Source organism: Vombatus ursinus, unplaced genomic scaffold (assembly GCF_900497805.2).
Source record: "Vombatus ursinus unplaced genomic scaffold, bare-nosed wombat genome assembly UNPS02014794.1, whole genome shotgun sequence".
Lineage (NCBI taxonomy): Eukaryota > Metazoa > Chordata > Mammalia > Diprotodontia > Vombatidae > Vombatus > Vombatus ursinus.
This window is the reverse complement of record NW_020954572.1, coordinates 18,629,083-18,750,978: the sequence shown is the minus strand read 5'-3', so window position 1 is coordinate 18,750,978 and position 121,896 is coordinate 18,629,083. Positions and strand designations below refer to the sequence as shown.

The 121,896-nt window shown below is 39.2% G+C and overlaps 4 protein-coding genes across 10 annotated transcripts in view; 2 read left to right on the top strand and 2 right to left on the bottom strand.

The window, feature by feature from the left end:
* Positions 1–1,066: 1,066 nt before the first annotated feature.
* On the top strand, positions 1,067–50,796 carry TMEM62 (transmembrane protein 62). Of its 3 annotated transcripts, XM_027870171.1 has the most exons (14): positions 1,067–1,249; positions 1,415–1,526; positions 4,710–4,847; positions 7,154–7,199; positions 13,129–13,270; positions 14,221–14,345; positions 14,478–14,600; positions 17,448–17,603; positions 22,215–22,374; positions 33,445–33,558; positions 34,626–34,710; positions 42,809–42,913; positions 45,813–45,931; positions 49,982–50,796. In XM_027870171.1, exons 1-14 carry the CDS (start codon positions 1,067–1,069, stop codon positions 50,312–50,314), a joined length of 1,941 nt encoding a protein of 646 aa, XP_027725972.1. In that variant the 3' UTR covers positions 50,315–50,796. The 3 variants fall into 3 exon arrangements, with proteins under 3 accessions (XP_027725972.1, XP_027725973.1, XP_027725974.1); XM_027870172.1 differs by lacking the exon at positions 14,478–14,600; XM_027870173.1 differs by lacking the exons at positions 1,067–1,249; positions 1,415–1,526; positions 7,154–7,199 and having other exon boundaries at positions 4,760–4,847.
* Positions 50,797–50,984: 188 nt separating this feature from the next.
* CCNDBP1 (cyclin D1 binding protein 1) lies at positions 50,985–60,692 on the top strand. Its single transcript, XM_027870113.1, has 11 exons — positions 50,985–51,145; positions 51,240–51,299; positions 51,552–51,631; positions 52,942–53,023; positions 53,321–53,417; positions 53,584–53,657; positions 55,352–55,428; positions 56,066–56,319; positions 57,723–57,783; positions 58,661–58,707; positions 58,948–60,692. Exons 1-11 carry the CDS (start codon positions 51,049–51,051, stop codon positions 59,054–59,056), a joined length of 1,038 nt encoding a protein of 345 aa, XP_027725914.1. The 5' UTR covers positions 50,985–51,048; the 3' UTR covers positions 59,057–60,692.
* Positions 60,693–61,689: 997 nt separating this feature from the next.
* EPB42 (erythrocyte membrane protein band 4.2) lies at positions 61,690–96,668 on the bottom strand. Of its 4 annotated transcripts, none has more exons than XM_027870041.1 (13): positions 96,532–96,668; positions 89,111–89,296; positions 86,252–86,485; positions 79,440–79,558; positions 78,369–78,473; positions 77,127–77,304; positions 72,096–72,234; positions 71,115–71,224; positions 70,421–70,663; positions 67,803–68,099; positions 67,299–67,459; positions 66,121–66,254; positions 61,690–62,204 (listed from the first exon to the last, which is right to left on the bottom strand). In XM_027870041.1, the coding sequence occupies exons 1-13, from the start codon at positions 96,539–96,541 to the stop codon at positions 62,042–62,044; spliced, it is 2,079 nt and encodes a 692-aa protein (XP_027725842.1). In that variant the 5' UTR covers positions 96,542–96,668; the 3' UTR covers positions 61,690–62,041. The 4 variants fall into 4 exon arrangements, with proteins under 4 accessions (XP_027725842.1, XP_027725840.1, XP_027725841.1 ...); XM_027870039.1 differs by lacking the exon at positions 96,532–96,668 and adding an exon at positions 91,084–91,175; XM_027870040.1 differs by lacking the exon at positions 96,532–96,668 and adding an exon at positions 91,084–91,175 and having other exon boundaries at positions 66,130–66,254.
* Positions 96,669–114,787: 18,119 nt separating this feature from the next.
* Positions 114,788–121,896, bottom strand: part of TGM5 (transglutaminase 5) — a 53,487-nt gene continuing 46,378 nt past the window's right edge. For both annotated transcript variants that reach the window (XM_027870022.1, XM_027870023.1), the window contains exons 10-13: positions 119,513–119,866; positions 117,627–117,787; positions 115,855–115,988; positions 114,788–115,311 (exon numbers count right to left, since the gene is read on the bottom strand). In XM_027870022.1, coding sequence (XP_027725823.1) covers positions 115,158–115,311; positions 115,855–115,988; positions 117,627–117,787; positions 119,513–119,866 — 803 coding nt within the window. In that variant the 3' untranslated portion in view covers positions 114,788–115,157. The remainder of the gene's footprint in view (positions 115,312–115,854; positions 115,989–117,626; positions 117,788–119,512; positions 119,867–121,896) is intronic.

The following is a 121,896-nucleotide window of genomic DNA, read 5'->3' as shown; positions in this document are numbered from 1 at the left end:
AAACCCCCAAATGGGGTCAGGAAGAATCAGGACTGAAAAACAAAATATGAGGGGGTTGAACTAGATGACCTCTACGGGTCATTCCAGCTCTACATCTATTACTCTGACATTTATGCCACTTAGGGAAATTGTACTTGGAAAAATGAGTTTGGTGGGTTGTACTTATTTTTATTTGGGGGCAGGTGTCAGATCCAAAGTTGCAGGCTGCTGGAGCTTCACGAATGTTCAGCAGTCTTGGTTTAGGAGGGGAAAACTGGACAGTGATTTGCTCCACTGGGACCTACTGGAAAGGACTCCAGCTCTGAAGTCAGGGGACCCAGGTTCACGTCTCTATCTGTATGGTCTTGGGCAAATGGCTTAACCTCCCTATGCCAGTTTCTTCATTTCTAAAATGATGTTGAACTAGTTAGTTTTAGAGATCCCTTCTAGCTCTGAATCTACGATCCTATAATGCCCTGTTGCCTATGCCAGCTATCTGTGTGCCCTCAGGTAAGGCACCTTATTCCCCTCAATTTCGTTATCTGCCCAATGGGCTAGATGGTGGCCGAAGTTCTCTCCAGATCTTGGTCTAGGTTCTAGATCTGTGACCTGAAGAAGTTTTTCACTTCCCTCAGTTTCCTTATGTGAAAAATGGACTGTATTACCTCCGAGGTTCCTTCCTGCTCTAGATCTATGTTCCTGTCATTCCTGTTTCCTTTGCCAGTAAATAATATGACCTAGACAAGTCACTGCTTTGGGGTTCAATTTCCTTATTTGCAGATGTTCTAGATGGTCTTTGAGGTTCCCTCCAGCTCTAGATCTATGCTCCTGTCTGTGTGACCTGGACAAGTCACACCCCTGCCTCCTGATTCGTAAAAAGATCTAGACCGAGGTCTCGGAGGTTTCTTCTAAGAGCCCGACAAAGCGCCGGGGTCAGGGCGGGCCGGAGCGGTTGGCAGACGGGCGGGGCCGCAGGCTTCTGCAGGCTCCAGCCCCGGCGGATCATAGAGTCCCGGAAGTGCGCGGCAGAGCGGCTCGCGGGGACCGCGGGCTGTCTGTCAGCCGGGCCGAGCTCAGCGGAGGCTGGATGTCCATGGGCCTGGCGCTCAAGGTGGTGACTGGGCTGGCGGCCGCGGCCCTGGCGGCCGTGCTGCTCGAGCACTATGGCCTGGTGGGCATGTCCTCGCCGTGGCCCGTACGGCCCCAAGCCTCCCAGAGGCCCTTCCCGGCGCCCGGGGCCGAGGACACCAACATCTTCTGGGGCCTGCAGGTGAGGAGCGCGGGCAGCGGGAGTAGCCCCGGCCGCCCGGCCGGAGCCCCCGTGTGGGGACCGAGCCCGGGGGAGCCCTTGCAATGTCCCCTCACTCAGCCGCTCGGCCCGACGTGCTTCCCCTCCCCTACGGGCCCCTGTTTCATGTTCACCACTGCTTTGCAGATCTCGGACCTCCACATCAGCAAGTTCTATGATCCAGGCCGAGTCACGGACTTGGAGAAGTTCTGTTCGGAAACCGTCGATGTCATCCAGCCAGCTGTCGTCTTAGCCACGGGTAAGCGGTGGCTCCTTGCGGTCGGGCGAGGAATGCTGGGTCCTCCGGGGGCCGACCAGCCTGCCATAGATAAGCCCTATTAGGTTCTACTGAGATAAGTCGACATTGAACAAAGCTGGTGATGAAAAGCATGTTGTCCAAGGACAGGTGTTACCTGAGTTCGGATAGTTCTAGTAAGGTTAGTGGAGGGTGATAGATAATATCTGTCCATCATTATCCTCATCATCATCTTCCTCATCCTCATCCTAATCATTATCTTAGTTAAGACCATTCCTCTATTAAATTGTAGAGGGTGCTAATATGGAAATATGTTTTGCAGGACTTCACATGTATAATGCGTCTCATATTGCTTGCCTTCTCAATGGGTGGAGGAGGAAAAGAATTTGGAACTCAAAAAAAAGGAATGGTTTAAAAAATAAGTTGTAGAGGGGTTACCATCTAGGGTTACGATAAACACAAATAATGCATACTATCTGTTAGAGGGAACAGCCACACTAACAAAATTAAGCAACCTAAAGTATATTGTATTTACAGTGTTTCACTTGGGAAATTTTAAATCTCTGTATCATAATACACACACACATATATCATACCTTTATGATAAGAAAATATCCATATTATAACAAAGTTATAAGGGAGAAAGACAAAATGCAACTGACTTCCCCATGGTAAGCCTGTTATTTGCCTGGCCCTCTGGAATTTATTTTAAAATGAGGTGGGACTTATTTGTATACATACAGGTCACCTCACAGATGCTGTAACAAAGTAACAAACACAATAGACACATAGACACTTGAGTCTAGAGTGTACATTTCTGTTGTTTTTGGTTTCTGAATTTTTGTTTCTGAATCTAAGAAAAAGGAGGTGGAATTACCTTTATTTTAATAGGTACTATGCATTTTCTGTGTTTATGTCTTGTCTTACCCCATTACGTGGTAAACTCTGTGAGATAGGGATTATATCCTGCCCAAATTTTATATTTTCCTTAGTGTAGTTCTCTGCACATAGTAACTGTGACAAGTGTTAATAAATATTTGTTGAATAAATGAACTGAATATAGAGCAAGAGAGCTTTTTGTAGGGACTAAGTCTTTCTACTTGTCCACAGTCTTCTTTCTAAATTGTGAACTGTTGAAGGTTGAAATGTCTGATTCAAGACTTGTTGCCTGATCCCTTAGTTTCTGTGGCTCTGGCTCAATTACTTAATAGTTGATCTATTAGCACTATGCCTAGTATGTAGTAGGTGCTTAATAAATGCTGGTGGGGAAAAAAAATGCTGGTTGAGTGACTGACTCAAATAATATACTCTAAACTCTTTATTGGCATAGGCATTTGAAGGTGAATCTTTCCATCATCTGTCCCTGGTGCTGGCAGAATACCCTTAGGAAACCTGACTAATATCCCCTAAGGTGGAACCTTTGATGGGGATATCTGGTACTTGCCTAGACTGGTTTTATTATTTTTTAAGTTCAATTTTATTTTATTTTCAGTTCTGAATTCTTATCCTCCCACCTCCCACTCCCCCATTCATTGAAAAGGCAAGAGGGAAAAAAAGTACAAATAGGTGTCATCAAGTAAAACAAATTCTCAACTAGTTTTCTTAAAAAAATTTTTTTCTATTAGAACCTTGTAATGAAATTTGTACTGTGCTCTTTGAAGAGGTTATTTCACAACTCAGTAGCTGTTAGGTGGAATAGTGGATTGGAGTCAGGAAGACCTGAGTTCAGATCCTGTCTTACACATACTGTGGCCCTGGCAAGTCATTTAACATCTGTCTGCCTCAGTTTCTCTATCTATAAAATGGTAATAATAATGCCTACTTCCCATTAAATGAGGATTAAATGTTTTGCCAACTGTTGTATAAATGTTAGTTATCATTTTAATGATTTAAAAAGCTGCATTGTATTGTGTTGGCTATATAAATACAAAAGGAAAGATAGTCTCTACCCTTAAAGAGCTTACTTTCTAGTGGTAGAGATAGGGAGGAATAAACTACTGAGATCGTAGATAAAAAGGTTAGCACACCCCACTCAGGAACAGTAACATTTGATCATGGTTCTTGGCTCTGGAAGTGGAAAAGAGTGTAGTGGCAGTGGGGAAAGCAGGGATAGATGAAATAGAGGTACAGAGGTGGGGAACCTGCAGCCTCTAGGCCACATGTGGCCTCAAGGCTGAAAGTTCCCCACCCCTGTTAAACTAGAGGCAGTCATCAATCATGACAGTGGGGTTCCAGGATAGAAAATTCTCTATGATCTTCTTCAGCTGAGTGTGTGAACTTTTTCTTTAAAAATACTTTAATAATTGCATTTCAGTATAACTGGTTTCTTTTGTAATCCTATGTATTTTATGCATTCAAAAACATTAGTCTAAGAAGGGAGTCTCTAGGTTTCACCAGATTACTAAAGCAATTCATGACACAAAAAAGGTTATGAACCTCTGTTCTAGGTTATGGTCCCTGTAAGGTGGTTGGCAAGGTTGTGGAAGAGGATGGTTGGGGTTTTCCTGAACTAGAAGTTATGTAAGGTATCCACAGTGGATGCTGGATTGGGAGCCAGGAAGACCTTGGCTCAAGTCCTCCTCTGATACATACTGACCCTAGGCAAGTCATTTAATTTTTCAGAGCACCAGCCCTGCAGTCAGGAGGGCCTGAGTTCAAATCCAGCCTCAGATACTTACTAGCTGTGTGACCCTGGGCAAGTCACTTAACTCTGTTTGCTTCAATTTCCTTATCTGTAAAATGAGCTGGAAAAAGAAAAGGCAAACCACTCTAGTATCTTTGCCAAGAAAATTCCGGATGGGGTCATGGAGAGTCAGATACTTCTGAAACAACTCAATAACAACAAACGCCCTATGTAACTCCGTAAGACTAAATGTTGCAGATAAAGTGCCAGTCTACATTGGTAGAGGGAGTTTCCTCATTTAGGAGTTCCTTATACCACTGCAGTTGAAGGTCTAGTTATTATTTCTATTCCTATCTACCTAAGACAGATAATTTATGACTTTATAAATAAAACCTATGCTAAACATTTTTGCCTGTTTTTAGTATGTAGCTTTGAATGCAGGTGGTCTCCTAGTCAGGTACATGTTGGGTACCTCAACCCTGTTTATTATACAATGGACATTATTTGCCTGACCCTCTAGAATTTATTTTAGAATGATCGATGACTTTTTTGTATACTTACAGGTGACCTCACAGATAGCTTAAGAAGTGATCATTGGGGATCCAAGCAGTTTGAAGTGGAATGGCAAACTTATCAAAATGTCTTGAAGAGTACTAGGGTCACAGAAAAAACCAAGTGGCTAGATATCAGAGGAAATCATGGTAAGAGGGAGCCAACCCTTGGGTGTCATTGAAGCCAGCATTTCTCCCAGAGTTTGTGTTTTCCAGCTCTAATACAACTGAATTAAGTTACAAAATTGGTCATTCTTACACAGATTTGAATGCTGAAGTTCAATTCTAGTTGTGTGAAACACAACAGAATATGTAATAAAAAACCTTATGTGACATTGTTAGCCTCTAAGGGGCATGATAATCCTAATACCAAGTGAAAATGTAGTTGTTTTAAAACTATTATATGGGATGAAATTATTTTAGTGACTATTCTTATGCATGGCCATTTATGGCAAATTAAGATATTTGCATATAAACCTCCCTAAAAATACTTGTGCCCTTTTTAAAGATTATTTGTCTTAATTAGTCATTTGATGTATTTATTTTAGTCTAAATTATTATTCTATTCATTGTTAATGAGTGTATATCTATAAGAATTATCCTTTATATGAGAGAGGCATCCTAGCCTAGTGGTAAGTACCCTATACTTGGAATCAAAAGAATGAGGTAAAGTTCCAGCCCTTTCACTTAGTAGGTGTATGAATTTGGGAAAGACTAAGTATCAGGTTACTCATTATCTTCAAAATGAGGGGTTTGGACTGGTTGATTTCTGAGGGCCCTTGCACTTCTAATAGTTGCGGAAGTCAATGAGATTATTTTATTAGATGAAATGCATAACTATCTGTTTGATGATATAATAGTCTACATACAAATAATTCTTATAAAGAAGCTGTCAAAGTTTAGTTCAAATATACTTAAGCTGTAATTCTCTGAGGATAAAGTAAATTTCTGCCTTTTTCTGATTTTTATAGGGGGTATCCATCAGATTCTTTTGCAATAAATAATAAATCTATGTATCAAACATTTTAAGGCCAAAAACTGAGTCATTTACTGCAAATAATATTCAATAAAACAGATTCTAGTATAATTAAATAATATGAGTTGTCCCTTAGAATTACAATAGAATTTGACCTGTGTGTACACAAACATGGATATGAGCATATCTGTAATTAGGCTGAATTGTTGACCTCAATGGTCCTTTCCAGCTCTAAATCTATAATCCTGTATTCCTATGTATTCAATATATTTCCTCCTTAGATGGTAAACTTCTTGAGGGTTGGAATTATATCTCATCTATTCTCTTGTGTAACCCCTATAGTGAGTTTGTGACAAACAAAAAAAAAGGTCATTGCCCCTTTTCTCCTAGTTTACATGCTAACATGATAAAAATAAATATTATACTGTACCTTTTGTCTTCCCAGATTTATACATCTCCGAGGTGTTTTCAGATCCAAGGGCATTTCCCCTGGGAATGAATTTATGAAAATTTTGTGCTTCATCTCCTTTTTTTTTCAGATAGGAAATAACTTTTGAAAACTGTGAAAACAGTCAGTGCTAAAGAGTGTTTGCTAGAATAAAATTATGTAATTTCTTCTAGGTCTTATGAACCCTTCACACTAGTTAAGAGGGCTGAGTTTGTTTCTCTCAAGAGGTTTTGAAGACTGTTCCTTCATTTGGCAGGAGGGTTGTTAAAAGTGATCCTGAGACTTATTAGCTTAATTTTCATTGTTGGCCTCAATTGGATTTTCAGCCTGTTCTCAAGATTAATGAAGATTTAATAGATTCCCAGAGGAAAGTGAGCAATAGTTTTGGCAAGGAAACCAAGCATCTAGTTTCTTTGAAATCACAACATACCCAGATGAATTTACAAAGGTTCTATAATCTATTCTAACCCATTCTAACCCATCTAACTCCTAGAGTTTCTTTATGGGTCAAATAGGAAAGGATAGGTCTCTAATCCTCCATTGCCTAGTAGAGTGCTTTATACAAAGGAAGCATTTATTGTAGATATACATGATCTGCAGTTCAGAAAAACTGTATTTACCCTAAGTGTGTGATTGCTGAAATGTAGTAAATAAAACCCATTCCTTGTCACAAGTAAAAAAAAAAAACAAAACAAAACTGAATTGCCCTCCTCCGCTAAAAACAAACCCTAAACTTTTTTTTAGGTCCATATTAGCTTATTCAAAGTAATAATTATAAATATTCATTATTCCTCAGTCAATTATATGCCCTTTTGTTTTTTAATAAATTTTTCATATTACCTGTATTCAGTTCAGAGTTTTTCAAGTCTTTTGTTACCTGGTAACAAAGTAGCATCTTCATTAATTTCCTAGTTGAGTGACTGGCATTCTGTTGTATAAAGTGCTTATAGAGATATGATAATAATTTTTTATCTGATCATTAACCTTTGTGTGAGTTTTTTGTTTGTTTTGATTTTTTTTCCTCCCCTATAGATGCATTCAACATTCCAAGTCTGGAGAGTAGCCAGAATTATTACAGGTACTGAAATGAACTGGAGATAGACTTATCACTGTGTGTGGACAGTGATTTGGGAAGAGTAAAGTCAATTTGGAGAGAATATCAATCAATCACCAAACATTTATTGAGTGCCTGTTATGTTCTAGGTGTTGTGTCAGGCACTGGGGATACAAAGTGTGAAGGGGGAAGCACTGATTGGCAAATGTTCTTTTTATACCCAGATATAGAGGCTTTTGTATTATTAAAAGAAGAGAATTACCTCTTTTGTGACTGTAGGAAAAGCAGAGAACAGAGGGTTTCCATTTAATTGTGTGCATTTAAAAAAAATTCTCATAATCTTATGCTCACTGTTCCTGTTTACTGTAGTACACCTTAAAGTCTTTTTTCACCATTGCCTTTCAGTAACATTTCTTTAGCCAGCTATTTCTTTCTTTTCTTGGATTAGGGATTCATTTTTTAATACATTTCACATTGACAGTAGTATTACCCTGGACCTATTAACTAAAACAATAAGTATTTATTGAGTTTCACCTTTGTGCTCAACATTGGGGTGGTCCCTGTAAGGGATTCAAGAATAGTATAAGACATGATCTCTGTCCTCAAGGAGCTTATAGTCCAATTGAGGAAATAAAACATGCTTAAGAAAACATCAAAAAGCAACGTAAGAAAGAATATGATCTAGTACTAAATTACATCTTACAAGTTATAAATGCTTTAGGAAATGATAAAAGGGACCTTAAGGGATCAGTTTGGACATTAATGGGGAAACTTTTCAAGAAGTTTGATCTGGGCCTTGATGAATGGTTATGATTTGAAGAGGGTAGGGAAGGGCATTAGAGAAAGAGGGAAAACATGAATGAAGACCTAGAAGCACAGATGAGCATATGGAGAGTGATAAGGAGATTGTCTTTACTAAGACAAAAGCTTCCTGTATTCATTTTTTAAAAAGTTTTATTGTTACCTTTATTTTTATACTAGTCATATCCACTTAAACCTCTTTCCTTTCCATGAAATTCTTCCTTTTAACAAAAAACAAACAAAAAACCCCAAATCACGGGCCCTAGAGACCACATCTAGTATTATATACCATAATCCATAACCATAGTCCCCACCTCTCTATTGAGAGAAAGGTGAAATTCCTTATCAGTTTTCTAGGACCTAGGTTGTTCATTAAAATTCATTTGCAAGATTGCATTTTAGTGGTGTTAGTATTTATATAATTATCGTCATTGTGTTTATTGTTCTTTTGGTTGTTTTCTTCACCTTGCATCATTTCATACATCCTTGTTTCTCTGACTTCCTTATTAATTTTATTACTATTTAACATTTAATTATATTCATATGCCACAATTTGTTCAGCCATTATCCAGTTGATGCTAACCCATTTTATTTCCAGCTTTTTTACTACAACAAAAAGTACTGCTGTAAATATTTTGTTGCATATTTTGTTATATCTAAGACCTTTCTGCTATATATCCTTGGGTATGTGCTCAGTAGAAAGGTTGCTAGGTATGAAGGGTTAGTCACTTTTCTCACATAATTCTAGTTTGATTTCTAGAATAGTTGGACAATTTAGAGCTCTACCAACTGTGTATTAGTGTCCCTTTCTGATAATAAGAATAATTATATATTTATATGTATTTATATGTTCAAATATTCATATATTCAATATACATAGCGCCTGTTATGTGCCAGGCACAGCACTTTACAGGTTTTATATCATTTGATCCTCCCAACAGTGCTGTGAGATAGGTGCTATTATTGTCCTCATTTTACTGTTCAGGAAACTGAGGCAAATCTAGAAGGCTCCTGTTCAATAATAGGAAATAATATTAGAGTGGGGTCAGATTATGGATGATATTGAGTGACTCAGCAGAGGAGTTTGGCTTTAGTATCACAGGCAATAATAAACCTTGCAGGTTCTGACCAGGAGAATAGCTTAACAAAAATGGTGTTTTACAAAGATTTATCTGACAGCAATGTGCAGAAGAGAGATTGGAGGCAAAGAAGCTGGTTGAAGGTTACAGTGATAATTTAGGCATGGTTTGATGAGGACCTGAGTGAGGGTAATGGAAGCAGGAATGGAACAAAGAGACATTTTGAGTAGTATGATAGGACTAACTGGATATTGAGGTTAAAGGAAAATATAAAGACAAAGAAGGCTACCAGGATTTCTTGCCTTTATATTTTTTAAAATGGAGAATTTTATTTTCCATCCGCCAATGCATCAATGATTTATTTGCTGCATTAAATCAAAATATCTCTGTCTTTATGTTTATATATATAAATAGATAGGTAGATAGATAGAAACTCACATATATTCACACACAGAGAGATATTGTAAAGAATACATGCACTTCTGAAAGTTCTTACAAGTGCAGTTTTCTTATTCAGAGTACATGCTATGCTAATATCAATAATATTTATAGGCATAATAATGCTATATTTTAATCTCTGGTTTCAGATTCTATCTTAATGTATCTGAACATGTATAAGGACAGTAAATAAGAGATCATGAAATTCTCAGGAATAACAATGAAAATACAATAAATAGTAAAAATTTTAATGAAGACAGAAATGGAGAAAAAAATCCTAAAGGAGAGATCTAAAAAGTATTAGAGAGGAGAGGCAGTAGAATATGCTGCCTTTGTTTAAATTATATTTTACTTCAAAAATACACTAGTTTTCTAACATTACTGACAATTTCTGAAGTAAATATTTGCTTTGAGACATATTTCATAGGTCCTATGGCTTAAAGATAGCTGTGGGAAAGGATATTAATTTCAAGGTTTAGAAATTTCTTTGTCCTTTTTCTTATTTTTGTTAAGTAAAATATTTCCCAGAGTTTTTGAAGACCTGAGCAGGAATCCCATTTTTGCCACTTTCTAACTCTATGACTTCATGCAATTTACTTCATTTTTCTAAAACTCGGTCTCTTCATATATAAAATGACCATTTTAATACTTCAGCGACCTCTCATTGAGGTTGATGTGAGGAAAATGCTTTATAAACTGAAAATCACCACATAAATATGAGCAATTATTACCACCTTTTCATAGAACCTTTTTTAATGGAAGGTCTCTTGCTTGGAATTTCCATTTACAAAAGAAACAGGAATAATAATTTTTATTATTTGACAAACAAAAATAAGGTTTACTGAATAAAACACCATAGAGTAAGGATTCTTAATCTTTTTTGTGTTAGGGACCCCTTTGGAATTCTGGTGAAACCTGTGGACCCATTCTTGGAATAATGTTTTTAATGCATAAACATAGGAAGTACATAGGATTGCCAAGGAAACCCATAATGCTGAAATACAGATATCAAAAGATTTTTAAAAATCACCGACATCATAGATCCCAAGATGAAAACACCTATCTAAACTGAAGGAAGCAGTCAAAAATAAAATAAAAAATATACACAGAGACACACACAGAAACACCCCAAAACCTCTTACACATAGGAATCTTTATATGCAAACTGAAAACATGGAAATTAGTTATTGAAAGACATATACCATTTAATCTGTCTAATAACATGGAAGTTAACACATTTAATTTCATTTTAATTTTTAAAGGTGTTACACATGTTCTTTGTTTTTACATTAAAGTCATTCTTGATAATATTCCTACTTTACCCCACTCTACCCATCTTACCTTGAAACAAAGAAAAAAGATTAAGCAAAAATCAGAAGGCATAACAACTGTCTGGCACTATAAGCAATATTTTGTACTGAAAGCATCTCTTTGAGCCTTTGTCCCTCTCCCCATGTAAAGGAAGGAGGTGGATTCTCTTAGTTCTTCTCTGAGACCAAGACTGGTCATTCAAGTTACACAGAATTTGTCTTCAGCTTAGTATTCTCTTCTTTTGCGTTATTGAAATAATCATGTATATTCATTTAATCTTATGGTACAGTAACAATGCAGTGTATTCATACACCACAATTTGTTGAGCTATTTCCCAATTGATTACCTACCTTTCCAATTTTTTTTTTTTTGCTATCACAAAAAGCACCGCTAAAAATATTTTAGTATATATAGGACTTTTGTTTCTGTCTGACCTCGTTGGAAGATATACACAGCTATGGGATGAGTCACTGGGTCAAACGATATGAATGGTTTAATCACTTTTCTCACATTAATTCCAAATTGTTTTCTGACACTTGACTATTCAAATGTTAGGTATATCCAAGAGTAAGCTATGGCCTGTCAGTTTTATTTGCCCTCCTGAGGGTTATAATTATCTGTTCTGTGGCATTGAACCTTACTACCAGGACTCTTTCTCTGCTCTAATCAATGGAGAGACTTCTATCAGACATGGATCATGGGAACATGACTGGGTCATGTTGCTCCTCAATTCAAAAGACCTCAGTAACTGTCTGTTGTATGTCAAATTAAGTTCATATTTCTTTGCCTGGCATTCAAAGCCCTCTATAGTATAGTACCATCCTCCCTTTCCAGTCTCATCTCATACTACTTTCACCTCCATGTTCTGTGGTGCTGCAGCCAAATTGAACTTTGCCCCTTACACATCCTGCATTTTCCTGCCTTCCCTGCATGCTCTCTCTCCCCCCAACCCCCGCCCCTGCCCATTATTCTCTATGCTTAGGATATCTTCTCTTCCTCCAAAATGACCTTTTCCTCTGTAGCTCTCATATAATACTCATATTTTTGTCCCCCCCAATAGACTTATCATGTAGTATTTTGTATCATCATTATTTGTATCAAATCCCTCCCCTAGACTATTAGCTCTGTGAGGGCACAGATCACATCTAAACTTTCATTTCCCTACCACTTAGCACAGTGATATTCCTGCTTCTTCAGATATTTAAAGGATCTGTGATTTTGTCAGTGTGGATATTCTTTTCACCGTTACAGATTACCATTCCTTCTGTGCTTTAGAAAATGGTCTTCATGAGTTGTTGGGGATGAAAAAATATATCACCAAGTGGCCAACCCTCTTGAGTCATTTCAGACTTACCTAGAGTGGTCCTCTGATACTAGAAAGCTCATCTGTTGCCAGGCCTTTATTCAAAAGTTTGTAAAGTTTGCATTCCATTGGTATAGTCTTTGTGAACCCCGGGTTATCACTACACCACTTTGAGGGGTTAGTGTTGGACAGTAGAGGTTATGTACATAGTAGACACTTAAGGAATGTTAACCAAATTACTGAATTTGTTGCTGAAATTTTGACATTGAGCAAAGCATATTTACTACCTATATACTTTGTCTCTTTAGAATGATAGATTCTAGAGGGCAGGAATTGTATCAGAATCTATGATCAATAGGATGTTCAGTACATCATGGGTTGGGATGCTTTTTAAAGAAAAGTTCAATAGTAGTAAGAAAAAAATTAAAGCGAATGCATGCTGGAATAATCAATTGCATCTCTACCACATTGTGTTCTAATATGTATGAGAATTATACTGTAGATAAGACTTCCTCTGCACTGTGTACCAATGTGCCAGGCCTAGAGTCAAGAAGACTCCTCTTCATGAGTTCAAATCTGGCCTCAGACACTAATTGTGTAGCCTGGGCAAGTCACTTAACCCCATTTGCCTCAGTTTCCTCATCTGTAAAATGAACTAGAGAAGGAAATGGCAAACCACTCCAGTATTTCTGCCAAGAAAACTACAAATGGGGTCGTGAAAAATTGGACACAACTGAAAAATGACTGAACAACAACAACAAGCACTGTATACTTGTTAACCACAAGATGTGTGACGCATATCTCTTGTGGGCTTGGCATTTTACTTCAAAGGAATATTTATATAGAGAATGTGAAAAGTCACTCCAGACAATTTTTAGAATTCATTTTAGCTCCTTCTTGTCTGTTATATGCTAAATTATTCCTTTGATAAGAAAGTGAAATCTAGAGTGATCTAAGAGTGAAAATATAAATTCTATTCTTTTTGGATTGCACTGAAATCATCCCTATCTTATTTCTGTAGGAGATACTCTGCCTTACGTCGGCATGGCCCTATGCATTACATCCATAAGACCCCTTTTGGAAACTACTCTTTCATCTATGTGGATGCTACCCTCACCCCAGGGCCCAAGAAACCCTTTAATTTCTATGGAATACTAGATGAGGTATGGTAAACTTCTTCATTCTCTTTATAATCTACTCATTTTAACTGGTTTGGGTACATCAGACTTTGTTGAGCTGTACTAGGTAAATGAGACCTTATCTATGGGTTCTTAAATTTTCACTCTAGTTATAGCAGTTGCTGTTTATAATGCAGTGCCTGGTATATAGTGCCCTCTCATACTGTCTAACCCTCATCTATTGCCACTTTCTGCTTATGGACCATATTTTAAGCTAAGCAAATAGTTAAAGCTTTTTTTTTTTTTTTTGCAAAGTTAGCTATCAACTATTACTGCACTAAATTTGTGTAATGTTCACATTTGAGAATCACTGAAGTCAGATCTTGGCTATTAGTTATTAAATAGCTCTAGATAAAATTTTGCTGTAAAACCTATATATTAATAATTTCTTAGAGAAAATGGATGATTTGCTGTATAAAAAAGTATTTAGGTTTGAACCACACATATACCTTCTCTGGCACCTAAATGAGGGTTTTAGTTTTTAATGATTTTATAAGTAACAGGAGAATAGCAGAACTATTTATAGATTATTGCCCCCATATCTCAGTGTGGAGATAGTCTTATAAATACTAGTTATTTTATTTTAAATGGCTGGTTACATGTTTTCTTTTAGGAAACTTAGTGAAGTGGATTAAACAGGAGAACTAGATTCTTTTTTTCTGCAGGGTCACTAAGTTACTTTTTGACCTTAGACAAGTCACAATTTTATATTTCTATCTTTGTAAAATTTTTGTAATAACTCTGTGATTCACAGAATTGTAGTTAGGACTACATAAGAGATTATACAGGAAAACACTTAGAAAAATATAAATTTTATGTAAATTTGGCATATTGTCAACAATAATTATAATAATTCAAATAAAATTATATATTAGCTACGTCATATTTCAACTTGGGCACTAATGAAAAATCATGTGATTTCCATCCCATTTCAGAGACAAATGAGGGCACTCGATTTACTGGCTAAGCAGAGTACGCATAGCAACCATAGTATTTGGTTTGGACATTATCCAACATCTACTATCATCTCTCCAGCTCCAGGAATACGGTCAGTAATGAGGTAAGGCAGAACTTCTAGATCCAAAATTGATGGTTTAGGTTTGATACCTTTTTATTCCATTGTTCTGTGGGATCATCCCAAGATATGATATTTTACCTAGCCTATAAACATTGTTTGATTTTTATCATTTAGTTCTGCTGTAGCATATCTCTGTGGCCATCTCCATTTGCTTGGTGGACTGATGCCTGTTTTGCACACTCGACATCCAAAGGGCACTATGGAACTAGAGCTAGGAGATTGGAAGAAAAACAGGAGGTGAGAGAACCATAGAAACCAGCAAAAGGCTGCTATGTTCTTTCCTGAACTTGATGCCAGCCTTCTAATAGGCTGCCAGGTTGGGGTAGAACTTCGGAGTATGGAGCTTTATCACTCAGTTTACTTATCTTTAGATGTATATGATAAAATACCAGGATAAAGCTACTTTAATTGAAGATACAAATCTATAAAAATATGTTTATTGATGAATTGTTTTGATATGTTACACAAATAAACCAATGCATATTCCCCACTTGAATCCTCTTTAATTCCTAAAAACCATTAAATAAAATATAAAAATGGTAGTATTTGCAGTTTTACAATTTAGTGGTTTTCCATTTCCTAAAAGGTGGGGATTAATACCAATGTGATCTAATGGTTCTGATCTGAGAGTTGTTGCTATTTAAAGTTTCATTTGTTCACATAATTCAGCAATAGTGTATATTGATTTTCTTATGTTCACTTTGCATCAGTACATATCTACCAATATTTGAGTGAGTCTTCCCACATTTCATATTTGTCATTCCCTACTGTACAGTAATATATTACATTATATTCTTATACCATGATCTTTTAGCTATTTCCTAATTGTTGAGCATACAAGCTCTACTTTTTTGCTGTTATGGATCGTGCTACTATGAATATTTTTGTACAGATATCTTTTTTGTCATTAATTTCCTTGAGGTATAAAATTGTTAATAGGATCACTTGGTCAAAAAAATGAACAATTCTATAAGTTTTATTGCAAAATTCTAAATTTTGACTGGACTGATTGACAGTTCTGCCAGCAAAAAATTAATGTGCCTATTTGTCTCCATTTCTGCCAACATTAAAAAGGGCTCTATTAAAAACAATAAGTAACTGATCTCTATAAAGAGAAGTATTCTGTTGTACCAAACAAAGTTTTTATAAAGGGTATCTACTATACTGCCTCTCAACATCAGCAGCTGTTAGTAGTTGGTTTTGAAACTTCCTCTACTCTGCTATACAGGAAGAAAAACAGTGGATTGGGGGAAAATCTCTTTGAGAAAAATGGCAGATAGAATCCTGATGTTCATAACTTATCTGGAATCAATTCAACTTCAAAAGGGCAATACCTAGTTTTCAATGGATTAATGGTCAAGAGCTATGAATATACAGTAAACAAAAGAAACAAAATTTAAAGTCATTTGGAAAAAGTTATCCATTTTATTAGTGAATAACTCATTAATAAATGCAAATTAAGGAAGCTACCTTAAACTCATCAAATTGGCAAAAAGAAATAAAAATGTTAAAACTTAATGTAGGGCAAGTGGTACATTAATTTAGTACTGATAGCATTGTAAACTATTCCAATTTCAGCTCATTTTGGTAATGTACAATAAGAATTACAAAAGTGATCATACCCTGTGACTCAATAATCTCATTACTGGGAAATTTACACCAAGGATGTCATCAAAAAGATAACAAGAACTCTTTGATGATGTTTTTAGTGCGTTATTTGAAGTAATGAAAATGTGAAAAATGTGAAAATAACCTAGATGTCTTAATATTGTAAAATGTCTCAACAATTATGGTATTTAATTTAAAAGAATGTTACCATATTATTAAAATGATGTAAGAAATATGGGAAAACATAGGTAATAATGCATCCAAAAGAAAGCAGAATCAGGAGAAATCTACACATTAACTATGTATATGTTTTATTAAAATGGCTGAAGTATACAGAAAGGAAATGGACAAAGAACAAAAAGAGATAAAAGAAATAGTTGAAGAGTTAAGATTGAGAAAAAATTTAATTGTAAGTAGTTCTGAATATTTTGTATTTGTCAGTTTAAAATAAAAATATAAACTATTTTGCTTCTAATACAATTGGAAATTCAAATCAGATTAACAAGTTTTAGTGATTTATATGAAATTACAGAACTGAACAACTTAGAGCCAGAAGATACCTTAGAGATCATCAAGACTAGATCTCTAATTTTATAGATGAGGAAACCATGACTATGAAGGGTTAAGTGGCTTATTTAAGGTCACACATCAGAGCCAAGATTCAGGCCCGGTTCTAACTCCAAGCCCCACATTCTTTCCACTGAATTACTCTTTTAAAGTTTTAAGCTGAATTTAAATGTATGTGCATTGACTTTAAATCAGGCAAATGATTTTAAAATGTTTAATAGCATTAGTGAGACTATAAACTGTGTTAATAGACTTATAAAAGTTCAGACTTAGAAAGGATTTAGAGATCATTTAGTGGTAATCCCTTCATTTTACAGGAGAGAAAACTAGGTCAGGGAGTTTTACATGATTGACTCAAAGTCACATTGCTAATGGTGAAGCTGAGACTAATAAACTCTAGAGATATTAATTTAGTGTTGTTTCTACTACAGTAGATTCTGGGAAATTAAATATCATAGTAATAGTCTTTTACCTTCTGGTGATTTCATGTAGCTTTTTTTTTTTTTTTTTTGGTTAGGCGATGGGGTTAAGTGACTAGCCCAGGGTCACACAGCCAGTAAATGTTATGTGTCTGAGGCTGGATTTGAACTCAGGTCCTCCTGAATCCAAGGCCGGTGCTCTATCCACTGTGCCACCTAGCTGCCCCTGCTAGCTTTTAAAATAGCAGCTGGTTTATAGTAGCTTAAGAAATTCACAATCTCAGTCTAGACCAAATGAAGTATAGGTGACAAGGATGAGGATTTAGAGTTAGGTAAGAAGGAAAGGAAAAGGGAAAATGACTATCTTATTCATGCAAAATCATGATGTCAAGAATTGTTAGTTTTTTCTTTTTTAACCTTTGTTCATTATATAGATTCTCTATCATTGATCTCATGTAACTAAATTACCTTTTTAACTTTTGGCCTTCAGGTACCGGATCTTTGCTTTTGACCATGACCTCTTTAGCTTTGCAGATTTGGTTTTTGACAAGTGGCCAGCGGTGCTCATCACAAACCCCAAGTCATTTCTCTACAGCAGCTCTGTACATGAGCCACTGGAGAGACTCCTCTACTCCACACACATCAGGTATGGAAAAATCTTGAGTTTCTTTCAGATTAGTATTTAAAGGAGTAGGCCATTGGGAATGAACTTCCACATGAATACTTTATGTTTCCCAAGCTTAACTTCTTCTAGGATTTTCTTACTCTGTCTTTTCCATTAAGCTTTCAATTAGTATGTAAGAGTTAAATTTTGCATTGGTTATTAGTGGTCTTAGCTGGACAGCATTGGGAAGGGAGGTATAAATAATCAAATTTTCTTCCTGAATTTAATTTTTTTTCCTGAGCTTTCATACCTCTAATTGTTTTAATTGATTTTTCTATGGGACTTTTTTTTTTTTTTAGGTAGACATAGCTAGTCAATGGCTGAGGTCAGATTTGAACTTAGATCCTCTTGACTCCAGGGCCAATGCATCACCCACTTCACCCTCATTTTTCTTCTCCCAGCATAGTTTCCCCTCACATTGGAAAGCAGTTGTAAGTAACAGCTGTCTTCTAATCTGAAGATTTGGCAAAAGCATTGGCAAAATTACGTTTTAATAATTTACTATTAAAATAATAATTTAATAATTTAAATAAACTATGTTTAAATAAGCATATTTCAGCCACTCTTTTTAAAAATTTTATTGATGCCATTTTAAAACACTACAGTTATTTCCACATTTAACCACATTCTTCCCAGCCTTTCTTGGTAATAAAGAAAAACCTTTAAGCAAAACCTACCTCTGGTATATACAATATTTCTTTCTTGCCATTGGGAAGTTAGTTTCATCCTCGTTCTCTGGGTCTGAGATTGTTCATTGCATTTAATCTGAGTTCAAATATCTTTTTAGTGTTGTTTTCCTTTATATTATTGTGATTGTTATGTTTGTTATTCTCCTAGTTCTGCTTACTTCTCCCTGTATCAGTTCATACAAGTCTTATCTTTCCTTGTTTCTCTGAATTCCTTATATTTATCGTTTCTTACATTGCAACAGTATTCTACTAGTCATATATAGTCAGTTTCTTCAACCACTGTTTCGTGTTTTGGGGGGGGGGGGGTTTGGTGAGGTAATCTGGGTTAAGTGACTTGCCCAGGGTCACATCGCTACTAAATGTCAAGTGTCTGGTCTGAGGCTGGATTTGAACTCAGGTCCTTCTGACTGCAGTGCTAGTGCTCTATCCACTGTGCCACCTAGCTGCCCCTTTTCAACCACTCTTAACAAACCTTCAGGACATGCTGAGGGGGCGTATGCTGCTGCTAATAAATTAATACCCCAGAGAGATTTGCTGTCAGTTTATGGTTTTTTGAATTTAAATAAGCTCCTTGAGGGACAGTGCCTGTGTCTTCCTTTGTACTCCCTCACTGCACCTAGGAAAGTGCTTTGTAAAGGATAACTATGCAGTAATTGCTACTGGTTGATGGTACCCGAAGTGCAGAAAGGAGCAGGAGAAGGCACCAAGAGGGGAATCAGTTGTCTCTACCCAGTGCTAACGGGGATCATTGCAGTCAAGTAGGTCATTGATCTTTTAGCTAGTGAGGAACCTGGCAATGGTAAATTTTAAGGCTTACCCAAATCCAGTCAGTTTCTCTTTTCTTACATTTCATACATCTTACATTTCATACATTGAGTAACTTTCTTCTTTATTCAGAAAGTACAATACAGATTTTATTGTGATGAGATTGGACTCACTAGCAAAATATGATAATAAAAATGTTTGTTTTTTTAGACAAGTCAGTCTTTATTTTTTCTGATTGGTACATTTGATCCCAATAATAAACATTTTTTTGACAATTAAATATAAATTCCAACAAACGTTTATCTTTGTAGCAGTTTCCCAGAGGAGTTTCTCTGAATATTTTAAGGATAAAATATGTACTTTAAAATGTATTTTATTGATATTCTTTATATCATTGTCAATTCCCACTAACGCGCCTTTCTCCTGAGCCCTTCATTGTAACAGTTAATAAAAATTCATAGGATATCAGTAGGACATTGGTAATAATTCTCTTAGAGAGGTATTTAATCTTTTTAGTCTTGAGTACTATATTTATATAAGATTATATAGGGTAATTTTTTGATATGTTCAAAACCGAACCTAGTATGAAATTACTAGCTAAATAAAATATTTCTTAAGAGGACTTAACTGAAATCCTAGTGCTAGTTATAGAGCAGAGAGTATTATTTGTGACTTAAAATTTCAGCATTTCATATTTGTAAAGATCTTTACTTTCATATTTTTAGAAACCTCTTTTCTTTTTCATTTTTTTCATTTAGAAATAATTTTTTATTGATAACTTTTTTCCATAACTGTCATTTCTGTATAACTTTTATTTTTGCATAACTGTCATTTCTGGATATACCACTTCTCGTGACCCATAATTAGACTCCCATTGTAGCAAAGAAAAGACGTTTTGCAAAAACAGACAGTAGAGTAATTGAAACTTTGAACATACTTTTGCTCAAAGGACCTTAGGTATGTTTCATCATAGTAATCTGTTTTCTGTAAGGAACTCATAACCCACATTAAAAAAAAATTCAGGGGCCAACATTAAATTCTGTTGTAAGCAACAATGCAGTACAGTAGGTGCTCAATAAACATTTGTTCAGTGAAATAATGAAAATTTATTTTAGTTCTATATGAGGGTTAGTTGAAGGGAAGGAAAAGGAGTTAGGGAGGGGAAAGACAGTGAACTGTTATATAGAGACAGAAATTCAAACTTGAAAACCTTGTAAGGCAAAGACTTTTTAAAAAATAGTTCTCCTGATGCCTTTATTTTTTATGTTACAGTTGTTTCAATCTACCCTGCTCACGTCCGGATGAGCTCTTTCCCTTGCAATAGAGCAAAACCAAGTGACACACTGTAGTTCCCACTTCTGTACTAAGGGCAGAGAAGTACTTTCTCATCTCTTTCAGGGCCAGTTACTCAGTATTGAATGGATTTAGTGTTCTTTTCATTTACATTATTTTTAGTCATTGTGTATCTTGTTCTGGTTCTGCTCTCTTTGACTTTGCATTAGTTCATTCAAATTTTCTCGTGTAAGTCTCCTATTTTCCATTTTTTACAGTGAAATATTTCAGTTGTAGAACTAATTTTTCCGACTATTACCCAATCAATGGGCACCTACTTTGTTTCTAATTTTTTACTACAAGAAAAGGTGTTGCTATGCATATTTTGGCATACATGAGACCCTTCTGACCTACTTGGGGATACATGCTAAGTAGTGGTATCTCTGAATCAGAGTAGGAACAATTTTATAACTTCTTTCTCCCATGATTCCTAATTGTTTTCCAAATTGGATGGATCAATTCACAACTCCAACAAAAGTGTATCTGTATGTCTTTCTTCAGCCCCTCCAATATTGACTATTTCTCTCCTTTGCCATCTTGCCAGTATATGAGATGAAATTTCAGGGTTGTTGTAATTTGTATTTTTTATTAGTCATTTGGAGCAATGATTATTAACTAATACTATTATTTTGAAAAAAAATTACACCTCTTTTATTTAAGAAAAATAGGTAAACCTTGCCATAATTATTATAGTGTTTTAATCTCTAATGTTCGATGTACAAGAATTCTCAAAATTTTGTCTTTTCTTCATTTCTAAGCCTGCTCAGTCAGTAAGCATTTATTATTACTGCACATTAGGTGCTATATGCTTTGGAAATTAAGGAATGTCATCTCATAGAGAAAAGGCTATCTTCACAGAATAGCATCTATATCTTGGTCTTTTAGAATATCATAGCAAAAAGTTTTTAAAGTCATATTGCAGAATCACACCTTGGGCATAATTGAAATAAATTTCTTATTACTTGTGAGCTAAATAAGCTAAACGTAGCCAGTCGGCCCCAATGCTTCCCACACTTGGAAGAGTTACATGAAATGCAAAGATAAAATAGTCACAAGATTCACCTAGGTTACACTGAGGTCCCAGTTAGTTATAGTGTCTGAAATAACCTCTTCTGTAAGTCCATTCTTTTTCTTCTGGACCATAAACCCTCCAATGGCAAATCAATTTATAATATGTTATCAGAAGTGTGGAACCTTAGGCTGTGTATTAAAAGCTTCAGAAGCATGATTAATGTGAGAAGTACCAGCTCCTCTTTAGGTTAAAACTGATTGTCAAAATCATTCCTCTTTCACTTTGTTGTTGTTCCGTTGTTTCAGTCACATCCAACTCTTTGTAACCCCATTTTTGGTTTTCATGCCAAAGATACTGTAGTGGTTTGCCATTCTCTTCTACAGCTCAATTTACAGATGAGGACACTGAGCCAAACAGGATTAAGTGACTTGCCCAAGATCCCACAGCTAGTAAGTATCTGAGGCTGGATTTGAATTTAAATCTTGACTCCAGCTGCCCTATCTTGACTTACCCACCTTGTTTTAAATGCAACTCAAGATTTTAATCATAGGATCATAGATCCTGATCAGGAAGTTAGTTTTCATGTTCAAGGTGCTCAACAGTATTTGATGGAGCCTAATTAAATAATTCAGCTTTGTTCAAAGTAAACTATTTCTGTTTTTCCCAGAAAGCAGAAAAACAAAACCCATTTTCTCAACTGTGCCTTTTCAGTATACCCATATCAGAGTACATCCTTTCTAAGAAAAAGAGACCCAGATTCTTAACATCATACATGTATGCATATTCTCATTTTAGAATCTTGGCCTTCTCACCATCCTCCATTACCTCTGTCGCAGTTAAGATTAATGGTATTTATTTGGGGAATGCTGTTCATCTGTCTGGTCCTATTTTCGTACTGAAGTGGAATCCTATAAATTATAGTGAAGAGACCCATATGATAGAGGTAAATGTTCAGGTAAGGTCTTTGTTTTTCCCTAATTTGCACCATACACACATACTTAAGCTAGTAGTTTGGGTTGAATCTACTTTTAACTATGCTTTGGAAATTTTCTCATCAAATGGGGGGAAAAAATTTGATTTTATCATTAGTCTGTTTATACATCATGTTCATTTTGTATTGAAGAGAAACCATGAAAAATCATAGTTTCAGACTAGAGGTTCTTAACTCGGGGGTCCACAAACTTATGTTTTGTTTGTTTTATTTTATTTTATTTTATTTTATTTTATTTTGTCTTTTATTTATTTATTTTTTTGTTTTTATGAGGCAATTGGGGTTAAGTGACTTGCCTGGAGTCACACAGCTAGTAAGTGTTATGTGTCTGAGGCCGGATTTGAACTCAGGTCCTCCTGACTCTAGGGCCAGTGCTCTATCTACTGTGCCACCTAGCTGCCCCTCACTGCTCTGTTTTGTTTATTTTTAATATGTATTTTTACTTACCTTATTAAATATTTCCCAATTACATGTAAAAAAATTTTAACATTCATTTTTTTAAAAATTTTGAGTTCCAAATTCTCTCCCTCCTGTACCTCCCCCACACCTTGACAAAGCAAGCAGTATGATAATGATTGTATATGTATGAAGTCATGCAAAAGATATTTCCATATTAGTCATGTTACAAAAGAAATTACACAAAAAAATCCCAAGAAAAATAAAATAAAAGAATTATGCTTCAATCAGCACTCAGAATTCATTAGTTCTCTCTCTGGAGGTGGATAGCATTTTTTTATGAGTCCTTTGAATTTGTCTTGAGTCCTTGTCTAACTTGTTTTATTTTTTAATATTTTGATAACTATATTTCAGTGTAACAGGATTCCTTCATTACCCTATGCATTTTATTTTATGCATTTAAAAACATTATTCTAAGAAGAGGCTTCTATGACACAGAAAAACTTTAGACTGCTTTAAACTGAACACTGGGAGAAGGAAGGAGAAATCAGAGAAGCCACTAAACTATGGTCTTTTGATAGCAAGGGCTTTGCTTTGTGAGAATTTTTTGTAATCTAGAGATAGTGTTCTCATCTCTTTGCAACCTAAACTAGAAAGGAATAGACAGAGGGGATGGGAGAAGTGCTGGAAAAGGAGAAAATAGAAGAGATAGAAAAAAATGAAAAAAAAAAGTTTCTTGGAAAATCACTCTGGCGACAATTCCTTTTTCTCCTAGAAGTATTTTCCCAAATCGTGGTTATTACGTCACTGATAAACAGTCCTATTAACATTCTCTTCCTTTCTAACTTTTGAGTGACCAATAGTAATGATTTTGAAGTAGCAGACTCTAGAAGTTACTTAGCAAACATTTAAGAGATTCAATTACAGACAATTCCAAATTATGAATGAGTTCATAAAATTTATTTTTAAGTTGGCCATCTGGAACTCAGAACACATTTTCCCACAGAAACAGTTCTATAAATGATAGGTACCACACAAAAAAAAACCCTATTTAATCTATGGTATACCCAAAATATAATACAATAAATCTCAGTTATCTGGTATCATTAAAGAAGGACTCAGTTTGGATAAAAATTTCATAGATAAAAAAAGTCCCAGCACTTTAACCTTCAGCTATTTAAAACATTTTTTGATAGAAGTCTTTAAATATGTAGTATTTTTTTTTCTGCTTTCTCAGAATATACTGAGAATAAGAGCTTTGCCTCAGAGGAGTCATATTCAACATTATAAATATATATACATTTTTTATTTTACTGTGTGCTAATAGCTATAGCTGTAAATGGTGTGGGACATTGAGCTGAATTTGTATGGTATTCTCATACAAGATTGATTTCTTCAAGAACTCCTTGAAATAAACTTACTTTTTGACCATTGTCCTTTCATAAAAGTGAAGTGAAGGCTAAGCAACTATCTGAACTTTGGAGCAGTATAAAGGTAGGCACTTTAAATTTTGCCTTTGAATAAAATTAATTTGTAAATCAAAGATTGAAGTAGCTTTCTCCCAAGTAGTTCTCCTGACCATCTCGCAAAAATAATATTTTTATTTTTACTGTTGCTTTCAGTGTTTTATGACCTATCAGCAACATTCAAATTATCATTTGTTTTTTATGTCACTAATAAAATTAATTATAGGCAGCTCTTTGTCATCCTAAGCCTTGAGTTACCAGTGTCCCCTTTGGCAGGTAACCTAAATTCTAGGCTTTGATATCCTCATATGTAAAATGAGGGGTTTGGATTAGAAAGTCTCTACTGTCCATTTCAACATTAAATATATGATACTGTGATTTCTCATTTTTCACTCAGTGATCATAGAATGTAAAGGCAAAGTTTTTCCACACCATTTCAGGAACTTGTACTTACTTCAAGTAAGACTCTAAAGACTTTTTCTTCAATAGACAAAAAAAAAAGACTTATTTACAGACATAATTCCAGTCATAGTTTTTTAAAGCTCTCACTATTTGACTTTAGCTCTGCTCAGAATCTGAAAGATTCATAACATTTTTCTTTTGCCTTGCAATTTGTTTTTTTATTTTTCTGCAATTACATGTAAAAATAATTTTTAACATTCTTTTATTTTAAGTTCCAAATTCTTTCTCTCCTTCCTTCCCCTCCCCTCATTGAGAAGGCAAGTAATGTGATATAGGTTACATATGTAAAATGAAGGAGATGGAAATGGCAGACCACTCCAGTATCTTTGCAAAAAAAAAACAAAAACCCAAATGAAAACTGAACAACAATCACTTATGTAGAGTCGTGCAAAACATATTTCCATATTAGACATGCTGTGAAAGAAAACACAGATAAAAAATTACAAAAAAAATAAAGAAAGTAAAAAATAATATGTTTCAATCTGTATTCATACTCCATCCATTCTTTCTCTGGAGGTGGATAGCATTTTGCATCAGATTTGTCTTGGATCTTTGTATTGCTGAGAAGATGTAAGTCATTCACAGCTGATCATCATACAGTATTGATTGTACTGTGTACAATGTTCTCCTGGTTCTGCTCACTTCTCTTTGCATCGGTTCATGTAAGTCTTTCCAGGCTTTTCTGAAATAAATCAGCCTGCTCAAATGTTATAGCACAATAGTATTCTATCACAATCATATACCACAACTTATTCAGCTATTCCCCAATTGATGGTCATTCCCCATAATTTTCAATTCTTTGCCACCACAAAAAGAGCTGCTATAAATATTTCTGCACATAAAGGTCCTTTTTTTTTTTTAAATATCTTTGGGATATAGACCTAGTAGTGGTATTTCTGGGTCACAGGGTATGCGCAGTTTTATAGCCCTTTGGGTGTAGTTCCAAATTGCTCTCCAGAACCGTTTGGACCAGTTCAAAATTCTACCAACAGTGCATTAGTGTTCCAGTTTTTCCACATTCCTTCCAACATTAATCATTTTCCTTTTTGGTCACATTAGCCAATCTTATAGGTGTGAGGTGGTACCTCAGAGTTGTTTTAATTTGTATTCCTCTAATCGGTAGTAATTTAGAGTATTTTTTTATATGACTGTAGGTAGCTTTGATTTATTCAACTGAAAACTGCCTATTCATATCCTTTGACCATTTATCAAAAGGGGAATGACTTTTTTTTTTTATAAATTTGATTCAGTTCTTTATATATTTGAGAATAAGGCCTTTATGAGAGAAACTTGCTGTAAATTTTTTCCCCCAGTTTTCTGCTTTCCTTCTAATCTTGACTGCATTGGTTTTGTTTGTGCAAAACCTTTTTAATTTAATGTAACCAAAATTATCCATTTTACTTCTTGTAATGTATTTCTTTTTTGGTCATAAATTCTTCTCTTCACAGATCTGAAAGGTAAATTATTCTGTGCTCCCCTAATTTGCTTATGGTATCACCCTTTATGTCTAAATCATATACCCATTTTGACTTTATCTTGGTATATGATGTGAGATGTTGGTCTTTTCCTAGTTTCTGCCAAACTGCTTTTTAGTTTTCCCAGCAGTTTTTGTCAAATAGTGAGTTCTTGTCCTCAAAACTTGGATTTTCGAATTTATCAAACACTAGATTACTATGGTCATTACCTACTGTGTATTGTGCACCTAATCTATTCTACTGATTCACCACTCTGTTTCTTAGCCAGTACCAGATTGTTTTGATGATTACCACTTTGTTATATGGTTTGTTGAGATCTAGTATGGCTAGGCTACCATCCTTCACATTTTTTCCCATTAATTCCCTTGATATACTTGACCTTTTTTTCTTCCAGATGAGTTTTGTTATTTTTTTCTAGCTCTATAAGTTTATTTTTGGTACTTTGATTAGTGTGGCACTAAATAAGTAAATTAATTTAGGTAGAATTGTCATTTTTATTATATTGGCTTGACCTACTCATGAGCAATTAATATTTTTTCCAATTCAGATCTGACTTTATTTGTGTGAAAAGTGTTTTGTAATTGTGTTCATATCGTTCCTGGGTTTGTCTTTGCCTTGCAATTTGTTAACTATTTTTATTTGGTTACAGCTAGTCTTCTAAAGCCAAATCAGATTGAAATACTAAAGTAATCCTTCAGAAGATACAGCTATTTCCATTGTTGCTTGTTCAAGGACTAGTTTTTTGTTATTACTTTTTTGAGGGATTTATTTTGAGTTCTCAAAACTGTTTCAGATCCTCAAGGATTCCAAAAGGCTAATCTCTAAATAACTAAGGATTTACTATGCTAATTATTCCATCCAGTGGTCCCCATGAAATGCTAAGGAATAAGAGAGTGGGCTTTATCAGCAAAGTCTGATAAATAGCTCTAACCTGAACTTGGGACAGAGGTCATTACCACCTAGCACTCTCCAGTAGTGAGTCTGTCTTGATTCCTGAATTGCATAGTACCTAGATCCAAGAACAACTCCAGAACTGTCAGATATGTACACAGGCAAAACATATACATTCAGGAGCCCCAGAACACTGAACACTATAACACTTCTCTGCCCCTCCCCCACTGTCATCCTATCAGGCTCCAGTGAATCAGTTTGAATTTGCCAGCACTGAACGCCCATTGTCAAGAGGTAGAACCAAGATGGCAGAGTACAGGCAGCAATGTAGCTGAACTCTTCCAACATTCCCTTCCAAACAACTTTAAAATAATACCTCAAATCAGATTGTGGAGTGGCAGAGCCAACAAAAGGTCAGAATGGGACATATTTTCCAGCTTAAAACAATTTAGGAGGTCAGCAGGAGAGATCTGTGACACCAGGGTGCAAGGCAACACTAGCCGTGGGCCTTGGAGGCAGCTGTAACAGTGGCAGAAGCAGCAGCAGTTTGGGGAGCTCTCAGTTCAGAAGCATTAAGAGGGTCAGACAACTTATCAGAAAGAGATTACAGGGGACCTTTTGCTGGTATTGGGTTCAGCTGGCACTGATTAGCAACTCTATTGCTCATACTAAGTTCTGGGTCATAGCTCCAGGGTGGAGAGGAGCCCTTGTGGTCAGTCACAAGGGAGCAGGGGTCCTGGTCACAGTTCCAAGACAGAGAGGAAATTAATGCTTCTGGCTGCAGGGCAGCAGGGGTCCTTACTGGGTAAAGACCAGAGTGCAGACCAGGAAAGCAGTGACCACATCTCTCCCTGGATCACACCACCTTGGAAGCACTGAGAAGTTGAAGACCCTGAGAACTAGTTCTGAAAATAGCAACATGAAAAAGCCTAAACCTTGGGACAGTGCGTCCTCACCCCTAGGTGAGCAGTGCCCTACTTTAACAGAAAGTTCAAAGTCAAGAAATAGGCTGCAAAAACGAGCAGACAACAGAAAAGAATTTGACCATAAAAAGAGGCAGGGAAGACCAAGACACAAACTCAGAAGGAGACAATAATGTGAAAACCATATAACCAAAGCCTCAAAGAAAGGTGTTAATTGAACACAAGCTCAACAAGAATTCCTGGAAGAATTAAAGAAAGAGATAAGCATAGTAGAGGAAAAATTGGGGAAAGAAATGAGACTGAGGAAAAAAAATATGAAATGAGAACATCTTGGGAAAAAGGGCTCAAAAAATGTGGAAGAAAATAACACCTTAAAAAACAGAATTGGCCTAATGATAAGAAGCACAGAAATTCACTGAAGAAAAGAACTTCTTAAAGAACATTATTAGCCAAATGGAAAAAGTGGTACAAAAACTTAATGAAGAAAATAATTCCTTAAAGTTAGAATTGGGCAAGTGGAAGCTAATGACTTCATAAGATATCAACAACCAATAAAGTCAAAAGTCAAAAGAATCAAAAAATAGAAAGAAAATGTGAAATTGGAAAAACAGCCAACCTGGAAAATAAATCAAGGACAGATAATTTGACTAACTGAAAGCCATGATCAAAAAAAGGGCCTAGATATTATATTTCAAGAAATCATAAAAGAAAACTGCCCTGATATCTTACTCCCAGAGAGTAAAATAGAAATGGAAAGAATCCACTGATCACCTCCTGAAAGAGATCCCAAAATGAAAACTCCCAGGAATATTATAGTAAAATTCCAGAGCTTCAAGGTCAAGGAGGAAATATTGCAATTGGCCAGAAAGAAATAATTCAAATATTGGGGATCTATAGTCAGCTGTACAAGATTGTACAGCTTCCATGTCAAAGGAGCTGAAGGCTTGGAATAGGGTATCCTGAAAGGCAAAGGAGTTAGGATCACAGCCAAGAATAACCTACCAAGCAAAACTGAGTACAATCCTTTGAGGGGAAAATAGACATTTCATGAAATAAAGGACTTTCAAGAATTCTTGATGAAAAGACCCAGAGCTAAATAAAAAATTTTAACCTAGTGGAAGACTCAAAAGAAGCATAAAAAGGTAAACATGAGAGTATTCATAAGGGACTCAATAAAGTTAAACTGTTTAAATTATATGGGAAGATGATACATGTAACTCCTAAGAACTTTATCATTAGAGGGATAATTAGAAGGAATTCACATAGACAGAGGGCAAGGAAGTGAGTCAATTATGTTGGGATGATTTTTAAAAAAATGAAGGTGTGTGCAAGAGGGATGCAGTGGGAGAATAGGGAAGAGAGAGGTAGAATGGGGAAACTTTTCTCACATAAAAGAGGCTCACGAGGTGAAGGGGGTAAAGTGGGTAGTGGTGGCAGGCAATGCTTGAACTTCACTCTCATCAGAATTGGTTCAAAGAGGGTAGAAAAAAAATACACATATACACATACACATATATATATATATATGCGTGTGCGCACGCACGCGTGTCTGTGTACACATACATACACTCAGTTGTGTAAAGAAATCTATCTTACCCAGTAGGGAAATAGGAGGGGAAGGGTTGGGGAAGATAATAAAAGAGAGGGAGATTGAGGGAGGCAGTGATCAGAAGCAAAACAGACTTTTGAGGAGGGACAGGATAAAAAGAGAGAGAGAGAGAGAGAGAAGGATAAGCAGACAAAAGTAGGATGGAGAGAAATACACAGTAATTATAACTGTGAATGTGAATGGGATGAGTTCATCCATAAAACAGAAGTGGGCAGCAGAATGAATTAGAAAACAAAATCAAACAAAGAGACACACTTGAAACACAGTACAGACAGATTTAAAATAAAAGGCTGAAGCAGAATCTGTTATGTTTCGGCTGAAGTAAAAAACGCAGAGGTAGCTGTCCTAAGGCAGCTGGGTGGCATAGCGGATAGGGTGCTAGACCTGGAATCAGAAAACTCATCTTCCTGGGTTCAAATCTGGCCCCAGACACTTCTTAGCTGTGTGACCCTGGGCAAGTTGTTTAACCCTGTTTGCCTCAGTTTCCTCATCTGTAAAATGAGATGGAGAAGGAAATGGCAAACCCCTCTAGTATCTCCGCCAAGAGAACCCCAAATGGGTCACAGAGGTTCAGACACGACGCACACGACTGAACAACAACAAAGCAATTATGATCTCAGACAAAGCAAAAGCACAAATAGACCTAATTTAACAAGATAATCAGGGAAACTACATTTTGCTAAAAAATACCATAGACAATGAAGTAATATCAAAAAATGTTTACAGCAAGTTTCTCTGATAAAGGTCTCCTTTCTCAGTCAAATTTATAAAAATAAGAGCAATTCCAAAGAAGGAATAATATACACACTCATTTGGGCATAGAAATCTATCTTACCCTACAGGAAAGTAGGAGGGGAAAGGGGATAAGAGAAGGGGGGGGGGGCTGGTAGGAGAGAGGACAGATTGAGGGAGGGAATAATCAGAAAAAACACTTTTGAGGAAGGACAGGGTGAAAGGAGAGAGAATAGAATGAATGGGGACAGAGGAATAGGAAGGAGGGAAATAACAGCAATAGTAACTGAAAAAAATTTTGAAGCAGGTTTTTCTGATAAAGGACTCATTTATCAAATATACAGAGAAAGGAGTCATATTTATAAAAATAATAGCCATTTGCCAATTAATAAATGATTAAAAGATATGAAGAGTTTTCAGATGGAGTAATCAAAGCTATCTATAGCCATGGGAAAAAATGTCCTCACCGATGATTGGAGAAATGCAAATTAAAACAATGCTGAGGTACTACCTCATACCTATTAGATTGGCTAATAGGACAAAAAAGGTAAATGACAGATGGTGGAGGGGATGTGGGAAAAATGGTGCATTAATGCACTGTTGTGGAGTTGTGAACTGATTCAAGTATTCTGTAGAGCAATTTGGAACTATGCCCAAAGGGTTTTAAAACCATGCATACCCTTTGACCTAGCAGTACCACTACTAGGTCTATATCCCAAAAGAGAGAAAAAACAAAAAGGAAAAGGATGTATATGTACAAAAATATTTATAACAGCTTTTTTCTAGGGGACAAAGAATTGGAAATTGAAGGAATGCCCATCAATTGGGGAAGGGCTAAACAAGTTGTGGTATGTGATTGTGATGGAATACTGTTGTGCTATGAGAAATGATGAGCAGGATGCTCTCGGAAAAGCCTGGAGAGACTTGCGTAAGCTGATGCAAAGTGAAATGTACTGTGTACAAAGTAATAGCAGTATTGTAAGATGATCAGCTGTGAATGGCTTAGCTATTCTCAGCAATACAGTGATACAAGACAACTCTGAAGGGCTTATGATGAAAAATATCCATCCCCAGAGAAAGAACTGATGGTGTGTCTGAATACAGATTGAAACATACTTTTTTTGCTTTCTTTATTTTTCTTGAGGGTTTTTGGTTGTTTTTTTATTTGTCTATGTTTTCTTTCACCACATGACTATTAGGGAAATGTTTTGTATGACTACATATGTATAACTTACATTGAGTTGCTTGTCTTCTTAATGGGAGGAGGAGGAAAGGAGAGAATTTGGAACTCAAAGTTTTAAAAACAAATTTTAAAAATTGTTTTTACATGTAACTGGGGAAAAATAAAATACTAAATAAGAAAATAAAAAACAAACAAACCAAAAAAGAGCAATTCCCCAGTTTGTAAATTATCAGGGGATATGAATAGGCAGTTTTCAGAAGAAATTAAAGCTATGTATAGTCATGTGAAAAAAATGCTCTGAGTTACTACTGATTAGAGAAATGCAAATTAAAACAACTCTGATGTACCACCGCACATCTCTCAGAAATAATTGCTGAAAGGGATGAGGGAAAATAGAGACACCAAAGAACTGTTGGTAGAGTTGTGAACTGGAGTGCTTCTGGAGAACAACTTGAAACTATGTATGTGCTGTCCTTTGACCCAGCAATACTATTACTAGGTCTGTATCCCTAAAGAGATTAAAAAAAAAAAAAAAAAAAGGAAAAGGACCTATATGTACAAAAATATTTAGCAGCAGCTCTTTTTGTGGTAGTATAGAATTGGAAATTGAAAGGACATATCATTTAGGGAATAGCTGAATAAAATGTGGCATATGATTGTGATGGAATATAATTGTGCTATAAGAAATGTTGAGGGGAGGGGCAGCTAGGTGGCGCAGTGGATAGAGCACCGGCTCTGAAGGCAGGAGGACCTGAGTTCAAATCCAGCGTCAGACCAAACAGTTGTCACTAACTAGCTGTGTGACCCTGGGCAAGTCACTTAACCCCAGTTGCCTGAAAAAAAAAAAAAAGAAATGTTGAGGGGGGTGGTTTTAGAAAAACCTTTGCAAGACCTTTATGGACTAATGCAATATGAAGTGAATAGAACCAGGAGATCATTGTACACAGTAACAGCATTGTTGTAATTATGATTAACTATGAAAGACTTAGTTACTATAATCAATACAATGATCCAAAACAATTCCAAAGGAGTCATGATGAAAAATGCTATCCACCTTCAGAGGAAAGACTGATGAACAGTGCAAATTGAAGTACAGTTTCCTTTTTTTATTTTTCTTGCTTTTTTGTGATATGGCTGATATGGAAATGTGCTTTCCATGATTTCACATGTATAATTGATATCATATAGCTTGTCTTCTCAATGGGTGGGGGAGGGGCAAAAAGGGGAGAGAGAGACAGAGAGAGAAAAAGAGAGAATTTGGAACTCAAAACTTAAAAGAATGTTAAAATAAATAATACATGTTTTTTGGAAAAAAAAAAAAGAAACCAAAAAGAAAAAAAAGAAAAAAATTGAGGCAAAAAAGAGACTTTATTGTCTACTTAGCTGTATCCTCAAGGAAATATGAAATCATGTAGAAGAAGGTTTTTATCAGCCCTTTCATACAACAATGGAAGAATCCCGGCTTTCAACATACAGTACTGATAAATTAAAATTGAATTCAGGATTCAAAACTGAATTTTACCTCTTTATACCTTTTTACACTCCACATATTAACCATTCGTTCCCTGTAAGGTTCCTGGAAACATCGTAGGTTCTAGATACTTAGACTAGCTTCCTTTTACTAACTCAAAAGACTGAAGCGATTTTCATACCTCAGTTTTAAAGGCACTCTCACATTTCAAACAATAAAATTTAAGCAAGAAATTAAGTAGCACCAATATAGGAGCCACTGTTTGGATGTGTTTATAAAGAGGCAAAGGAATAAAAGAAGAAATTTAATAGATTCAGTGACAACTATTACTGCTTATGTGGGAAATGTTCTTATAAATATTTTTTGTCCATTTTAAAGTATATTAAATGTGTGTGAAAGCTGATTTTCTGTTGTTTTTATACCTAGGATTCCACTGGAAGAAAAAATATTGTTAACTACAAATTTTCTATAAAAGGAGACATTCCTATCAAATTTGACTTTATGCCATCATTCATTCTCCTAACTGATCACTATATTGTGGTAGGTGTATTCAGCCAGATGTGTCTGTGTGTGTTTTTGTATACGTCTGTTTATAGCTATGTTGAATTTTGCAACTTTTAAATTCCTAAAGAAGGTGGTCACTTTATTATATCAGTGAAATTGGAAAGAAGACATAAAAGAAGAAAACTGTAATGGAAAGAACTTGTCTTAAAATGAATGTGAATAAAATGCTCTGATGATGCTTTAAATTAGAAGCAAACATATGGACAAAGAGCACTTGGAATAAACACAACAAAATTGTGACAATCAAGTGAAGAGATGTGAAAGCACTTTGTAAACTATGCAGGACTATTTATCTTTACAGATGCTAAGTATGATGATAATGGTTGCTAGTTCTAAGTGCCATAAATCCTAGGAATTTTAGGTAGTGCTGGCTTAGATGAAGGATTTTTAATATTATAGTTTTCCGTGTTGTATGTGCTGACTGCAAACCAGATAAGCAATCAATCTACAAGTATATATTTGTTGACATAAGTACTATCTAAAAAAAAAAGTCTGCTTTAAATATAAATGTTATTTACCATCATAGAACCTCATTTTATAAAATAAAACAAAAAACCCAAAATCTCTCAGTCTAACCTAAAGTGAGCTACTTTGTGAGCTTTGTGATTGTTTAGGAACAGAATAATAATAGAAAATCAATTGACTGCACAAATTTTATTGTTACCTTTTATTTATATACCTCACTGATTTTCCCTTAAACTTACTCCCTACTTTTAACTTTTTAACAAAGAATAATTTAAATTAAATGAATCATCATAGTGATTGTCTGACAGCATAGACTATACCACATTCCATGGCCATCCCTAATGCCCCACTTCTATTGAAAGTCAAGAGGTTTTGTAAATTTTAATATTGTAACAAGTTGTTGAAATTTTTCTTTTGATGGGAGGATGTTTGGAACTTCTTGTTTCTTTCTGACTACACTACTTCTTTGATCTTTATAAAAAGATGTTATTTCCATTTTAAATGTTAAAAACCTATACCTTCCCTAACTTGAATTTATACAATTTACGTAATTCATGTTAATATGTATTTCTTTGTAGGCTCGGATCATTTTCATTTTGATTGTGATAGTCCTACAATTCCTCCTTGTTGCTTTCAGGTACTTCAGAAAAATAAAACTGAGAGGTAAGATTTACTACTTTTATAAAACTACAAAATTTTGGTGCTAAGAAGACTTTATTTTTAAATATCAGTTTAACTAAAGAATAATAATAATAATAATAAAAACTAACACAGCACGATAGGATTTTCAAAGAACTTTATATATGTTATCTCATATGGTCCTTATAACAAATCTGTAAAGTAGGTGCTGTTATTATCCGCATTTTAGAGATGAGTAAACTGAATGCCAACTCTATTGTAAAGTAATAAATCTTAATATATTCTATCTTGGTATGAGCTCTTGAGAGTTTTAGTTTCTTCTTTTAAACTTCTATCTTATTCTAAAACACCTTGCTTTGAAGAAAATTTCTAATTTTTTTTTGTTTGCTGGCAATAAATCTACAATCTGAATATTATAGAATCACATAACAATTTATAATGGCCAACGTAACTATAATTATTTAATGTAAATCTTAGGTAAACTATTTTTGGAAGAATGACTAGTTGGCTACATTTCCAAAGCATGTTGATTATTCCTCTACATCTTTTTTCACCTGTCCTGTTTATTCAGTTTTTTTTTTTTGGTGAGGCAGTTGGGGTTAAGTGACTTGCCCAGGGTCACACAGCTAGTAAGTGTCAAGTGCCTGAGGTCGGATTTGAATTCAGGTCCTCCTGACTCCAAAGCCAGTGCTGTATCCATTTCACCACCTAGCTGCCCCTGTCCTGTTTATTCTTGTCTCTTTCGTCACACACCCACCAACTTTGTTCGGGCCTCATTACCTATCACGTGAACTACTGTAGTAGTCTGAAAATTGGTTTCCCTGCTCTCATTGTCCCTTCTCTCCAATCTATTCTTCAGTCAGCTGCCAAGTTGATATTTCTTTTTTTTTTTTTTACTTTGTAGATTCCACTCTTTTTTTTTCATTTTAACTTGAAATTGGGATAGCTTTTTCCCGTTTCCAATAATTGGGCAGTTTCCCCATTCTCCATGATATTTCAGAACTCACTGATAGTGACTCAGAAATCACATCGGTCAATTCCTTTGGTGCCCTTTAGTGTAGCTCAGCTAGGTCTCATCAAAGGCCAGGTAAATGCTCTCTTACTCTCTGTTTACCTCTCCTGGAGTTCAACTTCCCATTGGCCTCTTTCTTGCTGTTGTTGGATTTTTCTGTTTTAGTGTGAAGGCCACTTTCCTTGGCAGAGAAAATAGGAGCAAAATAAGACTTGAATGGTTCTGTTTTCCCTCTGTCTGTTATCATTATCCTTTCTGCACCAATGGTGACAAACTTTAATTATTAACTAAGCAGAAGGCTCCCAGATCTACATGTACATTCCTATTCTATCCATTGAGCTCTAATCTAAATTTCTGACTGCCTGACATATACCTACACCTAGTTCCCTTACTAACTTCCTCAAACTCAACATGTTTAAAACTAGACTCATTCCTAAATCTGCTTCTTCTCCTACTTTCTTATTTCCATAGTTGACTCCACCATCCCCCTAGTCTCAAAACTTGGAAGTCATCTTTGATTCTTTCACAATTCACTCCTTTAACCTCATCAGCCATCAATACCTGTGGATTTTACCTCTGTAATATCTTCACTCACTTTGCAAGCACCCACTTCAGTTCCTCTTCTCAATATGTAACTCCTATAATCACTCTCCAACTGAATTTTCTCCATATAATCTTTCTTTTAATCCAAATTATTATTCATACTGTTGCTTAATTAATTGTCCTGATTTCTATTCAGGAACATCAGCACAACATAGTGAAGTTGATCACACAAGCATGACTTAACTACATACAATTCCTTACTCATAACCACAAAAGCAAAAAAATAAGTAAAATATATTAAAATAACTATGGTATAGGCTGGATATCTGTAACTTTTTTGTGACATGTGACTATGTCCCTCAGAAACTTTGGTGGTTCCACTGTTGATAGAATAAAATATCAATTCCTTAGCCTGGCATTTAAGGTACTCTATAATGTTTCTAAGCTAGCTTTCCAGCTTTATTTCATATTATTCCCTTTTATATATGCTACTTTCCCATCAAACTAACAAACTGTTCTCTGATATAATCCTATTCTTTTCTGTTGGTTTTTTTTTTTTGTGGGATAATGTACCCCATTCTACCTCTCCCTTTCTCCTTCTCTTAGTATATTCCTCTCTCATCCCTTAATTTTATTCTCCAGATATGACCCCTTCATTTTCAACTCACCCTGTGCCCTCTATTTATCTTTCTATATCTATATATACGTATATATAATTTTTTTCCCCTCCAATTACCCTAGTACTGACAAAGGTCTCATGAGTTACAAATATCATCTTTCCATGCAGGAATGTAAACAGTTCAACCTTAATAAGTCTCTTATGATTTTCTCTTTCCTGTGTACCTTTTCATGTTCCACTCGAGTCTTGTATTTGAAAATCAGATTTTCTATTCAACTCTGGTCTTTTCATGAAGAATGCTTGAAAGTCCTCTATTTCACTCAATGACCATTTTTCCCCCTGCAGGATTATACTCAATTTTGCTGGGTAGGTGATTCTTGGTTGTAATCCTATCTCCTTTGCTCTCCAGAATATTATGTTCCATGCCCTGAGGTCCCTTAATGTAGAAGCAGCTAAATCTTGTGTTATCCTGATTGTGTTTCCACAATACTTGAATTGTTTCTTTCTGGCTGCTTGTAATATTTTCTTCTTGACCTGGGAACTCTGGAATTTGGCTACAATATTCCTAGGAGTTTTCCTTTGGGGATCTCTTTCAGGAGGAGATTGGTGGATTCTTTCAATTTCTATTTTGCCCTCTTGTTCCAAACTATCAGGACAGTTTTCCTTGGTAATTTCTTGAAAGATGATGTCTAGGCTCTTTTTTTGATCATGGCTTTCAGATAGTCCAATAATTTTTAAATTCTCTCTCCTGGATCTATTTTCCAGGTCAGTTGTTTTTCCAGTGAGATATTTCACATTGTTTTCTAATTTTTCATTCTGTTGGATTTGTTTTACAGTGTCTTGATTTCTCATAAAGTCACTAGCTTCCAATTGCTCTATTCTGATTTTTAAGGAATTATTTTCCTCAGTAATCTTTTGGACTTCCTTTTTGATTTGGCCAGTTTTGCTTTTTAGGGCATTCTTCTCCTCATTGGCTTTTTGGACCTCTTTTGCCATTTGGGTTAGGCTATTTTTTAAGGTGTTATTTTCTTCAGTATATTTTTGGGTCTCCTTTAGCAAGCTGGTGACAAGTTTTTCATGATTTTTCTTGCATCACTCTCAGTTTTTTCTCTACTTCTCTTACTTGCTTCTCAAAATCCCTTTTGAGCTCTTCCAAGGCCTGGGACTGATTCATATTTTTCTTGGAGGCTTTGGATGTAGGAGCGTTGACTTTGTTTTCATCTTCTGGTTGTATGTTTTGATCTTCTTTGTCACCAAAGTAAGATAATATAGTCTGACTCTTTTTGCGCTGCTTGCTCATGATCCCAACCAATTACTTGAGTTTTAAACTCTTTGATAAGGTAAGAGTCTGTTTCCAATGTGAAGAATGTACTGTCCCAAGCTTCAGAGGTTTGTACAGCTGTTTTCAGAGGTACTTCAAGGACCCTGTAAATTTTCAGTTCTTCCAAGGTGGTATGATAAGGGGTGAGGTGTTTCCTCTCCACAGCCACAATAAGCTTCACTACACCAGTGTTCCTCCTAGCCCCAGGACCACCCCTCAGAACTGTGACCCAGATCCAGGCATGGGCAAAGCAAGAGATTCCTGCCTCAGCACTGGCAAAGAGATCCTTGCAATCCCCCTCTGATCAGCCACTCGATTCCCCCTCAGTCTGTGGGCCAGAAGCTCAGGAAACAATTGCTGCCCCAGAGGCCAAGCTCGAGACTTGCGGCTGAGATCTAGCTCCTCTCTCACTGCAGTCACAGACTTTTCCCACTGACTTTCCAAGTTGTCTTTGGCATTCCTGGGTTGAGAAGTCTGGAAACCACCACAGCTGCCCGCGATTCAGTCCTCTGAGGCCTGCTCCAGGTAAGCTGCAGCCTATGCACCCACACCCAACTGAGCTCCTCTCCCCGCCTGGTGCGATATACCTTTCTGACCAACCATCCAGGCTTTCTTTGGCTGGAAATTTGTTTCACTCTGTCTTTTTGTGGGTTCTGCTGCTTTAGAATTTGTTTAGAGTCATTTTTTTAGGTATTTGGAGGGCTTTGGGAGAGAGCTCAAGACAGTCACTGCTTTCCCTCCGCCATCTTGGCTCCACCCCCCTAGACCCAAGTTGATATTTCTAAAGCACAAATCTGACCATGCTCAAGAAGTTTCAGTGGCTCACTATTATCTCTAGGAAAAAATGCAGACTTCTAGCATTTAAAGCCTTTCATAATCTTGTACCAGGCCATTCTTCTAGACTGATTTCACATTACTCTTCCTCATGCTTTCTTTGTTTTTATCAAGCTGGCTTTTCTTATGGATTTGTATAAACAACATTCCATCTTCCACCTCTGTACCCTCATCCAAGGTATCCACTATGCCTGGAGCATTCTCCCTTCTTACCTTCTGCCTCTTGGTATGCCTAAGCACTACCTCTTAAGTGAAGTCATTCCTTACTCTAGTTTTTATTGCTGTCCATGCACACCTGAATTACTTTTTATTCACTTATTGTATACTTTAAATTTACTTGTCTCTACATATTGGTTCATTCCAGTAGAATGTAAGCTCCTTTGGGGCTTTTTTTTAATCTTTTACCTCCAGAGCCTCGTATCGTGCTTTGCGCTTAATAGGTATATAATAAATGCTTGCTGAATTGAATTGAATTGCTATATGGGCAAAGTCAACTAGTAATCTAGGAAAGGCCTAATCTACCAATCCTCCACGTGCTTATATTTTTATAAGCAGATCAGCACATTTGATCAAAAGCAAGAGTTTTTCATTTTTGTGTGTCATGAACCCCTTTGGCAGGCGGGTGCTATCCATGGGCCCCTTCTCAGAATGATATTTTTAAGTGCAAAAATTAAAGGATATAGGATGACGAATGAAACCAATTGTATTAAAGTACACTTATTAAAATGTATTTTTAAAAAGCTTGTGGACTCGAGGTGAAGAACTCCTAATAAGGCCATGTCTGCAATTTTGAGGGAGAAATTATACAAGCATTTTCCCAACTTGGAGGAAAGTTGTGCCCTTTCCTTATGTACTCTTGCCAACTACTTCCCCTCAGAGATTACACACTCTGGGACACCCTTTTGACAAATATGTCTCCATCACACCCTGGACAATATATTTCTCCAAAGCCCTAAAGGCCATTTACCTCTTTGTTTGTTCCAGGTAGTCTTTTGATAGCACTAAGTATATATACCCTCAAGAAACAACACCAGTACCATGTTGAAAGTTGGGGAGGGCAGCAAGGTGGAAGTTATGGCCATATTGTGGGTTTCAATTGTCTGACCAGGAAATACTTGTGCTGTTTCTGTTCCCTCTCTTTTCATTGTCCCAACAGAGCTAGCATCTAGACCAGACAACTATGGGAACTAACTCTGGTTTTCTTGGGACCTTGCCATGCTACATGGTAGGGGGTGTCACAGTTAAAGCAAACTTTTCTTTCATCATAAGACTTTCTTTCTCATTTAAGTGGCTATGAAATGAACTATGAATGAGTCACAGAATCTGACAGTTGGAAGGGCCTTTGTAGACCTTCTAGTCCAACCCATAACTTAGTAAGAGTCCATTTTATAACATCCCCAACAAGTGACCATCCACTCTTTTCTTGAAGATTTCCAGTGAGGGAAGATAGACTATATCCTGTGACTAATTAAAGGAATTTGTATTTGATCCTAGAGATAACAGATAGCTATATAATAGGAATAATAATAGCACCTACCTTTCAGGGTTGTTGTGGCAATAAAATGAGATAGTATTTGTAAAGCACTTTGCAAATCTTGAAAGTGTTTGCAAATAATACCTAAATGTTAGGCAGTATTATTATCATTTAGGAATATCACTTTGGCAACTGTGTAGTGGATGGAATAGAGAGGGTAAAGACCAAGGAGGGGAAACAATTAGCAGGCTATTAAAGTAGGCCAGGTGAGAAGCGTTGCTCATTTTATTTTTGCTTCATAAATTTGCTTTACAAATTGCTTCGAAGTTTTTCCTCATATCAATAATAAATTTGTCTCTCAGCAACTTTCCTTCATTGTCCCTAGTTCTTATTCTTAGTTTCAAGCAGAACAAATTGAATCCCTCTTTTACAAGATAGATTTTCCAATACTTGAATTATATTTCTTACCCTCAAACCTTCTCAAGACTAAACATCTCCAATTCTTTCCATGTGTTCTCTGAATCCTCTCATCATTCCAGTTACCATATTCTGGACATGCTTCAACTTGTCTTTAATTTTCCTAAGATATACTCAACATATACTCTGGACTGTGGAGTTCTCACTAGGTCTGAATATAATGGCACTATACCTTCTTCATTTGAGACCCTGCATCTCGTGCTGCAACCTAAGAAAGCATGATCTTTTTTTGCTGCCATATATTGTTGACTCATATTGAACTGGCACTCCACTATTATAATTTACCAATTTTGAAGCATAGGTTCTATAGATGTTGGGAATTTTACCTCAATACCTTTTCCATCCTAATCTTTTTGGATCTGAATTCTTGTGTGGCATACTCACCATCTCATCTCCTAGCTTCATGTCAAGTTGCATGGGTTCTAGTTCAGGTAGCATTGGGTCCCCTAAAGGCATGGTATGGGCCTGGTCACCAAGCAACACTGACAGACCTGTGTAGTACTTGAAGGACTGTTTTGTCCCAGGATGATGAAAAACAGCATAATGGGAAGAACAACCAGATTTTTAGTCCTAGGACCCAGATCCAAATCTTAGTCAGCCACCTACTAGCCATGTGACCATAGGCAAATCACTTACCCTTTCTCTTCAGCTTCCTCCTCTGTAAAATGAGGCAACAGGCTTTATGACCTCTAAGGTTTCTTCCAGCTCTGACTCTGCTCCTGACTGATACTGATACTTCATCTCTTTAATAGTGAGCCCTTTTCGTTTGCCAAACATTCATCTAGGTGGATGAATATCTCATTGATGTTACTGAGGGATGGGAGGCACTGCCAGCCAGTCTTTAAATCTTTTAATGAACCCACTCCTGAAAAATCTTATGTAAGACTCATTCTTTTCAACCCAACTTCAAGCACAAATGTTAAAGTTTTGTTAATTAAGCAGCAGTCATTGAAACTGCTAGAAATGCCTTCTTGAAGCCCATATAAGATACTTTCCTACCTCTACTCTCCCCTCTTCAGCCATGCTTCATACCTTTACCCAACTTATCTTTTTTATATATCAATCTGACATATCAGTCTTCTATGCAGAAATCTTTAGTAGCTCCTTATTTTTTACTGAGTAAAATTTGGACTTCTTGTTCTGCCAGAAATCCTGTATGGGACTGTTCAGTGTGCTAGGGGCTTCCTGTAGACCCCTTCATGTGGCAAGCATACCAGTGAAGCATGAGAGCTGCCCTTTGGTTATCCCCACTCACAGTACATGATTGCCATACTTTGTCTGATCATCTATCTCTGTGGTTGGCATCCTTTATGCTGCTTCTCTAGTGCATTACTTGGCAGAGAAAATTACAAAATTGCCCCTCAGTCCTGTGCTTCTCCTTTCCATGTCTTTGTAGTAATGGTGTCACAGTGGTGGAAAAAATATCAGAAAGTACTAAGAATCACACACAGTTTATAGACTGTCTGTAAATACTGACTCAGCTGTTGGTCCTCTGAAATGTAAGGGCCTTGTCCAGTGACTGGCTACACATACTACTGGAGCAGCTAAATCACCTCAATCTTGACATGATCCAACAGAAGACATTATAGACCGTATTCTTCTAGAACAGAGGTGTCAGACTCACCCCACAGCCCAAATCAGATCAAAATGTAATTGAGAAATGTTTAACAAAACAAAAACACAGTACAGCATAAATAATGTGAATTTGTGGTTTTCTGAGTCAGTATGCTGTCTGCAGGGATCCATTTCTATTTGAGTTTAACACTTTTGTTCTAGAAGATATTGTAAAGAAATTAAACTATGTTTCATATTTACTAGATTTTTCAAATTTACTCTGTTTAGGAACTCCAGGGTATATAAGTCTGGCCACATTTTCCTTTAATGTCTTGAGCAAAACAAACACCTTCTACTACGTTGTGTTATTCCTGAATTTCTATACAGCTTTGGGTAAGTAGCCTCGTAAACCAGAGGTTTTAGAAAATTCTTTCAAAATGCTTATAAAGATTATGATGGGGGGCAGCTAGGTGGCGCAGTGGATAGAGCACCGGCCTTGGAGTCAGAAGGACCTGAGTTCAAATCTGGCCTCAGACACATAACCCTTACTAGCTGTGTGAACCTGGGCAAGTCACTTAACACCATTGCCTAACCCCCCCCCCCAAAAAATGAAGGAAAAAAAAAGATGATGGAAAAGGTATTTAAGTAAAATTCTCCACATCTATATAGAGTTTTTGCTTTAATAAGTGATATATGTTTATCTTTACAAGCCATTTCCTGGGATAATGGTTTTGGCTGATTAGCTGTTTCCTAATAATAATAACTAGCATTTATATAGTACCTACTACCTGCCAGGAGGCACCATGCTAAATATTTTACAAATACTATCTCATTTGGTCCTCATGACAATCCCAGGAGGTAGGTACTATTATTATGCTCATTCTGCAGACCAGGAAACCAAGCCAAAAGAGATTACGTGAAGTCACTGTTATCTGCCTGTTAATTACTGCCTGAAGTCACTGCCTGTTATCTGGCAGCTCGTGAGTGTCTAAAGTTGGATTTGAATTCGAATCTTTCTGACTATAGGTCCAGTGCTCTATTTGCACTCGCTAGCTATTACCTAAAATGCTTAGGGTATATTAGTTTAGGCAATTTAACTGTAAGGATATTAAGGAGACAGTCTAAGAGCTTATTTGTATAAAAACCAAATAGCAAATAAGCCTTAATATTTGCCTGTGGGTACCACCTAAAAAAAAACCATAGATAAGTAAGAAACTGAGGTCAGTAAATTGAAATCCTATCCAAACTATCTTTGAAGCATTTAATCAGTTAACAGCCATTTATTAAGCTCTTACTATATGCCAGGCACTACTCTATGTATTGGGGATGGAAAGAAAGGCAAAAACATGGTCCCTGCCTCAAGGACCTTACATTCTAAAGGAGGAGTCAACCTGTAAATGCTATGTATAAAGTAGATGGAAGGTAATCTCAGAGGAAAGACACTAACAGCTGGGGGAACCAGGTAAGGCAAGGCCTTCTGTAGAAGATGGGATTTGAGCCGAGTCTTAAAAGAATCCAGTGAAGCCAAGAGGTGGGAGTGAAGGAACAAAGCTTTCCAGGACTGGGAGCCTGACAGTGCAAAGGCATGAAGTGTCTTTAGAACCACAAGTAGGCCAGAGAAGCTGTTGGACTATAGGGGTACATGGCAGGGAGTCAAATACAAGAAGACTAGAAAAGTTGGAAGAGGACAAACGGTGAAGGGTTTTAAAAGCCAAAGAGGACTTTATATTTGATCCTGGAGGTAATAGAGAGCCACTGGAGTTACTACTATTCCCAGGGCTTTAAGAAAGTCATTGTGTTTGGATAGAAACAAAGCAGTCCTTCCAAGTCCTACATAGGTCTGCCAGTGTTGCTTAGTGAACAAAAGCTCATTTTCAGAAACAAATTAATTCATTCCACAGAAACATTTATTTGTATAGTTGTATAGTTTCAGTACAGTTTGCAGCTTTTACAAACTTTTTTCCCCCTTTGCAACCTTTTTCCTCTTCTGTTTCAACATGAGAGGACAGAGGTATGGTTACCAAAAAATGTTTGGTACATGGCTCCTGTGTAATGGCCATATAAAGTATCCATTGAGAAAATCTTTCTGGGGGCAAACTCTTCCACCCTGAACTTCTGGAAAGAGTAAATGGGAGGAATGAAGTTGTTCACAACACTGAGAAGCTAATCTGATTATTTAGAGCTCAGTGTATGAAAAGAAATCATAAAGAGAAGGAGGAAGAAACAGTATAGAGCTAGAGGAACATCATCTGGAAATTGTTCCTTTTGTCAAAGCTGGAAAAGAAAAGACAAACGTTTTTAGGCTATTTTCACTGGGGATTATACAAAAGTAAGTCTACAGAGATTGCATGTGCTTTTGAAAAAGCTACCCTCCCTAGCCAACAGGAACCACTTTCCATTGCTAATGTTTTCCTCTTGAGAAGAGATATATAAAATTGACTTTTTCTGAGACCACAGGGAAAGACTGAGACTGAAGAGATGTATAGAACTGACTTTCCTTTAGCCCTTTTGAGGCTATTGGGAAGATGCAAAGCAGCATACTGAGAAAAAACAGCCAACTGAATAAAGCATACAGAATCACCATCTATTAGAAAAACACAGCATTCTTGGGGAATTACATGCAAGGGCAAGATGAGCTCTACCTACATCAATAAAACTTGAAAACGTTACTATACAATAATAGAAGTACATAAAAATAACTAGTCATCAAAAAGGTTTCATTTATAGGAAATAATTGAATTTAATCAGAAATCGTTAAAATAAATGGTTTTTACACAGAGGGGCAAATTTCAATTACCTAGAAAATTCACAGCAACTATCCCCTAGACTGCCTTCTGATATTTGATAAATGAGATATGAGATAAATTAGATAATTGAGTAATCATACTGTGGTCATTATTCAAAAAAGAATTTTCCTGGAAAATGATGAGTCTGAAGGCTACTCATTGAAAACTAAGATATCTCATCAGAGCATGCTTAGGGGTAGCTTCTTACACAGACTGAAGAAGTTAGCTACCTAAAACATATGGCTTACAGGGATTAAATCTAAAAGAAAAAAGCCACGTGGGGAGAAGCTACAAATGAAATATTTCATATCATTACCACACAAATATGCCAGTCTCAGATCTAATAATGAGTCAATGGTCCACCTGTACTTAGAAAGCTGATTTCAGGAATTACTCCAATATCAGGAATCTGTTGTTTCTTGTCTTCATCGTTCTCCTGAATACGTCTTTAGGAGTCACTGAATGTCACCTATTTATTCTTCCTTCCTGTCCAATGTCCCTTTCAGGACCGTGGTTTGTTGGTGAAATTATCGATGGTAAAATGGGCTGCTGCTTTTCCTTTGGGGTATTTGTTGATGGGCATTTCTTTCAAGGCAGCATGACATTTATAATTGGAATTATTCAGGTAAGAGTCATGGGTTAAAATTCAGGAATCATAGTGCCATGAAAAATTTTTCCTCCAATAAAAGATGTAATTTTTAATAGAAGGGAAAACTAGAATAACAAATACTTTAAAATGGCACTGGGATTAAAATGAGGCATATAATTTGACACATTTATGAGATCTCTGGCCCTGTTATAGACAAGTGGTGAGGAAGACATACAGAGAACATTTTCCCTTTTGACCAAAATGTAGTCCAAATTTATTACTGCCCAGAAAAAAGAACAATACATTCAAGAATGAGAACATTAGATTAATAGTGGCACTGAATGAAACTTACTTCCATAAAAAAAAAAATGCCAGGTAGAAAGCCCTGATGATATATGTGGGCATGGGTGGGTGAGTGGGTGTGTGTGTGTGTGTGTGCACAAACTCTTTGTTCTTTTACTCTTGACGGGAGTTGGTAGAATCTTATAATACCAGTGGTACTAAGTTTTCTCTATTCTCCTTGACCAATCACATCCCAAGAATCAAAGTCCTTCATCAGAAGAAGGGATTTTCTAAGCTCTTCAACCCAGATTGTCATGAGGGTATTTACTTCGCATGGCGTGCTGGCCCTTTTCAGTGGCCTCTTTGTTTTATTCACAGAGTTTAATTTTATATAGGCAAGTGAAATTATGGTCATGATAGTTAATATACATAATTCTTTAAAGTTTTCTTTAAAACGTGTTTAAATGTTTATTTATATCTTTTGTTTTTATCATCTTCATTTCTGAATGTTTCCTTCTCTTCTCCTCTGCCCAGCCAGTGGCTCTACCTAGAAACAAAAAAAATGAGTAAGAGAAAAAGAATCAGTTTCACAAAACTAATTGACATATCAGCTGAACTTAGCAGTATATGCCATATTCTACACCCATTCTACTCCCCCACTTCTGTAAAGAAGGAAGGGGCATGTATTTTCTCATTTCTTCATGTTTGGTCATTATAGTTACACAGTGTTCAGTTTCTTTTTTGTTGTTGATTCTATTTACATTTTTGTAATGTAATGTTTCTCGAAGTATGTGTTGTGAGTTTTGCTAGGTGTGCCCCAAAATTATGGATGTTATAATATTGCAGATAGAAGATAAAGAAAATAAATTATCTTCTTTAATATAAATTTTACTTATTCCACACAGTAATATTCACAAAAGCAAACAGCTTGTTACACATGTGTACTAACCTCAAAACATGTCAGATCTTGAATTCGCAAAGAGCTCATTATGCATGGGCGTTCTTGAAGAGAAACTGTCTATATACAACTCTCCAACCCTTCTTATATAAGTATTGCCAATTTAACATTCGGTGTGCTGAGATTCCTTCTGGCCAAAATACTCCCCACAAAACTTTGCCATGAACACTAGGGCAAGGGAAAAAAGAATGTGCATTCATTATGCACCTATGATATGCCAGGCACTATGCTATATGTTCTTTACAAATATGTCATTTGATCCTTGCAAGTTAGGTGCTGTTATAATGCCCATTTTATTGTTGAGGAAAATGAGGCAGACAGAGGTTAAGTGACTTGCCCAGGGTCACATAGCTAGTAAATGTCTTAGGTAGGATTTGAACTCGGGTCTTTTGATTGTAGGCACAACACTCTATCCATTAATTCTGTTTAATTCTCTCTAAATTGCTTCCTTATCGAGCTCAGTAGCACTACCACTGAAAAGCAGTTGCTATATGTTCAGAACCTTTTTTTCTAAGAGAAAAAAGATTAAGAAACATAATTTACTGATGTGTTTGAATTGAGAAATAATTACAAAAATTAAATTTTATTTGGAAATTTGTAGGATATGTTACATTGGGATAATAGTGGTTGTTTGTATGTTGTATTGTGCTAAAAACCTGCACCTATCTATGATGTATAATTATGTTTACTATTTTAAAATAATATCTTATTAATACCTTTTGTTTCTACATCCCTAAAATTCCTCAATATACTCTACCATGCAAGTCCAAAATATACCTCTCTTGTAACAAGGGAAGATAGTTAAGCAAAAAAAAAAACAAAACAAACCTAAACCCCAAATACAAAAACCCATACCCAGTGCAGTGACCCCATCTGACAATGTATACAAATTTTCCATTTCCATTCTTCCTTTGTAGTTCCCTGCCTCTCTGAAGAGGGGGGTATGTTTCATTATCTCTTCTCTGGCACTATTATTGGCTTTTCAATTACTCAGAGTTTGGCTTCCTTTTAGAAGCACTGTTATTATTAAAGAAGTTACACATCTATAAAGAAAGTATTTAAAGATAAATATACTCCAGGGAGGAAAGCATTCACCACAGATAGAGAATTACTGGTTCTTTAGTTCCATTATACCTTCCCTTTTTCTATTTTCTCTTTATGGGGGATATTGAACCAGAAAGGGAGTTCTAGTGGCTCTTAGATAATAGGAGCCACTAGATATTTGAACCTTAAGGATAAATGCTAATGAAGGTTGCTGAAACAAACACCAAGCAACACATTAAGCTTATCCAGAAATATTATCCAGAAAGCAGAGGGGACTCTCTTCCTCCTCTAACTTACTTTCTATACTTCCTTTTTCTGTGCCTAAGCTCATTCACCACATAGGAGTGAAGAGAGAATAAAAGCATTTAGCTGTACAAATGTTACCCTAATGTGACCTGGGGGACTGAGAGACTGAAAAGCATTATAGCAAAATGGAAAATACAAGTCACAACACTATTTGGAGATAGGTGTGTATATATGGGAAATATATAAAGTAATTAATTTACATTTATAGTTGTTAAAGTATTATTTCCTTAAATGACAACATCAAAATGAGCCTAGAGGTTCTCAGCCTTGAGGTTATCCTTGAGTCTTCTCTCTTTCTTAATTCACATATCCAGTCAGTTGCTTTTCAGTTGTGACTGACTCTTTGTGACCCCATTTGGGGTTTTCTTGGCAAAGATACCAGAGTAGTTTGCCATTTCCTTCTCATCTCATTTTCCAGATGAGGAAACTGAGGCAAACAGGGTTAAGTGTCTTGCCCAGGGTCACACAGCTGGTACGCATCTGAGGGCAGATTTGAACTCCGGAAGATGAGTTCCTGACTCCATGCCTGGTGCCCTATGTTCACTGTACCACCTAGTTGCCCCAATCAGTTGCTAAATCTTACTTAATACATCCATCTATTTCTTTCTACTCATACAATCTCTACCTTTATTACCTCTTAGACTAGTGAAAGCAGTAGTTCCTTAATTATTCTTCCTGCCCCATCCCACCCCATCCCCTTCTCTTCCTTCTACAATCCAACTTCTACATATAGCTGTCATACTGATATTCATGAAACAGATTTGACTATGTCTTTCCTGCTTCCCTCCAGTTAAAAGTCTTCATTGGCTCCCTGTTGCCTGTAGGATAGAATACAAAATCTTCAACTGGCAAAAAACCTCTGCAATCTGACTCTCATTTCTTTTCCATCTTATTTCATATTACTCCCCTAAGCATTTTCTGTTCTGGTGAAATTAGCCTTCTAGGTATCCTCTATACCAGGGGTGGGGAACCTTCAGTCCTGAGGCCACACGTAGCCATCTAGGTCCTCAAGGGCAGAGCGGCCCTTTGACTAAATCCAAACTTCACAGAACAAATAAGTTTGGATTCAGTCAAAGGGCCACACTTGAGGTTGGTTTGGTTGCCTTGATGTGATTTCAGGTGATTCACAAAATGTATGGTGATGAAAATAAAATTTTGTTTGAAAGAATTTTCTAGTTCACAAAGAAAAGCACTGACCCTTAAATTTTATGTCACCAACCCTGAGAAGCAGGCAGGATTAGTAATACCCTTTTTTACTGATGAAGAAACTTGAACTCAGTAAGTTTTGATGGTGTGCAGAAGGTAATAATGCTCGTTGGTGGCAGAGCCAGGATTAAAGCACGATGTAGGCGGGTGCTCCATCCTCAATTAAAATTGTTGGAGATAAGACTGGTGTCACATATCGAGAATTAGCTTTGGGGTCATGAACTGTCTAGATTCCGCCCTTATCAGCGATTGGCCATATGCTGATAATTGTTCTCTGTTTCCTTTTCTAGATGCTGCTTTTTAATATACCTCTTTTGGTCTATCTGTGCTGGACCTTGTTGCTGCGGTGCCAGGGTTATGTCTTTACCTCTCATCTCAAGGGAAGATACCACAAGACTCTACCTGTCCATATCCTCATGCTGCTGTTCTACTTCTGCCAGATTGGTAGCTGTTATTTGCTCGGGAAGGCCTATGGCGCTGTGGCCGTTCTCTTCTCCCCCACATATACCTGGTTGGCGGTGTTTATCCCAATTCTTGTTCATTGGGCGTGGACCTTGAGCCCCAGGGAACTCAGAACGTTCACGGTGGAACTCAGAAGCCATCAGAACTCCCAGAAGCAATGACCGATGTGCAGCCGGCCAGAGCTTGGGCCCTCCGGCGAGGCCCTCCCAGGGAAGCTGCGCCCGAAGCCGATGAGAAGGCCGGTTGGCCCTGCTGCTTAGAGAAGAGCCTTGACCCGCTGGAGCTGGTGGGCTACATGCTGATTCTCTAAGAATGAACCTCCAAAAATTGCCCCTAATTAATGCTGTGATTGCTGATTATTCCCTCTTATTCCCCATGGAAGCAAAGGGATGAACAGAACTTTGTCGAATGAAAATGTCGCACCGTGAGGGCGCCCCCCGGACTGGAGGCCAGTTGGGAGGGTGGTGCAAGGCTCCGGACCCCGAGGCTAGCACCGGCCGACCTCTTCCGTCCGCGTCCTGCCTACCTGGGGCGCCCGCCCCTCCTGGGTTGTTGATGGTTTAATTGAATCTCAGGTTTTCTAGGGTCTCTGCCTCCAGAGGTGGGATTGTTCTAAACTAATCAAATAAATGGATAAACACTTGGCGGTCTTGGGCTGTATCTCGGTCTAGGGGCGGAGGCAAATGGGGAGGGAGAGCTAACATTGGTCACCGGGCGCCCCAGACACGCCCAGCGGTCTGGCCCCGCCCCCTCTCGTCGCGCTGGCTCCTCCGTCTATTGCCGGAAGCGGTCAGAGGACGCCGGAAGTCGGGGTCCGGCGCTTCCCTTCCGGAAGTTGAAGGCGTTCTAGTGGAGCGCTGGCCGAGTGGCCGCTCGTTTGTTGGGGGTCGACGCGATGGATCTCGGGGCGGCGGGACCCAGCCCGGAGGAGCCCGTGGCGCAGCTGCGGAGCCTCATCGGGGTGCTGCGCTCCTTGCTGCCGCGGGTGCGGGGTGAGGACCCGGGCCGGGGCGGCGGCGGGAGGGAGCCGGCGCTGGGGCCCCTTCTTTCCCTTCCTCTCTGACGGCCCGCCTCGTACCCCCGCAGATGGCGAGGCCCGGGAGACCACGGAGGTGTTCGATGCGCACAGATTTTGGGACAAGCTCGGTGAGTGAGTCTCACCTCCGGCGGGAGGGGGGACACGGAGTCCCCAGGTGTCCTAGGGGTGGAGCGTCTGCTGGGGGTGGGGGTGGGGGTGGGGGTGTCCGAGGGATGAGAAACGTGCCCGGACAGGGAAGGAGGGTGGGGTGCCTGTGCAGTTATCGACCGCAGCACAGCCCCAACATCTGCAGCCTTATCCGCGCCAGCTGCCGCCTTGCCCGCGCTGCCCCCACCCCATCGACCCTTTCCTTCCCCTAGGGCAGGGGGCCCAGGCGGTGTCCCAGGAAGCCACGAAGCTGAGCCTGGCCTTCGCAAGACCTCCCCTGCCTTCCCCAGAGGTGGGTTTGCGTTGGGTTGTTCTGGGGCTGCCCAGTCAGGCACCGCTTTTCTCCCTTTGGCGTCCAGTCCCTTCTTTCAGTTCTTTTCTCTAAAACCAAAGACAGCAGAATCTCAAGGTTTTTACAGAGCCGAGTACCAAATTCTGGGGTAAGGTTATCCACAAGTTTCACTGCCTTTGCCCTCCTTTTCATTTCCATATAAAAGTAAATCTACATATACAAACGTCAAAATACGATTTATTTCCTCTCCCCGTTTTCACCTCACTTGCAGTGATGAACTTGTCTATATGTACTTTTCATGCCAGCAGTAAGTTGAGATGGTGCATATGAAAGTACTTGAGTGTTTTGGATAAAAAGCAGACTACAAATACAAGGTGGTAGTAGTAGTTTTTTTCCCCAAAAAAATTTCCTATTCTTTTAAAAATTCTTTATGGTGTCCTGGTAAAATCCTAGGGACATCACGAAGAAACAATATAAGGTTTTATATAGATCGATATATCTATATATGTATAGATATATAATCCATGTGTATAAATGAATGTAGATTTTCATTACAGTGTTTTTCTTTAAGGCGGAAATTAAAAGTAGGATTTTGTTTATAGCCTGTTCTAATGCTACATCTACATATAGTTTACAGTATATATGTGTGGGGGTGTGTGCATGCACCTGTACTCTGATCATAATTTGTTTTGATATATAAACTTCCAGAAGTCTGGAACGTCTTTAACTTTAATTGCTTTACTTGTAGGAACTTACAAAAAACTTGATAATCCTGTTCTTGAAATCACAACATGTTAAGTACTTGGGGGAGGGGAGAAAGAATTAAGTGTTTTAGTCTGATTATTTTATTACTTAATATGGACTGAGTGCTAAAGTGAAAGAATAATAGTACTGAATTAAGTTTGTGCAGTATAGAATTAAGAGCTTAAGATTAATTAAGATCACTAAAGGCTCACTGAGGGAAAATAGACAGGAGGAGTATTAGATCCATTGTAGTTACCTTCAGGGTTAAGTTGGGATTCTCCAAAAATGTGCCATTCAGAATTTTGGTGTGTGAGATGCAGAGTAGGTCACCAGCATCCTGGAATAGAGTGTTAACTGTTTCTCTTCCATACAATAGATATTTTGTTGATTGGGGTATATTGGTGTCCAGTATCCAAACCCTAGATAGTGTATAGTGGGTGATGAGTAAATGCTTGATAGATAATGATGAAGTTGATGTGAACCTCTGCTCTTCTCTCGGGCAGTTGCTTTTCATCATGTCACTCTAATTTCTTCTTCATTTTGGAATGGAACTATGTTTTTTGTAGGACTGTAGGAAACTCTGTGAAAGTATCCAGAATGCTGTGTTGGCAGAGGTTTCCGCATACTACTGGCTTCCCAAAGACCAAGGTAACCTGCTTTACACACTCAGGTACTCAAGTATTCAAGATATAATTTTTAAATGAGTGAGTGAAAGCTCTAGCAAGATTCTTGTGCCAGATCTCTTTCGGGCAGAGAACACTACCACCTCTCTAGTCAGAGAAAACACCAAATTAATGGGGATTGATGAGCAGTAGGAAGGACAAGGCAGGTCATATGTGAAGCATAGGTACTCTCTACTACCTTTTAGTATATAGACTCAGGTAGAAGAAAATGATTTCTCCCTGAAAGACCTCTAGAATGCTTAAAGCTTGGCTTTGGTTGCAGGTATCACATTACGAAAAATGGTTCGAGATACTGTTGTGGATGTAGTGGAGGGAATGGCCCAGCTTGCGGAGGTGATTGTTAGAGCTCGACCTCAATGGTAATGACCTGGTTCTGGTTGTCACTTGGTGGGACTCATAGTGCCTGGGGAGGAAGAAAAACCCTGTGAGTCTCCTTTTGGGCATCAGGATGGGACAGGCAGGAAGGATCCTTTTTAGAAGATAGGGATTTGAGTTGTTGATACCCTCATTGTTTTCGCTCTTTAGCATAACACAAGAGTATCTCAGATCAACTGGCAGTATCTGGGAAACGTGTGACCAGGTGTCTCATCTACCAAAAGGTGAGTGAAGTAGTGGGAGGTGTGGTGTTGATTGTATTCAGCTGGATGAGAGACAGTTGATAATTTTCACATATCACTTCCAATTTTGTAGTGTTCCTAATGTAATGCAAATTTAACAAGCAACAGATTTTTAAAGAATAAGCCATCACTGCTAAAAGTTAGAAAAAGGAAATTTGGTGTTACTATCTTCTCAATTATCTCATTGCCCCAAAGTACCCTCACCCTTCTATTCAAATTCCATTAGGGAATTTTAATACTTACTGAGTCTTTGGGGGTACATATACTTAGTTTTACTCATAGACAGTGTCAGGAACACTGCCAAAATAGTCATTAGATAGAACCAGGTGTTTCTGACAGGACATTCTTGGCTAAAGTAAGTGATTTCTAAATAGGCCATGATTTAAGCACTTCAGTTTTTCTTGGGATGATTAAGGACTTACTTTATTCTGATACTGGAAAAGGGGTATATCAGTTGGAAAGAGTTTTACATTCAAACTCAGAAATCTTTTGTTAAATGCCTCCTGTGTACAAAGCCCCTCTGCTCAGTGCTGGGGGAAATATAAAGATTACATAAGTCAGGGTTCTTATACCTATTGAATTTATAGTTAAGTAGGAGAACTATGAGATATACATATAACATCTTCATATACCTAACACAAAGTAATATGACAAGCACATAAGAGGTACAAACAAAGTGAAGGGGGCTGGGAGATTGGGGAAAACTTCCCAGAGAATATGGCATTTGAGTTGTGCTTTAAAGAATGGACAGGAATTTATAAGCAAAGGAGGGCAGGGAGGGCATTCCCAGCATAATTGAACAATGAGAGAAAAAGAAGAGAAACAGGAAAGCATGGGGTATGAAAGGGGACAGACAGTGAGTAGTTCAATTTGGCTGGAGTAGAGAATAAGTGCAGATGAGTACTATAGAAGAAAATTGGAAAAGGAGGGTGGCACCAAATGGTAGAAGTCTTTAAATGCCAGATCAAAGAATTTGACATTTATCCAGTATTTATTAGTGAGCCACTGAAGATTTTTGAGCAGAAAATGACATGACCAGATTTAAGCATAAGAAAGATTATGCTAGCAGCAGTATGAAGGATAAAATAGAGGAGGAAGAGCTATTATTAGACTATTTCAGTCCAAGCAGATAGTAATAAGGGCCTGTACTAGAGTGATTAGCTGGGTGACTCACTAGATAGAGCACTGGGCCTGGAGTCAAGAAGATCTGAGTTCAGATCCAGCTTGAGACACTTAACTAGCTGTGTGACCTTAGGCAAATCACTTAACCTGTGTTTGCCTTAATCCACTGGAGAAGGAAATACAAACCACTCCTGTATCTTTGCCAAGATACAAAGAGTTGGACAGAACAGAGTTGGACGACTGGACAACTAGAGTGATTAAGGTAGGGATAGAGATTAAAGGAAAGATGTGAAATGTATACTAAGGTAAAATCCATGTTACTTGGTACCTGATAATCGAGAGAGGGAAGGGAGAGTCAAAGATAGCACTAAGCTTTCAAACATGGAACCCTGGGTGAATGGTGTTATCATTGACAAAATTAATGACACGGAAACATTTGTCCTCTCCTTAGCGCTGCTACAGGTGGAGAAGTTGTCATTGGTTCTCCTTAGTAAGATGGTGGAGAGTTTGTTGGGTTGTTCCTTTAATTTGGGTTTCTCTTACTCTGCTTATAGATAACAAAGCAGCAGCCCTTTTAATGCTGGCTTCGTATCTTCGAGTAGTGAAGGATGCACTTGAGGAAATGGAGCAGGTAAGAGGATCCAGCTCCTGCCAAGTCATTGGAATATAACCTCTTAGTTAATAGATGACTGGAAATCAAGTAACTTTAAAGGGAGGCTGTTTCCTAAACATTAACGGAATTCATCTTAATCCTGTTTTCACTCTGTTGCGCATGTTAGCCTGTGTTTCACTCTGTGCTTAATTGGTGACCTGATTCCCTTATCGCTAATTATAAAAACAGCCCAATAACGGTATAGTACTTGATGTTCATTATCTCGTTTGATCCTCACAATACTTTTTTAAAAAGGTAGATAGTATAACCATACCCATTTCACAGATCAAGAAACTGTGGCTCAGATTAAGTGATGTGCCTAGAGTCATCTAGCTAGTGAATAATAGAGCCAGGAATTGGATCTAGTACTTTTTCTTCTATTCCATTTATTAAAACTTACTGTGTGACTCTAACAATAGCATAATTGCTTAAATTTGTAAGTCTTACCAAAGTAGTCAGCAGTTTGAGAGTTTGGGGTTTTTTTGGTTTGTTTTGATAATAAGTAGAAGCTGAGCTTGGCTCTCAGTGGGTGGGCCTGAACCAAAGAGAATCAGATGCCTTTTCCCCTGAAAATTTAATATAGTTGAGTGTCCAAATTTAATATACTGTCTTCTAGGCACAGGGGGACAGTGAAGACCCTTACAGTGACATCTTAGAAGATGATGAATTGGGATCTCGGGGTAATAGGGACACATATTGGTCAGAAGAGGACCAGCAGCTCTTAGCCCCTTGTACAGGACTGATGAAAGCCTCTAAAGCTTGCCTCAAGAAAGTCAGGTCATCAGTGGAAACCCATGGGAAGGCAGTTGTCTCGGATCAGGTTGCTCAGCTAGATGACATTGTAGACATTTCCAATGAGATCAGCCCTAGGTAAGTCTTTAGCTGGAGATATTTGACCTTTTCAGCTTTCTTTATCCCCTCTGTACCCTCCCTTCCCCCCCCCCCCCACAGTCTTCCTAACACAAACTACACTCCAGCTAAATTCAGCTATTTGCTGGTCTCCAAACTTGCTCTATACTTTATCCCTTTGCTTTTGTTTATGCTGTTCCCGTTCCGTAGAATACTTCCCCACCCCCCAGGTTCTGTCTTCTTGGCCTACTCATATTTTTATTCTTCCATGAAACTTTCTCTGCGTCTCTTCTTCCCTCTTTTTGCCAAAACAAATCCTTTCCCTCCTCTGAACTCCCATAATACAGCATTTCCTAAAACTTCGAAGGAACCTTGCCATTCCATGTGATGTGATTCTATATGCTGTGAGGAAATCTTGATAGTTTTCCCTCTTGATAGTTTTTGTATATATCAGAAAAACACTTATTACATATGACAGTGTTTCAAAATAGGCTCAGTTTCCCTGTCTTTTGCTCAGAATTTCTCCAACCCCTTTTTAACCTGAGGGTATTCTGCCTCCTAGAACCAGCATTTATAAATTCCGTTAATACAATGATATCTTCATCATACTGCAACATCTACAATGTTTTTTCAGCATATTACATAAGTACTTCTTATCACCTGGCAATAACTTAAGGAAACAAAGAGTCTCCCAATGCTAAACTGATTTGAGAAATGTTGCTTTAGCACTAAGTTTAACTCTCCCTTTCCTCTTTCATATTTTAGATTATATTGTAGTTATTTGTATGTCCTGATCTCCCCAATAGGCATTGTGGCTTAATGGTTAGAATGCTTCATGATGGAATCGTGAAGAACTGAATCTATAGCTCTTCTCTGACACGTATTAGTTTTGTGGCCCTCTGCAAGTCACTTAATGTCTGTGCGTTTTGGACAGCTCCCCTTCTGCCACCATTTGCCCCATACTGTTGAAGTTACGGATCATTGGTCTTTACCCATCTTCTCTACCTGGCTGTAATAGATATTTATTGAATGAATGAATAAATGAATGCAGCTCAATTTGTGGAAACATTAGCACCCTGGCCTCCGCTTGGGGTGTCACCCTCCCATTACTGTAGTGGATCAAACACTTTAACTCTGAAATGTAAATGGAATTTTTACAGCTGCACAAATAAATTGCTGGCACATACTATATGTATAAAATATATATTTGTTGAGTTTAATTGCATCTTACTAGGAGCTCTGTCGGGATTCTCATGCCTGGAGCCTTGTATTTTTAGGGAACAGAGGCAGGAGATTTAGGAAAAAAAGCCTAAATGGCTAAGCCTGATTTATTCTTTACTGTAAATGCTTATGTTCACCAGTGTCCACTTGGGCCTGTGTCTTCAGTTTTGCTGTTAGTGACTCTTCTTGCTTTGTACTTCTAGTGTGGATGAGTTGGCTCTGAGCATGTATCCACCTTTGAATCGGATGGCTGTGCGACTAAATGTAAGTATTTATTCTGGATGAGCAACTACAGACTTGGCCAACATGCGTTCTAGTTCCCTGCAGGGTTTCTCAAAGGGGCAGTGTATGTGTTAATGACTATAGCAGATACCAGTAGCTCCTTCCCCCATAGACTTACAATTTGAAAATTAAAAAGAAAATTATGTAAACTAATTGAATGCAAGTTTTTTTTTCATAAACCCAGCTTGACCATTGACCAACTGTAAATAATATAAAAGATTTAGGGGTCTCCCTGCCGACAAACCAGGAATTATATGAACACAATTACAAAACACTTCACGTAAATAAAGTCAGATCTAAACAACTGAAAAAATATCAATTGCTTGTGGGTAGGCCAAGCCAATATAATAAAAATGACAATTGTGCCTAAACTGATTTACTTATTCAGTGCCACCAATCAAACTACCAAAAAATTATTTGATAGAGCTAGAAAAAATACTTTATTTCTCTTCAGAATACTTATTTGTCTAGCCAAATAAAAAATTGCAAGTGCTGAATTATTTTTAAAATTTCATTTAATTTTAAAGATCTTTGTACTTTCTTACTTACCCCTTAATATACTTCTAAATCTTTGGTAACTTTAAAATGTACAGAATTTGTTATACAGGTTTATGTCATGTTACTTTGATGTTGGTATGTGCATTGATTGAAAAAATTCTGTGCATTGATGGAAAAGTGAGAGGGAATACCAGTCACCTCACCTGACAGCTGTGTGTGTATTCCAGGCTGTCTAGAATGGGGGACTTGAGATGAGGCAGGACGGACCCTTTGTGACTTGGCTTACTGCTGTATCTCTCCCTTCGCTCTGCTTTCCTTTTCTACTGACCGAAGGAATTATTTCTCTGCTTTTAATTTATAGGCTGCGAAACTTGCATCTGTGTTGAAAAAGGTTCTTGAAATCACAAAGTAAGTCTGAAGTTCCCAGATCCTTTTAGAATATGCAGGAGTTATCCTCTTTCAGACATCATATCTTTAATTTCTGTGGGCAGATAATGGTAGATGTGGACTGCACATGAAAACTGTCCAATTGTGAGTCTCTTTGATTCTCTGCTTCCCCAGGAAGTGTTTTACGAAAGGTTATTTGAGGATGGGCTGTCCCTTGAAACTATCAAGAATTCAATTTCTTTGTCCCCCCACACTTTTCAGGGCAAGTCATGTGTGTCCCCATGAAGAAGAAAACCGGATCCAGTTTCTGTCAAGTGCCATTGATCACAACATGAACAAAATCAAAAACCTTACCCAGGGTGAACTTTGAGCCTTCTTCCTCTTCCTCTCCTGGTGCCGTAGCCAGGCTCTGATGTCAACTGTTAGGATGGAGCCAGTAAGCTTCCTGGGTCAGGAGAGCTGTAGATTGCACTTAAGAAGACTGTGTCCAAAGGCCGTCAGCTACCCAAGACTCTTAAATGTGTGCAAACCATGTGAGCTCGATGCTTTTTATGGGCAGAAGCAAAAGATGATTATATGACCTTCTGTTTATGTTACTCAGATTCCTGGAGAGCTTTGTCCTGTATATTCTTTATTTACAATAAAATATCTTTTTTTTTTTCTGGAGATGATGCCAGGTCTGTAATGGCAATTCTTCTATGAGTCTATTAGTCATTGAGTATTAAGTGCCTGCTGTGGGCCCAGCACTGTTCTAGGTGCTGAGGATACAGATACGAAAATATAAAAGCAGTCTCCGCTTCCAAGGAGTTCATGTTTGTCCTCCACATCTTGCCACATATAAAATCAGAGTGTGCTCCTGGCATCTTTACCCAAATCACTGCGATTGCTTTGTTGCATTGAGCTCACTTGCTTTGGTTTTATTATCAGTAAAAGCAGAGCCACTGTTCACTATGACTAGCACTGCACTATAACTAGGACTTCATATGTGTATACTTCATTTGCTAATGCGGGTGGTGACCCTTCTGTGCTTTGATATAGATGGTTTCAGAAGTTACTGTACTGTACCTACCACCACACCTTCCTTCCCTACTCCCTCTTCCCTACCCCCAAAAAAGAAAAGAAAAAAAATGCACATGGTGACCTGTTTTAGTTTTCTAAACTTGGCACAGCTGGACTTTGGATTTCAGACCCAGAGTCATTTCCTGAGCCAGGACATGAAGCCTTTCCTGCTTTGTATAGGACCTCTCTGTTAGAGCTTGTGCTCTCCTGGCCACCCTTGTAGAGAACCAGTGGACTTCTCCCTACTGCGAAGCTTCTGGGCAGAACTTCACATAACAAGGGATGGTTAAGGTTCCTCTGTTAAAATGGAACTTTGCTGTGTCAAAGTTGACAGCTGGCCGGAGCTCGAGATTCTTTGTTGAACAGAGATTTCATGAAGTGCTTTTGTCTGTATCCCTTTATGTCCCTGAGACCAAAAGTGAGTCACTCGACCCAATCTGAGCCAGTTGCCTTAAAAAATGGGGGTGACTATAATTGGCACTGCCTGCCTTGCAGGGCTTGTATGAACAGAGTGAAAGAATGTATACAATGCACTTTGTGAACTTGAAAGCAGAATTGTAAACTATTAGTTCTACAAACTACTCTAATAGTATATGCGCTCCATAAGAGTGTAAGCTGAATATTTATAAATGAAGTGCTTTGGAATGCAGTGGAGGGCCACGGAAGCCTCTGTATGTACGTTTTCATCTTCATAATATTGAATTTTCTTAGAATGATGTAAATATTGAATGATATTTCAGTAGCATTTTTTCATGTGTTGGAAAGGCTCTCCTCACAGCCCCACCCCTAGTCTCTTTCATCCTGTAAACCAATTTCTGCTATTTTAACTTGTTAACCGAAACCCAGGGAGCTGTTTAAATAAGAAACATTGACAGGTGTGCATTATACACAGGATGTCCCAAAAGTCTTGTTGTTTTAAGTTATTAAAGCTCAATGTTTGTGTACAATTTCTTGTTTTATTTTTAAAAATACACAAGGCAATTTAGTAGTCTTAAGTTTAGGTAAGGGTTGTTCAGTTGTTTTAGTCATGTCCAACTCTTAGTGACCTCATTTGGACTTTTCTTGGTAGAGATACTTGAGTGGTTTGCTATTTTCTTCTCTAACGCCTTTTTACAGATGAGGAAACTGAGGCAAGCTGGGTTATGTGACTTGCCTAGGGTCACAGCTAGTAAGTGTCTGAGGCCAGATTTGAACTTGGGTCTTGACTCCAGGCCCAGCACTCTCCACTGCATCACCTAGCTGTCTTTAGGTAAGTGTGGTCGTCTTTGAAAATGAAGTATGAACAAAAAGGATAAAAGTTCAGAAAGGAAATAAAGATACAGTGTCAGAATGCTGAACTAAGGTAAGGAACCACGTCCTTTATGGCTTTATATGGTCCATTTACTATGTATTTGGTGATTTCTACTTCTCTTAGTTCTATATGCCAGACTTCAGCTGTGGGACCCAATCTGACCCTGGGAAGTCGATGTCCCTGAGCTTGTTTCCTCATCTGTAAAATGAAGATAAAAGCACCAACCACTTCATAGACTTCTTGCTAGGCACAAATAAGATAGTGTGTATAAAGCACTTTTAAAATAGGGCAGTATAAATGTTATCTATTATATTACATTGTGTACAATTTATATCTATTGTTTATGGTACTGGTAAGGGACGACATTGACACATGGTTAAATTGTCGCCAAATCTCATTTTGGGGAAGAAGTTTAAAATATTCCCAGAGGTGTATTTGTTTTGCCAAATGTGTAAAATTGACAGAATTAAATCTCTTCTCCAATCCCCTCTTCTCCCCTCCTTTCTCCTCCCCTCCCCTCCCCTCCTCTCTCCTCTCCTGTCAGAGTTGTGAAGATAAATGAGATGATATTAATAAAATGTTTAGCACAGTGCCTGGCACACAGTAGGCACAACCTGGCATACAACAAGGTGCAATATAAATGCTAGCTGTCATTGTTTTTTTATTATTCATTCTGAAAGCTGTAAAGCATCGTGTTTAAAAAAAAAAGGTATCATCCTTATATAGTAAGACACCGAATTTCCAAGGCTGTCATAGTCCAGCGTGGTAGGAGTCCCCTTCCTACTTATTCATACCTTTTGGGTCTATTGTATTCATACTAGAGGCTTAGAAATGATTTGAGCCGAGACAAGCACCTTCCTTCCCACCCTGAAATGACGTTAGCACATTAGAGAATCTGGTATGTTACACTTCAGTTTTGCAAGGTGTGTGCCTTTCTTGTGTTTGTGGGTGTGTCATTTCACAACCAGAGACAGAGCTACAGGTGGGAAGGTGCATCTGGCCAGCCTAAGCTGGGGATAGAGGCATCACCACATTAATATTCTTGTAGCCTATTAGGTTCTGGAACATGTTGCAATCCACTTCCACGGTGAGTCTTTGGAGCCCTACATGGGTTGGAGTGAACTGGATCTGGCAGTAGAGGGAATTTCCAGGCCGGACGGAACCTAATCTGAAATTTACAACAACAACAAATAAGCAAAAAGTAGGTTGCTATGTTTTAGTTCTGTTTTTCTTAGGAGCTGTGGAAAAACTTAGGAGTCAGGAAGACCTGAGTTCAAATCCAACCTCAGACACTTTCTAGCTCTAGGCAAGTCACTTAATTTCCATCTGCCTCAGTTTCCTCACCTGCAAAATGGGGATAATAATAGCACCTACCTCTCAGGGTTATGAGGCTCAGATGAGATATTTGTAATGCTTAGCAGAGTTTCTGTCACATAATAGGTGCTTAATAAATGCTTGTTCCCATTCACCTTCCTTAGTCCTTCTTGTTGGTTAATCTAACCTGGGGGGATCTCTCTCTCTCTCTCTCTCTCTCTCTCTCTCTCTCTCTCTCACTCTCTCCCCCTCGCCATGTGTATATATATATACACACACGCACATATATATGTATGTATATGTGTATTTGTATGTACATATATAATATGTGTATGTGTAATATGTGTGTATGTAATATGCCTATGTATATGTACACACATGTTTATAGATAGATGGATGGATGGATGATACAGTGGCAGGAGCTCTGGGCTAGCAGCCTCCTAAGATCTCAGAGTTCTTATTTCTGTTCTGTCAGGGGCACGTGCCTGTGGACTAATCACAATCTGTTCGGGCCTCAGCTTCCTCATCTTTAAAATAAAGAGGTAGGGCTCAATGGCTTCTGGGGTCCCTTCCAGCTCTTGTGAGATTCAGACTAGACTCAGCAGTGAAATTATATGATACCTAATTTCTTACCACTAAGGCCAGAGTTGATTGTACGGGAGATAAGATGACTTGTGTTATTGGTATACTGGAGCCTTCCTGGGCCACAGAACCAGAAGAGAAGGACATAGTCATCTAAGCCACTGATCCCTACTTAAGCTCTCTTGTACTACACCTCATTGTGGTTCTAGAGTGGTGAGACTCCTCCACCAGCAGCTGCAGATTAAAATAACAATAACTAGCATTTCTATAACTCCTTAAGGTTGCTAAAATGCTTTTACATATATTACATTTTTTGATCCTTACAACAACCCTGTGAAGGGAGGGGCTGTTATCACCCCCATTTTTTTTTGAGGAGGAAACTGAAGCTCAGAGCGGTTAAGAGACTTGTACAGGATCACATAGCCAGCAAGCATAGGAGACAGGATTCAAACTCAGGTCTTCCTGACTCCAAGCCCAGTCTCCTATTCATCATGTCACCCTACCTGGTTGTGTGACCTGTGGCAAGTCACCTAATTTCTCCTCACTTTTTTCATTTGAAAAATAAGTATAGGGATGACTAAGTGGCACAGTGGGTAGAGCACCATCCCTGGAGTAAGGAGGATCTGAATTCAAATTTGGCCTCAGACACTTACTAGCAGTGTGACCCTAAGCAAGTCACTTAACCCTAACTGCCTCAAAATTTAAAAAAAAAAGAAAGAAAAATGAATATAAATAATAGCTCCTACCTCATAAGGTTGTTATGGGATAGAGACAGGGATTGGTACTGTGATTTCATTGGGGCAGGAAACTTAGGGATGAGAAACTTCCTCTCTCAATAAAAGTTGGTACTTTATCTGTAACTTGTAATCTTAAATTTGCCTATAATTGCTATGTTTAGGGAGTATGCTCAGGCACTGTGACCTCAGGATATTTGAGTTGGAAATGCCTCCTCCTTTTGCAATGCCTATGTCCTGGGATCTGCAGTTTTCCTATGAGGGATATCCAAAAAATAAGTGACCTGGGAGGTCATGAAAAACCATTTTGAATGTTTGCATTCTCTAAAAAGGGAACCTTCAGCACCCTGTTGTTGGGTTGTTTCAGTCATGTCTGACTGTTCATGATCCCATTTGGGGTTTTCTTGGCAAAGATATGGAGTGGTTTGCCATTTCCTTCTCCAGCTCATTTGGCAGATGAGGAAACTGAGGCAAACAGTTTTATGTGACTTGCCCAAGGTCACACAGCTAGTAAGTATTCTAAGGCCACATTTGAACTCGGGAAGATGTCCTCCTGACTCCAGGCCTGGCACTCTGGGTGCTATGGCACCACCTAGCTGCTTCTTAGTACCAGTCCTAGCCTTCTTCATAGATGAGACAAGGGCTAGGTGGGTGTTAGATGTTGAGGCCATGGCTTTATATCAGCCTGACCCTGGCTTCAGAGACATTAGGTGGTTGTAAGGAGCATGCTATGATGGATGAAAGGCTAGAATTGGGTCAAGAAGATGTAAGTTCAAGTACTATCTTTTGATACATCATCTTTTTGACCCTGAGCAAGTTACTTAATTTATATGAGCCTTAGTTTCTTCAACAACAAAATGGGTATAATTAATAACTCCTACCTCATAGGGTTGTTATGGGATAGGGAGATTGACTAGAATTATGATTCTGTTGATATAAGGAATTCTTGGATGAGAAAACTCTATTTCTGTAGGGTGCCAGCTTCTCTACAACTTATAGAGAGTTGCCTAGACTAGGACACTGAGGGGTTAAGTGACATGCCAAGTATGTCAGAGATAGTCATTGAACCCAGATCTTCCTGACTAACAGGGCCATCTCCAGTCATCCTGATGTAAATCTTGCCACTGGACCCAGATAATTCTGGAGGAGAAAGTGAGGCTGGTGACTTTGCACAGCCCTGCCTCACTTAAATCCAATTCACTTGCATGTCATGGCATCACCCTGCTGTCATGGTCCTCTTCGAGAACAAAGGACAAACAAACAACAAACCAATCCTGGCTCTAAGGCTATCTGTCTATTCACTATGGCTTAAGACCTCTACAGGGAGTGGTGGGAAGGCTCAAATGAGACAGAAACGTAAATCGCCTTACCTAGCCTTAAAATGATCTATAGAGGTTATTATTTGTTTTGGGTTCAGATCTATGATTTCATTTCCTTATTTGTTATTTGGTTTTGGTTCAGATCTATGATTTCATTTTCTTAGCAGAAAACTCTCTCTACTGACAGAAATCAATACCTCTGAAATTTAGAGTTGCTTGGGGCATTGAATGGTTAAGTGCTTTGACCACTGTCACATGGTCGGTTTACATCAGAGGTCAGGTTTTAAACCCAGGTCCTTCTGACACCGAGGCCAACTCTCTGTCCAGTACCCCTATCTTAGGTCTTGCAATTTTAGTTTAAAAAATTCTACAATGTCATGTTCACTTGCTGACACCAAAATTCTGTTCTCATAGAGCAATGATATCCTGTGATTCTTTGTGATTCTTACAACTGGGAACAATTTGGATGTCAAAGCACTGGCCCCAACTCCCTCACCACACCATGCCCTGGATAACTCTCCTGCAATGGGAAAGATGGCAGAGTCAGGGTGCTGTCAAGATTGCCTCATCTAAGTCCAAAGTATATCCATTCTCAATCCCTGGAGATGTGGTAGATCATATCTGTGACTTTGAACGTCAAGTTTACTTTCCAATAGAAGAGTAAGTGAAAGGCCCAGCATGTTGATATGGGCCTATGATCCCAGCTACTGAGAAGGTTAAGACTGGAGATCTCTGGAGCTCCAGATTTCTGAGCTGCAGTAGGGTATACCAATTTGGTGTCTGCACTAAGTTCAGCATTAATATGGTAATCCCCCAGAAGTGTGTGGGTTGCCTAAGGAGAGGTGAATCTGCCTCGGGTTGAAATGGAGTAGGTCAAAATTCCCATGTCGGATCAGTGGTATAGCCCTTGCACTTCCAACTTGGGTGAGATAGGGAGATGCAACCTTTAAACATACAAAAAAGCAAATAGATAAACAAATGAATGAACAAACAAATGAATGAACAAATAAATAACTGAAGACATTTGGGCTATGTTCTCATGAGTCGTAACTATTGGTCACCAGCCCTAAATCTGATTTGATTGTTTCTGACTAGCAAGAAGAAAGGGCCTGTCATTCTGTTAGCAGCCTTTTACCTATAGCACCTTTCTCTGTAAATGAGTCCTCTTCCAAATGCTGTGATCACACAATCTTCCATGGGAGAATCCAACTTATTCTGAACATAGATGGAGGCTGTGACTGGTTCATGCAGGCTTACCATCTCTGGCACCTGTGGGGAGAAATGGAACCCATCATACCTACAAAGGGCTGGCTTGGAATGTACCAAGGACATGTTTATCATGGCAGTGACTATAAGTAAAGAACTAGAGGGAATGAAAGTTACTCCTTCCCTACATCAACACAATACTCCCAGCCTCCACATACCCTCCTGGCTTCAGCCATGGTCACAATCTGAACCCTAATACCAGCCTTAGCTCAAGGCCACAGGCTACACAAAGAGAAAAGAAATCAGCACAAGGCCAGCATCTGTTGTCTGTAATTGAAGAAAACCTTCAGTCATGATGAAACATGCTTCCTCCCCACCCTGCTATTCACCTCCAGACAGAAAACCAATGGACAATGCAGATTGAAGCTTATTCCCTTCTTTCCTTCCTCCTTCCTTTCTTTTTCTTTCTTTCTTTCTCTCCTTCCCTTCCTCCCCCTTCCTTCCTCCCTCCCTCTCTTCCTTCCTTTCTCTTTTCTCCCCTTCCTTTCTTCCTCCCTTCTTTCCTGTCTTTCTCTTCCTTTCTTTTTTCTTTCTTTCTCTCTCTTTCCCTCCCTCCATTCCCTTTGTTCCTTCCTTCCTTTCTTCCTAAGTAATGAGGGAATTTATTTTGCGTGACTGCACATATTTGTAATTGGCTTTGGTTTTCTTCCTTTCTCTATGGCTAGGGGAGGGAGAAGAAGGAGGGAGAGAATTTGGACCTGAAAATAAAATAAAATTGAAAAAGTAAAGAAAAAAACAAAAAGAAAATCTTCACAATTGAGGAAGATAGAAGTTTAGGTTTTACATGGTAAGATGGAAGGCTCTCTGGGAGACAGAATAAATATCTCTTGAATACAGAAGGAAAACCTCCTGCTTGTACACAGGGTCTCCTACCTAACCATTACAGTAAAATTGTCACTCAGCTTACTCTGTGGCGCTCTCTGCTCATTCTGCTTTTCCCTGAAAGGGCCAGATGCCATTTCTTGAAGCAAGGCTATGATCTGATGGGAGAGAATAATTCAGGAAAGTAATTCAGGTCAATAATTCGGGTAAGGAGCAACCCCTAACCTCAATGGTGAGCTGTGGTTTACAGATGGCAATGTCCTGTTGAGCAAAGTAGCTAATCTCAGGATCTGTGTGGGTTGCCACAGCTGTCAATCTCAGGATGCTGTTCTCCGGAGGGCTTTGCATGAACTGGGAAGAGGACAAGCTGGTACTGATGGTTCTAACTGAAACACAAGAGGAGTAGAGATCAAGGGAAGAGAGTGAGAGGTTGGAGAAGACCCTTTAAAACAAGACACACAGTCACAGGATGGTTAAACTGCCGTTACCCTAACAAAATCATTGAAGTGGGCTTCCATAGCTTGAGTAGGACTGAATGTGGTGATCCTTTGGGGGAAACTGAAGGCATGCTTAAGTTTACTTTATGGAAGAAATCTGCTAAACAGGTGAAGAAAAGGGCAACTTGAACTAGGTCTCATTGACCTGCCAAAACTTTCTTTGAGGCTATTTCTCCTTTTGCAAGGGAAGACAGAGGGCTCTGTGCTTGGGTGGTATGGAAATGGATTTTACCTTCATTCTCTTGAATTGTAAGTGATAACTTCTTTTTATAGAGCTGAGCCTTGGTGACTCCGTTGTAGTCCATGGCCTGGATCCCTATCACCAACTCCACAGCCCTCTCCTCACTAGTGTAGTTAAAGAATTTCACAGCTAACTCAAAATTGCCATCCAAAGGCAGGCAGCTGGATGAATCCAAGAGCATGTACAGAGGACCCGATGTCTCTGGGCTGAGGGAGAGCCCATTGATCTTCCCAGCTTCAGCTCTCTCTTTCCAGACTTTCTCCAATAGTTCTCTTTTTTGTGGAGATCCTGAAGGATGAAAGATATAGAAAACTCACCTCTCAACCTTTAGAGGTTAGATCAAGGGCTCTTAATCTTTTGTGTGTGTGTGCCATAGCTGACCTTTGGCAGCCTGGTGAAGGCTATGGGCCAGTTCTCAGAATAATGTTTTTAGATGCATAAAATGAAACACACAGGATTACAAAAAAAAAGCAATTATATTGAAATGCAATTGTCAAAATATTTTTTTCCTTCCAAGTTTGTGGACCCTTACAAATCTGCTAATGCAGTTCTTGGAAGTTCATGGACCCCAGGTTAAGAACCACTGGATTAGATGTTCTCAAAGGTCCTTTATGACTCCAGATAGAGATGTGGTTGATCTTAAGTAAAAGATCTGAATTAAGATGTATTGTGGTTTTAAATCTGCTCAAACTCCAGGGTTACAAAAGCTCTTCAGGGTACTAGTGTTTGATATAATAAAGAGAAGCTACATTGAGGATTTAGAGCGTAGCTTTCTAAGTCAATGAGCGGCCTTTTTAATACCACAAATATCACAAAATTGCCCGTTTGAAGGAAATATCAGAGGTCATCTAGCCCAAACCTGAATGATGATTCCCCTTACGTTTCCAACAAGTGGTCATCTACTTAAAGCCTTTGCTTGAAGACTTCTCAAAGTGACAATTCTCTGCTTTTTGAGAGAGAATAAATATCTCTTGAATACAGAAGGAAAAACTCCTGTTTGTACACAGGGTCTCCTATCTAACCATTACAGTAAAATTGTCACTCAGCTTACTCTGTGGCGCTCTCTGCTCATTCTGTTTTTCCCTGAAAGGGCCAGATGCCATTTCTTGTAGCAAGGCTATGATTTGATTCTACATTGGGATAGCTAGAATTATTAGGAAGCTTTTTCTTGTGTTGGGCTGAAATCTACCTCCCTATAGTTTCTACCCATGGTTCCTAGTTTTTCCATAGAGTGTTCTCTAGGATTCGGCACACCTTCATAGGACACCAACATGGTTACCATGAAGGTGCCTAGTATAAGAGTTCACCACGTGATTACGGGCAAATCATTTCAGTTTCCTTATCAGATGTGGAAACTTTTATTTTCCCCTAACATCTAATACAGTGCCCTACATTCAGTAGGCGCTTAATAAATGCTCATTGAATTTAATTGCTTTACAATTTGGAAACTTTGAGGTCCCTTCCAGCTCTAGTTTCTATGATCCTATGGAATCTATGAACATTGAACTAGGAATGAAGGCCATATTCCAGTCCCCTCTGTCACTTACTAGCTCTATGATCTTAGGCAAATCTTTACATCTCAATCTTCTCATCTGTAAAAATGAGAATGTTACCTTTCCTTGATGTATGTGCAGATATGTATGTGCATAAACATGTAATACACATATACATATATATGTGTGTCTCTCTGTGTGTGCTGTTTCCTCCAATAGAATGTAAACTTCCTGAAGGTAGGGTTATTTAATTTTCTTCTTTGTACCTCTAGTACTTAGCACACTGCCTGGCACATCGTGGGCACTTAATAAATTTCTGCTGATTGGTTGATTGATTGGTTGATTCTGCCAACAAAAGTCCTTACATATATGGTTGCTGTGAGGGCCAAATGTGAAAGCATTCTGAAAACTACAAAAATCTATACAAAAGTCAGGTAGTACTATTAGTTGAAGAAACAATGAATTAGGTGATGATTGAATTGAATAAAATATTATCATTATTATTATTATTATTATTACTACCATCACTGGAAAGGAACAAAGAATTGACCTCTGGATATACTATGGAGTTAGGTATTCATATTTAAAGCATGTTTCTCAGGACAAGAGAGAAAGTTGTGGTTTCATTGCTTCCAAAAACCATCTCCACTTTTATTGTCATTGTTCAGTTGTTTCAGTCATATCCGACTTTTTATTTGACCCCATTTAGGGTTTTCTTGGCAGAGATACTAGAGTGGTTTGCTATTTCCTTTTCCAGCTTATTTTACAGTTGAGGAATTTGAGGCAAACAGAGTTAAGTGACTTGCCCAGGGTCACACGGCTAGGAAGTCTCTGAGGCTGGATTTGAACTTAGGTCTTCCTGACTCCAGGCCCAGCTGTCTATCCACTGCTCCACTGCACTAGTCATTTAGTTTATAACTGCCTTTCATCCTATTCTTATCTGATCAGATTAAATGAGACGATATATGTAAAGTGCTTTGCAAACCTTAAAGCACTATGTAATTATTATTGTTATTGTTATTATTATTCCCTATAAAGATTTCCTCTAACCATTTCCCCTCAAGCACTGTGTTGGGTGTCAGGAGAGTCATGGTGCTGCCCTGCCGGGCTTCGTACCTTCATGGCATTTGTAGTTTTGGGTGATGTCTTCACAACGATCCCCTCCAACCCCCTTGGTGCTGATGTTGTTGCCCACGTACTTGGGGCTGGCATCAGCTCGAACCACCGTCCCATTCCTGCCCTTCATCCAGACTGCACAGGAAGCATTGAGTGAGGCAAAAAGGGCTGGCACCACAGGGCTCAGCTCCAGAGCCCCTTCCTTGATTGCCCTAACTGGAACTAGATCACAGGTCACCAAGACTGAAAGAGAGAAACCGGTCAGGTTAGACTAGAGAAAACTTCTGGTCACCCCTGAAGGAGAGGAGGAGCTGCCCCAAAGCAAGAGAAGTCTCCTTGACTTTCCCCACACCCTATGCCTTTCAATCCTCCTTCCCCTCCCTCCTTCCTTAGTTTCTGGCCATCGTTCTTACTCTCCCGGGATCAGGGTGAGAAGTGGGGATAGAGTTTCTGAAACTGGGGTTCTTAGGGAAGTTCTAAGGGCATTATAACCCTTTGGTGGTAGAGCTAACAAGAAACATCAGCCTTTTTGCTTTGATCAAGAGGTGATGTGCTACGCAGTAGGTTGTAGGTATTCTCAAGATGGTGGCACAAGAAACCATGGAGAAGTATAAATGTAAAGACTTCACAGCTAATTTTACCATGTCTTTCTCCCTCTGTCTTTCCAGATCCTTTACTGGCTTTCCATTCTTACCATCAGCTCTACCTTCTTTCTGAAGGCTTGAGTCCACAATCTGCCATCCTCCATAACCTGGGGGCAGATCAGGTCTTGCCATCCAACATTCGGTTGAGACTTGGAAGATGCTGTGAGTAACAAAAGGGAAAAACTGAAGTGGGAAAGGAGCACTAATGAGACTCTAGAAATAGGAGGCCTCAATATTTAAGGAAACCCTGATGTTTTTCAGTGAGGGTATTCTATCCACCAATGCAGATCCAAGCCCTGCTAAACCTTAGGAGATTCCTCCTCCTCCTCCTCCTCATCATCATCATCATTGTATTTTCCTCCATCATCATTGTCTTCTTCTTCTTGTTCTCTTCTTCTTCTTGTTTTTCTTCTTTTTCTTCTTCTTCTTGTTCTTCTTGTTCTTCTTCTTCTTGTTTCTGTGGTCAAAAAGAGTCAGCACCTGGTGGCCAACTTTCTGGAGATGACCCTTTCTGAACTTAGGCTGGTCTCTGAATAATAAACACAAGGCTTTTGTAGTTTCATAGGTCCTATCGGAGCTTTTGGTCTCTACGCCCTAGGCTTTGAGAACCCAGGATTTCCTTTATACCATGGAGAGGCATCAAAATAGACCTTTATTAAAGAAGGAATGGGATGTATCAGAAGTGCTGCACAAATCCAGTAAGGAGGCTGGAGATGGGTTGTTTCTAGGCGTCTTGTTTTTGCCCTTCTTTGTATTCCCAGCAGTTAGCACAGTCCCTGCTCCATAGTAAGCACTTGGTAAATGCTTATTGACTGACTAGGAATAAGGCTTATGGGTAGTTGCTGCCTCTTTTGCCTCTACCCCTTGAGTCACTTAACTGTTTACCTTAGTTTCCTACCTTATCATGGCAATGATGGTGGGAAGAGATGAGACAGGTGGCTCTGGATTGCCTGCTTCATTGTATGTACCCCTTTGGCTTAATTCAGCCTCTATCCCACACCCTACCCTTTTACCCTCTGGGGTTTCCTTACCAGATTCGGCTTCCTTGGTTCTCTCCAGTCTGAAGTCCATCCTCATCATAATATTCATTCACAGTCAAGTCTCCTTTTGTGTCTTGGGCTGAGTCAAAGATTGTGATAACTCGGGCAGGAATACCTAGGGACCTCAGCACTGTATGGGAGAAGGGGATAGTGGGTAAGTCTGGGCCCCTGGTGGGATGGTGAAGAATATTTATAACATTCTACATCTGTACATAGCACTATAGTAAGTGGTATGGAGATGACAAGGGAAGAAAAAGATAGAGTCCCTAGATAGAGTTTGAGGAATTCATACTCTAATTGAACAGAAGCAACACTTAAAAAAAAACATATAAAGGTTTTGAAATATGGTATTATGGATGCTGAGTGAAGTGAGCAGAACCAGGAGAATGTTGTACACAGTAACAGCCATATTGTACAATGATTAACGTTGATAGACTTAGCCCTTCTCAGCAATGCAAGGATCTAAGACATCTCCAAAGGTCTCATGATGGAAAATGCTATCCACATCCAAAGACAGAACTACAGAGTTTGAATGCAGATCAAAACATACTATTTGCTATTTTTTTCCTCTGTTGTGTTTTGTTTTCTCTTTTCTGTGGTTCCTCCTATTGGTTCTAATTCTTCCTTACAACATCACTAATGTGAAAATATGTTTAATAGGAATGCATATGTATAGTTTATATCAGATTGTGTGCTATCTTGGGGAGGGAAGAGGGGGGGAGAAAAATTTAAAACTCAAAAGTTTATGGAAGTGATTGTTGATAAATCAAAATAAATTAATTCTAAAAATTTAAAAAACTATAAAAAAACACAAAAAAAGAAAGAAATATGGAATTATACTGAGAGGGTTACAAAACTGTGTATACCCTTTGACTTAGCAATGCCACTATTAGGTCTATTTCCCAAGGTGATCAAGGAAAAAGGAAAAGAATCTATATGTTCTAAAATGTTTATAGCATCTCTCTTTGTGGTGGCAAAGAACTGGAAATTGAGGGGATGCCTGTCAGCTGGGGAATGACTAAACAAGTTGTGGGATATGGCTGTGATAGAATACTATTGTGCTGTAAGAAATGATGAGCAGGTTGGTTTTAGAAAAGACTCATATGAAATAATTCAAAGTGAAACAAGCAGAACCAAGACAATATTGTATACAGTAACAGCAATATTGTTTGAAAAGTAAAATTGTAAATGACTAAGCTATTCTGAGTAATTTGTTGTTGTCCAATCATTTCAGTCATGTCTGACTCTTTGTGACCTCATTTGGGGTTTTTCTTGGCAAGATATGGAGTGGTTGGCCATTTCCTTCTCTAGCTCATTTTGCAGATGAGGAAACTGAGGCAAACAGGGTTAAGTGACTTGCCTAGGGTCACACAGCTAGTAGATGGCTGAGGCTGGATTTGAACTTAGGAAGATGAGTCTTTTGGACTCCAGGCCCAGCACTCTATTCACTGAACTACCTAGCTGCCCTTATTCTGAGTAATGTGAACATTCAAATCAATTACAAAGGACTTGTGAAGGAAAATGCTATCCCACCACCAGACAAAGAACTGATAGATGGAAGTACATATTGTATGGCACTATACATACATACATGTATATATATATATATATATGTATATATATAAATATATGTATACACACACATATATAATATATACACATACATACATGTATATATATGTGTGTTTTACTTGTGTGTGTGTGTGTATGTGTGTGTATAATCTTGGCTTGTGTTGACTTGGAATTCAAAATGTAACAACAAAAAATAAATGTTTAAAAAAGGCTTTCAAATAAAAATATAAACAAATGTAAAAATAATTAATATAGAGCACATGGAGAGACATTATAATATAATATAGATATAGATGTATACATTAATATGTATGCCTATATATGTGTATCCCACATCTACATATGTAGAGTGTTAGGAAATGCTGAAATAGAATGAGCCTTGAGGCAGGGTAGGGTTAAGTTAATGTTGCATCTGTGTTTGGAGGAAGATACAATATTCTGAGGAGAAGGGGAGAGTATTCCTTTCAAAGCATAGAAAAGCAGTGAAGAGGGGGCAGAGCCAAGATAGCAGAGGAAAAGCAGTGACTTGCTTGAGCCCTCCCAAACCCCTCCAAATACCAATAAAAAAATGGCTCTAAACAAATTCTAAAGTACCAGAACCCACAAAAAGACAGAGTGAAACAAATTTACAGCCCAAGACAGCCTGGATGGTTGATGGGAAAGGTATATCGCGCCAAGCAGTGAGAGGAGCGCAGTTTGGCATGGGCACATAGGCAAGGCAGGCCACAGCAACCCTGGAGCAGGCCTCAGAGGACTGAATCACGGTCAGCTGTGGAGGTTTCCAGACTTCTCAACCCACGAACACCAAAGACAACTTAAAAGGTCAGTGGGAAAAGTCTGTGTTTGCAGTGAGAGAGAGAAGCTCTTGGTCCTAGCCCTAGTCCCCAAGCTCAGCCCCAGGGCGGCGGCTGCTTCTGGAGCTTTTGGCCCACAGACTGAGGGGAAATTGAGTGGCTGATCAGAGGGGGATTGCAGGAATCTCTCTGCTGGTGCAGGATTCTCTTGCTTTGCCTGTGCTTGGATCAGGGTCACAGTTCTGCGTGGTGGTCCTGGGGCAAGGAGGAGCTCTGGCATGGTGGAGCTTGTAGTGGCGGTGGAGAGGAATTCCTACTCACAGTTCCAAGACAGAAAAGAGTGCTTGTGGTCACTCATAGACTAGGGCACAGGCCAGGAAAGGAGTAAACACCTCGCCCTTGATCATAGCACCTTGGAAAAACTGAAAATTTGCAGGTCCCTAGAAGTATCTCTGAAAACAGCTGCACACCCCCCCCAAAAAGCTAAGGACAATACATTCTCCACACTGGAAGCAGACCCCTACCTTAACAAAGAGTTTATAACAAGTAATTGGCTGAGATCATGAGCAAGCAGCGCAAAAAGAGTCAGACCATAGAATCTTATTTTGGTGACAAAGAAGATCAAAACATACAACCAGAAGAAGACAATAAAGTCAAAGCTCCTACATCCAAAGCCTCCAAGAAAAATATGAATTGGTTCCAGGCCATGGAAGAGCTCAAAAAGGATTTTGAGAAGCAAGTAAGAGAAGTAAAGGAAAAACTGAGAGTGATGCAAGAAAATCATGAAAAACAAGTCAACAGCTTGCTAAAGGAGACTCAAAAAAATACTGGAGAAAATAACACCTTAAAAAATAGCCTAACCCAAATGGCAAAAGAGGTCCAAAAAGCCAATGAGGAGAAGAATGCCCTAAAAAGCACAATTGACAAAATGGTAAAGGAAGTCCAAAAGCTTACTGAAGAAAATACTTCCTTCAAAATTAGAATGGAGCAATTGGAAGCTAGTGACTTTGTGAGAAATCAAGACACTGTAAAACAAATCCAACAGAATGAAAAATTAGAAAACAATATGAAATATCTCATTAGAAAAACAACTGACCTGGAAAATAGATCCAGGAGAGAGAATTTAAAAATTATTGGTCTATCTGAAAGCCATGATCAAAAAAAAGAGCCTAGACATCATCTTTCAAGAAATTATCAAGGAAAACTGCCCTGATATTTTAGAACAGAGGACAAAATAGAAATTAAAAGAATCCACTGATCACCTCCTGAAAGAGATCTCCAAAGGAAAACTCCTAGGAATATTGTAGCCAAATTCCAGAGTTCCCAGGTCAAGAAGAAAATATTACCAGCAGCCAGAAAGAAACAATTCAAATATTGTGGAAACACAATCAGGATAACACAAGATTTAACAGCTTCTACATTAAGGGACCGCCGGGCATGGAATATAATATTCCAGAGGGCAAAGGAGATAGGATTACAACCAAGAATCACCTACCCAGCAAAATTGAATTTAATTCTTCAGAGGAAAAAATGGTCATTCAATGAAATAGGGGAATTTCAAGCATTCTTGATGAAAAGACCAGAGCTGAATAGAAAATTTGACTTTCAAATACAAGACTCAAGTGAAACATGAAGAGGTAAGAGAAATCATAAGAGACTTATTAAGGGAAATATGTAGGGAAAGATGATATTTGTAACTCATGAGACCTTTGTCACTATTAGGGTAGTTGAAGGGTAAAAATTATATAGATAGATAGATAGAGGGCACAGGGTGAGTTGAAGATGAAGGAGTGATATCTGGAGAATAAAATTAAGGGGTGAGAGAGGATTATACTGGGAGAAGGAGAAAGGAAGAGGTAGAATGGGGTAAATTATCTCACATAAAACAGACAAGAAAAGACTTTTACAGTGAAGGGGAAACAGGGGGAGGTGAGAGGGAATGAGTGAATCTTATTCTCATCAGATTTGACTTAAAGAGGGAATAACATACACACTCAATTGGGTATGGAAATATATCTTACCCTATAGGAAAATAGGGGTGGAAGGGGACAAGAGAACAAGGTGATGATAGAGGGGAGGGCAAATTGGGGGAGGGGGTAATCAGAAGCAAACACTTCTGAGGAGGGACAGGGTCAAAAGAGAGAATAGAATAAATGAAGGGTGGGATAGGATGAAGGGAAATATGCTTAGTTTTTCACAATATGACTACAATGGAAGTGTTTTGCTTGACTTCACATGTATAACCTGTATCAAGTTGCTTACCTTTTCAATGAGGGTGGGTGGGGAGGGAGGAAGGGAGAAAATTTGCAACCCAAAGTTTTAAAAACACATGTTAAAAAAAATTGTTTTCACATGCAACTGTGAAATAAGAAATACAGGAAATGGGGTACAGAAATCTATCCTGCCCTACAGGAAAATAGAAGGGGAAGGGGATAAGAGAAGGGGAGTGGTGAGATAGAAGGGAGGGTAGATTAGGGGAAGGGGTATTCAGAATGCATGCCATCTTGGGGTGGGGGAAGGGGTGAGATGGGGAGACAATTTGGAACTCAAAATCTTGTGGAAGTAAATGTTGAAAACTAAAAATAAAAAAAAAAGAAAAGAAAAGCAGTGAAGCTAATGAGCTCTGTGAGCTAGGCAGGTAGGAAATGACTTTTACCTGAGCAGGTGACAGCTGCCAACACCCAGCCCTGCCCATCAGGCACCTGCCGCCCTTGGCCGGTGAGCCAGTGCCAGAGGATGGGCAAACTCCCTCGGCGCTTATACAGGAATCTCATGTCCCAGGAATCTTGGGTTTGGGGCGTGGTCAGAATACTCTTCTTCTTTCTGTCATTCAGCTGTTGAGGAATTGGGAGTCAGAGTGAGATGTTAGCGCACCTCAGTGAGAAAGGCCCTGTGCTATATGGAAGCGATATATGAAAAGGTCCTACTTCCAGGTTTGGGTGTCCCCTAGAACCGCCTTCGTTTTTCTTTTTGTCTTCATTTCTTGTCTTCTTTTCTTTCTCCCTCCTTCTTTCCCTTCTTCCTTCCTTTTCCTCTATCTCTGCTCTGCCTCATCTCCTTCTTCTTCTCTTTATCCTTCTCCCCTAATTTATACCAAGCCACTTCTATGTCTTTTCCTAACCTAAACCTCTGCCCCTCACCCATCTCTTCATCAAGGTGACCAGATTCACTCATGAAATATATCATTCTTCTGGAAGGGTTTTAGACAGACTGGGGAAAACACTAGGACAATCTGTAAGAAAAGGTATTATGGATGCCCTACCCTTAAACCATTTCTTTTGGTTTGTTTTTTTGGTGAGACAATTTGGGTTAAGTGACTTGCCCAGAGTCACACAGCTAGTGAGTGTTATGTACCTGAGTCCAGATTTGAACTCAGGTCCTCCTGACTCCAGGGCTGGTGTTCTATCCATTGCGCCACCTAGCTGTCCTGGTCCTTAGACTCTTAAGTACAGTTTAAAACCTAAATCTCTGAATATGTAAATAACAAATATTAAAGATAGACACTTTGCAAGAGCCCTAGCCTCTAGGAGGGAAAAGGAATAAAAGGTAGTGGGGTTAAAAACTAGGAACTTAAAATTGGGTTATTTTCCCTCCTTATTTCCAAAGTGAGTCATTAACAACATTTATTAAGTACCTACTGTGTGCAGAGTCCTATGCTAGGTTCTAGAGTGATATGCAAAGCTTGGTACCACCTTTTTCTACATGAAGACTTTTCTGATCATCCTCTGCCACCACTGCCCTGACCCTGCAACTGCAAGTGCCCTCCCTTCCCCAACTGCTTCATATTTATTTTGTAATTATACAAAACGAGCCTCTAAATACAGACACAGAAATGGACACAGACAGACAGACACACCAACACACTTACACACTGTGCTTCTCCATCCCATTCACTTACCAAGGTTCCAAGTACCCGGGTCACGTGTACAGGATTACTCCACTGGTTGACTTCCTTATCTACTTCCAGTAAATTCAGGCTGAGATCAATGACATTGATCTCAAACTGTAATTGCAATGCAGGAGGATGTGTCAATGACCCTTAAATGAGTCCTTTGGTGTTTTTTTTAATAAATTTTTAGTTTTCAACATTCACTTTGTGTGTGTGTGTGTGTGTGTGTGTGTGTGGCAACTGGGGCTAAGTGACTTGCCCAGAGTCACACAGCTAGTAAGTGTTCTATGGCTGAGGCCAGATTTGAACTCAGGTCCTCCTGACTCCAGGGCCAGCACTCTATCCACAGTGCCACCTAGATGCCCCTCAACATTCACTTCTATAAGATTTTGAGTTCCATATCTTTCCCCCCCCTTGATTCTCCCTCCCCAAGATGGCACCAATCTGATGTAGGCTATACATGTACAATCATGTTAAACATTTTCACATTAGTTATGTTGTGAAAGAAGAATCAGAACAAAAGGGAAAAACCACAAGAAAGGGAAAAAAAAAGGGCAAATATACAGTATGCTTTGATCTGCATTCAGATTCCATAATTCTTTCTCTGGATGTGGATAGCATTTTCCATCATGATTCTTTTGGAATTGTCTCAGATCATTGTATTGCTGAAAAGAGCTGAGTCTATCAAAGTTGGTCATTGCACAATGTTGCTGTTACTGTATACAATATTCTCTTGGTTCTGCTCACTTCACTCAGCAAATAAGTTCTTTGTAAAATAGGCTCCTAATCTGAGATATCCTTCACCTCATCCTTCTCCAGAATATTTTTCCCCCTTTTCTAGTCTAGTCAGCCTCTCTTCTCCACCCTCTCTGTCCAATCAAGGACTCTCACTAGGTCCTGTTTCTTCTTCCTCCTCCATGCTCTGGCAGGTGTTTGTCCATCAAGAAGTTAATCCAGAGGAAAAGGATGACCTACTGAGATGCACTGAGGCCAAGGAAATTGGAATTTCCATCTCTGAAATGGACACTGAGATTTGTAACCCAATTGCCCCTGTCCATCCTACCCTAAGAGTTCCAGTACCTGGCCAAAGTCCCAAGGCTGAGGCTGGATGCAATCTGATGTGCCCAGGTAGATGAGGCCATTCTGGTTCAGCAAATATTCTCTGCGTTGTGCCTCATTCTCCAAGAATACTGCATCCTCTAGAAGGGTAAGTGGAAAAGATCAAAGCAAGTGTGGTTCCCAGAGTTATTCTTAATGTCATGACCTCCACTCACTCAAGGGAAAAAGGCCAAGGTCAGTAGAGGTCTTCCCAGCCCTGAGGAAAATAAGAAGACCCACTCTTACCACTTCCACAATGAGCAGGCTCTGTGGGCCTGCTTTCTTGAGTAGAGAGCAGGAGAGGATGCCAGGGATGTTATTAGGCTTCTAAAATCATAATTATTAGTTGACACTTTCTGACTATTTGGAGGGAAGGAAAAAAATATCCCTTCCTCCCCATGCCCACTCCAACCCTTTCAACTATAGTTAGAATAGTAGGTCTCAGAAAAATGGGTGGTGATGAACTTTGTGAGTAGGTTAAGGTGACATCTTTCTGTTATTAATAGGGCAGGACTTTCTTGATTCAAAACCAACACAGCTCTTGAAAAGGGTTACCCTCAAGTGAATCTGGCATCAGATCTGGCATAAACTTGCAGAAGGCACAGTTTTGGCTCTAACCTTCAAATGCATAAGATATTAAGGAAGAAGGTAATTTTTGTCAGACCCTTACAAGTAGCTTGACTAGACTAAAAGAAGTGAGAAGGATATAATGAAGAGATATACAGGATATCCACTGTCTTTTTTTTGGTGAGCAGAGGATGTAGCCTGACCATATTTGTGGCTTTTTTTATCCCTTCTCTTCTTCTTTTGATCCTCATATTTGGGGTTTAGAGTTGGTAGGCTACCTGATTTGTGTCAAGTAAACACAAGATGATCCTAGGAAAAGTACTGATGAGTTATCTGGTTTAGTCCTATTTGTTGAAATAGGTAGGTATCTCTGGAAAGATTGCTTAAAATTATATTTTCATTTTGATTGATGTACATTGGCACTGAGTTAGAAATTTTCCCAAAAATCTTTCCCCCAAAGATCTCTTGAAATCTCTCTATATAAAATCTCTTATATACCTATATCTCTATCTCTATCTCTATGTCCATATTTCCTCTCCCCTCACACAGCTACCATCCCAATTCAGGCCCTCACCAGTCTCAGCTGGACTCTTTCAACAGTCTTTTAATGGGTCTCTCTGACTTTCTTCATTCCAAACCATCTTTTTTTTTTTTTGCACTTAATAGTATATCATTTTTGCAACTACATGTAAAGATAGTTTTCAACATTCATTTTTGTAAAATTTTGAGTTCCAAATTTTTCTTCCTCCCCCCTCCCCAAGACAGCAAGCAGTCTGATATAGGTAATACATGTACAATCATGTTAAACATTTCCGCATTAGTCATATTGTTAAAGAAGAATCAGAGCAAAAGGGAAAAACCAGGAGAAAGAAAAAACAAAAACCAAAAAAGTGAAAATAGTATGCTTTGATCTGCATTCAGATTCCATAGTTCTTTCTTTGGATGTGGATAGCGCTTTCCATCATGAATTTTTTTATTTAATTTTGAACTTAACAAATACCTAACAAAATTGGCATTCCTCATACATAGAGGAACAGAGAAAGAGGATTGCACATGAAACTGCATATCTCTATTATGTACAGTTTGCTTTTGTTTTTACAGAAAAAATTTAACATGTAACTTTCAAAGCTATCCCGCTTGTTCATGATTCTTTCTGGCCTTCCTTCTGTTGTCCTGGCTGTTCCAAGAATAAAACATTCCATCTCTCAATTCTGGACATTTTCTCTGGCTATCCCCAATACCAAGGAGCATTCTCCCTTCTCCGCTCTGACAACTGACTTCCCTGACTTCCTTTAAGTCCCAACTAAAATCCTACCTTATACAGAAAGCCTTTCCCAACCCCTCTTAATTCCAGTGCCTTTCCCCTGTTATTTCCTAATCATCTTGTATATAGCTTGCTTTGTATATATTTGTTTGTATGTTGTCTCACCCATTAGATTATAAGCTCCTTGAGGGCAGGGACTGCCTTTTGCCTCTTTTTGTATCCCCAGCGCGTAGCACAGTGCCTGGCACATAATAGGCACTTCATAAATGTTTATTGGTTGATTGATTGGCTTCTGTGCATTTAAAAATGTTTCTTTTCTTTCTTTTCTCTTTCTTTTGTTTGTCCACAATCCATCTTCCACTTCACTTCCAAAGTGACTTTGCTAAAGTGTAGGTCTGACCATGTCAAATCCCTGCTTCTTGGCAAATTGCAGTGGCTCCTATTACCTCCAGGATCAAATGTAAAGTCCTTTATTTGTCATTTAGAGCTCTTCACGACCTGGGTCCTTCCTGACCTTCTGATTTTCTGACATTGTACTCCCTTCACATACTCAACTGTCCAGCAATGCTGGCCTGCTTGTTTTTTTCTAGAACACAATACTCCATCTAATTTACACCAGCTAATTTGCACAAGACATTTGCCCATGTCTTCAATGCTCACCGCCAACCTCTGACTCCTAGAATCCCTGGTTTCCTTTAAGATTCAGTTCAAGCACCACTTCCTCAAGGACTCTTTCCTGACTCCCCCTACCTACTGGTGCCATCCCCTTTAAGATGCCCTTTTAATCTCCTCTGTATTTATTTGTCTTTTACAATCTGTCATCCCCTTCTTTGAAATGTAAGCTCCTTGTGGGCAGGGGCTGTTTTTAAAATTTTTCTTTTTTTTTTTTTTAACTTTTCCTTTGTATCCCCAGGGTTTAGCACAGTGTGTGACACATAGTAGGGACTAAATAAATTCTTGTTGATTGATTGGTTTATTTCCCTAGTTCTCATTAAATACCAGCTTCTCCCCTCTCTCCTTTGTTGTTATTCAGCTGTTACAGTTATGTCTGACTCTTTATGACCCCATTTGGGGTTTTCTTGGTTAAGATACTGGAGTGGTTTGCCATTTTCTTCTCCATTTCTTTTTACATATGAGAAACTGAGGCAGAGAGGGTTAAGTGACTTGCCCAGGGTTATACAGCTACTAAGTATCTGAGGCCAGATTTGAACTCAGGAAGACTCATCTTCCTGACTCCAGACCTGGCACTCTATCTACTGTGCCACCTAGCTGCCCCTCCCTTATCCCCTACTCCATCTCAAAGAAAGGCTTGTCTGTTTTATTCAGTGAAATTTAGTCCCCCACAACATTCTATGGCCATGTGCTCAATATTCAGGAACATTACTGGCTGATAAAGCAAACTTCAGCAGCCCTTCCCAGAGTAGTGTTGTGGACAGAGTCACCTGGCTGACTAAAGGTGTGGTGGGTAGGTAAGCAGGTAGAACAAACTGTCATCAGATGGAATTGACAGCTCCTAACGAGATGAAAATAGCATCACACTAGCACAACAGGAGCTCAATGGACTTCTGAGTGGGCCTGTTAATAAATGCTCCTTCTCAAAGAAGTAGGCGAAGAAATATCAAGTTCAAGTGGTGATACAAAAGTGTTTCTGGGAAAAAATAATATCTGAATAGGATCCTGAGAAACTCCCTGTATGCCTCTTCTGCTCTTGCATGGCAGGGAGGGTGGAGGGAGGGGAGAAGGGATGTATATGCCATTGAAGTAGGAGAGAAATGAGAGCTAGAGTTCTTTTACTCTGGGGGTTCTAAGTTGGTATAGAACCCTCATAGACTTCTTCCATTCTAAGAGTTCCCGTTCTCTCAACCTGAAAGGACAGGTTGGGGAACCTGAGAAGAATATATGGGTGTTTATCAAGGTGGCTGTCCTGTTGCTAAGAAGTTCAGAACCAGGGCAGCATACACATCTCCTCGAGCTGATTTTTAGTTGTCCAGATGCCCTACCTCCTTTCTAGACCATGAGGGGTGATTAAAATGGCCCCAGGGATACAGGGAAGGAAGAACTCTACAAAGAATGGTTCTAAGACCCTCAAGTGGAGCTGCTTATCCTAATAATTTTCTCCAGTTCCCATATTCCATACTCTCCTTTTGGGCCATCAATCATTTCATTCTGGGTATCTTCTATGAAGATAGCTCAACAACTCTCAGAATAACCTCAAGCCAAGGTTTGAAGGTGCTCCTGAAATTTGGAGTCCTCCAGAAAAAGAATGATATCTCATTGTAGATATTAATTTTCAGCCACATAGCTGCATTCCTTCATTATGAACTACGATCCCTTTTTTTTTTAAGTTCTAGGCTTAAAATCAGGGCACCCCTTTGTTCATTATCTTGATTAAAGTTTCCTGCTGAGGTCAGGAGGACACAATTCCAAGCATCCCATAAGTTAATGAGTACAGATGACTTATGATTCAGTACCCAAGTGAGGTTTATGTGTCCCTGGAATCTATAATGGATTTTTGAAAACTATTAATTTAATTACACTGCAGAGGAGAAAAGTCAATAAAATGCCGAAACCCAAATGGACACTTCCAGTTGCAGACAGGAAGAAGCTCCTGGAGGCAGATCTTAACAAGCCAATGAGTTCGACCTTCCTGATCCTGCCAAATAGTTGCGCTCTTTCTAACTAATTCACATTTATTCTGCTTATTTTATATATACTTGGATTTGTTCAAGGGGCAGCTAGGTTGCACAGTGGATAAAATGCTGGGCCTAGAGTTGGGAAGACCTGAGTTCAAATCTAGCCTCAGACACTAGCTGTGTGACCTTGGGCAAGTCACTTAACCCTATTTGCCTCAGTTTCTTTATCTATAAAATGAACTGAAGAAGGAAATGGCAAACCACTCTAGTATCTTTGCCAAGAAAACCCCAAAATGGGGTCCCGGAGAGTTGGACATACTGAAATGAATCAACAACAACAACATAAAAGCTCTTGGCCCTGCCCTGTAAGACAAGAGAAACTTAACCCTTCTTCCATTTAACAGTCCTTCAAATATTTGAATACAACTAATATGTCACCTCCTAGTATTCTCGTCTCCATGTCAACATCTGCAGGTCTTTCAGCCCATCTCCAACGGCATGCCACCCTCCTGGCTGTCCTCCTCTGCTGCATACTCAATTTATCAGTGTCCTTCTCAAATGGTGGCCCCCCAAAAAAACCCAGAACACAATATTTCCAATGTGGTTTGACAGGGGCAGAGTACAAAGGGATTATCGTTTCTATTCCTGAAAACTGTGCCTCTCAATTCAACCCAAAATTACATTCGTTTTTTGGTTGTCACACACAGCTGTCTCATAGTTGACTTGCAATTCACTTAGCCCTCCTTCCCTGTTGTAGTTTTCAGATAAATTGCTAACAATGCTGCTCCATCTTTTACTTTTAGTGATTAATTTTTGAACCCAGGAGTAAGACTTTACATTGATTCCTCTGGAATTCCATCTTATAAGAGTCAGCCCAATGATCTAGCCTGTTAAGCTCTGTCACCCGTGTGTCACTGTCTTTCCTATCTTTATGTCATCTGCAAATTCCACGGAGATGGATACAGTGAACACCAGGCAAGTGGACGTTACCACCTGAGACTGGTCATTTATAAGCTTCTGCTCTAGCTGGCTGAAAAAAATCAGACCAGTGCTGTGCTGGAGCCAGCTTAGATGGACTTTTGAGAACCAATTGTTAAATCTTCAGTGTGAGCATTTATGCCTTGGAAATAGATAAGTGCTACAAATCAGACCTTGGTTTATTGTTTTAAAAATTGTCTAGATTTCAGAAAGTGATTGAGAAAATATTAATAATTCAGATTAAATTTAAAAGTGTGTATGTGTACATTTCCCTTCCCCAAAGAACTCATTATTAAACATTTACCGACATCCCCTGATCAGACCACACTTCCTTATGGGTTAAACTTCCATTTTCTTGGGAAGTGAAGGAACCTCAGCCTGTAGCTTTAGAAGGAAGAGGCTGCTTGTGGAATTGGGTCCTCCCGAGGCCAGCTCCTGGCATTTTCTACCTTCCTCTTCTGTAGGACTAATAATGGGCAACAGTGATATGTCTGGATTGACATAGGGAGGAAATGTACATGACAACTTTATTATATATTTAAAAGGAATAGCAAGTTGTACATAATAGATTTGCAATTTCATGTGCAATCATCTTTTTAATTATATTGTGTTGTGGGAATTCTTGTTTTATTCCATAAACTAAAAATTAAATAAATTTTTAAAAAAAGAAACCAAAGGAGGAGATGAATGAAGGGTCTGCATGAAGATTCCATTAATAGAGAGAACATTGAGAGTCATTGAATTCTGGAATTGACTTTAACGATCATCACCCAACTGGCTGTGCTGCTGAACCTAATAAAGAGTATTCTCTAGTGGAAATTCCTTCAACTAGGAGCTAATGGTGATGATAATAATAATAATAGTGATGATGATGATGATGATAGCTAGCATGTATATAGCACTTTAAGGTTGCAAAGTGCTTTACAAATGTTACCTCATTTTGAGTGTCATATTGCTTGCTTTCTCAATGGATGGGGGAGGGGCTGGATGGCAGGAGGAAATTTGGAACTCAAAATTTTTAAAATGAATGTTAAAAAACCCAACAAAACCTTTAAAAGTAATTTTCCTCATAACTTCTTTTATCTTTCCTTATTCCTTTGTCCTCACAATTTTCTTATTTTAGCCTCACACCAACTCTGGAAGATAGATGTTATTATTATCTCCATTTTACAAATGAAGAAACTGAGGCAGACAGATTAAGTGATCAGGATTGTATGGTTAGTAAGAGGCCAAATTTGACTTCAGGTCCAGTGCTCTATCTACCATGCCACCTACTTGCCTATATACCAGGCGCAGGTCCTCTGGGCCCATATCCTTCTCCAGGGAGCTGATGCCCTAGAATCAGAACTTACCTCGTTCCCAGGGATTAAAGAGTAGTGTGAAATGGCCCAGGAGGTATTCCGTCCTTCGAGAGGCCCGCAGCAGGAGGGAATAGTGACCAATGATGGCATCGGCAGGTGTGGTCACCGATATGGTCCAGCTACAGAAATCTCTGTCTTCTACCGCCGCACTCCACCATTTAGGATTGCCTTGGCTGGTGATGGGGAATTTGACTTTGGTTTTGTTTGTCTTGGAAGGCTGCTTTCCTAAAGTGACACAGAGATCAGTCTGACATTGGTACCTTTGGTGATAACTCAGAGCGAGGACAGAGTAATAACAAGTTAGTAATGTGAGTGCAAATTGGGATGTGAGGTATAGAGAGATGTGTGTTCAAATATACTTCACCCAGAGCAGGTATGTGGCACAAAGGCTAGAACACTGACCCTGGGGTCAGGAGGACTCGAATTAAAATCTTGCCTCAGACACTTATTAGCTGTGTGACCCTGGGCAAGTCACCTAATTACCTCCAAAAGTTCTCAGTTAGGACTCTTACAAGCTTCTGCAAAGGTGATATTAAAATTGGACCAGTAGAAAAGAAACGTAATCTTCCCATTGGAGAGGTAGTGTAGTGAAGTGGGTAGAGAACCAGAATCAGTCAGGGAGATCTGGGTTCAAGTCCTGCTCATGACACATAATAGCTCTGTGATTGAACAAGTTATCTCTCAGGGCCTCTAGGCAACTCTCAAAGACTCTTTCCAGAGCAATTATAGATCCATTTTGGTAGAGGAAGCTTCCTCACTGCACCAGGTCTGTTTTAAAAAAATATGTCCTCATAGGGGGCAGCTAGGTGGTGCAATGGATAGAGCACCAGCCCTGGAGTCAGGAGGATCTGAGTTCAAATCTGGCCTCAGACACATAACACTCATTAGCTGTGTGACTCTGGGCAAGTCACTTAACCCTAACTGCCTCACCAAAAAATGACATGTCTTTGTGTCAGTGCTGCTAAAGCAGACCCAGATAGTAATAACAATTAATTTTTCAGAATGTCTTCATCTATATTACTATCATCATGAGAGGCATAATATAGAGCAGGGTTGGGGAGCCTGTGGCCTTCTAAGTCCTTGGGTGCGACCTTTTGACTGAGTCCAAGTTTGACAGAACAAATCCTTTCCTTAAGGGGATTTGTTCTGTGAAGTTTGGATTCAGTCAGAGGGTCACACCAGGACCTAGAGGGCCACATGTGGCCTCAGGGCCACAGGTTCCTCAGCCCTGATGTAGAGCGTAGAATACAGTACTGGGCTTTTCAGTCAAGAAGTTGTTGTTTCAGTCGTGTCTGACTTTTCATAACCCCATTTGGGATTTTCTTGGCAAAGATGCTGGAGAGTTTGCCATTTCCTTCTCCAGTCCATTTTACAGATGAGGAAACTGAGGCAAACAGAGATTAAGTGACTTGACCAAGGTCACACAGCTAGTAAGTGTCTGAGACCAGATTTGAATTCAGGGCTTCCTGACTCCAGGCCCAGTACTCTACACCCTGTGCCACCTAGCTCCCCACTGAGTCAGGAAGGCCTGGGTTCAAATCTCACTTTGGACATTTACCAGTTGTATCACCTTGGTTTCCTTACCTGTAAAGTGGGAGCGATCATACCTACAGTACTTCCTCATGAAGGTTGTGTTATGAGGCTCAAATACAAGAATTTGGTGAACTGACTTGGCAAACTTTAAGTTGGTCATTGTTATTTCATTAGATCTTCTTCAAAATCTTCAAGGTAAGTGGGTTAAATATTGTTATTGTGGCTGTGTGCCAAGTGGGAGAATTGAGGCCCGGACTGTGACTCGCCCAGTCATATGGATGGCTAGTTAGTAGTGATGCTATGCCTAAAATACAGGTCTCCTGATTCCTAGTCTGGTGCTCTTCCCACTTTCCCATGGTATTCAGCTCAACAGCTCAGGCCCCAGCTAATAATAACAATAATAATAACTACCATTTATTTAGGATTTACTCTGCACTAGGCTTTTTGTAATTATTACCTTATTTGATCTTCACAACCCTGGGAGGTAGATGATATCCTCCCATTTTATAGATGAGGAAAATGAGGCAAACAGAGTTTAAGTGACTTGCCTAGGGTCACACCACTAGTAAATATCGGAGGCTGGATTTGAACTCACTTCCTCCTAACTCTAGGCTCAGTGATCTATCCATTGTACCACCTAGCAGACCCATATTTGCCTAACTTTCTTCACCTTCTCTCCTTCCCCCCCACTCCTGCCAACCTCCAACCTCAATCCATTCCTTAGTTTACTTTTTCCTTTAATCCAGAAAAATAGAATTTAGTATTTAAAAGTATGGTCAGGGTCAGAGTATCTCTCAGGGTACTGGTGAGATCGCCTTTGGACAGTACTTTTTTAAACCAGAGGAAAAAGGGGTGTGGAGTAGAGCCACAAGCTAAACTGTCCTTACTTTTGCCTTTCAGTGATATCCTACCACTAATAACTGAGTTCCCCATCACTGCAAGTTCTATCCCTTGGGTATTTCATAGCCCTGTAATCTCTAGCCAGTGGCCTGGCATCATTGATTTGGGCTAGTCTGCTAGCTGGAGGGTGTCTAATATTGGATGTAATTGTGCCTTTACCCTTCAGTGCCTTACCACATATAGAAGAAAAGGGAAAGGGACAAGTACTTATTAAGTACCTACTGTGTTCCAAGGACATTAAGTGACTTGTCCAGGGTCACACAGCCAGTATCTGAGGTTAGATTTGAACTCAGGTCTTCCTTACCACAAACCCAACTCTCTATCTACTGCACCACCTAGTGGCTTCTAAATGGACAAGAAGGGCAGTATTTCCCAGCCACATGGGAAGTGTTCAGCCTTGGACAAGGACAAACTTACCTGTTTGAGCCACAAGGGTGACCTTCTTTAAAATCTGAAAGAATCCTCGAACCACTGGGTGTATGTGCAGAGTGATGGTGAAGGGTTGTCCTCGGCGGACAACAAGGCGCCTGGAACTAATGTCTTTGGTGTGATGTTCCTCATTGTTTCTGGCTACCTGCAAGTCACAGCTCTTGGAATGTAGGGCTGTTTGGGGGAAATGACATTGTGAGGTTTGAGCCAGTGTCTTAGATCAAGTACCACACTCATTCTAGTTGTTGCCAATCTTCACTGACCACAGTCCTAAAACCTACAACCTACAGCTCTGGTATCCTGTATCCTGAGACCTGTAGCCTCTCGGATCACTAATACTTACACAGCTATCTCTTCCACACCACGGCGATTAGGAGTGCGGTGCCCCTGCGATCTGGAAAATCTGCGTAAAAGTTTTTGGCTCTCCCTTCCTACCAGAGAAGAAGTCCGAATTTTTCCTTTTTCTTTTATGGGGTGTTTACAGTACCTTGTTGTAAAAATTGGGTTAAGTATTGGGTCACAGGCTATGTGTAGGTCAATGCTAAATTAAAAAACTTATTCTGTGTCATCTGCTCACGTTTGCATGTTATCTGTGGCTTCCACAAAACTCCCCCAAAATTCCCATTTAATTTCTTATGCCAACTCACGGCATGTATCGAAACTGAGATGGGGAAAGTCGAGATGTGGAAGGGATAACTGAATTTCTATTGACCCCGAATCACAGAATTAGGTAGACTTAAAGAGAGCCTTAGAGACCATTTTCTAGGAGAAAAAACTGAAAGGTGAATAAGAGGGTAAAGTGATTTATCCAAGGGAGGGAAGGGGCAAGAATTTATTAAACGTCTATTATGTGCCGGGCGTTGTATTAATGCCTCAAAAATTTCCTCATTTGATCTTTACAACAGGCAGATGGTTTTATTATCATTCCTATTTTGGGGAAACCGAGGCAAATAGCAGCTAAGTGACTTACCCAGACTTACATGGTTAATAAATATCTGAGACTAAATTGGAATTCAGTTCTTCCCGACTCCAGGCTCAGTGTTCTATCCACTGTGCCGTGTAGCTAGCTGCCTTTGATTAGCTGCCCACAGGACTTCACCCTACCAGCATTTCATTCATCTCCCAGTAGCTTTCCAAGGTAGAGAAGGAGCAAGGAATATTATGATTTGTTGGTGGTGCTGTTTAGCTGTTTCAGTTGTGTCCAACTCTTTATCACCCCATGTGGGATTTTCTTGGCAAAGATACTAGAGTGGTTTGCCATTTTCTTTTCCAGCTCACTTTACAGATGAGAAAACTGAGGTAAACAGAGTTAAGTGACTTGCCCAGGGTCACACAGCTAGTAAGTGTCTGAGACTGGATTTGAACTCAGGTCTTCCTGACTTCAGACCCAGTGCTCTATCTACTGTGCCCAGCAGCCCCATATTGTGATTAGCTGATAGGTATTCTCATTATATGGATGAGAAAAGCAAAATAACTAGAGTCTATTCTTTTTGATTTAACAAACATTTATTTAATGCCTATTACATGGAATGTAATGTTTCTCAAGAAATAAGATAAAAGGAGATGTTATTTAAAAAAATTAAGGTATTATGAATGTAGTAGTATAATAATAATAACTAACATTTATGTAGTACCTACTACATGCCAGGTACTGTGCTAAGCCCTGTACAATTATCATCTCATTTGATCCTCACCAAAACCCTGGGAGATAGGTACTATTATTGTCCCTATTTTATATATTGGGAAACTGAGGCAAACGGGTTAAGTGACTTGACCAGGATCACACAGCTAGTAAATGTTGGTGGCTGGATTTAGACTTAGGTCTTCCTGTCTCCAGGCTCAATGCTGTATCTAATTGCACCACCTAGGGGACTATTACTAAACCACAATAAATAAATGGATAAAAAAATACTAAGAAGAATATGGGAAGGGAAAAAATCCCTATACTGTGTAATAGTTACCAAACTGGGCCCAAGAGAAAATGCAGCTCCCTCCTTCTTTGCACAGGTCGGGGACCATGAGTTTACAGCACTGAATATACTGTCTTACTTAGCTGATGTGTTGATCCATTTTCTTGGAATGCTTTTTTTTTTCTTTCTTTTTTATTCTTTGTTGCAAGGGATGACTTCCTGAGGAAATGAATGGAGGGGGATATATTGGGGAATGAAGGTCTTACAAAAGTAAAACATATTAATAAAATTTTAAATTTTAGAAAAAAATTATGAATCAGGGACTTTGCTTTTACGGAATTTACAGTGTAGTAGAGAGGATTTGACACCTACTCAGATAGCTATAAAGTAAGTTAGAACGTGATTGAGTAAATAGAAGAGATCCAAGCAGAGTGGTATAAGAGAGCTGAGGAGGAAAGTGATCATTTCTAACTGGGGGAATCAGGGAAGGCTTCTTAGAGGAGATGGTATTTGACCTGGACCTTGAAAGAAGAGAAGGGCTTCAAAAGATGGGAAAGAAAGTTCATTCTAGGCACTGAGACAGTACATACAAATCACATAGAGGCAGAAGAGGGCAAGACAGGATTCAAATAGTTTGACCCAAACATAGAAGACTGCATAAAGAAACAAGCATTTATTAAGCACCTTCTGTGTGCCAGGCACTGAGTTAAACACTTTACAAATATTATCTTATTTAATCTTCAAAACAACCTTCTGAGGTAGGTGCTATTATGATCTCCATTTTACAGTTGAGGAAACTGAGGCAGACAGAGATTAAATAACTTGTCCAGGGTCACATAGCTAGTAAGTGTCTGAGGCTAGATTTGAACTGAGGTCTTCCTGACTCAAGGCTAAGTGTTCTATTCACTTTACCGCTTAGGTGCCTTTCAAGAAGACTAATGTGTCTCCCCTCCAATTAGAGTTCAAGCCTTGATCTACCTCTCTTCTCCCCATAATGACTGTCCCTGGTGATCCCGCTTTTGACTTCTTTAATAAATGATATTTCTGATGGGCAGAAAAACAGAAACAACAAAACCCCAAGAAAACTAGTGTGAAATAAAGATGGAAAGGGCACTTGGTGCCAGATCATGGAGAGCTTTGAATGTCAGGCTAAAAAGTTTGTATTATATTCACTAAGCAATGGGAACCCCATGAAGGTTTTTTAGTAAGAGAGTGATATGATCAGCTCTATGCACTTGGGAGGTTATTTTAATAATGGTGACGTATAGATTGTGAAGGAGACAGACTAAAGACAAGGTGATCAATTATGTTGCAATAGTCCAGACAAGCTCGCCTGCTGAACTAGGATGGTGGTGGTAGGAGAGAAAAGAAGAGAGAAATAGTGTGGTGGGGAATCAACTGGACATAGGAATTGATTGGATGTGGGTGGGATATTCTCTCTGACTGTCCTCTGTAACTGGAATGTTCTCCCTCCTCCACTCTGACTACTGGTTTCCTTTTAGTCTTAACTAAAATCTACCTTCTACAAAAGGCTTCCCCAATACCTCTCATTCCCAGTGCCTTCCCTCTGTTCATTATTTACTACCAATCCTGTATTTAGCTTGCTATATATGTATTTGTTTACATGCTGTCTCACCCATTAGACTGTAAGCTCCTTGAGGGCAGGGACTGTCATTTGCCTCTTTTTGTATCCCCAGCGCGTAGCACAGTGCCTGGCACATAATAGGCACTTCATAAATGTTTATTGGTTGATTGATTGGCTTCTGTGCATTTAAAAATGTTTCTTTTCTTTCTTTTCTCTTTCTCTTGTTTGTCCACAATCCATCTTCCACTTCGCTTCCAAAGTGACTTTGCTAAAGTATAAGTCTGACCACGTCAAATCCCTGCTTCTTGGCAAGTTGCAGTGGCTTCTATTACCTCCAGGATCAAATGTAAAGTCCTTTATTTGTCATTTAGAGCTCTTCACGACCTGGGTCCTTCCTGACCTTCTGATTTTCTGACATTGTACTCCCTTCACATACTCTATTGTCCAGCAATAGAGTCTGTTGGTCTATGTGTTTTTTTTCCTAGAACACAACACTCCGTCTAATGTGCACCAGCTGCTGCCCGTGTCTTGAATGCTCACCCCCAACCTCTGACTCCTAGAATCCCTGGTTTCCTTTAAGATTCAGTTCAAGCTTCACCTCCTCAAGGACCCTCTCCTGGTTCCCCCTAGCTACTGGTGCTATCCCCTCTAAGATGCCTTTTCATCTCCTCTGTATGTATTTATCTTATACAATCTGTCACCCCCCTCATTAAAATGTAAACTCCTTGAGGACAGGGACTGTCTTTTGCTGCTTTTTGCATCCCCAGGGCTTAGCACAGTGCCTAGTACATAGGAGGGGCTCAATAAATGTTTATTGAATTAAAGTGGATAAGGAAGAATTGATGATGATGATGGTAGTGATGGTGGTGATGATGATGATGATGATGATGACGACTCAGAACGGTACAATGGAAAGAGCGCTATCTCTGATACTTATTCCCTGTGGTAAGTCGGGCAAGCCACTGAATTTCCCTGGGCCTCATCTTCCTCATCTACAAAATGAAGAGGCTGGGCTATGATCCCTTTCCGCTCCAGGTCTAGGACCTGTGATCAAGGATCTTCTAAAATGATAGGCCTAGACAAGAAACTCAGTAAATCCAAGGTAGAGGTGAATGGGAGATGTTGAAGAGGCTAGAGATCAAGAAAGTGAGAGTGAATCATTTAATTTGTATCTATCGTTTTCTTTCTTTTTCTTCTCCTTTCCTTCTTTATTGATGATGTAGCTGATGAAAAAGCCCCATAAATTTGCTGGTGACACCAAATTGGGCAGAGTGGCTTGTCTTGGAGAACTACATTGAAATTCAAACATGACCTTGGCAAGTTGGGGAACTGGGCAGATAGAAACAAGATGAAAATGGGGATGGATGGTGCCAGATAATTTACTTAAGTAGAAAAAAACCAAATTATACAAATGCAAGATTGGGCAGGATTGGTTTTGTGGAATCATGACAGAGAGACAGCCAGAAATTTTACAAATGAGTATGAGTCAGCAATGGCTTAAAACTAGGGATTTTTAAATTACTATTATTACTATTACTATTATGAGATAATATTTGTAAAATGCTTAGCATAGTAGATGTTTAATAAATGTTTATTCCCTACCTTTCCTCCCATTGTGTAAGATCCCAGACTAAGGAGAGGAAGTAGAGGGAGGTGGGGAATTGGTTTCTCATGAGTAGTTAGATAGGATGCCCTCCCTCTACCATGGGAGGACACTGTGATGAATTTACAAGTAATGACATACTGGTAATGACAACTAAGAAGTCCAGGGGTCAGCAGATCATTGTGTATTTATAGTCATCAAGTAATCAACAAGTGTTTAGTAATTGCCAGCTATTGCTGCTGTTATTTGTTTTTTGTTCTCAAAGAGGACCACGACACCAGGAAGATGATGCCATGACTTGCAAGTGATTTGGATTTAAGTAAGGAAGGACTGTGTAAAGTCACTGGCCTCACTTTCTCTTCCTGAGCCATCTGGGTCCAGTGGCAAGATATAGATCAGGACAACTGGAGATGGCCCCCAATTAAATGATGCAGTGATGGGGTGCTGTGCCTGAAGTCAGAAAAACTCATCTTCCTGAACTCAAATCTGGCCTCAAACACTTACTAGCTGTGTGACCCCGGGGCAAGTCACTTAATCCTGTCTGCTTCAGTTCCTCATATGTACAATGGGCTGGAGAAGAAAATGGCAAACCACTCCAGTATCTTTACCAAGAAAATCCCATATGGGGTCATGTAGAAGAATGGGCACACGACTGAACGACAACGCAAGTTATAGAATGGTTGTGGAGTTATATAGGTGGAGGGACTTTCCACATTAGGACTTCAACATCAATGAAATCACAGTTCCAGATCCCCCAAACCCCACCTCAATGCTTCAAATTTAAAAAAAAAATAACAAATATGTTCATTTAGGAAAGGTCGTATTAAAAAGTATCCCTCATTGCACCCCTGGCAGGTTTCTACTTCGCCTCTCCCTATTTCTGGCCCTGGCAGGGGTCTTCTCTCTATTGTGTTTGGATTTTCCCTTTGGCACAAAACTTTAAATTAAATGGGCAGTCAGTTATTAAGTGCCTACTAGGTTCCAGGCACTATGTTAATCCCCCGATTAAAAAAAAAATCCTATTCTCAAGGTGCCATGGGTCTGGAGTCAGGAACACTCATCTTCATGTGTTCAAATCTGGCTTCAAATGCTTACTAGCTGTGTGACCCTGGGCAGCTCACTTAATCCTGTTTGCCTCCATTCCTTATTTGTAAAATGAGTTGAAAAAAGAAATGGCAAGCCACTCCAGTATTTTTGCCGAGAAAACCCATAAAGGGTCTGAAATGACCCAACAACACTATGTTAATCCCTTCAGAAACAAAGGAAGACGAAAGACAATCCCTATTCTCAAGGAGCTTACAGTCTAACAACACACCTCTCCTGTTAGTAAGAGACTTTTGTCTTTTTTTTCTTTATAAATGTGAAGTCAAAACATTAACATGCACCTTTATGTTCAGAAGTAGCTGAGTGCCTTAAACAACTCAATTTCAGAAAAGGAAATTGAATTAGCTGTAGAGGAACTGCCAAAGAAAAGATCCTGACCCAGACAGATTTACAGGCAAATACGACCAAATGTTTAAACGATTAATACCTGTACAATGCATATTTTTCTAAAAATCTGAGATAAAAAGTGCTCTACCAAGCTCCTTTTTAAAAGTGAGACAAATAAAGTTCCAAGTCAAGGAAGGGAAAAACAAAGACAGAGTATGATGAATATCTATTTTAACATTTTAAATAAAATCCTAGCAAAAAAGACTACAGCAATATCTCCAAAAAATATTCACTATGATCAAATTAGATTTATATCAGAGATATGAATATAGTACAAAATTAGGAAAATGATTAATATAACTAATCATATTAAAAACAAAAAACCAACCAGAAATAGCACAATAAATCAAGAAAATTCTGAATTTATACAGTATCATTTATCTATTTTTTTTCCTCTTAAGTGTTAGTTTCATGGTCAAATGCTTCCATCAAGTAGTCCAGGTAAACACCTATAATGCTAGGTCACTCTCTGGACAGTTTTCAAGACAACAGACCATTGCTGTTCCTTTCTTTTGTTTTGTTTTCTTTTTTGCTTTTTGATGAGGCAATCAGAGTTCAGTGACTTGCCCAGGGTCACACAGCTAGTAAGTGTCAAATGTCAGCTGTTCCTTTCTTTACTCCTCATTCCCCACCCCCCCTCCACCTCCAGAAAGGATAAAGACATACATTCATATTTAATTTCTTAAGTATTTCTGACTCTCCATAAATGAGGATGAGAAATTCACCTTCAAATTCCATCACTACTATCAATGTCTTTACTTCTAATGGTAACTCCTCATGTATTGAAAGGCAGCCTACATAGGCCTCATACCCGGCTTACCTTGTCCCATGTCTTCAAGTTCCTATTATCTATCCAGCTGTTAAGAGGAAGCTTACTGGTTCTCAGACTATTGTTTCTGGACTGTCACTTTGAATCTGTTGTCCAGGCTGATAGTTGAAGGCATAGTATGTGCTTTAAGAGCCTGCTAATGTCAATGTTTTGTTTCTACCTTCGCTTTTGGTGCCCCAGGCAGGCTCCATCTCTTCTGTCCCCTCCCCTTGGTTATCTTACTGACCAGGTTGACCCATTTTCCTTTTATCTTTGGACCTCATGCTGTGTGGGCTGGGTGTGTTCTCAGCAGGCTAGGGAAAAGAGCTATAAATTTTCATGGCTTTAGACAAACATCACCCAACCTACCTATGCAGCTGCCCCCACAGTTCTCATATAGCCTTAGATACAATGGGAATAAAAAGCTCAAAGAAAGAGGTATTTACAAGCATTTCCATTTCCAAATATCAGGAAAAACTCTGAACATGTGTACTTTCTGGCTAAGCCTATTTGAAAGAGATAAGATAGAATTCATTTAAAAAAATAAATGTATCAGGAACTTCATTTTTCCTTCTTTCTTCCACTTTCTTGGGGATGGATTAATTGCCAGGGAAAGTTAGATTCTCCTTTTCCATGGTGATGGCGAAAAGCAGGTTAGGAGATTTTGAATACCACTCTTGTGCACATATATAGAGTGACAAAGACTCCTTAATTTGAGAAGCAAATGGGAAGAAACTGGGGTACTTTTGCAAGCTCATGGGAAGTCCAGAAGAAGGTGGGAAACACATTGCATGGGAGTCGAGGAGAAAGGGCCTTGGAGTGTGAAGTTACCTTGCCCCAACCCAGTGTTGGTGATGGAGACTGACTAGAAGATGAGAGAGATAAAGTGTATTTCTGACTCCTTGGTACGCTTTTGTGTGAGGTGAGGGGTCAGCAAGGGAGCACAAGGGAGGAGCTTCAAAATGGAGTGGGGCGGGGAACGCTACTTCACTTGAAGTATGATATTGCCAGAAGGAAAACTGAAATACTATCTACCCTCTGCCATATTGAGACTTTCTCTGGGAAAAGGGCCAGTGTTGCCCCCTGCTGGAAAGAGCCCAGAAGTGCAGGCAAGGACAATGTTGCTGGGAGTTTCTGGGAGTTCCTGGGATTATTGCCATGTAGACTGTGCAGAGATCTGCATAGGTATCACACTGAGAAAATCCCTAAAGCTATCTATGCCTGGTGTGGCATGACTGTAAATGACTAAGGCTATCTAGGTCACTGGGGACGTTTTGTTCATTGGTAGATGGTCAATGTTTTTCGTGCGCTCTAATAAGAGATCTATTTGCTTTCTTTGACCTATGAATAAACCTGTGTTTTATGAGCTGTGTGCTGGCAAGAAGAGTTGGTGACAACACTCTGAGTGTTGTTATAGGGTGAAGTTCTCCGGTTTTCCAGCTGAAGTCTGTGATTCAATGAAGTGAGAAGCATCACGTGTGAGACTCTGACATAAAGTTTCCCTACATGAGCACAAAGTTGAGGGGGTGGGTGTTCAGCTGGAATAATAATAATCCTTAGCTATGACTATTCTCCCTTAGAAGAATCATACTGTTCTGAGAGTATGTGTACTCCTTAGGATTTCTTTCTGTTCAAGTCCTCTAAAGAAAAAGCAGGGTGGGGTTGGATACCTCACCTTTCACAGGGCAAAATAAATAAACAAACTAATTAATTAGTTAGTAAGTGAAATAAAAAAAAATCCTTTTTATTTCTTATACTCTGTTGTTGTTGTTTGGTTGTATCTAACTCTTCATGACCCTGAGGACCATAGCACATCAATACTTTCCGTGGGGTTTTCTTTGCAAAGATACTGGAGTGGCTTACCATTTCCTTCTCGGTTAAATGACTTGCCCAGGATCCCATAGCTAGTAAATGTGAAGCTAGATTTGAAATCAGGTCTTCCTAACTCTCAGCCCAGTGCTCTATGCACTGCTGCCTCCATGCTCTCTCTTGTTGTTGTTCAATCTTTCAGTTATGTCTGACTCTATGTGACTCTATGAACTTTTATCCATGGGGTTTTCTTGGCAAGGATATTGGAGTGTTTTGCCAGTTCCTTCTCTAGTGTGTCCCCATTTTACAGATGAGGAACTGAGGCAAATAGGGATTAAACGACTTGCCCAGGTCCCATAGCTAGGAAGTGTCTGAGGCCCAATTTTAACTCAGATCTTCCTTACTCCAGGACCGGTGCTCTATCCACGGCACCACCTAGCTACCTCCATGCTTTGTCTTAACCTTTCCCCAAGAGCAGATCAGACCATAAAACTCTATTCAATCAAATCTAGGAGCTTCCTGTTGCCTCTGCGCAAAAAAGATAAACTCCTTTGTTTAGTATTAAAGCTTTTCACAACCTTGCCTCAATTTACCTTTTTAGTCTCATTGGACATTACTCCATAGTAATGTTAAGGAAAACAAATTGGAAAGACTTCAAAGCTTATATCAAAGCATTCATGACTCCAGAAAACCAATGATAAAGTACATCTCCTTCCTCTTAACAGTGGAGTGATAGAATAGAGGTACAGAATAGAACATACATTTTCAGATGTGTGGATCCACTGTAGGGATGTTTCACTTGACAAAATTCCGGAGTTCTGATCAATGCAATCACTAATCATGACTTCAAAAGACTTATGAACAGTATACTTCCCACTTCTTTGCATAAAGATGAAGTAGTAGACATGCAGAAAGAGAAATATATGTATTTTATGGGCATAACTGATATTTGATTGTTTATTTGTTTATTCATTTATTTATTTGTTCATTCATTGACTATACTTATTGATTAAAAGGCAAGGTTTCTATTTGAGGCCAGGGAAGCAAGATAGTAGGCAAAAATGCAAGAAAAAAAAGAGTATCGGGGGCAGCTAGGTGGCACAGAGGATAGAGCTCTAACCTTGGAGTCAGGAGGACCTGAGTTCAAATCTGGCCTCAGACACTTGACACTTACTAGCTGTGTGACTCTGGGCAAGTCACTTAATCCTGATTGACTCACCAAAAAGAAAAAAAAGAGGATTAATAGAACATTAAAAAATACACAAAAGAGAGCAGAAGGAAGCTTAGAAAGCTTGTAAAAACAGGTCTGTTTTGTTAATATCATGTTGAATTTAATATGTACTAAAAAAAACAAAGCTCATAGTTTCATATGCAGTCCTCATTACTTTCTTTGTGTTTTGTTTATTGAAATGTTCATATTGGGTGATGTTTGTTAAATTCATAATTAAAGAAAAAAATTTAAAAATAAATATATATATATATATAGTGGGATGATCTGGGATCAACTTGGTGATCTTATAGTGGGGTAAGTCTTTGTGTAGGATTTTAATTTTATCTCATTAACAATGAATTGATTGACTTGGGTCATTGTGGATCAATTGGGGATAAATTAGTTGATGTGTTTTTTCTGTTGGAGACATTTTCTGGTGCTAGGTCAATAAAAAGGGAGTCAGTAGCAGTCAGTCTTTCTCCCCTCCTCCTCTCACCTTTTTCCCTTATCAGAGAGATCCAGAGAATTTAGCACAAGTAAGAACCCCAGAACCTGGAGAGTAGACTGCAGTCCCTTAGGGTTAACCAAAGTGAGGTACAGCTCTCCTCAGGGAACCTGCTAACGATCCCCTCCACCCTTCTACCCCTCAACTTGATGACCTATTGACCCAAGAGATGGCAGCAGTCAAAGTCAGTGGTGAAGCTAGAGTTTCTGAATTCTGAATTCTGAATGCCTGCAGTCTGCTAGCCAGCCAGCCGGAAAGAGAGATGCAGAAAGTGGGAGAGACGGAGACAGTAACACAGAAAGAGACAACAGAGACACACACTCACAGAGGGAGAGAGACAGAGACAGAGAGATGCAGAAAGAGAGAAGAGAATAGAGACAGAGAGACACAGGAAGAGAGAAACAGAGAGACAGACAGAGAGAGGGAGAGAGACAGAGAGAGGGAGGGAGGGAGAGAGAGAAAGAGAGAGAGAAGAGATAACAGAGACTAAGAAAGAGAGAAGGAGATAGAGAGACACAGAACAAGAGAAGAGAGAACAGAGACAGAAAGAGAGAGGGGGAGAGAGACACAGAGGGGGGTTGTGTTCCTGGGCAGTACCAACTCCCAGCTCCTTGCACAGAATCAGCCTGCACACATGGTCTCAAGAGCTGGAGTCGCAGCAAGAGACTTGGACTTTGGCCTTCGCTGTTACTGAAAAATTTTGAACAGTGAAGTCTTGATGGGAAGGGAGTTGTTTTTCCAGAAACACTGTTTGTTTTCCTTCTATAGAGAGTTCAAGCCCTTAGGGTAATACCAATCAATCAATTAATCCACCAATCTATTAACATACATTTATTAAACATGTTCTATGTGCCAGGCACTCTGCCAGTCATTAGAGATACAAAGCAAAGAGAAAAAAAAAACAGTCCTTGCCCTCAAAGAGCTTACATTCTAATGGGGGAGACAACATGTAAATAAATAGGCACGTAAGCACATAGACCAGACCTGTGGTTTTATTCTTGCAGAAAGCTCTCAGTGAGGAACTTCTACCAAATGCAGGATGGCAATCTTCTCCAAAACTTATCTTCTTAGATAATTGCTGCAGTGTTTTTCAGACTTTTTTTTTTTAATCTCAGAACTCCTTTATATGCTTAAGAGTTATTGAGGACCCTCCAAAGAATTTTTGTTTATGTGAATTATATCATCAATATTTACCATATTAGAAATTAAAATGCTTTAGTATTATTATGAAAATATTTTTTACCTCAAGGACCCCTGAAAGGGTCTTGGGGACCCTATGGGTTCCCATACCACACCACTAGCCTAGACTCAGGGCCCTAGAGCATTGAAACTTTAAGGAATTTATCCAGGATCACACTGCAAGGTTGTTTCAGAGAAAGAACTTGAACTTGGGTGGTCATGGTTCTAAAGACAGCTCTCTACTCATGCTGCTTTTCAAATAGGTACGTACAAGATACACATAGAATGGATGGCGGGTAACCTTAGAAGGGAATGCCATTAAGCTAGAGGGCTATATGGCTTTCTGGAATGACTCACTGAAATGACTCACTGAAATGCCAAGGGGTTGCCTGTCTAACAACTCCAAATTTACGTGTCTTCCAAAAGAAGTCCAAAGAATAGGAGGGGAGCCTAGGGCATTGAATAGGGTCTTGGGTCTCTCTCTCTCTCCCTCTCCCTCTCCCTCTCTCTCTCTCTCTTTGTTCTCTCTTCTCTCTTTCTGTGTCTTTCTGTCTCCCTCCCTCCCTTTTTCTCTCTCTGTCTGTTTGTCTCTGTGTCTCTCTGTCTCTGTTTTCTCTCTGGGACTCACCAGAGAGGGAGAGAATTGTATTAATGATTTATGGAGTATTCTGCATTTTTCTGTGAGGTGAAATAAAGGCCATTTTGTGCCCCACATGCGTTGTTATTGAATGTTTAAATAAAGAGTTGAGGACCCTTTTACTTGCATCTTTGGGGTCTTAGATGTGAGATAAATTTGATTATAGTCTGTATTTCTCAGGGGCAATTCCGGGTGGGAGAAAAGTGAGTTAAAGAAACATTATTAGTAGTGGTATCATTAATTATAAATTAATATTACTTGATATTAATGTTATACTATTATTAGCTATTATTATAACTAGCATATATATATATAGAGAGAGAGAGGGCTTTAAGGTTTACAAAACATTTTATGTATGTTATTTAGTTTGTCCTCACGCAACACCTGTGAAGCAGATTCTATTTTATAGATAGGGAAACTAAGGCTGAAGGAGGTACTTGTCGAGGGTCACATAGCGAATAAGGGTCTGAGTCAGGATTTGAAACTCATGCCTTCCCGACTCTAAGTCTAGAACTTTACTGCTCACCTTGCTGTCTAAAGATTGGCTGCCCCACCAGGTAGGACCTAGACCATGTGAACACAAGCTAGTGGACCTGGGTCATGGGTCACATATGGACATTTCCTTATTTAGAATCTTACTACCAAGAGAGGGAAATTTTCTCTGTTCTTACCATCGAAGTGTCACTCAGAGGAGATATTATAATATCTCAGATAGTCCGTATTTTCAGAGTAGATAGGCAGAGAGGGAAATTGAAAATGTCTTAATCTGAGGAGAGGGGACAGAAAAGAATAAGAATGAGAAAGCGTGTATTACCTTCTGATAGAATGATTGAAAAAGATAAAACTCACAATTATAAAGTTGAATTAAAATGGACTGTTCTCCAATAAAAACTTGGGGGGGGGAAGGAAATTGTTTCAACCAGGAAGAGAAGGGACATTTTTATCAAACAAAAGGTAGAAATTATTAGAAAACAAACCAGATGTTTGATTATACACAGACAAAAGAATGTTATGTGACAAAAGCACTACCTTTAAAATTAAAGGAAAATAAAGAGATAGTGAAAAAATATTAACAATAAACTCAAGGAAAGTCTTAGTGAAGTTTTAAGCTTTAATAGCTATTTAATAGCTTTATTAACTTGAAATGCACTGATTTTAGAGTACCCTGTATATAAGAGAAATATCCTATAAAAATTTAGGCATCTATAATGTTGATATATATTACCCAAAGGATATTAACAATTTTCATAGAAGTAAATACAAACTGCTGATAACCACATTAAAAGATGTTTAAATCAAAGAAAAATAAGTCAAGATAACCTTAAATTACTACCATATCCCTACCGGAATATCAAAAATAAGAAAAAAATGTTGGAGAAACAGGAAAACAAGAACGAACCCTAATGTATTGTTGGGGTAGCTAGGTGGTGCAGGGGATGATGCATTGGGCCTGGAATCAGGAACACCATCTTCATGAGTTCAAATCTGGCCTCAGCCATTTACTAGTTGTGTGATCCTGGGCAAGTCACTTAACCTTCTTTGCCTCAGTTTTTTATCTGTAAAATGAGCTGGAGAAGGAAATGGCAAACCACTCCAGTATCTCTGCCAAGAAAACCCCCAAAATGGGGTCATGTAGAGTTGGACACAAGTGAAACAACTGAAAAAGACATTGTCGGTGGAACCATAGATTGGTGCAAACATTTCAGAGACTAAGGGCTTTCCAACTCCAGATCCTATGAATCCATCACTTACCCTTCAAACCTGCCCTTCCACCTTAGCGCCCTATTTCTGTTGATGATACTACCATCCTCCCAGTCAACCAGGCTTAAAACCTCAGTTTTCCTTCACCTTCATCCTTTCATATCCAATCATTTGCTAAGTCTGTTTCATCTCCAGAACATCTCCTGAATCCATACCCTCCAATCGTGCTCTCACTGCCTTATCTGTTCAGACCCTAATTATCTCCTTGTACACTTTGTAATGTCAAGTGCAATTTAGAGAATCCACCCCAAACGTTCACATGGACTATTTATGCCCGACCAGTGGTAGAACATTCCTGAGCTCACATTGGTCTGATCAGCCAGTCAGACACACTGTAATTTGACTCTAACAGTGACGTCATTTGGGTCCTCTTCGAGAACAAAGGACAACAACTAATCAACCTCAAGCTGACACCTCACTTCCTATAATACCCCCTCCCCAGGACGCACCCAAATCCACCAGAAACATCAATCATCCTTCCCTCTGATCAAATTTTACTTGGCCAAAAGTGCGTCCCTTAGGAAGATACTACTTTCTAAGATGACAACTGATAGATCTAATATGCAAAGATTGTGTTACTATGTTAATAGATTCATGTGTTTATCTCTTATTTATATTTTAATCAAGGCTTTCTGGAAGACTTGCTACCTTAACCCCAGAATGGCTGTAACTAAATCTTGGAAATTTATAGAATTTATAGCAGGCTTAGTGGAACTCCATTTAATCGGGAATTGTTGTGTCACTGATTGCATGTCATGCAGGCAGGCATCTATACTGCTTGTGCATAGAGGTAGCTCTGAAGACAGAACAACAGGGACTCATAGAATGGGGACACGCATTAAGCACACAAATAAACTGTGGTGGGTTCAGGATTAGTCAGAGTCCTAGGGAGTGGCCTTGCCATGAAGGTTAACTTTCAAGCCAACAATCTAACGTGCCTAATCATAGGGTTTTCTTAAACAATTTTACATGACGAATGTCACATTGTAATTAAAGGACACAGTAATTGTAAGGTGCTTCCAACTCCCCCAACTCCTAGAAGAGGGCTATTACCTTTCATAACTCAGCTTGATTGGTACTTCCACCACACCTTCTTCACTCATCTCCGTCTCTGTTCTCAACCCTTTGATTTATTATGATGAAAATGATTAACAGGTGTGTTTATTTAATCTACATCTTGAATATCTTTCTTGTCAATGATGTTATTCACTCCTGGAGGGCAGGGACTGATAGTGTTCAAAACGGTGCCAGGCATAGCATCCTTGTGGTGCTTAGCACAGTGCCTGGCACATAGTAGGTACTTAATAATTGCTTATTCCTTTCCTTTATGGTGGAAAGAACAGTAGAGATCTTTGCTTTGGCACTTACTATTTGCGTGTTCTTGGACAAATCATAGAATCACAGATTTAAAGTTGAAAGGGGCCTCAGAGGTCATCTAGTTTAGCCCATTAATTTTATTATTATTTTTTCAATGAACAACCATCTATTTTCTCTCCTCCCTACCATTGGGAAAAAGGAAGAAAGCAAAAGAAAATCCTTGTAACAAATATACATTGCCAAGCAAAACAAATTCCAGGTTTGGGCATGTCCCAAAAGTATATATTTCTATCTGCATCTCGAATCCATCATTTCTTAGGTAGCATGTTTGATCACTGGTCCTCTGGAATCAGGATTGGTAACTGCATTGATCAGAGTTCTTAAGTCTTTCCAAATTGCTTGTCTTTCCAATTTTGTTGTTGTATACGTTGTTCTCCTGGTTGTACTTACTTCACTTTGCATCAGTTCCTATATCTCTTCCTAGGTTTTTCTGAAACTAGCTCATCATTTCTTAAGAAACAATAATATCTCATTACATTTATAAGTCATAATTTTCTCAGCTATTCTGTAGTTGATGGGCATCCTTTTCATTTCCAGTTCCTACAGAAGGTTGCTAAAATATTTTTGTCCATATGAGTCTTTTCTCCCTCCTTCTTTGATCTCTTTGGGGTATAGGCCTTATAGACCTAGTAGTGGCATTGTTGGGTCAAAGGGCATGCACAATTTAGTGATTTTGGGGGAGTGATTTCAAAGTGCTTTCTCAAATGGCTAGACCAATTCACAGCTCCACCAACAGTGCATTGATGTTCCTGTTTTCCCACAGCACCCCCATCACTTATCATTTTCCTTTTTTATATAGATCTTTGCCAATCTGAGGGGCGTGAAGTAGAACCACAGAGGTTTTTTTTTTTTAATATATATGTCTCTAATAGTTATTTGGAGCATTTTTTCATATTGATGCATTCCTTTTTATAGATGATGAAACTGAGAATCATAGAAGTGAGGTGATAAGTATAATGTCATATAGATAGCAAGTGATAGGGACAGTGTTTGAACCCAGGTCTTCTGGGATAAATATGGGACTCTTTCCACTGAACCATACTGCCTCACCGCCTCTGTTATTTCACCTCTCTGGGCCTCAGGTTCCTCGTTTGTAATATAAGATTAGATGACCTCTAATGTCTCTGGCAACTCTAACAGTTTATAGTTTTAATTAGACACTAAATCCTTTCATTGATTTGGCATGCTGATTGCAGTCGCTATACATCCTATGCTGTGGACAGAACTGGAACTAACTGCTGGCCAGTTCTAATATAAAATATGAGAACATTTCATTCTGTAACCAAATTTGGGCCAAACATCAATATTTAGTTTAGTCCCCATAACTCACAAGTTCCATGCCCCCTAGGGACCACAATGTATTTAGTAATCTTTGAATGAATGAGTGAGACACTGATGTTGGATCTCATGGATGTCAGGTAACTGACTCTAATCATTCACCATAAGAGTGTATTTTAATAATAATAATAATAACAACAACAACAACAACAACAATAATAATAATAGCCAACATTAAGATTGCACATTAAGATTCGCAAAGCGTGTTACATATATGATCTTAATTGATCCTCAACCAACCTTTTGTGATTGATGCAATTATTATCCCCATTTTTTTATTAATAAATTTATTTATTTTTAGTTATCAACATTTACTTCCACAAGATTTAGAGTTCCAAATTTTCACCCCATCTCACCCCTCCCCCCACCCCAAGATGGCATGTATTCTGAATATCCCTTCCCCTAGTCTGCCTTCCCTTCTATCTCTTCCCCGCTTCTCTTATCCCCTTCACCTTCCATTTTCCTGTAGGGCCGGATAGATTTCTGTACCCCATTTCCTGTATTTCTTATTTCCCAGTTGCATGTGAAAACATTTTTTTTAAACATGTGTTTTTAAAACTTTGGGTTCCAAATTTTCTCCCTTCCTCCCTCCCCACCCACCCTCATTGAAAAGGCAAGCAGCTCAATATAGGTTATACATGTGCAGTTATGCAAAACACTTCCATAGTAGACATGCTGTGAAAAACTAACTCTATTTCCCTTAATCCTATCCCACCCCCCCATTTATTCTATTCTTTCTTTTGATTCTGTCCCTCCTCAGAAGTATTTGCTTCTGATTACCCCCTTTCCCAATCTTCCCTCCTCTCTATCATCCCCCTACTCTCTTGTTCCCTTCCCCCCCTATTTTCCTGTGGGGTAAGACAGATTTCCATACCCAACTGAGTGTGTATGTTATTCCCTTCTTAAGTCAAATCCTATGAGAATAAGTTTCACTCATTCTCTCTCACTTTTCCCCATTTCCCCTCCACTGTAAGAGACTTTTCTTTTGTTTGTTTTTTTTTGTAAAATAATTTACCCCATTTTACCTCTTCCTTTCTCCTTCTCCCAGTATAACCCTCTCTCACCCTTTAATTTTATTCTCCAGATATGACCCCTTCATCTTCAACTCACCCTGTGCCCTCTATCTATCTATCTATCTATCTATCTATCTATCTATCTATCTATCTATCTATCTATCTATCTATCTATATACATACATATAATTTTTTTCCTCCAACTACCCCAATAGAGACAAAGGTCTCATGAGTTACAAATATCATCTTTCCATGCAGAAATGTAAACAGTTCAACCTTAATAAGTCTCTTATGATTTCTCTTTCCTGTTTACCTCTTCATGTTCCACTTGAGTCTTGTATTTGAAAGTCAAATTTTCTATTCAGCTCTGGTCTTTTCATCAAGAATGCTTGAAAGTCCTCTATTTCACTGAATGACCATTTTTTTCCCCTGAAGGATTATACTCAGTTTTGCTGGGTAGGTGATTCTTGGTTGTAATCCTATCTCCTTTGCCCTCCGGAATATTATATTCCATGCCCTGCGGTCCCTTAATGTAGAAGCTGTTAAATCTTGTGTTATCCTGATTGTGTTTCCACAATATTTGAATTGTTTCTTTCTGGCTGCTTGTAATATTTTCTTCTTGACCTGGGAACTCTGGAATTTGGCTACAATATTCCTAGGAGTTTTCCTTTGGGGATCTCTTTCAGGAGGTGATCAGTGGATTCTTTTAATTTCTATTTTGTCCTCTGTTCTAAAATATCAGGGCAGTTTTCCTTGATCATTTCTTGAAAGATGATGTCTAGGCTCTTTTTTTGATCATGGCTTTCAGATAGTCCAATAATTTTTAAATTCTCTCTCCTGGATCTATTTTCCAGGTCAGTTGTTTTTCTAATGAGATATTTCATATCGTTTTCTAATTTTTCATTCTTTTGGATTTGTTTTACAGTGTCTTGATTTCTCATAAAGTCACTAGCTTCCAATTGCTCTATTCTAATTTTTAAGGAAGTGTATCTTTGGACTTCCTTTTCCATTTGGCCAATTTTGCTTTTTAGGGCATTCTTCTCCTTATTAGATTTTTGGACCTCTTTTGCCATTTGGGTTAAGCTATCTTTAAAGGTGTTATTTTCTTCAGTATTTTTTTGGGTCTCCTTTAGCAAGCTGTTGACTTATTTTTCATGATTTTCTTGTGTCACTCTCATTTCTGTTCCCAGTTTTTCCTCTACATCTCTTACTTGCTTCTCAAAATCCCTTTTGAGCTCTTCCAAGCTCTGGGAATGATTCATATTTTTCTTGGAGGCTTTGGATGTAGGAGCTTTGACTTTGTTGTCTTCTTCTGGTGGTATGTTTTGATCTTTGTCACCAAAGTAAGATAATATAGTCTGACTCTTCTTGCACAGCTTACTCATGATCCCGGACAATTACTTGAGTTTTAAACTTGGTAAGAGTTTGCTTCCAATGTGGAGAATGTACTGTCCCAAGCTTCAGAGGTTTGTACAGCTGTTTTCAGAGTTACTTCTAGGGACCTGTAAATTTTCAGTTCTTCCAAGGTGGTATGATAAGGGGCGAGGTGTTTCTTCTCCACAGCCACAACAAGCTCCACCAGGCCAGCACTCCTCCTCACCCCAGGACTGCCCCTCAGAACTGTGACCCAGATCCAAGCATGGGCAAAGCAAGAGATTCCTGCCTCAGCACTGGCAAAGAGATCCCTGCAATCTCTCTCTGATCAGCCACTCAATTCCCCCTCAGTCTGTGGGCTGGAAGCTCAGGAGGCAGCTGCTCCCCCGTGGGCACACTCGGGACTTGCGGCTGAGACCTAGCCCGTCTCTCACCTCAGAAACAGATTTTTCTCACTGACCTTCTAAGTTGTCTTTGGTGTTCGTGGGTTGAGAGGTCTGGAAATCACCACAGCTGCTCGTGATTCAGTCCTCTGAGGCCTGCTCCAGGTTCGCTGCGGCCTGCGCGCCCACACTGAACTGCACTCCTCTCCCCACCTGGTGCGATATACCTTTCTGATAAACCATCCAGGTTGTCTTTGGCTGGAAATTTGTTTCACTCTGTCTTTTTGTGGGTTCTGCTGCTTTGAATTTGTTTAGAGCCATTTTTTTACAGGTATTTGGAGGGTTTTGGGGGAGAGCTCAAGCAAGTCCTGCTTTCCCTCCGCCATCTTGCCTCTGCCCTCATTATCTCCATTTTAAAGATGGGGAAACAGGCTGAGAGTCGTTAAGTGAATTGTCCAGGGTTACACAGCTAGTAAGTGTCAGAGGCCAGATTCAAAGTCAGGTTTTCCTGATTCTAAATTCAGTTCTCTATCTAATGTGACAATTTAAATTAAGGGATAGTATTAGGAGTATCTCCCTTCCTACCACTCTCTTATCCAGTACTAGATGCTAAGAATAGGAATGAAGATGTTTCAGTGCATAAGACACTGACTAGCAAGAATGGGTCCAATTGCTTGCCTTAAAATACCTTCTATGGTCAGGATCGTGACTTATAGCCATCTTCTGCATTGGTCTCAAATTATGTCTTATTTTGAATTCTTACCTAAGTTCCATTTGATTCATCACTTCCCAATCTGCTCCAAACTATGCTCCTTCTAGTGAGACCATCAACTCCACTTCCTACTGACTGATATCCTGGACTCAGTCTCTGGGTCCCTCAGCTCTGAAAATTTTATGCTAAAATGAGGATGAGCACTTCATCTTTCTAAATCTCCACCTCCACTTTCACTCCACTCCTCCTCTCCCAGCCCTTTTCCAGTTTTTATTTATTTTATGTATTGTCTGGGCAGCTAGGTAGTGCAGTCAATAGAGTGCTGAGCTTGGAGTCAGGAAGACTCATCTTGAGTTCAAATCTTGCCTCAGATACTTCCTAGCTGTTTGACCCTGGACAAGTCATTTAACCCTATTTGCCTCAGTTTCCTCCTCTATAAAATGAGCTAGAGAAGGAAATGGCAAGCTACCCCAGTATCTTTGCCAAGAAAACCCCAAATAGGGTCACAAAGAGATAGACATGACTGAAATGACTCAACAACAACAGCAACAATGAGAATGTAAGGTCCTTGAGCTTAAGTTGGTGGCATAATGGAAGGAGTGTTGAGGTTAGAAAGGCTCAAATTTGAAAGGTTCAAATCCTGCCTCAGATACTTATTAGCTTCTGGGACCCTGTGCAAATCACTTAATCTTTTTCAGCCTCAGTTTCCTTACCTATAGAAGAGATATAATAATACACCTACCTCCCAGGATTGTTGTGAGGATCAAATGAGGTCATAATATACATAAAGTGTTTTTAATAGAGCTTTAGTATTTCTTAAAGCTCTATATAAATGATAGCCATCATTATAGTTTTTGAGAGCACAGATTGTCTTATTTGCTTATACAGTATTTGCATCCCTACACTTATCAATGTGCCTGGCATATAGTAGATGCTTAAGGAATGTTTGTTCTCTCCCTCTCTGTCTGTCTCTCTGTCTCTGTCTCTGTGTGTGCGTGTTTATACTTCATGTATATATATATACTTTATGTGTACATATATATACTTTATGTATATGTATATATATATACATATACAAAGAGAGTCTCCATCTATCTATCTATCTATCTATCTATCTATCTATCTATCTATCTATCTATCTGTCTATGGTACATAACTCCTAGTGATTGATATGAGGACAATTGAATCAGATCTCTGTATCACCTGACTGCTGCCTTTGACAGTGAAATTGCCAGCACCCTTATATAGGGGACAGATCCAAAAGTGAGCTCAGCATTCAGATAAACAGCCTAGGCTGGCTATGATTCCACAATATCATCATTACTTGCTTACTATGATAATTCAATCAACCAAACAATCAATCAAGCACCAAAAAACTCTGTTTTGCATCTGCTGCCCTGCCTTGTTTCAACTCCAAAGAACAAGATGCCCTGGCACTGGGTACCCTTGGTGTCTTCTCCCTCTTCCTCCTTCCCACCTCACCTGCCAACTTGCCTGCCTCTTTTTGTGTTGTTTTCCCCTTCAGATTGTAAGGTCCTTGAGGGCAAGACATGTCCTTCTTTTTATTAACTGTATCCCCAGCTCTTAGCACAGTTTTTGGGATGTAGTGGGACTTATAAATATTTGTTGGGTTATTGGGGTGTAGTGAATGTTCAGGGAGGACTAGCACCTCTGGGTGGGAGAGCTTGTCCAGTCCTTTTCAGAGCTGCTCATCCATCTTTGGTGACCACCTTCACACAACTTTCACCTGTGGCTCCAAGAAGCTGTAGCATGTGCAGTGGCCACACCCTGGTAAAACTGTCTCAGCAGACAGGTTAAACCAGGTTGAAGGTAACTGACAGGTGTCAAACCTGTTGGTGAGTTGGGGGATGTGAAGACTTCCCCTGGAGGAATAAGCAGATGAGAGCGACTTGTTCCAATGGCCGTGAAGATGGCTGAAGCAGTTGATGTGGAGCTTAGGGCTTGGTCAGATACGGAAGATGCCAAGGTCATCTACTTCATCCTGGGCCATCACCAGTTTTCTTGTTTATTTTTGTTTTGGTTAGGCGATGGGGTTAAGTGACTTGCCCAGGGTCACACAGTTAGTAAGTGTTATGTGTCTGGAGCTAGATTTGAACTCAGGTCCTCCTGAATCCAGGGCCAGTGATCTATCCACTGTGCCACCTAGCTGCCCCATCATCACCAATTTTCTTGACTTTTATTCTACCACTGGACTTTGATGACTCTGGAAGAGAGAGTGAGGCTGATGATTTTGTGCAACTCTGCCTCACTTAATATCCAATTCACAAGTCAAGACATCACCTGTGATGCCATCAGTCCTCTCCAAAACAAAGGATGAACAGCAATTGGATTATTGACTAAAAAGCATTTATTAAGGGTCTACTATGTGTCAACCATGGTGGGTCCTGGGGAAAAAAACAAATTGAAACAAAGAGTTTACATTCTATCTTTGCCAGTTGTCCATGGACTCTGGAGTAACACAAGATGACTCCCCTCTTCCCCCTCTGCTCCACCGCCAAACCACTGCAATGCTGACACAAAGGAAAGAGAAACAGGACTAAATAATGTAGCCACCACTCTTACATTGCATCCTTCAGTCTCTGCTAGCCTCTTCCGTACATACTCTCTATAGACAACCCACAAACATACACACGCGCACACACACACACACACACACACACACACACAGAGTATCAAGTATGCCTCAGATACTTATTGGCTCTGTGACCCTGCCAAACTTAGTCTACACTACCGGGATGATGGAGGTTCTTATTTCAGCTTAGTGGTATGCCCTTAATTCTCTATCAACTCTACCTTGGGCTCAGAGGGCTCGAACAAGAAGACAGCCCTGATAGCAGAGCAGCTTATAAGAAAGTAGGCAGTCACACAGGATAAAGGAGACCACAATATATAGTTCTCCACGTCTACCAAACCCTCTGAACAATGGCAGCCTTTCTAATCTCTAGAACCGTTAAATATCCTAGCAGAACTGCCACTCTGCAACTTTCTGAGTTATTCCTGAGGGCTCGCATAGAACAATGCTATAGAGATCTCATTGAAGGAACTGAAGGAGAGAAAACTAAAAGGGATCATAGTCATCATAATAGCATGATTTGCCAAGTGTTGTATAAGTATTATGCCATTTTATCCTTGTGACAACCCTGGAAGATAGGTGCTATTATTATCCCCATTTTACAGATAAGGAAACTGAGGCAGAGGTTAAATGACTTGCCCAGTGTCACCCAGCTAGTAAGTATATGAAACTAGCTTTGAACTCAGATCTGGTCCTATTCCAGGTCTAGAATTACGACCACTGAGCCATTTAGTTGCCTCATATGATCCTTACAGCTTAATAAAAGGATTTGTTCTGTGCAGTTTGGATTCAGTCAAATGGCCACACTTGAGGACCTGGAGGGCCACATCCGGCCTCAAGGCTGCAGGTTCCTCACCCTGCTTTACATCATAAATTTAGAGTGGGAAGGACCTTAGAAATCATGCAGTCTAATTCTCTCATTTAACAGAGATAGAAAGCAAGACCTAGAGAGATGAAATGATTTGCTGAACTAACATTATACAGACAGGAAGTAGCAGAACTAGCATTCAGACTCAAGTCCTCTCACTACAAATCCAGAACTCTTTTCACCGAACCACACTGGCATGGTCCTGTGTCTGTTCTTGTTCAGTCATTTTTACTCATGCCCAACTTTTCATGACCCCATCTGAGGTTTTCTTGGTAAAGATATTGAAGTGGTTTGCCATTTCCTTCTCTAGCTCATTTTCCAGATGAGGAAATTGAGGCAAACAGGGTTGAGTGACTTTCCCAGGGTCCCATAGCTAGTTAAGTGTCTGAGGCTGGATTTGAATTCAGGTCCTCCTGAGTCCAGGCTAGGCGCTCTATCCACTGCGTCATGGGCTGTCATCAAACATCTGAATGGTTGTCATGGGGAGAAGGGAGTATATTTATTCTGCTTGGTCATAGAGTGAGGATTCTTTACCTTATTTGTGTTATGGCCCCTTCAGCAATCTGGTGAAGCCCTTCTTAGATTAACATTTTTGTTTGTTTGTTTTGTTTTTACTAGGTAATGGGGTTAAGTGACTTGCCCAAGGTCACACAGCTAGTAACTATCAAGAGGCTGAGGCTGGATTTGAACTCAGGTCCTCCTGACTCCGGGTCCGGTGCTCTATCCACTGCGTCACCTCGCTGCCCTGATAGGTGATCTTTTAGGCAAATTATAAACGTGAGCTTCTGCTGAGTGGACCAACACAATGTCCTGCAGTAGGAGGAACTCAATCAATACTACGCAAGTGAATGAATGACCAGATGAATGTTTTAATGTTCATTGTTTTCGATGGGGGGAGGGGGGAGAAGGGGCTGCTCCTACAATTATCTTTCCCAAGACCTTGTTTGTTTAAAGCATTTTGTCAGAATAGTTTATTGGCATGAAATATGGCAGTTTCATGCATTTTCTGATACCAAGAAACAGAGACATCATCTACAGTAATGCAGAATACTGCCAAGACCTTGTTTTCACATCGCAGCCTTTCCTGTTTCTTTCCCCCCTGGCCAGGAACTCCTCACTGTGTTTTGCTTGCCTCACAACCATTAGTGCCAAGCTTATAAGCAGAGTAGCCCAAGGCAGTCTGCCACTATGCTTTTCTTTTGGACTTCCCACTGGATCTACTCAAGAACCCAGGTGAGTCCTAGGGCCAACTTATGAGTGAGATTCTTTTTATTTCCATTTAGTGGCATTCCCCTAATTTTCTATCCCCTCTACTTTGTGTATAGAGGGCAAAAACAAGAAGAGACCCCTGGAAATAAAGTAACATACAGGGTGCAGTTTTAAGATCTTTATGCACTAAGGGGCACTTTGGGGCACTCTGTATTCTTATACAGAGGTGCTGTCTGGAAGGCAGTTACAAAGGTTGAAGGAGATGAAGTGGGAGTGGCCGAGGTAGAGAACACAAGAAAATAAATACAACAATAATAAGGTTTATTGGTAGGGGAGAGTCAACTACAAAAGGCAAAGCTGCTCAGGTCCTCTTGTTTTCCACCTGGCCACCTGGGGAGCGGAATCCCAATGAAGTCCCAGCTGGTCTTCCTTAATCTTGTGTGCACAACCTGCAGCACCCTCCTGGACAGGTGGTAACACAGGCAGTGAGGGCCTTTAGACAGATGTGCAAATGCTAAAAGCGTGATATCCAGAGTCTGTAGGACCCTCTGTCTGCTCAGAAGAGGCCTGGGTGTTTGTTAGAAAAAGGTGGTGCTCAGTTGTTGAACTTTAACCTCTGTAACACTGAAACTCAGCAGCATCCTGGATAAACAGCTCCATCACAGAGGTTTTATAATTCAGGGGCAACATTCACATTCCTGTATCCTTTGATATCCTTAAATTTGTTGCTCTTCAGATTGGCTTGGATCTGCCTCTGGCCACTCTTGAAGGGGACAGTTTTAACAGTGACGCTGGCCTTACTTTGAGGTTTGAGGATTCCAATACTAAGGCAAAGAATGGAAAATGTCAGTAAAAGCCTTTTCATTCTGATTCCCCACAAGCCCCTTCTTTTTTTTAGAATGTTTTATTGGTGCTACTTAAAAAAACAACACTGTCATGCCTTCAGGATTTCCCCTACCTCCACCACACACACACACACACACAGACACACACACACACACACACACACACACACACACACACACACACTTTCCCCCTTGAAAAATAGAATCCTCCTTGTAACAAATAAGTGTAATCTCGCAAATCTAGCTCACCACTTTTCTGCCTAGAGGTGGGAAGCATGTTTCATCATTAGTCTCCTAAAGTCTCCATGGGCCACTTCATTGATCAGAGTTCTGAAGCATCCAAGCCCTTTTTCACTTTACTCTCTGATCTCATGTTTCTTTAGGGCGCTCCAAGCCCCTACTCTGAGAACCAGAGTCTCCAGAACAGAGGGTAGTACTAAGCTCCAAACAGTATTGGTACTGGAAATAACTGCCTCTGGGACAGGGGTCTGGGGACCGGGGACCAGGACCCCCTTCACTTACATGATCTTCATCTGTTTCTTGAACAGGCCACTGCCTTCCACAGTCAGCACACAATCTCCTACCTCCTCCAAGAGAGGATTTTCAAATATCACTTGTATGGAAAGAGTCTGGCCCAAGATGGCTTCTCCCAGAACCTGAACAGAGAAACCAAAATGCTGATTGTAGGGGAGGTTGTGAAAGAAAAGAAATCTATCTGAAGACCTCGTTATCAAGCTCATTTCCAGAAGAGATGGGATTCACAGCCAAACAGATCAGGGTACAGGAAAGAGTTCCTGAATCAGAGGGCTTCACTCACATTTCTCCACCTAGGGTCAAATCCAGCTGGGAAATAGTTAGGAGGGCCACAAGGTTACTAACATATAATTTGAATTGCAGGCATTTTTCAAGTTCCATTTTTACCTTGTTTTTTTGTTGGACAAGTGATAATATAGGGAACTTCCTCTACTAATAAAGCAACTCCTCTGTAATTACCCAGTGTGATCTCCAGAGCAGCTTGGGGATATGAAGAGGTTAAATGACTGCTCCACAGCCACATAGCAAAAGTATGGCTGAGGTAGGAGTCGGACCTTGGTCTTTCTAATTCCAAAGCTCATCCCCTACCCACTACATCAGATTGGCTCTCTAGTTTTTATTTTCTTTTTTCTTCCTTCCTTCCTTCCTTCCTTCCTTCCTTCTTTCTTTCTAATTCATATTTATGTTGTAGTTTAGTCATGTCAAACTCCTTGTGACCCCATTTGGGGTTTTCTTGGCAAAGATACTGGACTGGTTTGCCATTTCCTTCTCTAGCTCATTTTCCAGATGAGGAAACTGAGGCAAACAGGGTTAAGTGACTTGCCCAGGGTCACACAGCTAGTAGGTATATGAGACCAGATTTGAACTGAGGAAGATGAGTCTTCCTAACTTTAGGTGGGGCACTTTGTCCACTACACCACCTAGCTGCCCTTTCTTTTCTTTTCTTTTCTTTTCTTTTCTTTTCTGAGGCAGTTGGGGTTAAGTGACTTGCCCAGGATCACACAGCTAGTGAGTGTCAAGTGTCTGAGGTCACATTTGAACTCAGGTCCTCCTGACTCCAGGGCGAGTGTTCTATCCATTGAGCCACCTAGATGCCCTTTGCCCATTATTTTCCTAAGTCTATACAATTAACCAGGTGGTGCAGTGGAAAGAGTGCACTGCCTGAAGTCAGGAAGACTCATCTTCCTAAGTTCAAATCTGGCCTCAGACATTTAGCTATGTGACCCTGGGCAAGTCACTTAACCCTATTTGCCTCAGTTTCTTCATCTGGAAAATGAGCTAGAGAAGGAAATGGCAAGCCACTTCAGTATCTTTGCCAAGAAAGCCAAAAATGGGGTCACAAAGAGTTGGACATAACTGAAAAATGACTGAACAACAATAAAATAATCAACAAATCAATAAATCAAGTACTGATGTGTAACATTTGTTGATTTCTGAGGTATAAATGCTCACTCTGAAAATTTAACAATCAGCTCTTGATAGGTAGAGCTGACTCCAGCCACGCTTGCTTATATGTGTACATGTTATTTCTCTTAACAGAGAGTAAGCTTTTTGAAAGCAGGGACTGATTTGTTTTTGTCTTTGTATCCCTAGCCTAGTCTGTGGTAGAAGCTGAATTAGTTGGTTGATTATAACCAGGGACGGTGGGGTAGCCAAACTCCCCACCTAAGTAGTGATATGTCTGCTCTCCCTTCGGCAGGCACTGCCGTCTCTGTGTTTCTATCCCCACATGCGTGCATTTTTGTCAGGCCTTCCCCTACGTTAATCATGATGCTCGGGAGTTCCAAGGTGATGATCTTGTCAACAAGGAACTTGTCTGAACTGTTCATCTCTTCTCCCAGGGCACTGATCCGGATCAGCTTGTCTGGTGACAGAAACTGGCTGTACTGGGAGTAGCGGATTGTGCAGGGATAGGTCTTTGCTAAAGGAAAAGAAGACAGAGGCATAGTGAGAGCATCTTAGGGCCTGCATGGGGTCAGGAATGAGCTGTCTTAGGGATAAAGTAGTAGTTTCTAGTGGGTCTCTTTTCTGGGGGTTTACCTTCTATTTTTAGGGGATCTTTTCTAGGTTGGCCAGAGGTGGTGGCATCTCTGGGGCTGGGGGCTCCTCTGACTAAAATTCTAACAGATGTCTTTTTTACTCAATGTGAGCCCGGCTAGGGAAATGTTCCTATTGCTGTTAAGATGCTGTACCATCTCACAGAAGTAGGATCACACCTGCAGAAGTCAATCAGGCCTGCCAATTTGTGAGGATAACCTTTTCCATTTTCCTGAAGGCACAGACCAAATAGTATTGGCCTATCCTACCACCCTAAAAATCCTGTCAAATGGTCTGGCATAATTAAAATTGTATCAGTCAGGTTTGTAGATCATAGATTTAGAGCTAAAAGGGCCTTCGAGTGGCGCAGTGGATAGATCACAGGCCCTGGAGTCAGGAGGACCTGAGTTCAAACTTGGCCTCAGACACTTAACACTTACTAGCTGTGTGATCCTGGGCAAGTCACTTAACTCCATTGCCTAGTCAAAAAATAAAATAACATAAAAGGGCCTTTGGGGCCAACTCATCTAACTTCTTGGTTTTATTCTGCATATTATATTAATTATATTAATTGTACTATTCTGTTATGGTACCTTTGTTAAGTTATGTCATTCGTGTTACCTTGTTAAGTTACCTTTTCTTATGTTGTTATATGTTATAACATAATTTAAATTTTTTGAGACTAGGTCTCCCTATCTTAGCCAGGCTAGAAGTGCAGTGATCTCTAATGGGCCCAATCCCACTACTATTTGGCCTATATCATTTCCAGTTCTGTTTGGGTTGTCCCTCTTTAGGCAGCCAGGTGCCCCTCTATTCTGGAGAACTCACCGTGTTGTGCAGAGACCTGGTTAGCCAGGGGCATGCTGGTAAACATTTGATGAAAAAAAGGGTTTAAAAATGTATACTGGACACACCTTAAAATTTAATCTTCACTACTAGCATTTTTCCATCACTTTTTAAAATCTAGACAATCAACAAAATAAGACATATCAGGTCTTGATTTATTATTTTGTTGATTGTCTAGATTTAAAAAAGTGATGGAAAAATGCTAGTAGTGAAGATTAAATTTTAAATTTAAATTTTTAAATCTAGACAATCAACAAAATAATAAATCAAGACCTGATATGTAATGCTTGTTAATTTCTGAGGTGTAAATGCTGAAAACTCAATAATCACCTCTTTTAAAAATTTATTTTATTTTTTTTTTTGGCAAGGCAATTGGGGCTCCAGTGTTCTATCTGCGGTGCCACCTACCTGTCCCCAGTAATCACCTCTTAATCTGAGGTGTCACTCCCAACAAATTTCCCAAGTTTAATGGATCCTTAGCCTCTAGGATAGCCATGATGATAGGTACATGCCATTCATGCCCAGCTTTCCTTCTCATTTTATTGATGAGAGAAACTGAGGCTCAGAGACAGTAAATAATTTGCCCCAGGTCACAAAGAGAGTAAGTGTCTGAGCCAAGCTTTGGGCTCTCCAAAGCCAGCAGTCTTTCCACTCTATCCCATCTCTCTGGAAGTCCTCAGTACCTGCTTAGCACAGTGCCTCAGATGTTTGATAGATGCTTGTCAAATAGAACTGAACTGAATTTGGCCTTGCATACACATACCTTCATTGGGCATTAGAGAGATGAATGCTGTGTCTTGCCAGAACACAGGCAGGGGACTGCCATCATGGAGCAAGGACTGAGCACTCAGGTTCACCTTAAGGTCCTTGAACGTTAGAACTAAGTTGAACGTGTGTAGAACAAAGTTTATGTCCAGGCCCATGTAGGCAGGCTCAACCAGCTTGAATTTCAGGCTCACATCCTTTAGTCCAGGGGGAGAAATCAGGTGTGGGTTTGCCGCTTCTGTTGCTGAGAAGGGCTCTGCAGGCGGGGAATGTCCTTGGTGACTCTCTGGAAATCCTCTAGACTGCACTTTCTGAAGAGCCTTCAGAAATGCCTCTCGCTCCAGGGGAGAGCCTGGATCAAAAGATAACAGGGTCTGGAGATTTAGATTGGGTTGGTCTGGGGCAAAAAACACTGATATTACTGAAAAAAATTAGGCCCTCCCCACCCCCTAATACCAGAAAAATCTCTGCAAAGTTATTAAAGTACAGGGTAACTTTAAAAGAACTGAACACTGCAAATACTATTACCCATTAACTAGGTTACATATGGGGCAGCTAGGTGGTGCAGTGGAGAGAGCACTGGTCTTGAAACCAGCTAGACCAGTGATGGGGAACCTGGTGACCACATATGGCCTCAAGGCTGCCGGTTCCTCACTTCTGAGCTAGACTCATCTTCATGAGTTCAAATCTGGTCTCAGACACTTACTAGCTTTGTGACCCTGGGCAAGTCACTTAACCCTGTTTGCCTCAATTCCTCATTTGTAAAATGAACTGGAGAAGGAAATTGCAAACCACTCTAGTATCTTTGCCAAGAAAATCCAAAAATAAGGTCATGAAGAGTTGGACAAAATTGATTTGTTTTTGTTTTTTGGTTAGGCAATCAGGGTTAAGCTTGTCAGTATCAAGTATCTGAGGCCAGATTTGAACTCAGGTCCTCCTGACTCCGAGGTCTGAGCTTGATCCACTGTGCCACCTAACTGCCCCTAATTGGACACAATTGAAAAATAAGTTAATAACAACAGCTAGCTTATGTATTGTAGTATGCGCCAAATTGTAGAGTTACATAACATTTCTTTCTTTTTTTTCTAGATAGTTTCTTTACAAATTGGTTTTGATTACTTATTAAATCATCATTAAACAACCTAATTATTCTTCACTTTTTTTTAAATCATCTTGTACATTATAGTACCATAGATCTAGAATTGAAAGGTACCTCAGAGGCAGGGTTGTGCTGGTAAATATTTAACAAACAGCTCTCCAGAAAAAAAAAAGTATACAAGACATACTTTTCAGTTCAATCTGCATAATTAACATCACTCTCAAGCCTAGAGAATCAAGCCCTCTTTTGTAAGCATTTTCTAATTTCCGAGGTGTAAGTGTTCACACTGAATATTTAACAATCTAATAGTCTCTCAGGAGTTTGGTAGGAGCTGGCTCTAGCACAACCCTGCCCAGCAGTCATGGAATCCAACCCTACACTCCCCATTTTACATATGAGAAAACAGCATTGAATGAGAGATCTAGCCCGGACTTGGAGCTAGAAGTGCTCTTAGAGGCCATTTAGCCCATCCCCTTCATTTAACAGATGCAGAAATGAAGGCCCAGGGACGGCGGGTGACTTGGGCAAGATTACACAAATCAGAGTAAGAATTAAAAGGTGGATCTGAATCATCAGGTCCTATTGGCTTCAGTTGTTGTTCAGTTGTTGTTCAGTCACGTCTGACTCATTTTTGGTGTTTTCTTGGCAAGGATACTGGAGTGGTTTGCCATTTTCCTTTTCCAGCTCACTTTACAGATGAGGAAGCTGAGGCAAACAGGGTTAAGTGATTTGCCCAAGGTCATGCAGCTAGTAAGTGTCTGAAGCCAGATTTGAACTCAGGAAGATGAGTCTTCCTGACTCCAGACCCCGCACCCTGCGCACTATGGCGCCACCTAGCTGCCCCTTTGGCTCCAGAACCGGGGCTTATTCTACTGAATAGCATTGCTTTCCTTCCATTTTAATAGAGAGCTTACCAATGTTAACTGATGACCCTTTTAAAAGAAGCTGAGTCAACTGAAGGATTTCAGACCCCAGAAGTTAATTTTTGGAAAAGTATAGACTAACCCTGAGAAATTCAGGAGAAACTCCGTCTATTCTCAGTCTCTTCAGAAGATTCAGGCACAGAGACAGATTGTTCAGACTCACCTTAGGGCTTGCACGGTACTGTTCCTGCAGCCCTTGTGGGAACCTTTCTTAGCATCCTCACCTCCACTCCCATATTCTCCCTGCTCCATAGTTTATGGAGTAAAGATGGGGTAAGAACACCCAGGGGAAGTATGTGCGCAGACAACCATTATCATTAGTCTTCTAACCTGGGAGTCTAGTTCAGAATCACAGAATTT

What these genes read in the sequence shown, in the direction of transcription:
- EPB42 (XM_027870039.1), bottom strand. Translation starts at nt 91,141, where the DNA reads ATGGTCCCCGACCTGTGCAAAGAAGGAGGGAGCTGCATTTTCTCTTGG. An exon ending in TTTCTCTTGGGCCCAGTTTG is followed by an intron (nt 89,297 to 91,083) that starts GTAACTATTACA and finishes TCCCCCAAACAG; the next exon opens with CCCTACATTCCAAGAGCTGT. An exon ending in CTTTAATCCCTGGGAACGAG is followed by an intron (nt 79,559 to 86,251) that starts GTAAGTTCTGAT and finishes TTACCCTTCTAG; the next exon opens with AGGATGCAGTATTCTTGGAG.
- TMEM62 (XM_027870171.1), top strand. Translation starts at nt 1,067, where the DNA reads ATGTCCATGGGCCTGGCGCTCAAGGTGGTGACTGGGCTGGCGGCCGCG. An exon ending in AGTAGCCAGAATTATTACAG is followed by an intron (nt 7,200 to 13,128) that starts GTACTGAAATGA and finishes TTATTTCTGTAG; the next exon opens with GAGATACTCTGCCTTACGTC. An exon ending in CTCTACTCCACACACATCAG is followed by an intron (nt 17,604 to 22,214) that starts GTATGGAAAAAT and finishes TTCTCATTTTAG; the next exon opens with AATCTTGGCCTTCTCACCAT.
- CCNDBP1 (XM_027870113.1), top strand. Translation starts at nt 51,049, where the DNA reads ATGGATCTCGGGGCGGCGGGACCCAGCCCGGAGGAGCCCGTGGCGCAG. An exon ending in CTTGCTGCCGCGGGTGCGGG is followed by an intron (nt 51,146 to 51,239) that starts GTGAGGACCCGG and finishes GTACCCCCGCAG; the next exon opens with ATGGCGAGGCCCGGGAGACC. An exon ending in AAGGTTCTTGAAATCACAAA is followed by an intron (nt 58,708 to 58,947) that starts GTAAGTCTGAAG and finishes CACACTTTTCAG; the next exon opens with GGCAAGTCATGTGTGTCCCC.